Here is a 144,179-nt window from a genome sequence, read left to right on the forward strand (position 1 = left end):
TCTCAATGGGCTTAAGGTTCCCTTATAAATATTATGTCCTAGAAATCGAATTTTATCTTGGAATAAGTTTATCTTAGTGGCTGAGACAACTAATCCATTATGTTTATTACTTTGACAAATATATCTAGATGTTTCCAATGGTCATCAATTGATTTAGAAAAAATTAACACATCATCTATATAGACAATTGAGAATTCTGTAAAAGTGTGAATATATCATTCATTATATTTTGGAATTCACTTGGTGCATTTTTTAATCCAAAAGGCATAACATTCCATTCATAATGACCAAAAGGAACTGTAAAAGCAGTTTTATATCTGTCTTTCTCATCTATCTGTATCTGCCAAAATCTGCTTTTCATCATCAAATTTAGAAATATGGTTGCTTCATGAATTCTGTCAAGTAAATCTTTCTTATTAGGAATAGGATATCTTATCCATTGTAATGCTGTATTTAAAGTTTATAATTTATAACTAATCTTGGAACTCTTCGTTCCAATTCTGCCTGTTTATTAACATAAAAAGCAGCACAGCCCAAGAAGACTTGCTTTTTTTGATTAAGCCCTTATTTAAAAGATCTTCAATTTCTTTTTACAGTGTTCTAATAATTCGTTATTCATTTGTATTGGTCTAGCCTTAGTAGGTATCTGTCTTTCATTGAAGTCTTTTCATAAGGTAATTGTACTATATGTCGATGCCTGTGCCAAAAGGCGGTGGGGAGATTAGAACAAATTTCTGCCTCAATTTGCTGTCTGAATGATTTTATTTTATAGTGTAGTATAGGGTCTGTTAATTAATCAGTAATTCTTTTGTATATTATTTCCCTTTAAAGATTCTAAATGTCTATTCTTTTTGTCAATTCTTTTCTATCAATTTCCTTTATTATGGAAATGTTATCAAGGAATAGATTTCTTTCGAGATAGGTGGCAAGATGAATTTAAAAAGTATGTCTTTTCCTAGCACATTAGTTTTAATTCCTTCTTCTGTTGTTAAAAAAGGGTAAAGTAAAGCCATGAAAGGATTTCCTAGAATGATTTAGAAGAAAGATCTTTAATTAGAACAAGAATTGTTTCAAAGCATACTCCATCATTACATATGTGGACATTAGGTATTTTATAATTAATTATTAGCTTTTCCCCATTAGCTTGGGTTAATCTTTTTGATGATTTTTCATAATACTTTAAAGGTACTACTCCTTCTTGTATACAATTCATATCAGCACCTGAGTCTATTAAAGCAATTTCTATCAAGGAAAATTCTTTATTAATTACTAAAGTAATTTCTGTATACCATTTTTGGAAGATTACTCTATCAATTAAGCTTAAGAAATTTTGTTTATTACCATTGTCTTTTTCTAATAATGGTGGGGGTTTAGATAATTCTTTTAAATTTATTATTTCTGCAATATTCCCTTCATTTATATATATATATATATATATGATTATCTTCTTTAATATCTTTAATTTCTTGTTTGAGTATTTTCGCTTCTGTCATTAAATCTTGTAAAGTTACTGATTCTATTTCTTCATTATCTTTTTTCTTTTCTATCTTTTCTTGCTTATCTTTTTCTTTTTTGGCTCTTTTTTTTTCCTACATTCTGTAACATGGTGTCCATATTTCTTACATCTAATACAAGCAATAGGTATGTCTATCGATTCTTTCAGACTTACTAAATAGTCTTTTTTGTCTTGATTAGGTAGACTGTCTATCAATTTCATTATTATGTCTTTTTGTTTTCTTTTTCTTTTATTAACTTTAAATGGGTTGGTTGATTTTAGTTCTTCCTTTTTCTTTACTCTATCTATCTCTTTTTGACTGATATTAAATATTTCCATTAATTCATTTATTGTATCTCTTTCAAATTCCAATTTACTAATTTGTTTAGCAATTTTATTCTGTCTAGCACATTGTTTTTTAGTGTGTCCATATTCTCTGCAAATAATATGTCTTTCAATGTTCTCATTATCTGATGACTCAGTAGTATTTAAAACTGCTATTTCTTTTTCTCTGTCTGTATCTAAGGGAAAATTTAAAATTTCTATCTTTTTATTTAATTCTGCCAAACTGTTATCTATCATAGATTTCTCAATTGATTTTAATTTCTCATTAATTACTTCTTTTAAACTATTATTATTATTAATTTTACAGACTTTTGCTTTTACTACACTATCACTATTTTCTTTTCTTTCATTATTAGTTTTCCTTACTTTGTTGACTATTTTTCTATCTTTGGCTCTTTCTTGTTCTATTTCTTCTTCTACTTCCATCTTCCTACGTAATGGTTTTTTAAGGGTACTATTTGCTTTTAGCTTTAGCCTGTCCTTTGTTATAACTTTCTCTACATCTTCTTTTGTCTTTAACTTTCTACTATCTTGTCTTTCAATTGCTTCTATCATTTCTTTTACCATTCCTTTTTTAAACATTTCTTTATCTTCTATACGTGTTGGTCTTTCCCAAGCATGGCCACCTTTTATGTTATCAATTTTCTGTCTTTCATTTTCTTCATACATAATTCCTTTACGACTATTTTCTTTCTTTAGTTCGTCCTTTTCTTTGTCTTTATATGTTATAGACATAGTTTTGTCAGTTACTTTTGAATTATCTATCAAGTCATCTTTTCTACCATTTATCATATTTATTGATATAGAATTATCCTTTTGCCTATTATGCCAATCATCTGTCATAACTTTTGTTAAAGGTGATCTATGATGGGGTTCAAATTCTTTTTCTTCTTCTAAAGGTGAATTTAAAATTTTCATTTTTTCATAGAGGTCCAAAAAGCTATCATTTTTTTCTTTCTGCTTTAGTGTATGTCATAGATCTTTCATCCTTTTCTATAGATTCTAATTTTTTATTAATTATGTCTAAGAAACTATTACTGCGTCTTTTAGTCTGTCGGTTAATTTTATCTCATGTTAATATACTCCAATTTTTTGCATTATTATTATAATTATAGTCTATCACCATTAGCCTGAGTTAATCTGTCAGTGGTTGATTCATAATACTTAGAGGGTATTAATCCTTCTTGTATACAATTCATATCAGCACCTGAATCAACAAGGGCAATAACTGTCAATGAGAATTCTTTATTAACAACTAAGGTTATCTCAGTGTACCATTTTTGAAATATCATTCTATCAATTATATTTAAAAATTCATCTTAATAGTTATCTTTATGAGAGCTCTCGCCATTATAAGTTATTCTAAAGTAGTTATAAAACAGATTCTCACCCCTTCCCAGTGGAGGGCAGAGCCCTGGATTCCTAGAAAATTTTCTCATCCCTTTGAGCCTCAGTTTTATAATTATTATGACTATATGGAAGCGTGGGACAGATTCCTTTTATTCCAAAATAATATTAACAGACTGAAACTCAGACACCTACCCTCCATGGCTCTGATACCATTAACTACCCAGGAGAGAGCACAGCAGTAATATAGAAGTATAAACAATGATAAAGAAGAAAATAGCAAAACAGATATATTCAAAAATAAGTTAAAACAGAGTATGGAATATGAAAATTGAACTGATAAAATCTTACTTGAAAATACTTCTGTCTTTGATTAAACCTGAAAACAAATTGTCTTTTGATACAAACTTGAAAATAAAACACTGTCTGAGTTACAAGATTACAAAGTAAACTGTCTGAGGAGAAAGGTTACAAGATTACAAAAGGGAAGTTACAAAAGTCTTTCTGAGAGGGAAGGCTATTACAAAGGCACTATTTGCTCCTTGATAGTGATGGTCAGCCTTATACTCGTTGGCAAACCATAGCATTTGCGTTGGTCAGCCCGTTTTGTTAGCCGACGAACTGGCGTTGTTTGGGTGGTCCCGATAGCAAGGATATCAGTGGTTAGTAATAAAGTTCCGCCAGTAATTATTAATTGCTTAGAAAGAGAACAAATACATTTATCAGTTCATAATCTGTTTGCTTGTTCACATTTAGGTTAGGCACACACTAATTTGAAACATGGACTATGATGATATAGATTATGATGAAGGTTATAGCATGAGAGATATAGACAATAATTGGTCAAACAATAATATGGATTATGAAACAGATTCTGATTCTGACAGTGATATGGATGAATACAATTATAATTATAATAATAATGCAAAAAATTGGAGTATATTAACAAGAGATAAAATTAACCGACAAACTAATAGACACAATAATAGTTTCTTAGACATAATTAATAAAAAATTAGAATCTATAGAAAAGGATGAAAGATCTACGACATACACTAAAGCAGAAAGAAAAGTTGATAGCTTTTTGGACCTCTATGAAAAAATAAAAATTTTAAATTCACCTTTAGAAGAAGAAAAAGAATTTGAACCCCATCATAGATCACCTTTAACAAAAGTTATGACAGATGATTGGCATAATAGGCAAAAGGATAATTCGATATCAATAAATATGATAAATGGTAGAAAATATGATTTGATAGATAATTCAAAAGCAACTGACAGAACTATATCTATAACATATAAAGACAAAGAAAAGGACGAACTAAAGAAAGAAAATACTCATAAAGGAATTATGTATGAAGAAAAAGAAAGACAAAAAATTGATAACATAAAAGATGGCCATGCTTGGGAAAGACCAACACGTATAGAAGATAAAGAAGTGTTTAAAAAAGGAATGATAAAAGAGATGATAGAAGCAATTGAAAGACAAGATAGTAAATAACTAGAAACAAAAGAAGATGTAGGGAAAGTTATAAGAAAGGACATGCTAAAACCAAAAGGAAATAGTACTTTCGAAGAATCTCTACGTAGGAAACTAGATATAAAGAATAAGATAGAGAAAGTCAATAATGGTTGGAAGACTAATAATAATAGTCCTAAAGAAGTGGTGGAAAAGCAAAAAGAAGAAGCTAGGTCAGTACAAATTATATGTAAGAAGCTAGAAATAGAAAGAGACATAGAAAGACAAAATAACATAATAAAAGATGTTATACGTACAAAACTAGAGGAAGAAGAAGAAATAGAACAAGAAAGAGCCAAAGATAGAGAAATAGTCAACAAAGGAAGGAAAACTAATAATGAAAGAAAAGAAAATAGTGATAGTATAGTAAAAGCAAAAGTTTGTAAAATTGATAATAATAACAATTTAAAAGAAGTAATTGATGAGAAACTAAAATTAATTGAGAAATCTATGATAGATTACAGTTTGACAGAATTAAATAAAAAGATAGAAATTTTAAATTTTCCCTTAGATACAGACAGAAAGAAAGATATAGCAGTTTTAAATATTACTGAGGTATCAGATAATGAGAATACTGACAGACATAATAAACATATTATTTGCCATAAATGCAAAAAAGAAGGATATGCTAAAAAACAATGTGCTAGACAGAATAAAATTGCTAAACAAATCAATATGTTAGAATTTGAAAAAGACACACTAAATGAATTAATGAAAATATTTAATGTCAGCCAAAAAGAGATAGATCAAGTAAAGAAAAAGGAAGAACTAAAATCAACCAACCCACTTAAAGTTAATAAAAGAAAAAGAAAACAAAAAGACATAATAAATAAATTGATAGATAATCTACCTAATCAAGACAAAAAAGACTATTTACTAAGTCCGAAAGAATCTATAGATATACCTATTGCCTGTATTAGATATAAAAAATATGGACACCATGTTACAGAATGTAGAAAACAAGAAAGAGCCAAAAAAGAAAAAGGCAAGCAAGAAAAGATAAAAAAGAAAGATGATGCAGAATCAGTAAAACCTGTCACCATACAAGACTTATTGACAGAAGCAAAAATAATAAAACAAGAAATTAAAAATATTAAAGAAGATAATTCTGTAAATAAACAAAATTTTAAAGAAATAATGAACTTGAAAGAATTTCCTAGACCCATGATAGAAACCCCTTTAAGAGAAAAAGATAACTACAATAGACAGAATTTCCTTAGTTTGATTAACAGAGTAATCTTTCAAAACTGGCATACAGAAATCACTTTAGTAATTAATAAAGAATTTTCTTTGAGAGAAATTGCTTTAATAGACTCAGGCACTAACATGAATTGTATACAGGAAAGCTTAATTAATCAGAAATTACCTAATGAGATATGTGATCTTTCTTTAAATTATTTTATGGAAATAGAAAAGGAAGTTAAACCTAATGTAACTAACGTACCTTTTACTTCCATTCCAAAAGAAATTAGTTTGCCCTATAAGATCACTATCCTACGAGATACTAATAAAAATGGAATCTATAGAACTAAAAGAAGTTGTCACTTTTAGAGACAGAAATAAGACTTACTCACCAGTTGATAGGAAAAGATATAAAAAAGGATAAACAAGACAGAGAGACAGAGATTTGTTCTTATTTCCCTGTTACACTTCCACATAGGTACCAACATATAAGTCAAATAATAGTCCATCCACTCTATGAAAAAGATAGAACTATGCTTATAAGCCAATATGATCGGACTAAACACACAGATAGTTTGACAGATGTACCAAATAAAATTATAATAGATAGTATTCATGCACCCTTTGTAGTAATCTTAAATACTCATGTAACAAATATTTTAATAAAAGAAGTATTGATAGATTCCCCTTTATTAATCATTAAAGAAGATATTAATTGTGATAATTTTTTGAGTAAAGACAGATTTAACTTCTTGACAGAAATAATTTACCATTAACTACCCAGGAGAGAGCACAGCAGTAATATAGAAGCATAAACAATGATAAAATAGATGATAAAGAAGAAAATAGCAAAATAGATATATTCAAAAATAAGTTAAATAAGAGTATGGAATATGAAAACTGAAACTGATAAAATCTTACTTGAAAATACTTCTGTCTTTGATTAAACTTGAAAACAAACTGTCCTTGATACAAGCTTGAAAATAAAACATTGTCTAAGTTACAAGATTACAAAGTAAACTGTCTGAGGAGAAAGGTTACAAGATTACAAAAGGGAAGTTACAAAGTCTTTCTGAGAGGGAAGGCTATTACAAAGGCTTTCTTAAAACTTTCTCTGGAAATTTTGGACTTGGGAATTGGAACCTAAAACTTGGACCTATCTTCTGTCTTTGGAGTCTATCCTTTTATAGATGAAGTGAACCATGGTAAGTCTCCAAAAGTAACCTGAGTTAAGTAAAGTGAACTCAAGTTAATCTGTCGGTAGAATCTTGAACAGTAACTTAAAATATCTGTCTTATCTTTTTCTAAACTACTTTTGTGCATGTTGTTGAATAGTAAAATTTGTCTATCTGTCAGGAGGCATGCTCATGAATAGTGATCTTTCTTGTGTGTCTGGTGAATAGTGATCTGCCATTTTTGTCTGTCTGGGAAAAACTCTTCTATCTATCTTCTCAATCTGTATCTGCATAGTTATCATAATCTATCGGATCAATGTTATCCTCATACTGCTCATGCTCATGGGGCACTCCATAATCATTGCATAAAGCACAATATGAAATAAGAAGGAAAACAAGAACATGATTCTTGACTGTCATTAATCTGGGGTCTTTAACAATCCTTCTTTTCCCAATAAGCCTTCTTGCTGAAGGTCTTGGACCATACACAGCTATCCTGTCAGTGTAGCCATATAAGTGGAAATCTCTGTCTAAATCTTTCTATACTTCATAAATCTTGTTACACTTGAAATTAGACCATTCTTGAGCCAAAGCACTTGGATCATCTAGTGATAAGTAGGTATCTCCTGAATACCAGTTGTATTCAGGGATAAAGCCCCAATCATGAATAAGAACCAAAATATGTGCTGGCTGAGATTCCATATAATAGCTAGTGTCCCAAACTGGAAGTGTACTCCAGATTTCCATCTTCATATAATTAAGTCCTCCAATATGTGCTACCACTTCTTGAATGACTTTGGGGAATAAACTAATCTGAATTACAGAAGTTATAACTAATTTTCTAATAAACCCTGCTTCTAGCATTTCAGATAACCATAAAGGATCACGAATTACTGGATCTTCTGTCTCTGTATTGATAAGTAATCCCGGGTAGGGATCATATCTGTCTCCTGTTCTTTCATAAACTCTGTCTACATCTCCAAAACTCTCATACCATGTAGCTTTATGAGATAACCATATTTCACCTGTCATGTCTTCTGTTCTGAAAAATGCTGTAGAAACAAATACCTTAAAAAGATACATCCACCTGTCATAAGAACTAGTTAAAGCTATATGGGTTAATATTTTCTGTTGGATTTCAGGAAGTAAATTTCTGATGGCAAGCCTCGTTTTTTGCTGAATCTTAGGGTGGAGCTTTGAAAAGCTTGTTCCCATAAGATAGCTTTTTAGAGACTGTGATTCTGTCTTTGTGGAGCTTGAATCTCCACCCTCCTTACCAGGGAGTTGACAACCGAGAGCTTCAATAAATGCCCCAGTGTTAACAAGATGTAATTCCAAAGCCTGAAGGGTCTTTTGGAATAAGTCTTTCTGTTTAAGGGTAAAGGCTGCTTGTAAATTATCAAGAAGTAGTTTAGTGTGAAGAGGGAGGTTTGTAAATTCTCCGTCCTGAAACATGAGATCAGTGCGGAGCACTTTTTGCAGAGTTACACTATTTTCACCACATGAATACATTGCTTCTGCTTGCAACGTATCCTGAAGGGATATTGTCTCTAACGAGACACCTTCCTGCCCATCTATAATCCTTACTAAAGGTTTTCGAAAATGTTTGGGCACTGCTAGTGCCTTGCCCTTTCCTTTCCTATCTGCTTGAGAAGTTCTGTTACTCATATTAGCCTGCAAATGGGATTGGGGAAAAGGATTACGTCTTGACTGCAAATGGGGTTGAGGAAAAGGATTATGTCTTGAAATATTATTTTGAGAATGAACATTTTCATGCAAAGTCTCTTTCAAACATATTTTTAAGATCTTTTCACCGGTGGCTTTCTGTAAAATTTCTTTAAAGCATTTTATAAGAAAATCATTTTTAAATTTCAAAGTATGTATAGTAAAACAAACTTTTCTCTGTACACTTTTGTGCCCTTGCTGAGTAGTAATAATATTAGAGCAAGCGTAATGGAATTTGACAAAGTGAGTGGACTCCAAAATATTTTCAAAGTCTGTCATGATTTTATTCATGCTATCCATGTAGGTATATGTCTCATTTTGTGGGCGTATATGAAATACAGTTTCTCCATAAAGTCTTTTATCAATAACTGAAGTAGTTTGGTGAAAATCTGTTAGAAATTTATAAATTATGTCTGTCAGTATTCTCATTATCTGATACCTCAGTAATATTTAAATTCTAGACCTTTACCCCCCCCAGAATCTTCCTCCAGTTATACACCTTCCACCTATAAACACTACTAGAACCCCAGTAAAGACTGAACCCGCCTATTATCCAACTGAAACCACACAACCAACTCCCAACGTCCATCAAGCCCTTTATGAGCCCCAACCTCAACCTGATTCTCCTACCCACACAGATATATTAGGATTCACAGATGACAGACAAATTAATGTTTTAGCCAAGGAATTTGTTTTAGATAAAGAACTATTAAAATATGGCTACTTAAAACCTGAAAATAATGACAGAAAAACCCAATTTTTTAAAGAATATAATGAACAAGAAAGAAATAATTTAAAAGCCAAATATTATGAAATGGTGACAGACTTACAGACACATTTTAGTTTCTTTGACTTTTTGGACTATCATAACAAAAAGATAAGTGTAATAGAAAAAAAATTGTCTTGGATGAAGACAGAAAATCATGAGAAAGTATATCAAACTTTTCCACCATTTGAATAAATTATATTAAATCAGAACAGTGGAGTCCAAGTGTTGGCCACTCCTATTAAAAGACCTAGTCTAAGTGATGACAATAAGAACCTAGATAGCATAATTCAACAGAATAATTATACTAATACCTATCTAAAATCAATTGGTCTAAAGCTACAAGATATAGAAGACAAAATAACACCCCCTTCTACTTCCATAAAGAAAGAAAATGCATCCAATACCCCTTTATTTATCCCTCATGAAATACCTCCTCACCTTAGAGTACCTTTGAAGAGGCCCAAGACAGAAAAAACTGATAATTTACTTAATGAAATAAATAAAAAGTTAGATTTAATGAAACTAGAATCATTAAGGGACATGGAGCCATTAAAAAAATAAGAATATTATAACATTAGGACGAACTGACTCTTCAGAGGATGAAGAATCAAAAGATAATAAATTGACAGATTTGATAGACTCATCAGATGTAGAAAATCTAGAATCACAATTTACAGACAAATTACAGATTAATAAATTAACTTTAGCATCTTCATTGCAAGATCGCAAAAAAGGAAGAATTGAAGAATTGTATCCTAAAAAGAATTGGTATCCTAAACCTACTCCCTCTGATCTACAATTTGAAGAAAGATATACTTATGTTAATTCATCTTACTCACCAGACTTAATTTATGAATGGAATATAGATGGAATGTCAGAATATGAAATAATAAACCTTTTACATGAAATGACCTTGTTAACTAATGTTTATAAAAATCATGGAAGACAGGACCACCAGATAAGTCATTTAATTGTCACTGGTTTTACTGGCCAATTGAAAGGCTGGTGGGATCATTATTTAAATAATGATGATAGAAATGAAATATTATCAGCAGTTAAAAGAGAAACAGATGGAAGTGTGTTAGGTTCTAAATGTTTAGAACAATTGGCAAATCGTGAACACAAACTTGTCTAGATATAGATCTTAGAGTCTATAGGTTTTATTAGACAATGCTCAAGGTGATTCAAGTCAAGATTCAAGAACATACAAGTTGCAGAAAGAAGACTTCATATTCTGCCTGGTTCGATCGATCGAAGAACAGGCTCAATCGATCGAAAATCGTATCTGCAGAATTTTAAGTTAGCCCAAACAGCAGCTTAAGCCCATTAAGGATTAGGGTTTCAGATCTATTTCTCCCACTATATAAAGGAAACCCTAAGCCACGTTTTTGAGAGCTTTTAGAGAGAGAGAAGTGAGTGCTTCTTTTGTATCTAGGGTTTTGTACCCAAACCTCTCTAAGTCTTTGTTGCTCATATTGCTGTTTATGTGAATCTCTTGTGAGATCATTGAGGGGCTTTCCTTCACATATACTTAGGGTTTCCAAGATTCAAGATTATGTCAAGAACTTGGTAATCATTCAATTGCTACCATTGAAGCTTAAAGAATATCAAGCGGGGGTGCTTGTACATGATTGAAGAGTCCAAGAAAGAAGGAGTCTGTGGATTCGGAGCTTGCACGTGGTCGTGTCAGTAAGTTCTACTGGTGGGTAGCATTAGGAAGTCAAGCGGGGAGCTTGTAGTCCTTTTGTATGAACTTCGATTCTTTCATAGTAGATTCAGGTTTGCCTTGAGGATCGATGGGTCAAATCCTCCCCAGGTTTTTACAGTGTGGTTTCCTGGGTGATCATATCTTGTGTTATTTATTATTTTGCTGCTTTATATGTGTGATATGATTGTTTGATTGTTTTAACCTAGAACTGTTTAATTTGACTAAGTAACAACTTGGCTAATTAACTAGGCTACGCAATCTGGTTGGTTTAAAGGGTCTAAAACCGTTCAAGTGGTATCAGAGCTGGTAGCTCTTCTGTTGTAGATCTTTTGATCTCTGAGCTGATCCTTGACCCTTGTTGTAATGGATAATTTGAAGTGTCTTTCTGATCATGTTTCTGCTTATGCTTCTGCTGATTTTATTGATGCCTGTGATGTTTTGAATAAAAAGGACACTATTGTTTCTGTTGAGTTTTTTGATGCTTTTGAAACTCTTCGTAAGGAATTATCTAAATCTTTGAAAATTGCTAAGAAATTTAAAGAAGAGTTAAAATTGGCTAATCTTGAAAAAGAGGATTTGATTATGAGATTAGATGAGTCTAATAAAAAGAATGAATTTTTGAGAAATCAAATTTCCTCTCAAGATGAGAAGATGAAAAGCTTGGAGCAAGAGTTAGTTGAATCTAAAACTAAAATTGAAAATTTGACTAGTACCAAGCCTGTTGTTGATAACAGAAGTGTTTCTGTTACTCTTAAGCCTAAAACTGAGAAAGTTTATATCCCTCCTTTTAAGAGGAATAATAAAGAAAATGCTTATTTTATTAGGTTAGACAAAGGTAAAAGTTCTGATGTTAACGCTGAAGTTTCTAAACCTATGTCTAAACCTGCTGCTAGTGTGCAAAAGAAATCTGTTTTTGTGCCTACCTGTCACTTTTGTGGTGTTGTTGGTCATATTAGACCAAACTGTTCTTTGTTGAGGCAAAAACCAAAATCTGAGACTAGATTTGCTGTTAGGTATACTGATGTTCCTAAATTTGTTCCTGTTTGTCACTCTTGTGGTGTCTCTGGTCACATTCGTCCTAATTGTCATAAATTAAAATTTAAGCATTCTATGTTTCAATCTAGGATATGTGATGATATTTCTCCTGCCATAAGTCCATATAAATTGTTTCATATTCTTTTGAAAAATTTGAGCTTGTTGGCTTGTGAAAGGAATTTGCAGGATTTCAGTCTCTCTCAGAAATTTGGTATAATCCCTCAAATACACTCTGCTTCACATGGATTTTCACCTACAAAGCCAAAGACTTGTGCTAGATAGGTAATAAAAGATTCTCCAAGGTGAGTGTTGCTAACCTGTCCCTGATTTAATTCTTTCAATTATTTGTGGACATGTTTTGTTTTTGTTTTTGGTTGTGTTGTTTTTTTTAGGTTGTGTTTTTTTTTTCTTTTTATAAAAAAAAATCCAAAAACATTGAGAAATTTCAAAAAGACAAAAATATTTTATTTTGTGTCTTGTTTTATTGTTCGTGAGGATTACATGGGTTATGATATCTCTCACTTGATTTAAATCATGCTTGACATTGTGGAGAAACTTGAATAGTTTGTGCTAAGCTATTTTTGATTTTGTGTGAGTACGTACTAGTTTGTACATGTACTCATGGGTTAATTAAGAAATTGATATTTCTTGTTTGTGTACCCTTTATAGCTTAGTAAACATTGTCATGCATTGCATTTGCATTGTTCATTTAGCATAATGTGTGCTTTCTGTTTTTGGTCATAAAATTTTTTAAACCAAAAAGATTTTTGTGTTTTGTATTTCATATCATGGATTTGAAATCAAGGTTGGCTACCTTATCTTTACATAACAAGTTTATGTACCTTGTTTAGCTCGGATGAGCTTAATTATTGCACTTTACTAGTTTTGAAATTTTGTAGTGCATGTTGTATGGGAAAGATGTTTATGGTGTTTATCACTTTGTCTTAATCTTGAAGTCACATGTTATTTGACTGTCGGACTTGATCCTTTTGAGAAAGGCATAAATAACCATCTCACCACTATTCACTAGCCAATCATGAACACGTTAGTGCATATCATAAGATTCTGTGCTCGAGAAAGTGTAGCACATGCACAAAAAGAACATAAAGTGTAGCCTCAATTAAATTAAAACTGGTGTGTACTATTAGGCTTGATGCCAATTCACTTAATTCAAACCGGTGTGTACTATTAGGCTGAATGCCATTTCATACAAATAAGAGGCAAAAATGCAAGAAACTTACATGATTGCAAGCTTTTGTTCTAGGAGATGTGAGAGTTATAGAATGTAACTCTTTTGGTGATAGTCTCTTTTAAATTCTATGTGATGAATTTTGTAGACTTTGTGATTGATTACTATTCATATATCACCTCACATGTATCTCAAACTTTTGCTAGTAGCACACACTACACAAGTTACTCTTTGCTAAACTTGGTACATTATATTGTGTGTGATTTTGTTGTGGCCATCCAAGATTAAAAGTTCCTTGATTTTAATGCAAAATGTATTTCAAGTTTGAAAATTTTGAAAATATCTTGAGATTTGTGCAGAACATATTTGTTGCTTAAGAAAATTTCAATGGGAGAATGATTGAAACTTGTTTTTGAGAAAATTGGGTTTAAAATTTGGGTTTTTGAAAAAGCATTCCATCTCATACTCATGCATTTTGCTTTCGTTATTTAATGCTTTGAGGAGTTGTTTTCAAAATTAGGTTTGTGTTTTTCAAAACTGTGATTTTTCTCAAAAATTTTGTGAGCCTCTGCCCAGTTCGATCGATCCATTCTGATTTTCGATCGATTGAAAAAGTGTTTTAATTTGTTTAAAAATGACTGTTTCATTTGATCGATCGAAAGTCGCGAATCAGGTTTTTAAAAAGGGTTTGTTCTTGATTCGAATTGGGGCTTTTGTGAAATTGAGTTGAATTTGATGAAATTGGCTTGTTGTTTGGATGTAATTAAGCATTATACTTTGTGAGCTGTGTTTGTAATGCTCAATTCATCAATTTGTTTAAAAATTTCATCGAGTGGTTTTCAATGTTTGGGTTTTTGATATGAAATTCCTTGCTCAAGCCAATTTTGTCAATTTAATCTCAATTGAACTTAATTGCTCACTGCATTAGTACATGCATCATGGCATTGTATTTGTTCATGCATCATATAGATTTTTATTCTATATTATTTTTGTGCTAATTTGCAGTCCGTCCTTGGATTGTGTTTAAGATTCACATGCATTGCATTGATTTTTGTATCCATCTTGCAGTTTTGCAGTCATATCTCTCATTGTTTTCACACATCGCATGCATACACTTTGCTACATTGGGTACTCAACTTGATCAAAAAATTGATTGATTAATTTTTGAGCTATGTACTTTCTAGTATATGCCTTTTTTATGTGTGAACTATAAAAAATATTTTTCTTAAGAGATATGATGGATAATCAATGTGCAAATATTTTCTCTACTCATGCAACTGTTTATGGGTCACATAGTGCCATGTTTGCATTTTATTGAAAGAGAGAATATTTTTTCTTCATGTGTATCCTCACCTTAGTTTTTAATTTTGGTTTGTGTGTTTTTAACTTTGGTCCTGCTGGTGCGGATGTACCTGATCCTGTTGGTGATGCTACTGCTGCTGCTGATTTTTCCCCACCTCCTTTATTTTTCCCCAAAACTGTTTTTCCCAAAACTTGTTTTGTTTTTCCTATTCTTGAATAGGGGGAGCAAAGTTTTTTTTAACCTGTGTTGTTCATAGGGGGAGCTGTCTCTATTTTCTATAGAGTTGAATTGTTTTGTGTCCCCTTCTTTCTCTATTTTCTCGTATCCTTTGCTGCGTATGTTGACCGTCTACTCTTTGTATAAGTTGTCTTTGTCAATACGTGACAAAAAGGGGGAGAAATAATTAATATGTGGGAATATGTGTGGAAAATACAAGAATGTTATGTTTAGGGGGAGTTAACATTATTTTTGATGTATCTAACTTAGGAGGAGAGTTAGTTTGCATATTTGTTGATTTACTGGTTTTCTGTCACACATGCGTTTATGCGTTTGTTGAGTGTTTCAGGAAATATACAGGTTGATTCAATTGAGCTGTTGTCTACACTTGCAACTGATGGATAGTAGTTAGGTTGAATTTGTTGTAATGAGCATTTTATTGTATTGGGTGGTTCTTGTATTTGAGCATTTCATTCTGTATGGAAGTTTTGTCACGAATTGCCAAAGGGGGAGATTGTTAGGTTCTAAATGTTTAGAACAATTGGCGAATTGTGAACACAAACTTGTCTAGATATAGATCTTAGAGTCTATAGGTTTTATTAGACAATGCTCAAGGTGATTCAAGTCAAGATTCAAGAACATACAAGCTGTAGGAAGAAGACTTCATATTCTGCCTGGTTCGATCGATCGAAGAACAGGCTTGATCGATCGAAAATCGTATCTGCAAAATTTTAAGTTGGCCCAAACAGCAGCTTAAGCCCATTAAGGATTAGGGTTTCAGATCTAGTTCTCCCACTATATAAAGGAAACCCTAAGCCACGTTTTTGAGAGCTTTTAGAGAGAGAGAAGTGAGTGCTTCTTTTGTATCTAGGGTTTTGTACCCAAACCTCTCTAAGTCTTTGTTGCTCATATTGTTGTTTATGTGAATCTCTTGTGAGATCATTGAGGAGCTTTCCTTCACATATACTTAGGGCTTCCAAGATTCAAGATTATGTCAAGAACTTGGTAATCATTCAGTTGCTACAATTGAAGCTTAAAGAATATCAAGCGGGGGTGCTTGTACATGATTGAAGAGTCCAAGAAAGAAGGAGTCCGTGGATTCGGAGCTTACACGTGGTCGTGTCAGTAAGTTCTACTGGTGGGTAGCATTAGGAAGTCAAGCGGGGAGCTTGTAGTCCTTTTGTATGAACTTCGATTCTTTCATAGTGGATTCAGGTTTGCCTTGAGGATCGGTGGGTCAAATCCTCCCCAGGTTTTTACCGTGTGGTTTCTTGGGTGATCATATCTTGTGTTATTTATTATTCCGCTGCTTTATATGTTTGATATGATTGTTTGATTGTTTTAACCTAGAATTGTTTAATTTGACTAAGTAACAACTTGGCTACTTAACTAGGCTACGCAATCTGGTTGGTTTAAGGGGTCTAAAACCGTTCAAAGTGTTATAATGACAGATAGACAGCCTTCACAAGATGCAGTTAATACTTTAATTTTTAATATAACTAAACATTTTGTTAGAGATCCTAACCAATAAAAAGAAAGAGCTTCAGATGTTTTAATTAATTTAAGATGTCCACAACTTTCAGACTTTAGATGGTATAAAGATGTTTTTATTTCAAAAGTTTTAAGTAGGAATGACTGTCAACAATCCTATTGGAAAGAAAAGTTTATTCTTGGCCTACCTTATTTCTTCGCTCAAAAAGTTAGACTTGACATAGCTAATAATGAAGGAACTATCCTAGATTGACATATGGAGATATAATATCTTCAATTAATAAAACAGGTTTATGGTTATGTAATGATTTAAGGCTAAAAAATCAAATAGAAAGAGAGAGAAGGTATGCTAAAAAAGAGTTAGGAACCTTTTGTGAGCAATATGGCTTTGAACCATTGATTGCTCCATCTAGGAAAAGAACAAAAGAAAAGAGAGATACGGATAGATACAAGAATAATAATAGAAGATATCATAAAGGTAGAACTAAAGAAAAGAAAGAAGAGTCCAAAAGAAAGAAAAGTGACAAATATACAGATATTATTTGCTTTAAATGTGGAAAAAAAGGACACACTAGTAGATACTGTGACTTTCAAAGAAAAATAAATAAACTTGACTTATCGGGAAAAATAAAAGGGAAATTAATGAGTATATTATTTTTATTTATATTAGTTTTGCCTTTTGAAAGGGGCAGTTGACTGAACAATAGATATAATTGATGGAAGTTTCAAATAAAAAAAGGTTCTCACTTGTAAAAAAAAATTAAATATATAAATATTTATCTATATATTTTAATTAAAAAATATTTTTTTTAATTTTTTTATTAGTCAATAAAATGCATTAAAAATGCCTCATGTACAATCTGCTCACTATCACACTCCACAGTAACAGTGTACACTGCACAAAGCTTGGTAGAATAATAGCTTGATAATACTCAACTGTTGAGTATATAATATTTTATAATCTAAAAAAGTTGAGAAAAATGTCATAACTACTATGCAAGTGCAAGAGATCTCTGTGTATAGCTATTGGCTAGCCCCCACCCACACAACTACATTGCCTACAAATTCACTAACCCAGTAACCCACCCACACGGGCCACACCCAATGTATACCCACTCAAATTAATATATATATATAATATATATATATAAAAAAAAATTACGTTCGAAAATGAAATAAATAATATTTTGGTGAATGCAAGCTTTTACTTTATGAACAGTGGCGATTTCAGGAAATTTTTTTAGGGTATTCCTCAACAAGCATAAATTACACAATCTAATAAAAAGAAAATTTTATATATTGACAACAACAACAATAAAAAAATACGCAAATACATAAAATTTACAATTGCTTTCTACGAGTTTTCATATTTTGAAATCGTTGGATAATAGTCTCATTATCAATGCTACAAGCTACATCTTTTTCAATATACACAACCAAGCAATCATTCATCCATTGATCTCCCATTCGATTGCGCAATTCATTCTTTATTTATTTCATTGCTGAAAAACTTCTTTCCACTGTTGCAGTAGCAACTGGAAGGGTCAAAGCTAGCTTCACAAGCAAATAGACTAATGGATAAGTCTCGTGTTTCCTTGTGCTCACTAACTTTTTAGAAAGTTCACTAACTCGTTGAAGCTTTAAAAAGAAGTCATTGCCGCACATATCAAAAATGTAATTCTGAAATTGAGAGTCAAGTGCCAAAATATCTGTCCCAAGAAAATCAGAGGGATAGAACTTAGCTAGACATATCAACTTTTCCTTATTGAAAGCCACAAATGAATTACTTGGATTCAAGCAAGCTATACAAAGTAACAAATCGGTATTCGCTTTAGAAAAGCGGTTGTTAAGTTCTTGAAGTTGCATATCTATGACTATGTAGAATAGCTCAACACAATAATGATGTAAATTTGAATTTTTTTGGGTGTTGCATCGCAGCCTCCCACTAGCTACAAATATCGCTTCCATGTCCAAGATAGGAATATCATGTGAGGTACAAAATAAAGATACTTCAGCCAATAAAGATGCCCATCCATCGTCTCTCATCACTTGCAACCGTTGCTTAGACACTTTAACAAGATCCATAGCATTTACTGTATCTTAATTTTTTTTTTTTTGTAATGCTATTGACAACTCATTTGTGATCCCTAAAATATTTTTCATCAAGTGTAGAGCAAAAACAAATTCAAAAGAGAGAATTGACCTCATAATAGATCGAGCTTCAACTTTTTGGTCGGAGAGGCCATCCTCTTCAATAATCTCTAACACATCACCAACAGCAGAGCACATCAAAATCAAGTTGAGAATAGTCCCATAATATGATCCCAAACGTGTATCACCAGGACATTTAAGTTTTGTCTCTTAATTCAAACCTTGCCCACTTCTACATACACCATTCTCTAAATCTTCTTTAATTTTGGCAAATTGTGTATCTCGAAGAGCATCTTGTCTCTTACAAGAACCTCCAACAACAGTTACTAAATTACTAACCACATAAAAAAATTCAGCAATGTATGTGATTTTTAGCGACAGCAACAAGTGTCAATTGAAGTTGATGAGCAAAACAATGGACATAAAAATGTTGACGTGTTCTCTTTCAAAATTAAAGTTATGAGACCATTGATATCACCTTGCATATTACTAGCCCCATCATAACCTTGCCCACGTAGTTTCGATAAACTCAAATTATGTTCACCAAGTAAACATTCAATAGAATGTTTGAGTGACAAAGCGGTAGCACTTGCTACATGTACAATACCAAGGAATCGCTCTATCATAATTCCTTCTTTGTTCACATAACGAAGAACGAGGGCCATTTGTTCTTTCACTGAGATATCACGTGACTCATCAACTAATATTGAAAAGAACCCATTGTCAAGGTCCTTGATGATGGCTTTGGATGTTTCACGTGCAATTGCATTCACAATATCTTTTTGAATTTCAGGGTGGGTAAGCTTGCAATTTTTCGGAGCTTTTTGCAACACTTCATTGATAGATTCATTGTGATCCCCCGAAAATTGTACAAGCTCAAGGAAATTTCCTTTATCGCTTGTACAACCAATGCCATCACAGCAACTTTTCAGCCTATGTAGAGGTGCTCAAAGTTGCTGGCGGTGGCTGTTGGTGATGAACTCGTTAGCTGTGATCAGAGGCAATCTTGTAGCCTTGCATGTTGCGGGCTAGTTGATGACATCGCTAAGAAGGTTGTGAGATTTCAAAATTTTGGGTTGTGGATTTTGGTTTATCATGGCTTGGTCAAGATCAAGTTTGACTGAAAAGAACAGTTTAGAAAGAGGAAAGAGCAAAAGCAAGATTTTAACATGACAACTTTACTATCAAACTCACGATTAGTTTGTTTTTTCTTCAAGCACATGAACCTACAAAGGTTTGGGCTTCTTGGACCGTGTATTTTTCACAATATTTGAGAAATTCTTATTTCACATTGTCCAGTACAATATAAATTTACATTGTAGAGATACAAAAAGTGGCAAATGTTGTACACATTTGCAAAAAGTATACAATATTTACAAATTTTTGTAAATGTGTACAATATTAACCACTTTTTATGTGTTTACAATGTAAGTTTACATTGTAAGTACAATATAAACATATAAAGGTCCACAATATTTAACCCCTTAAGTATTATGTTTTTCTCCCTTGTATAATTCTTTCCATGTTACCTCGGTATGAAAACATAGTGTTGTAGAAGCCCGATACTCTTACTATTGCAACACCCAAAAATGTTGCTTCAATGGAATGTTTAACATAGAATAGGTGCTAGTTAATTGCTCTGCCTTCCTATGACACAATGACTCGCGTAGAAAAAAAAAATCATAACAAATTATTTTATTTGATAATAATTATTTCTATGGCATTAAATCAAGGGAAACAATGTAAACTTTATTCAACTTGGTTTATAATTTCTATTACAAATATTTTTCCAAATTGTGGTTGACTTAGAATTGCTTTTGAAGATAATCAACTAAATTCTTGTCCAACTGGAAGGCCTTGGCAAGAACATCAAGATTGATTGGAGGATTAGATCCAAAGACCGCGTTTACTATTGTGATCAACCTAGGATTTTGACTGTTGAGACCAACAAAGGCAATAGCATTGGTTTGCCCTATGTTGAATTGGAAGTGAATGAGACCAATTGGGAATACAAAGACATCTCCCTTGTTTAGAACTTTGGTGAAGAGTTTGTTTGGGTTTGATGTGACAAATCCAACCAAGAGAGCTCCCTCCATAACTACCAAAAGCTCAATGCCACAAGGGTAAGTGTGAGGAGAATTTAGGCCATATGGTGCAAAGTCAAAACGAGCCAAAGATATACCTAGAGTGTTGACACTTGGTAATTAATCGATGTTCACAAGATTGACATGTGATCATAGTTTACTTGCAATTGTATTTCAAGGAATATCAAGTTTGGGAAAGAAAAAATCGTTGGCTATGATAGTTGCTGGGTCCTTGCAAAATTTTCTATTCACAAATACTACGCAAAGAAAAGTTTGTTATTGTCACAAATAAGACAATTTTATAACAATGGACAATAGCATGTCATGTAGGGAAAAAACATATAATGTAGATAGTATAAGATATAACTGTCGAATTTCACAAATAAAAAGTATTACTTCTTTCCCTAATTACCTGTAGGGCTGTTTTTCAACATAGATAAGTGCTACTGAGCCCTCAATTTGGCCATATTGTAAGACTGAAATAAAAATTCTATCTTTAATACAATTTTTGTCAGTTTAGTAACGCACTAATTGCTCTGCATTTGCTTGGACACCATGGCACATAAAAAATCATAAGGCAATTCTATTTGATAATAATTATTTTTATGGAATTACATATAAAGAATCAAGGAAAACTTTATTCAAACTCTGCTTTGTAATGGTTCATCATTCCTATTACATTATTCCTATTAAATTTATTTTTCCAAATTGTGGTTTGATTAGAATTGTTTTTGGAGATAATCAACTACATTTTTGTCAAATTGGAATGCTTTGATGAGAACATTAGGATTGATGGGAGGATTAGATCCAAAGACCGTGTTTGCAATGGTGATCACCCCGGGATTTTGGCTATTGAGACCAGCAAAAGCAACAACATTGGTCTGCCCTATGTTGAATTGGAAGTGAATGAGACCAATTGGGAATGCAAAGACGTCTCCCTTGTTTAGAACTTTGGTGAAGAGTTTGTTTGGGTTGGATGTGACAAATCCAACTAAGAGAGTACCCTCTTCAACTACTAAAATCTTAGAGGCACAAGGGTGAGTGTGTGGAGGATCCAAGCCATATGGTGCAAAGTCAAGACGAGCTAAAGATATGCCTAGAGTGTTCAAACCTGGTAGCATATCGACGTTCACAAGAGTGACATTGAATCCGACTTTATTTCCAGTGTTTGCAGGAGTATTGAGTCCGGAGAAGAAAAAATCATTAGCTGTGACAGCTGCTGGATCCTTACAAAATTTTCCATTCACAAATACTACAAAAAGAAAAGTTTCTCATGGTTAGAAAATAATAATAATAATAATAATAATAATAATAATAATAATAAGAAACTTCTATAACAATGGACAATAACAAGTCAACTAAAAAAATATATATATATCTGATGTAGATGATGATACAACCATATGGCATGTTTTTATTAATTTTTTTTTAATTGAAGGCATAATTTCATTAATGTGTACAACTTCTAATGATTTCAAATGAACATGATGAAAATTACTACTACTACTAATAATAATGAGAGTATGTACATACCAGCAGAATTGGTGTTGTTGATTGCGACACAAAAGTCTTATAGAGGGCTAGGGTCATAGGCAGACACAAGGGAAGATGCCAAAGCCAAAAGGGTCACAGTTATAAGGTAAATAACACCTTTAATCATGTTTGAGGTTTTGTTATCTCTATCTTCTGAGTATTTGAAAGTTCAAATAGCGTTAAAAACACTATGAATGTTTAGACCCCCAAATAACAAATTACCAATTCAAGTTTTATATCAAACAATGTATGTGCGAAAAATGATAACAAGCTTATAACAGAATTGATAAACAATCTAAATCATAAGTAATCACAATCACAACATTAATTAAATGGTAAAGATAAAGGGAAGAGAGATGCAAACACAAGGACGACACACGATGTGTTATCGAAGAGGAAACCGAAGCCCTCAACGTAAAACGTCTCTGCTGTCCTCCAAGCAGTCAATAATCCACTAGAAAATATAGTTGTCATACATGAATAGCAATAGATCCTCCAAGCCTAATCTACCTAGGTACCTAAGTCTTCCAAGCTTTTTGCTCCAACGAGATTGCACCGAACATTTTTCTTCTCTAGCTTACTAGATTCTGCTATAAACCATAGCATCAACCAATAATCATTGATCCCTTCCAAACTACTTCCCTTAGCACCAAAAGACCTTCTCACAGACGTGGGTGTGGTGAGAAAAGGATTTGGTCAAGAACCTCTCAAGGATGTATCAATGGAGAGGAAGAGAGTAGAGAAATTTGAAGAGTCTCTTAGGTGAAGATTGTGGATGAGGCAATCTTGTTTTTCTCTAGGGTTTCTCTCTCAAAATTCTCTCTAGAAGCTCTCTACATTTCGTGGGAATGAGGGGTATTTATACTAGGATGAGAATGGAATGCGAAGAGTTAGTTTTTCCCAAACATGGTGTTCTGGCAACTTAACCTCGCGACTAGGTTGAGTCACGAGTTCAAGTCGCAAGCTAACGGCTTGACCAGCCTGGGACTTTTGTCCTATAGTACAACAGTTGACATGACTCTTCAGCTTCTGGCATACTTGGCACATGTGCAACATCTGGCGACTTGCAAGCCGCGAGCCACCCGCGAGATCCAGTCGCCAGTCCCTGCTTCTTTGCACAATCTTGAGCATTTCTTCACACTCTCTCACTCACTACCCTTACATGAATCTCACCTAAATGCAGGGTTTCTAAGTGCTGAAATACAAGCAAATTGACACGGAATAAAGCCAACAAGATGATTGATTAAATTCAACCTTACAGTATTCTTTGCTTGGATGAGGGATGAGAATTTAGCATATGTGGAAATGTCTATTTATAGAGAGGAGTCAGCGAACCGGTCCATGTTTTTCACAAAAAAAGAAGCATATAAATTATTTGAATTATATCATTTTTTTAGTTTATGGGGTGAACCATTCTTGCTTGGTAGTTCTTAACCCTTTTTCAATTTTTAATTTTTGAAGCGAACCATTCTTTAACCATGTCTGCACGTATTTAAAAACCAATGAAACCTGACCACTTCATCGCTATTGTATAGTTTTCATACTATTTTTTGGCCAACCCAATAATGCGCCTTACATATGTCGATGGTATATTTAAAATGAAATGACTGAAGCTTCTATGTATGTTGTCTGTGTCCTCATTGCAATGCGTGGCGTAAACTCTTTAAGTCGAATGTTTTAAACTTATTATCTTATTTTCTTATCTTGCATCATTTTATTGACTTTATCTTGATTGGTGGGTACTAAATACTTCTTAATGGTTTAGTTAGATTTTTAATGTTTTTATATTGTTGACGTTTACCTTTTTTGTTCTCTCTTTATGTTGACCCTATATTTTTGGTGCATTTCGTTTAAAATCGAAGATTTTTAACAGAATATTACAGACGAATTCTCATTGCTTATATCGTGCAAAATAATTTTTTGAAAGAGATAGAAAGTGATATTTGTTAGACAAGAACAACATTCCAGGATTAATCTATGATCTAGATGTAAAGTAAACAAACTGAGACCGACAAATGCAACAGCATTGGTTTGCTCCTTCATACTCTCTCACTCACTACCCTTACATGAATCCCACCTAAATACAGGGTTTCTAAGTGCTGAAATACAAGCAAATTGGCACGGAATAAAGCCAACAAGATGATTGATTAAATTCAACCTTACAGTATTCTTTGCTTGGATGAGGGATGAGAATTTAGCATATGTGGAAATGTCTATTTATAGAGAGGAGTCAGCGAACCGGTCCATGTTTTTCACAAAAAAAGAAGCATATAAATTATTTGAATTATATCATTTTTTTAGTTTATGGGGTGAACCATTCTTGCTTGGTAGTTCTTAAACCTTTTTCAATTTTTAATTTATGAAGCGAACCATTCTTTAACCATGTCTGCACGTATTTAAAAACCAATGAAACCTGACCACTTCATCGCTATTGTATAGTTTTCATACTGTTTTTTGGCCAACCCAATAATGCGCCTTACATATGTCGATGGTATATTTAAAATGAAATGACTGAAGCTTCTATGCATGTTGTCTGTGTCCTCATTGCAATGCGTGGCGTAAACTCTTTAAGTCGAATGTTTTAAACTTATTATCTTATTTTCTTATCTTGCATCATTTTATTGACTTTATCTTGATTGATGGGTACTAAATACTTCTTAATGGTTTAGTTAGATTTTTAATGTTTTTATATTGTTGACGTTTACCTTTTTTGTTCTCTCTTTATGTTGACCCTATATTTTGGTGCATTTCGTTTAAAATCGAAGATTTTTAACAGAATATTACAGACGAATTCTCATTGCTTATATCGTGCAAAATAATTTTTTGAAAGAGATAGAAAGTGATATTTGTTAGACAAGAACAACATTCCAGGATTAATCTATGATCTAGATGTAAAGTAAACAAGAAGTACTGAATGACACAACCATGTTTGATGTTACGTGTTAGTGAATTCCCAAAGAATATATTCCAATTTCTTTTACCGACAAATTAAAATATCAGAACAACCTTATTATGACCGCGGATTTCCGAACATTTATCTTTCTGTGAAAGTATCAGCCATTTTCAACTTCTGTGGCAAACACCGCAAGGAAGAGCTGGCATTTAAGAATTGGGATCAACGTTAAATGGTTAGATTCGGAAATAGTATCAAATATTCAAAAATTATCAAGTAATTTTGTATGTCAAAAAACAAATGCAGATCTTTCTTACAATAAATTAAATTAATAACGTACTTAATGCACAAAGCTCTCACTTTTATGGTGTTTAAGAGAAGTGTTTGGTAGATAGTATTTTTTGAGTCCAACATTGTTCTAAGGAGTCAGATCATTTTTTTTTTTTTTTTATAAACAATTTTAAGCCACCATTGATATGCTAAAAAAGTGGGCTTAGTGAGGACTAAGGTTTTATCTATATCACATTCATTTGTGCCATCCCATAGCATCTCACGCATGTGAGGTCCATGTGGTGATTAAAGAGATTATCTATGTGTAATTTTAATCACGTGACTTTTTTTAATGAGAATAAATTGGGCTTGGAGCTGGCGTAAAACCAATGTTTTACGCCAGCCAATGAGACCACGCCACGTCATTATTTCAATAAAAGCCAAAAACACCTTACCGCACACAATAACAGCACTTCTTAAATCCCAAATCACAAACGCTGATCAGACCAAAATGAAAAATCTCCTTTGCAGCTCTGCATCCTTGTCCAGTGAGTCTCTTGCGTTGGAGTGGGAAAGGCAAGGCATGGGCTCGACTCAATGCTTACAGCCTTGCCTTTTGGATGTGGTGTGGGCAACTTATGATCTGTTACAAACTCAGTTCGCTCGAGTATTAGAAATGGTACAATTTTTTTTTTTTTTTTTTACCTTGAGATCGTGAAACCATGCTCACGGCAGCTCTGGACACTGGTTTTAAAAGAACTGAAGAAGTGAATAAACAAGAAGGAAAGTACTTCAAAAAGAAAAGACACATTGGCAGATTTGATTTTTACATGATTGGATTTTTTTTTTTTTAATTTGCAAAGAAATACTCGTTTTATTGAAATAATGACATGGCGTGTTTTCATTGGCTGGCGTAAAACACTGGTTTTATGCTAGCTCCGGACACAATTTTTTCTCTTTTTTAATTAGTCATATGACATATTTAAATAATACACATAAATAATCCAATAAATTGCAACCTAATGGGTTGAACTAAGGTCTAGTTGCTGTTGCGGCAAAATATAGGATAGGAGTGTCCACAGGTCGGGTTGGGTGCGCAATTGGAGGACAATATTTTTAACCAACCTGCCAATAGCCTATCGGGAAAATTCTAATCCTCTACCAACCTATCAATCTATAAATTCAAAAAGTCAGTTAAAAATCTTAATGGTTTCAACTTGACAAGTTGAGTAGGTTGGATGGGTTGGCAAATTTAGTTGACTAAATGAAATTATTTCAATAAAATTGGATATTTCTTTGCTCACTCAAATAAAATTCTTCAAAAAAAATGAAACACTACAAATTAATTTATTAAAAATAATAACAAATACTACCTTGTTTTTTTTTATGAGAATGACTTAAAATAAAAAGAAACATGACAAAGTATATCTTTATATACGGGCAGGTAGGCGGGTCATGGGTATTTTTTGCACAGGCCTAATATAGGATCGGGTGTCAACTATCAACATATGATGCCATATGGTTTTTCGTTTTTTTCTTTTGTTTCTAAACAATTTGCTTGTATGAGACTTGACTTATCGATGTAGTCTTCGTTCACTTATGTGTAATATGTGTGGCACTTTGTTTAACAACCCTTGTGTTTTGCAACCTCTATGATTCACATCAACTTGTTTACTAGCTGATCAATAACTATATATACAAAGGCACAGGGTTCAATTCTTGCAAGGAGAATGTCATGAGTGGCCTAGGGATGGCAATTTTGCCCCGCTCTGCTTTGACCCGCCCCTCCCCGCTTCGCCTCGTGCGGGTTTTCCCCGCCCCGCAAAGGTGATGGGGTGGGGATGGGGCGAGATTTTAGACCCGCACCCTGGGGCGAGGCGGGGATGGGTTTACACTTTTTAGACCTACCCCGCCCCATCCCCACCCCGCCCTACATTAATAAGGGTTAAAATGTAATTTTTTTCATACCCTAAAACCCTACTATTTAAACAAAAATATCATCAGCTTATTTTATTCTACCTAACGTGGCTTTCTACCTCTTTTTTCTTTCTAGCAAAATTGGAAATAGGGTACCAATTTTAATGTTTTCTTTTGTCTTTATTAGAAACAAATTTATATACTATTGAATTATTGATTTCATTCATGATTCATATGTCTCTCTCAACTTAATTTTCATCATCAACATAAAAAAAAAAAATTTTTAATGCGGTACAGGTCTGGGCCTGAGTCTGAAACTCTAAATATTTGTGTCTATGTCATTGTGTGTGTGTGGGCATTTGGCGGTTGTAACTTATAAGGTACAGTTTTGAGACTTTATCCCATTCTTTATGAAATAGTCACAAAATGGGAGGACCTGAGTGTGCTAGATTTTAAACATACGTAGGGAAAATTAATAGGAAATAAAGTTTTACGGGATGGGGCGGATCTTCGAGGGGCCTTAAGGGGCAAGGATGGGGCAAGAAATTTTCCCTGTCATACGGGGCGGGGCGAGGATAGGGCAAGGAAAATCCATGAGGGGCAGGGGCGAAAACCCCATCCTTCGGCCCCGCCCTGCCCCGGCCCATTGCCATCCCTTCATGAGTGACACGTATTTGGGTATTCAAATATTTAGCTTCTACTTCAAATGCAGCACAAGCTCTAGTGTTCTCAACTTGCTTTGTTTTGCTAGCACGTACAGCCAATGAAGCAGAATAGTTGTGCGGTGTAGGTGTATGGCACATTATCGGTTGCTGAGGTGAACATGTCAGCCAATGTCGAAGTTGTTGGCGGTGCCTGTAGTGATGAACACGTTGGCTGTGATCACAAGCAATCTTGTAGGTTGCAGGCTAGTTGATGGCAACTGCTTAGAAGGTTGTGAGATTGCAAAAATTTGGTTTGTGGATTTCGTGTATCGCGGCTGGTCAGCAAATTTCACTCAATATCAGGGTTTGTTTGTTTGTTTGTTTGTTTTTTTTTTTTTCAAAATAACACTGATTTTCAAATAATTTCATTAGTTAGCACATTTTAAACCATTTAGGAAACTAACATCTTGAGTGTAATAAACTCGATTTTAGAATGCTAAATTGAGTCCATCAGATTCGTTTTCCATCAAATTGAAATCGAAGCCGTTCAGACTCAATTTCGGTACTACAACAAAAATGAAAACAACAAAGAGAATCAATGAAAGAGAAACACAACAACCAATGAGAAAAGAGAAACAATCAAACAATTTTCTTCTCAAACAATCAAACACAACCCATTTCCAAAAACTCTTCTTCTCCAACAATCAAACACAACAACCAAAGAGAAACAACGAAATCAACAAACCCAAGATCCACCTGGGGTTTTGCTTGGATCGGATCGCACAAGTTTTGCTAGAGTTGTTGGGATCGGATCAGATCGGATCAGAGTTGCTAGAGTTAATTCGATCAGATAATTGGTTCTCTCTCACTTTGTCTTGTTCCATATCTCTCATTCCCCACTGAAGCTCACCTGGGTTTTGCTAGAGTTGAGTTTTGCTTGAACAACGAAATCGTGTGTAATAGGCTTGAGCTCTATGTTGAAATCGACTTCATCGTGCTTGATTTAGAACACTGAAATCAAGTTTATTGCACTCGAGATGTTAGTTTCCTAAATAGTTTTGAAAACGTATTAACTAACAAAATTGTTTGAAAATTAGTATTATTTTGAAAAAAAAAAATCATTAATATCAACTAAAAGTTGTTGAGTGCTTGAAGGAAAGGAAAGAGAAAAAAGGAAAGAAAGCGCAAAAGTAGGATTTTAACTTGATTCATCTGTCCATAGCAGAAACTCTTTTGTTAGGGTTTTAGACCCCAGTTGACTTAGACTCAATCAAATTTCTAATCAATCAATTAAAGTGATTAAACATGCAATTACATCTGACTTAAAACAAACATCACACAATCACACAATCAGAAATCCCAAGAATACCAAGAATGATGACCTAGGAAAACTATTGAAACTGTAGTTTCAAAGTAAAAAACCTAGGGAGAATTTAACCTAAACAATCCTCAAGGCAACATTTCACTAATAGAATGGAGATTTATACAATAGACTTAATCCTAAATCTACTGCTATGCCACGTAGTACTGACTCACATGACCACACACAGCTCCGAATCCACTGACTCTTCTATTGTGAAACTGTTGCACATAAACACTCATGTTTGTGACTTTGAGACTCCACTAAAAGGTTAAGATCATCAACTGTGGTTGATTTGATTGCAGCAACTTTACTTTATAGCCAGATTTGTTGTTTGCACAAGGTTTCTAGTCATAGCTTCAAAAGGGTTTGGAAAAACTCCAATTCTCTGCACTACCCTTCTCTTGAATATGTAAAAATGTGCTATAGGATTTGTATTTAAATATCCTTAAGATCCATTAAAACCCTAGATCCAATGGCTGAGAAAGAAAGTGAGAATTAAGATCTACACGAATCTCAATCGGTCGAGATGTGCATCTTGATCGGTCAAGATAAGTGAGACTGTATCTGCACTTATCTTTTCCTACTTTCTTAAGTCTTCAATTGTGCAGAACTTCATTTGTCTTGTATCTGAATATTTCTAGAGTAAACACTTAGACAAAAACTAAGTTCTAAAGATTACAATTTGTTCATCATTGCCAACCTAAAAATATGGACTTTACATCCTTACTATTGGACTCTTGTGTTTGCAATGAAAAAAAGTAGGGTTTATATACTAGAGAACTACTCTAAGTTAGCCCTAAACTAACTCATAAATTTGTTTGTTTGTTCTACAAGCACATAGACCATATATCTTTAACAATATTTAAACCCTTAAGTATTATGTTTTTCTTCCTCTTATAATTTTTCCATGCAACAACGGTATCAATACATAGTGTTGTAGAAGCTCAATACATTTGCTATTTCAACACCCAAAAAATGTTGCTTCAATCTTACATGCAGAAATGTTTGACATAGAATAGATGCTACTAAGCCCTAATTAAATTTGACCTCCCATTTGCATAAATGAAAACAAATTCTCTGTCTATTTTAAATACAATTTAGATCTTCTTATATTTAATAGTTAGGTGCTAGTAATTTCAAACATTGTGGATCCAAGGTGTAATCAAGATTTATTCGTGAACTGATGCTTTGCTTTTCCTATTACAAAATGACTTGCTTTGCATTTCCTATTACACAATGACTTGCACTGAAAAAAAAAAAAATAATAATAACAAATTATTTAATTTGATAATAATTATTTCAATGGAATTACATCAAGGGAAACAATGTAAACTTTATTCAAACTATATAGTGGTTCATCATTCCTATTACAAATATTTTTCCAAATTGTAGTTAACTTAAAATTGTTTCTGAAGATAATCAACTACATTCTTGTCCAACTGGAAGGCCTTGGCAAGATCATCAGGATTGATTGGAGGATTAGATCCAAAGACCGCATTTGCTATGGTGATCAACCCAGGATTTTGACTGCTAAGACCAGCAAAGGCAACAGCATTGGTCTGCCCTATGTTGAATTGGAAGTGAATGAGACCAATTGGGAAGACAAAGACATCTCCCTTGTTTAGAACTTTGGTGAAGAGTTTGTTTGGGTTGGATGTGACAAATCCAACCAAGAGAGTACCCTCCATGACTACCAAAAGCTCAGTGCCGCGAGGGTGAGTGTGAGGAGGATTTAGGCCATATGGGGCGAAGTCAAGACGAGCCAAAGATATGCCTAGAGTGTTGAGACCAGGTAATTTATCGACATTCACAAGATTGACACTTGATCCAAGTTTACTTGCAGCTGTGTTTCCAGGAATATTGAGTCCAGGAAAGAAAAAATCATTGGCTGTGACAGTTGCTGGGTCCTTGCAAAATTTTCCATTCACAAATACTGCACAGAGAAAAGTTTGTTATTGTCACAAATAAGAAAGTTCTGTAACAATGGACAATAGCATGTCCTGTAGGCAAAAAAAGAAATCTAATGTAGATGATATAACGTAGGTGATGATAATAATTTCATTAATGTGTTGAACTTCATGAAAATGATCTTGAAAGAACGTAGGTGATTATGACACTACACCGTTCTGCTAATAATGAGCGGGCATGTAGATTTGCAGCTCGTCCCAAAAAAAAGAAAATAAATAAAGGAGGGAGCATGTACATACCAGCAGAATCGGTGTTGTTAATTGCGACACAAAAGTCTTGCAAAGGACTAGGGTCATAAGCTGACACAAGGGTGGTTGCCAAAGCCAAAATGGCCACAGTAAAATGGTAAGGAACACCTTTCATCATATTTGAGGTTATGCTATCTCTATCTTGTGGTATAACTAGTACTCTGCGTATTCTTGCTTGGGTGAGGGATGGGAACAAAGCATATGGGGATATGTCTACTTATAGAGAGGAGTCAGTGAACATGTCATATTTTTTCACAAACGGTGCATATAAGACTTGGTAATACTTCAACCGCTCTTAATTTCTTATTTTAATGCCTGTCAAAAAAAAAAAAAATCGTATTTAATGGCTGAACCATTCTTTAACCACTACTACTCTGTACACATTTGAAAAGCAATCAAATTTGACCACTTCAATGCCATTGTGCAGCTTTGGTGTTGCTTTGGCTGAACCACAAATTAAAATAATTGAAGAACCCAAGCATATATCTTGACTCTGTGCTCATTAGAGAATGTTTAATTGTCAACAGTGTGACCCATATAATTAAGTATGCTTTTGTTGAACTATAAGACCTCATCTTATTTGGTGGGTACTAATTACTAAATATGTTTTAGTTGTTTTTTAGATTTAGGCTCTGTTTGGATTGGCGTTTGCGTCCAAGGAGTCTGCGTTTTTTACTTCTTCTTTTTTTTTTTTCACCAGCGCCTCTTGCACTGCTCATGGGACATGAACAGTGCATTAAGGCAAATGAATAATATTTTTTTTGTGTGAACAGTAACCAGAATTTTTTTTTTTTTTACATAACATGGAACTGCGACTAGTTTCGATTTATAATATTCAACCAAAAACTTGAAATGTATCCATTTTAAATGACGTCATATTATGTATCCCTTTAATTGAACCATGAAATTGGTCCAGTTAGGGTCACATTTTACGTAACTGGCATGTCTTTTGACAAAACGCATTTTACTTGTATTTAGATATTTGTTCTAGTGTGTTCAAGAACATCATGAACATGATTATGTACTTTTACAAGTGGTAACAAGTGATATTATTGAAGATATAAAAAATACTCAAGAAACAATACAAGAAAAGATGGAACAGAAGATCTCAACACCTAGCTCTATACCTTCAATCTATTAAGATTAAATGATCCTTGATACATCTTGATCTATCGAGATTCCTGAATTTAAAAAATTCTAGATCTATTTTCGGTCCCATGATGACTAGGCTTTTCTCGGGTTTTCGGCTCTAGGTTTCTAGGGGATATAAAAGCAATATTTTATAGCCTTTTTCAGAGACACAAAGACTCATATTGAGATACATGCTTTACAAGAGCTGCTGCGAATTTTTGGGCATGTTAGGTTTATATACCAAGCTGCTTCCAGATCAATAAGTTTGGATATTGAAGAACTCTACATCAAACAACAACAATCAGGTTGTTGTTTTGTTAGTCACGTACTAGGATCCACGCAAAGGAAAGTCTCTACAAGAACAAGTCTAGTTGGGTTTGGAGCTAATACTGGTATAGGTCAGTAGGTTCAACTATAGGTTGGTATTTTGGATAGACTAGTGGGGTAAGATTCATTATACTTGTAAGTTGTAATTGCTCGTTTTTTTATTAGCGGATTTTTCGAGAGTGGTAACCTAAAATTCACTCGATGAGGTTTTTTCTGCAAAGATTTTCCTCATCATGATCAAATCTATTTTCCACTACATCCAATTTAGTTTGGTTGATTTGATTGAACCTCCACATTATTTGCATGAAATTTAAATAATTAATCAATGGGTGGATTTTTTATGTGGATGATCAATACATTGTGAACTTGCTCATATGTGGATGATCAATACATTCTCCAAAAAATTTAGAATAAATGAATTGTAAAAAAAAAAAAAAGTATTTCACAATAATTTTAAAAAAACATAAACAATTTACATTTTATACCTAATAATATCTTTATACAATTTTTTAAAGAGTTAACAAAATATAAAAAAAAAGGACTATCAATAGTATTTAAATTATATATATAAGAATTAGTTTATGCATCTTATTGTATATCTTTAAGTGTATCCATGCACATGCATGGGATTACAAGCTAGTCTATATCAGTGTTATGAATACCGTTTCAGAACTCGTTTCAGTTTGTCCAGTGGAATGAAATATTTCAGTATCGACCTATTTCGGCGTACCGTTTCAAGGTGTTTCGAATTCTTTCAAAATTAATAATATATATATATATATATTCTTATACAACATAAATATCAATTCAAATAAATAAATATCAAATAATACAAAGTATTTAGCCATCACATAAAAAAAATTATAACAAATCATTATTCATAACAAGGTCTATAAGAGCATCCGTATCAGATGTTCTAAAAAATATGCCATTTTACCACATTAAAAGCCTACTTTATTATTTTGCCACATCATTTACAAACACCTCATTTATCAGATGTTCTATATTTTTACCACTTCATTTAAAATAATATATACAATACTTTAAAATAATATAAAAACATCCTCCACACAATCCAACAGCAGCAACAGTCATAGCAACCTCCGCCACAGCACTACCAGCATCAACCTCCACTGTGGCAACCAAAATCCACCACACGGAAAAAAAAAAAAAAAAAAGAAGAGAAGAAGACAGCCACAACCCACAAACCCAGATCGGTGAGAAGAAAGAAGAAAGACGGAGAGGCAAACCCATCACGCCGGCGAGCAAAACACCAAGCAAAACACACACCACAAAACCCACCACAACCCAGAGACCCACGCCGATCAGAATCCGAAGTCGCAAAATCAGCCACAACCCACAACCCACGCCGATTACCAAGCGGCGAACTCGCGATTCTCGCCCATGCCGCTTGCGCCTCCGGTGAAGAGAAAAGGGGGAATCGGTGAGAGGGAACCCATGCCGCTTGCGCCTCCGGTGATAATGGCCACCGTCAAACTGATCTGAAATTAAAGAACAAAAAAAAATCTCACCAAATGTGAAGAGAAAAGAGGGAATCGGTGAGACTTGAGAGAGAACAGAGGCGGTGAGAGAGAACAGAAAAGAATAAAGGGAAGAGAGAGGAGAGAGAGAAGGGAATAAAAAATTATTATCCCATATACCATATGCGAACAGTACCGTTGCAAATTTGCAACGGTACTGTTCACATGTTGCAAAAATTATGAGATTTGGCACATCTCATATTTGGTGTTTTTTGTGTTTGGTGTGGTAAATGTGCCAAATATTTGGCATTTGGCACATTTACCACACCTGATGTGGATGCTCTAAGACTTAAAAGAGTATTATCCCTCCTCTTCCTCATCATATATATATATATATATATTATTCGCCCTTTAGTCATTTCACTCTAAAACCGGCCCCACCTACCAATTCTCTTATGCATTTCTCTATCTTCTCTTTCTTACGTATTCCCTTTATCTTCCTTTTTCTCTTAAGTCCTATCTCTACCAAATCCCAATATTCCCACGCCCCAATTCCCAAATCCCATCCCAGCCGTGTATTCAAAATTTTCTTTGAAGTTCTCTTATTCTTTTTAGCTTTTAGAACTTTAGTTCTCTGAACAGTCTATACTTCTCTCTTCTTTCTGATGGTAATCTGCTACTGGTCTCTATCTCCCTTTCCTCTCTCGTTATAGTCATTAGTCAGCTCCAAAGAGTGCCTCTACTTGTGCAGAATTCTCTTCAAAAAATGCTTGAGCTAATCTCTTTTCTAGAAGCTTTCAGAGGCAAGGATAAAGCTAAAGGAGAGACAGTGGCTTTGAGTTTAGAGTTTAGACCCAACTGAAGGAGAAACAGTGTGGCTTTGAGTTTAGACCCAGCAAGAAGACAAAATAGGTAGGTTCAGAAAGGGAAAAGGAAGCCAAAATTCATACCTTACCCGAAACAGACCGGAACACCCGAAACAAACCGGAATTGGCCGGAATTTCATTCGAGGTGGAACAAAAGGTGTTTCTATTCCGGTTTGCAGTCCGGTACGAGAAATTTTGGCCGTTCCAGCCGGAACGGAACATAATCAATAACATTGGTCTATATCTATATATCTATATATATAATAACAGGTAAAGCAGAGAGAAAATCCAATTAGATTTTAAATTAGAATTCAATTAGAATTTAATTTTGCGCCACGTGTCTCATTTAATTAAAGTTTTTAAATTTTGTGCTAAGTAAGTTAATTCAATGTAAAAATTGGATTTCAATTAGAGTTTAATTTTGTGACATATGTCTCATCTAATCTAAATTTTTTTAATTTTTGTACCAAATGAGTTAAGTTAGTGTAAAAAACGAAGAGTCTAATATAAGTAAACCATAAAAACATCATTTTTGAATGATTTTATATTTATTTTTGAATGATTTTATATTTATGATCTTTTTTTTTTTTTTTTTTTGTAGAACTAAAACAATTCAAGTATATAAGTCATATATATATATATATATATATATAATTAATAAGTAAACTGAAAGAAAATCCAATTAGATTTAAATTGGAATTTAATTAGAGTATAATTTTGTGTCACGAGTTCTATCTAATAAAAATTTTAAAATTTTGAACCAAGTTAGTTAGGTTATAAAACTTAGATTTCTATTAGAGTTTAATTTTACGGCACATGTTCCATCTAATCGATTTTTTTTTTTTTTAAATTTTTGTGCCAAATGAGTTCATTTAGAGTAGAAAACAAGGAGTTCAATATAAATAAATCATAAAAAACATAATCATATATCTCACACTATATATAAAATTAGGGAAAGAGAGAGTTGAATGATTTTATATTTATGAGCCTTTTTTTTTTTTTTTTTTTTATCACTAAAACAATTCATTCGGANATTTAAATTAGAATTTCAAATTAGTGTTTCAGTTTTGCGTTATGTGTTCTAAATTATTTATTCTTAAAGAGTTTTATTTCATAATTTTAGAATCAAATGTGAGATCACATTATAAATATTCATCCAAGTGAGTTATTAAATACAAAAACCAAAAAATCTAAAATAAATGAATCGTAAAATAAAAATAAAAAAAAAGTGCTTCACAAAAATTAAAAAAAAAAATGGACAATTTACTTTTTATACCAATAATATCCTTACAAATTTTTTTAAAGAGTTAACAAAATAGAAAAATGACTATCAATAGTATTTAAATTATATATATATATATATATATATATGAATTATAGTATGCATCTTATTGTATATCTTTAAGTGTATCCATGCATATGCATAGGGTTACAAGTTAGTTATATATAAAAGCAAAGACCTTGTGTGTGAGTGCATGAGGTCCTGCCATGTGGCGCAAATTTTGTATTTGGTTTTTTTAACCTCTTCTTATTAAGTCTTTTTTACTGTTATTCAATAGATCATAATAACTTCTTTTTACTGATATATAAAATATGAGCTACCTTTTAAAAATAAACTAAACCTTATGAAAAACCCTAACTCAATTAGTACTTTACATATTATGACCCATGTCTAATTCTTTCTACACGTAGATCAAAGTCAAAACTCTTACCCGTTTACAAACTCTCTTCCACCTTTCCCACATGCAAATGATACTTCTAGAAAATCCCATGCTCATGAAAGCATGTCTATGCAATTTATGTAGGCAAATTCTCTTTGTCATTAACCAATTCAACAAAAATATATATAAATCTTGAGATTCTTATGGTTGATGAAATAATTGATAGATGCATATTTTTGAAATTTTTAATAACAAAAAAATTTGATAAATAACATATACTATCTCACAAACTACCTTTTACATAATATTTTCTTTAACAAAAAATTCAACAACAAGAATGGTCAAAAACATGATTCTTTATATGGGGGGTAAAAACTTAAGCTTATGTATTGAGCCCAAAACCCTATGTGAATGTTATTGTGTGTCCGAAGAGGCGAAAATTGTTGAGGAGTGTTCTGCATGAAAGAAAGATAACTGGGAGTGAAGAAGATCCGTTCGAAGAAAGCACCAGCGTTCCAAAGAGATCATTCTCCTCGGATGTAAAGATTCTTGGTCAAGCAAATATCTGGAGAGTTCGAATGAGCTTACTAATGACTTCAGCAATTTGGATAAGCTATGGACATGCTTGGAGATAAGAAGAATGGAGAAATATCTAAAACGAAAAGCTGCCACCATCATATTAAATGCACTGCATTTGCTTTTCTGGCCGCATTAATGTGGAGAAGACCCATGAACAGTGTCAATCCAGCTATCACCACTCACAGAAAACTAAGTAAGAAATCTGACGTGACACATACTCAAGTGGACACTTAGATGAAGAATAAGTGGACGATGAAGATGATGAGGAAGGATGCTATATAATGAAAAAGCTTCTAGAGAAGAAGGGGACTTTTGGAGATTTGTATTGATTTTTCACTCAATAATATTCCTCTTTGGACATAAAATTGAAAAACTTTGAAGTGTGTTATTTATCAGTTCCTTCTTGGCACCGTAGTTAACTATTGTTTAGTCCACAATCAGCCTAGCTCTTTCACCCATTCTCTATAAATTCATTGTTCTGGGTTCATTGGGCTCATAATCCAAACCTTTTGGGCTTGGGCCACAAAAATATACCCTACAATTGGCGCCGTCTGTGGGGAGAGCTTGAGCAAAAGTGGAAGCAACAGTTGATAATGGCTGAACCAGGGCAACAACCAGCAGAATCTAGGGCATCCCAACACATAGACCCTTTCCTCAATTTGGAGCAGAGACAAGATCGTGAAGGCATCGTGCATACTACGCACCCTGAGCGAAGTTAACCACATGGAGGAAGTCATTTGTCTCATGCAGAAAAGAACAACAACATGCAACTGGAAATTGAGAGGCTAAGGAGGGAGTTGCGCCATGCAAACAGGAAACGGATTTCTTCGCATTCTGATGAGGATTTGGGTGACGAGTAAGATGTCACTTACGAGCAGAGATCTCGGACACCAATTAGTGAATCCTTTTCCTATGAAAAGGAGCACCGTCATAAGAGGCAACCTTGAAGCTCATCATGTGGAGGTGTGGGGAACGATGCTATGAGCAAAGCCTTGAATCAAATCTCTAGGTCACCCTTCACGCACAGGATCGAAGGAGTGAGACTTCCTCAGCGTTTTAACCAGTTAACCTTCACCATTTATAATGGTAAAATGGACCCTGTGGAACATGTGAGTCACTTTAATCAGAGAATGTCTGTTTATTCCAGAGATGAGGCTCTGATGTGCAAAGTTTTCCCCTTCAGTCTTGGACCAGTTGCAATGAGATGGTTTGACAGTCTAGAAGCAGACTCCATCGACTCCTTCAGAGAGCTTACTCAAGCATTTGGTTCCCGTTTTGTCACATGTAGAAGAGTGGCCAGGTCTTTGTCTTCACTTTTATCCTTGATCATGCAAGAGGGTGAGACCTTGAAAACGTATTCAGATAGGTATTGGGAGATGTTTAATGATATGGAGGGCAATTTTGATGGCATGGCCCTTAGCACGTTTAAGCTCGGCCTCCCCACTGACCATGGTTTGAGGAAGTCCTTAATTGGCAAATCAGTAACTAACATGCGTCAGCTCATGGACCACATCGAAAAATATAAAAGAGTAAAAGAAGATTAACAGCAAGGGAAAGGAAAAGATAAGGTTATCCCCCAAGAGAGGAGGGATTTCAGGTCGGACTGTTACAATAACAACAAACCACGAAGAGATTTTGATGGGTAGTCGGGATCAACAAACCTTCAAGCAGTTAACACTGTATTCAAAGAGCTAGTGTACTAGGTTTTGAAAAAAGTTAAGAATGAACCATTCTTCAAGTGGCCGAACAAGATGGTAGGGAACCCTGAAAGGCGTAACCATAATCTTTATTGCTAATACCACTAAGATCATGGGCATACCACAGAAGATTGCANCAAGGAAAGAACGATGTGGAATATTCTCTTTTATTTGTCTTCAATGATTTTTGAATAAATTAGTTTATTAAACCTTTTGAGATATTATCTATCTTGTAAAATTTGTTAAAAACTAATAAGAATTTTTTTTTTTTTTGAGAAAGAAGAGAAATTCTACTCTCTCTTACTCTTCCCTCTTTATTATTTAATCAAGATATATTCAAATCTTTTTAAACATTATATAATTTTAATCAATATTGCTAAATTTTGTATATTTAATTAATTAATTTTTATATTATTAATTACTAAAATAATCTCAACTTTGGTTGGATCTCAATTTGACCTTAAAAACTTTGAACATATCTTCTTTACAATATTTTGAATTGTTTGATTTTTAAAACCATACAAATGATTAGATTTATTTGTTTGGAATTACAATAAAATTTAATTTTTGCGTTCAAGAAGGACAAACAATATGATTAGTTTCTGGATTTAAGAAAAATGAGGATCCTTCAACTTAATTTGTGAGTGAAGCGATTAAACAACTCATCCAGGATCTCATTTCCAAAGTGTTTTTCAATTATTCCTTCCAACGAGAGACTCTGCAAGATAAGATATTTCTTCTAGTTATTCAATACTTCCATTCTCTTAATGCCGAAATTTCCATTTCTTTCTATCAATGCCTTCAACTTCTTAGGGGGAGTGTAATAAGCTGGCACATTAAATGAATTCACTTTTTCTTCCTCTCTGCAACAAAAAACTACCTTAACAGCCAAATGTAAAAACCACGGTCTATGCTAACCTTCATCCTATAATTACAGCACATTTTTCTATGTACTCTAGTATTTGAGATAGTATTTGATATTAAATGATACCATATCAGCGGCATAAAAAACTAATAAGTATGAGATATGTTAGTAAAAAATGTGATCATGATGCAACTTATCAAGCTTCATAGTGATCACATTTGGTAATGTCCAGATGCGACTGACATGAGTGGATTGACGTCCAATTACTAGAGGAAGGTCAGATAAAATTTGTAGATACATATTTACCGAAAATTTTAAGATGGTACACTTTTTTATTTTTTAATTTTAAATAAAATCATAAATACAATAATTTTTCACGACATTTTTCATAATAGATATGTCATATGTGTATTGATGTCAAAGTGATTGGCTATGGCCTCTTGATCTTTTCTTTGGCAGCTTCCACAATTCCTCTTTACAGAAAAAGGGGTTTTTAATATTCATCATAATTAGAACCATGAAAATCATCTAAAGAGTAGCGGAATTTGGAATGTTAATTTCTTAGAAAATAATTAAATAATTTTGGGTGATTAGTTTCAAAACACTATCACTCTCAAATTGTTATTTCCACTATATTTTATCAGGAGAATTTAACATTAAAATACTCATCGGCATTTGGTTGTCTTTATGCATTGAATTATCCATCCCCAGCTCTTTATGAACAAATGCGATCTTATGTCCCATAGGTGGTGGGGCTTATAAAATAGTAAATGACAAAATTATTTAGTTCCAAATTAGTTTGGAGCTATCTTTTTCAATTCATTAGGTGACATGTGACTAAGAGTTTAAAACTAGTTTCTCCAAAAAAAAAAAAAAAGAAAGAGTTTAAGACTACACGTGAATAGTTTATTTAGTTGCCATATAAGAGGTTGAAGCAAGATATATAAATTGGTTTTGAGCTAAAACTTTTCAACAGTAAATGATTTGAGCGGTTCATAAATATCTTCAATTTATGGTTCTTTGAATCACAGTGTTAGATTTTTTTTTTCTATGGAAAAAAAAATTAAAAAATAAAAGAAAATCGGACAAATGGAAGGTTGTGATTGATATATTTGATAGACAATAATCTGTTCACTAGATAAATGTAAAGCCAATTTTGCTGCTTGAGTTGAAAATTTTCCTATATGAGTGTCTCTAGAACAAAGTGTTTCCTTGGGGTGTTTATTGTTTCTCTTTTTGGTTGTTTTTTTGACAAAGGACAAAATTTAACTATAAAATTAGTTGTAACTTAAGGCTATAACATTACTCAATAAAATAAACATTATTACAGGTTTTTGAAAATCTAATTGTTGAATTGTATGTTATTTACGCTTTTAATACATATGTCAAATTTTGTGTCAATCGAATATTATTTACTATATAATCTATAAGTTTATATTTTATACATAATTTTAAACTATAAAAACTTACTATTTAAACAATTTTTTGATGACACAGCTATTAATATTTAATTTTCTAATTTGTAAACATGACTTCTATTTCATAAGACATGGTACCCAATCCAATTTTGTTTATTATTTAGACTTGGTTGAAAATTATTATATGCTCATCCAGGTAACAATCTGATCTTTTCCGTTGGTGATCCAGCCGTACATTAACATCGGGCGCTGGCCTATTTCCCAAATTTAAGTTGCAATTTTGCATGTAATACAGAATATTTGCAGCTCAGACTTTGGCTACGTATTGCTATGGGTTTTTTTTTTTTGATGAACCGTATTGCTATGGTTTTAGCCTTTGCAATGACTGTTCGAGAATGTTGATGATTAGCAGCTCAATTTATGGTGAATGCATTTAAGAATTTGTATTTTAAAGGAAATAGAAAAACTTCATCTCGGGAACTAATGAAAGCTTGACATATGACAAGATGAAGAAAAAGATCCAAACAAAAGATATTTTTGCTATATTTGAATTTCAATTGCCAAAGATTGAAACTAATATGCTATCAGTTGCATTTACAAAATGAATCACCACCAACATTAAATGATTCATGGCATCTGTGGGTGGGGGTGGGGGAGGAAGCCTGAAGTGAAGGAACCATCAACAGGACCCACCTTAGGTATAATTGGGCCAAGCTATTCGTCGAATTAGGCCCAGCCCAGTTGGAAAAATTGAAGTGCTAGGTGGATTAGGAAAACTGAGAATGGCAACATGCTCGAGGAGGCTGAGGAATAGATACTTCTTGGGAGACGGGAGATAAGCCACAAAGGCTATGGGGTTGGAAGCCGATGAGGGTCATTGTGATGTATGAATAAGGGCAGGAAAAAAATTCCAGAGGAAGTATTTATCACCTCCGCATTCAATACACTGCACCAACTCAGCTTACTGCATTAATGGCAAAATGACCCTTGAACAGTGCCTTCACAGCCTGTAACCTACTCTACCACGTACCACTAATAAGGTAGTGATGAGACAAGTATCCAAAGAAAGATTAAAAGCCCTCCAAGTGGAAGGCTATGATGCAATTCAAACGACTATAAATAGGAAGGAAGGTCATACTTGAGAGGGGATTGAAAAAATTTCAAAGAGAGATGAAATAGAGAAATAGAGAGAGAAAGAGACTAGTGTAATACCAAGAATTGTATTTCTTAAGAACAATTGCTCATTAGCCAGCCCGAGGAAAGAGTTAAATAAGAATCTCTCTTTTCGTGCTACATTTCTATCAAGTATTATCTTTCTTGCTAATCCATTTTCTTTAATTATCAAGTCATACTTCTTTGGAATCAAAGTGTTGGCCTTAACTATCCATCTCTACAAATTCATTGTATTGGGCCCCTATTCTAGCCTATTCTTAGCGGGTTGGGCTTGGTTATAAGATTTGCGTCCTACAACATCCATTACTTAAATGACCATTTAATTAATATGTACCTGAGATTAGGAACTAAAGAAACTAGAAATTCAACCAAAAAAAAAAAAAAAAGAAAAAAAAGAAAAAAAAAGAAACCAGCGAGTCTAAAAGATTGAAATGTGGTCTTAAGAGAAATATCAAAGTGGATTGAGATTTTTTTTTTTTTTTTAAAAAAATTTAATTTTTGAATTAGTTTGTTTTGAAGACATGGATTAGTAGGAGAGTGTCCTATTTTGTAGGTATTCGTAGAGTTAGAGATATATTTTTACCAATTTGCCCTCAAGTTTTGTTCTTATTAAACGTATGGTCTAAGGTTATATATGAACCACATAAAAGTCTAGTCTAAAAAGAGAATCCTGTTATAGATAGTACGAGAATGTTCATCAAATTTTTTTTTTTTAAAAAAAAGGTCTATACATGAGAATAATCAAATTGATTATCAAAAATTTAAGATTGATTTATATTGCATTATAAAAAGACAAGTCAGATTTGAGTTAATCACCAAACAATATTAAATATTTAATTTTTGTTCATTTTTTAAAATAAATTTTATTTTATTTACAAGTTAACTTATTCTTTCTCTTATATAATTTCAACTAAATGTTTTTTCGCTTAGTTATTTGAATGAAAAATATCCAAAATGTCTTTACTAAGCCTAATGTTGTTTTGGATATTTGAGTGGTGTGCATCAAATATCCCATCAAAAGATCCAAAGGATTCCTAAAAACAAAAACCCCAAATGATGTCTCTTGAGTTGTGAGAAAACATCTAAATTTTATTAAGATTTCACAATTTAATACTAATTTATGGTAAATTAATGCGTGTGTATATATACATTGATTGTACAAACATGTAACAGAGAACTACAGCAGATTATCTGTTGTCATCTTGATTTTTTTAAAACAATTTTCCGTAGTCTTTTATTTCATAATTTTTTTTTTCCGGAAAATCAATTATCGTTTAGGGAATGAAATAAAAAGATCATATAAGAAATATAGCAACCCAAAACTTAATTCCAACTTCACATTTCCACTAACATGCCGAGAGACTCTTTTTGTATAACAGAAGAGACAATGAAGACTCTTCATTGTCATCTTAAAATATTAACATAAATTTCTCTCTCCCTTTCATTAATTAGAAAAAAAAAATAACATGTCACATTAGAATGAATGAGATTCATAAATACTAGAGAGTTTTTAGTTTTCCATGACCTATTTATTGTGTGTAAAAAAATGAGTGTAAAATGTAATCACAATTTGAATCTATACAAAAATTCTAGAACTAGGACTTTGGCATCATTTAAAATCTTTAAGACATGTGAAGCATAGGTTGAATCATTTTAGCAACCACAGCAAAGACTGGAAATATATGAATAGTTTGTAACTTTGTAAAGCTTGAAAGGTTTTACCATAAACATTAATTGAGTTCTAATTGTTGAGCCATCGTTATCAAGAGGTTTCAACTTTCCAACTAATACGATTACCTTATTTTGTTTTTTATAATATAATGTGTCCTGTTGTATGGTAGAGAGTAGGTTTCAAATCCTAAATGTGAACCCTTCCTTATCACCCAATTATTAAATATACGAGATTGAAGTCACCAATATGCAGTTATGTAAAAAATTGTAGGTCTCAATTGAATTGACAGTGAAATATAATATGCTTCTAATTATGGCCGGCCTCAAGTAATTAGGAAGTAGGACAAGACTTGTAGTAGTTGTTAAAAGCTTTGTAGAGATGTATACGTTCTCTTCTTCTATTTAGTCTTTAAGGTACATAGAAAACCATATTTTTGGTCATTAATTAAAAACCCTATACTTTGTTAGGTATGGTATTTCTATCTCTTGGCATGGTTAGGAGTGATTCACACCCATATCTGACTTTATAAGATTAAAAAAATGAGAAAGGTTATCACATTACAGAGCCTTCTGTCACCATTTGAGAAAATAAGTTCTTCTAATGCCTAAACATTTTCAATAAACTAGTATAATGGTACAAATTACGACTTCAACAAAAAATCATTGTATCTTTCTTAACTATTAAGTTAGAATGTTATGATTAGTTTATAATAAACATATATAGTTTCGCATCAATAAATATATAAATAAATAAAACGAAAAGTAGTTTCAATGATTGATCTAAATAAATTATGTTGATTGCTGTTTTACATATCTCTTAAACTTCCTTTTTCACCTTTGTCAAATCATGGTTACATTTTTAAGTAGGATTATGTCATTTGATTTGAAAGCAGTATTATTTATGTTCCTTCTAGTAGGCTCCCACTTCACATGTCTTTTATAGATTTTATTTATTTATTTATTATTATTATTATTATTATAATAGGATAAACAGCAAAATGTCTTTTATAGTTTTGTTTATTTTCATCATCTTACCCAATCAACTTCATCTAAGTCATTATTAATATCATATTCATCATCTTGAAAATTTATTTTTTTATTGAAATTTTCTTCATTATTATCAACATTTACTATATTTTTAATTTTTTTTTATTCTAATAATTTTTTCTTGGCATTCTAGTTGTTTAGACTTATAACAATAACAACAAAATAAAAAATAATTATATTTTCGTTTAATACATTATTCACAGCATAGAAAAGAAATTTGCAAATATGAAAGTGAAGTATCATGTGTATAGTCCAAATTTTGTAGAAGAAAGAGAAGAAGGGGAAAAATAAATTCAGGGACATGCTATTTTATTAGATTCAATTAAGTTTCCTAATAATTTTGTGTAAAAATCTAACAACTTGCTTAAATCAAATAAAACCACAATTTTAACCAAAAATGGAACTCATTTTAAATTCACATCTCTATGTATTATACGATACATGTGATTTACCAATACGATATGATTCATACAATACACACTTATGTATTGGACGATTTATGAGCACTTATGATACACTCTTACAATACATAATGTTTTGTAGATGGTATGCGATACGTATTGTACGATATTGGCAACTATGATTATGAAAGGATGATATCAAAGAAAATTTTCTTATGTTGTAGGAATATTTTGGTGCTCAAGGAACTTGTGAAACCCTCATTAGTTAAAAAAGAAAATAAGAATGAATATTGGGTTTGAATCATGCCATAACACCTTAACTCCAAAGAGAAAAGAAATTAAGATGAATGTTAAAAATTCTTATTTTATTTTGTTCTATTTATTTGAGTCATTCTTATTAAATTGACATTTCTCTGGGACAAATTTCATCATACCTTCTATAACATCAAACAAGAATCGATAATCTTGCTGCTGAACTGCCCCTAGAACATTTACACCTTGTTCAGAAGTAGGTTTGATAAGCATGCAATAAATATTATCTGAAATTAATTTGAAGACTCATGAGAACCATGATCAAGCTCTGCTCCGAAAAAATCAATTGCTAATGACGGAAATGGTTGATTTTCAGTTGGCTGGACATTATAGCAAATGTCATAGTTTAGGCCCGAATTCACCATAGAATTCTAGTTATATGCTTCTTCTAAGTATCTAACTATTTCATTTCTAACAACATTATACGCATTTGGAACAAGATAAGTTAATGTGGATCCTAAATCAATAACAAACCCACCGTTTGAACCATCTCTCAATTGAAACTCTCTTTGATTTATTGGAAGCAAATGTTTATTTATCCTAATACCCAACACTTGCACATGGTACTGATTTTGGTCGGGTAATAATGATGTTTCTTGTACCACTGCTTGTTCATTTTCTATAATTTGCGCATCTTCGCCAAAATGTAAATATGTGTAGGAATCACGTCCACTGGTCAAATCAAAAAGGCAATATGAGAAACGTAGTTGGGTTTCATCCTCTAGTTGAGTTAGGATTGATCGTGGTCCACATCCTAGACCAAATATCCCTCCTATTGTGTTTTCATCTTTCATAAATGGCTCTTTTGGATTTTCCAAGCCAACCCCAAAAATTACATCTGTGTAGATTTTATCCTCCTTCTCACTCGGGAATTTGAATGTTTCAGATGAAAGATAACCCGTAGTGTGATCACCATCATCATAGAGAAGACCATAATGGCATACGTTCTCAATACATATTCTAGGATCACAAAAGGGATTATCACAAGACTCCATAGTATATGTCCTGGACTCCTTGTACTTGAAATTTCCAGAAATTAGGTCGAAACATTTGGTGCATCCTTCACCTTGAACCCATGTTTCATCGGAACCAGTATCCATTAACAATAGTGCATCATATGGTGGTGTGCCAATTGCAACTTTAGTTGCATAGAAACTTTCATAATTCATCACAAATGGTTGTATAGTTCTTTAATGCCTTGCTTTGTTGAGTTGATTGCGACTGTAAAATTCATGGATTGAAAATGAAGAGCTCAAGCTTTAGAAAGTTCAACTAATCTATTGTGTTTTTTCTGTTGACTTAAATTTTTGGGGAAGTGCACTGAATCAATGGAATATCTTGGCATGAGCTTGATACTAAAGCCATTTGTTCCAAGAGAAGTAAGCATGTGAACAAGCAAGGTTAACAAGGACCAAAATATAATTGGTACATCATAAAGGCTTCTAGTACCCATTGTCCGGCTCTTTGGTTATGTGTTAAAAATGTGTCATAGGCTATATATATAGGTGAAAGTTGAAATCGTGAGTCACCTTGGTGCATTAACTTGGTAAATTTGTGCATTTACTTAGCAGTAATGGTTCTCTCTTTAGAAGGAAATTTATTTAAAGGTTTGTTGGAGGGTGCAAGCTTCTAATGGAATAAGATTCCCAATCCCATTTTATGAGTTTTCCATCTTATTCTTTAATAATACTTATCAGAAAAATGAATGAATTTCTGTATATTTCATTGATTGTAAAAAATGGGAATACAAGACTATATATACACATTGACCTAAGCTCAGAGATACTCTAAAAAATAACTAATGCTAACATCTGTAAATAACTAACTCCTACACGTGACATCATATCAATAACAAACTTTCCCACGTGTGAGCATCTATACAATTAAAACAAAGCCTAAGCTACTTGTCGTATGAACATGATTTTCACTCATAGAGCTGATGTCGTTTAAGCAGTACTTTGTTCCTTACTCAGATCAATCTCTACTTGTTTTTCATGCTCTGCTCTTGCTTCCTTGTGATCTTCTCTGCTACAATTCTGATACTCCCCCTCAAGAGCAGCTGGTGTGTGTATGTTCATCATACCCATTTTGTCAACAAGATTAGAAAACTGATTGTACCCCAATGCTTTGGTAAGCATATCTGCTAATTGACAATGAGACCTCACATGATTAAGCTTGATAACACCTTCCAAAACTTTATCCCTGACCACATGACAGTCTATTTCAATGTGTTTGGTCCTCTCATGGAAGACTGGATTAGAACCAATATGTAATGCTGCCTGACTATCACAGAACAGCAATGCCTCTTTATCATGTTTAACTCCAATATCCTTTAGAAAGTATAGAATCCATACAAGTTCACATGTTGCAACGGCCATAGCTCTGTATTCAGCCTCTGCTGAAGATCTGGAAACGGTGGACTGCTTCTTTGATTTCCAAGACACCAAAGATTCTCCAATAAAAATGCTATAACCAGTTACTGACTTCCTTGTGTCACAACATGAAGCCCAATCAGCATCTGCAAAACCTTTTAAATGTAAATTTGTTGTGGCAGAAAACATGAGACCCTTCCCTAGTTCATTCTTCAAATATTGTAAAATTCTATAAGCTGCTTCCAAATGTGGCTTTCTTGGCTTTGACATGTATTGGCTAAGCTTATGAACAACAAAAGTGATGTTTGGCCTTGTGATGGTCAGATACAACAGCCTCCCAATTAACCTTCTGTAAGTGCTGGGGTCTTTGAGCTCTTCTCCTTCCAGTTGACTTAACTTGAGATTTTGTTCCATAGGGGTCTTGGCTGGCTTACATCCCAACATACCAGCATCATTAAGCACCTCAAGAGTGTATTTCCTTTGACAGAGGGCAATTCCCTTGGTTGATCTAGCAACCTCCAACCCAAGGAAGTATTTTAAGTCACCTAAATCTTTGAGTTTGAATCTGTCATCCAACAGGACCTTGAACTTGTCTATCTCAGCCTTATCATTACAAGCTATCAAGACATCATCCACATACACCAAAAGCATCATGAAGACATCACCTTGCCTCCTAGTAAACAATGAATAATCAGCTTTGGACTGAGTAAAACCAAGCTGAATCAAGGTACTAGAAAACTTGGCAAACCATTGCCTAGATGCCTGTTTAAGCCCATACAAGGACTTATTCAACTTACAAAATACCTCCCCCTGGCTATGAAACCCTTGTGGAAGAGCCATATAGACTTCCTCATTTAAATCACCATGCAGAAATGCATTATTCACATCCAATTGACTAAGAAACCAGCCCTCTATGGCAACCACAGCAAGAAGCACCTTGACAGACACCATTTTGGCCACAGGGGAAAAGGTTTCAAAATAGTCCACACCCTCCTTTTGTGTAATACCTTTAGCAACTAACCTTGCCTTGTATCTCTCAACCGAACCATCAGCCTTATACTTGATTTTGTACACCCATTTACACCCTATAGACTTCTTACCAGCAGGCAGAGGGGTTAAAGTCCATGTGTGATTTGCCTCAAGTGTAGCTATTTCAGCAGTCATGGCTTCTTGCCATTTGGGATCAGAAGCAGCTTGATAAAAATAGGTGGGCTCAACAAGTGAAGAGATGGAACAACAGAAAGATTTATAAGAAGAAGAGAGATGATGATAGGATAAATGAGAAGAAAAGGGATGAGAGGTACCTGATTGGGAAGGAAAGACATCAGTGACAGAAGATACCTGGTTGCAGTGGTAGGCTTGTAAGTATGAGGGTGGTTTGACAGGTCTAGAAGATTTTTGAACTAGGATCAGTAATAGGATTAGGAGGCTTAACAGGGACTTCATCAAGAAGATCATCATCAATGGAATGATGAATATGAGAAAAAGGGTCATGAGGGATAGCAGATTGAATTAAAGGATCAGAAAGAGGATTGATAGCAGGAACACAAGACACAGGAATGAGACAAGACTGCTGGACAGAATTAATAGAATTGAGAACAAAGGGAAACACATTTTCATGAAATGTGACATCTCTAGAAACAAAAATAGTATGAGAGTCAAGATCAAAGACCTTGAAACCTTTAACATTGAAATGAAATCCAAGGAAAACACACTTCCTTGCCCTTGGAGAAAATTTAGACTTGGTGTGAGTTATGGTGGATGCAAAACATAAACAGCCAAAAGTTTTGAGATTAGAATAATCTGGAGGTTTGTGAAAGAGGAGTTCAAAAGGAGTTTTATCATGTAGCAATGGAGAAGGAAGCCTATTGATAAGGTAGGCTGCATGTAATACACAATCACCCCAAAACTGAATAGGAAGCTGAGATTGAATCTGTAAAGCTTTAGTTATGCAAAGGAGGTGCTGATGTTTCCTCTCTGCAATAGAATTCTGTTGTGGAGTATAAACACAGCTGGTTTGATGTATGATTTCATGAAAACTAAAGAAATCAGACATGTTAAACTCCTTGGCATTATCAGTTCTAACAGTTTTGATTTTAAGATCAAATTGGGTATGAACCATGGTGTAAAAGGATGAGAATAACTGCCTAACTTCAGATTTAGACTTCATTAAGAATAACCATGTTGCTCTTGTAGCATCATCCACAATAGTTAAGAAATATTTGAAGCCATCTAAAGTAGGAGTTGAGTAAGGACCCCATACATCCATATGAAGCAAGTCAAAAGCACAAGAACTGATATTATTATGAAAATGAAAAGGCAATCTCTTAAGTTTTGCCATAGGACAGATTTGACAACTTTTATTACAAGAAGGTTTTAAAGCAGGAATTACATGACACAAACTATTGAGTGTAACATCAGATGGATGCCCCAACCTGTCATGCCAAATAGATGAAGATTGAGATGATTCTGGTGTGGAGGTAACAGCAGTGAAATGATCAAAAACATCAGTGAGATTGTGAGCAAACAAGAAGGTAGCAAAAGAAGAACTGAAAGACTGATGAAGGCTGTTTGACTGCAACAGGTACAATCCATCAAGTGCCTTGCCTACCCCAATCGTTTTCCAAGAAGTAAGGTCCTGAATGAAGCAGTAAGCAGATAGAAAAACACAATAATATGACTGTGAATGAGTTAAAGAGCTAACAGATAAGAGATTAAAGGAAAAAGATGGAACACAAAGGATATTTTTAAGAATTAAAGAAGAAGAAAGAGTAACAGTCCCAATGTGAGTTACTTGAGCTGATTCCCCATTAGGCAATTTAACCAAGGACTGCCTAATAGCTGTGATAGAGGTTAACAAATCCATTGAGCATACAAAGTGATCAGTAGCACCAGTGTCCAACACCGAAGTATAACCACCATACGCCCTTCTATTTACTACTTGTGCAGCAAAAACACTATGGGAAAAGTCCATACCTGTCATTGCCATATTGGCAGAAGTAGGTGCATTGACATCTGATGCTTGAGGTGGTGTTGTAATGGATGAATTTGATGCACCAAACAAGGTTAAAAGTTGCTGACACTGCTCAGGAGTGAATGCAGAAAATTGATGCATTGGAGAAGCAAATTCTGAACTTGAACCTGAGGAAACTTGGTGTGTCATAGCAGGTTTATTCTTGAATTTAAAACCTGGAGGAAACCTGTGTAGCCTATAACACTTGTCCACAGTATGGCCAGTCTTGCCACAGTTAGTGCAAACAGGTTTATCTCTACCCTTCCCACCAGAATTCACAAGATTGATAACATGATTGACTTGATCATTGGACACCTTGGCAGCCAAAGTAGTAGAATCTACCTTAACAACAGAGGCATTTGGGGTTGATCTTTGAGTTTCTTCTTGAATCATCAAAGAGTAAACCTTGCTAAGGGATGGAATAGGATCCATGAGCAACACCTGAGACCTAACCTGGGAAAAAGACTCGTTCACTCCCATTAAGAATTTCATCACAGACTCTCAACCTTGTAGATCATTAAGCCTTTTGTTAATATTGCACATACACTTTCCACAGGTGCAAGTGGGAAACGGACTAAGATTTTGTAACTGATCCCAAAAGACCTTTAACTGGGTAAAGAAGTCAGTGATGCTCATCTCACCTTGGTGTAGCTCTGCAATTTCCTTTTGAAGGTTGAACACTCTTGGTCCATTGGTTTGGGCAAAACGGTTCTTCAAATCATTCCATATTTCTAGAGCAGTATCTTTGTATATAATGCTTGCTTGAAGCTTCGAAGAGACTGAATTGGTCAGCCAAGTTCCAACCATGTTGTCACATCTAATCCATGCTTGCACAGAAGAAGGAGTAGAAACCAATGGTGATGAGAGAGTAAGAGTCCCATCAATAAATCCCAGCTTATTCTTGGTTAGCAAGGCCTTCCTCATAGCTCGAGCCCAAGTAGAGTAGTTTTCTCCACCAATTAAAGGCTGTGTAACTAGCACTAAGCTTGGGTTCTCAGCATGATGCAAGAACAGGGGATCGTCCATTGGTGACTCCTGAGAAGAAGAGGAAGATGGATTTCCAGGTATAGAACCATTAGCAGAACCAGTTGTAGTTGTGGTTGTGGTAGCGGAAGCCATTGATGATAAAGAAAAGAAGATTTTCTTTAAAGAAAGAAGAAAGAAAAATTTTCTTAGAAATAGAGTGCCTTTCTCGAGAAAATTGAAGAAGAAAAGAAAGAAAAAGCAAAACCCTAAAAAGATTTGGGAATTTGCTCTGATACCATATCAGAAAAATGAATGAATTTCTGTATATTTCATTGATTGTAAAAAATGGGAATACAAGACTATATATACATATTGACCTAAGCTCAGAGATACTCTAACATAATAACTAATGCTAACATTTGTAAATAACTAACTCCTACACGTGACATCATATCAATAACAAACTTTCCCACGTGTGAGCATCTATACAATTAAAACAAAGCCTAAGCTACTTGTCGTATGAACATGATTTTCACTCAGAGCTGATGTCGTTTAAGCAGTACTTTGTTCCTTACTCAAATCAATCTCTACTTGTTTTTCATGCTCTACTCTTGCTTCCTTGTGATCTTCTTTGCTACAATTCTGATATCTCTCTCTCTCTCTCTAAATTAAGGTTTCTTTCTCTTCTCTTATCGGTTTTTTTGTAAATTGGTTTTGGTAATTTTGTTTTTAATGTTCGTTGGATAGCCACTAGTTCATTTAAAAGCAGATTAATAGAAGCACTAATTTGGCACGTGTATGAAGTTTATGCAGCAAAATGGCTAAAATGAGAGTTCATGTTCCTACGTTGTAGACGAAAGGGAAGTTGGGGTTTGTTATGGGAGGGTTGGTGTTAGTTTATCCTCATATATAGGCCCCCCCCCCCCCCCCCCCCCCCCCCCCCCCCCCCCCCCCCCCACACNACAATAAAAATTGGGTTTTAAAAGATATCGTTCCCTTTAATGTGGCTACACTATTTTTGCGTCAAAGTGGTTAAACTTCATTAAAAACTTTGGTAAATTATATAATTTATAGTGATTTCAAATTAAACCTTAAATTTTAAAAAGTTTTAGTTAAACTCGTGAACATTTTAAATCTTTTGAGTATACAACATCAATGAGTTACTATTAATTAAAAATAATAGAATTTCTTATCCACAAGGGGGGGAATAATATAGCCAAAGACTGGAACAGTAAGACGCCACTTCCACAATAAAAATTGGGTTTTAAAAGATATCGTTCCCTTTAATGTGGCTACACTATTTTTGCGTCAAAGTGGTTAAACTTCATTAAAAACTTTGGTAAATTATATAATTTATAGTGATTTCAAATTAAACCTTAAATTTTAAAAAATTTTAGTTAAACTCGTGAACATTTTAAATCTTTTGAGTATACAACATCAATGAGTTACTATTAATTAAAAATAATAGAAATTTTCAAAAATTGTAACTAAACTTATAATTAAATTGTTTTTTTTTTTTTTTTAAAGCATCCCACATGAAAGTATAAGGACTTTGGTATAGTATCTCAGGCATTTAGTTATTGTCATCAAAATATATACAATTTAATTTTATATAAGCTCAAGTCATCACTACAAAAAACGCGACTTTAAGCCGCGTTTTTTAGCCGCGTTTTATAAAAACGCGGCTAAAAAGAGACTTGGAGCTGCGTTTTTCATAAACGTGGCTCCACCATGGAGCTATAGCCGCGTTTACTAAACACGGCTATAGACCAACCATGAAGCCGCGTTTTATGCTATTGAAGCTGCGTTTTTTGGGCCAGGGCTGAAGCCGCGTTTTTAAAAACGCGGCTTCAGACCCATTCACAGACCCATGCGTACAGAGCTGCGTTTATAAAACGCAGCTCTGGGTTTGTTATTAAAAAAAAAAAAAAAAACTATCTACTAAAATAAAAAAAAAAAAACCCTCAGTTCAACACAACAACGAAAAAAACCCTTAATTTTCTGAAAAAACCTCTCAGCTCCCTCTTTAGCTCTCGATCCCTAATCTCGCCGCCGTGCTCTGACCAATATCTCCCAAATCTTGAAGGGATCGTCGATAAGTTAAGGTTTCCTCCTTCTGAGTTTTTGGGTCTTTTTATATACATATTTAATTTTTTGTTATAGTTGTTGTTAATCTTATTTTAGTAGAAGTATCTAAGGCTTTGTTGTTGTTGTTGTTCTCAGAAACTGTCGCGCACTCTCTTCCTCTGTTCTCAGTAGTCAGTGCTTCTTTCTCTCTTTCTCGCAGCAAGGTTTGTCTCTCTCAACTCTTTTCTTCCTCTTTATTTCTCTATTTCTACTAAATCTGAATCATAAAGGCTTTGGGGTTTTCTGTGGGTTTCATTTTGTGTTTTTTTTGTGGGTTTGTTTGGGTTTCCTCTGATTTGTGTGTGGGTTCTTTTTGGGATTCGTTTGATTCGTTTGTGGGTTTTGTTTCATAGTATTTTCAATGATTTGTTTTGAGTTTGTCTTTATTTTCTATTTCTATTTTCATTCGTGGTTTTGTAATGCAAATTATGTGTTTGTTCAAATGCTTCTATGAACTGATATGTGTGTGTGTGTGTAAACAGTTCTTGTAGCTATTTGTTGAATTTTTTTCACTGAGGCTGTACACTGAAAAAATACACTTGAAAGAAATACACTTGGTAAAAACCTTAAAAGAAATACACTTGAATTGTGGTCAATATTTTGCGTTTAACTATCTCAATTGAACAATAACACTGGAATGGGCTTCAACACAATTAACTTTTATGTGAGCTTTGTAAAATTATATTTATAAAATTTTTATTTATTTGCTTTAATCTTAAATTAACCAGCAAGTGATATGCAGCTCTGTTCTTGTGAATCCCTTACTAAAGGAGTTGGGAACTATTACTACTCTCACATACCTGTTCTTTTTGTCCTTTTCTTCTCCACACACTTTTGAAAATGCATCGTTCTGCATCACATTAATTGATATTACATAATTGTAGTACTTCTTCAACTCTTCAATAGCACTTCTCTCTTGAGGTGGACCTCACCTTTTGACAGCAGGATGTTGATGAAACAATAATTTAAGGAAATCAAAAATAAAAATAAAAATAAATAACATACATCCCTTTAGGTGTTGGTATTGGCCATTAAATATGACTGTGGCGCCTCTATTAAATTGGCCTAATAATTAAATTGGTTTTAAAATTATAATGGTTGGTTGTTTTTTTTTATAGAAGGATTAGGTTGGTTGTTGGGGAAATAAATTTGACTGAAGGAAATAATTGGTTTTAGTTGCAATGCACAGTTGATTGGTGGGCATTTTAAATTTGATTAACAAGGAAACAACAAGCAAAGATAGTAATCAATGATATAATATGGTCATGGTCGTGGTTGTACAGACATGTCAAGTTCTCAATGAATTTGTGGAGGAACTTGTAGAATTTTAGGTTGTAGGAAAAGCCATAACACGGCCAAGTTAACACTTTCATTCATTTCTTGTGTTCTGCTTGAGTTGTTTGTTCGTTTGTCCAAATGGAAAGACAAGCATATGTATATTGTGAAATTTTGTAGTGTCTGGTTTAGTATAATATATTGTCATAAATGCAAAGTACTGATGCATCAAACACCATTACTTTGTCCCCTCCATTAATTTGTTTTCATATTTCTCATATCAGGTAAATGTGTTCATCACCTTTTTCTCTTGTTCTTTTTGTCCCCTCCATTTTTTTTTCTTGCATTAATTCATGTTAGTTAAGTATTGTAAAAAAAATTTCTCTCTTGATTTATAGACCCTATTTTACAAAAGAATTCGGTCATTCATGATTTCAATACATTGCTATATATTTGGGTGAATTGCATGACTTTTTTTTTTTTTTTTTTTTTTTTTTTTAAAGTTACTAATTTGATAGTTGAGGAAGGGAGAATTTGAATATTGCACTTTGGAAATTCCATGAAGTACAAGTTGAGCTACAAGCCTTGTGGCATACAATTTTGAACATTCAATTTTGCAATTATTTTAATGTTTTTGGTATATAAATTTTCTACTGCTTTTGAATGCTTGGCACTGAAAAGACACATCTCAATTTCTTCAATTCCAGAACAAGCCAGAATAGTGAAGGGCTTACACTTAAAGGAGTTTTTTTGTAGACATCTCACAGTAGTTGAGTTTTAGTACTCATCTATTGTAATTTGAGAAACTAAAATAATAACATACTTTTTTGATGTCTAAAAGGTGAAGCTTAGTATTGGTATTGGTATTCATAAGATGGGAGACTGGGGTTTTGAGCTATAGGCTTTATTGTGAGTGAATTATATAATTGTGTTTTGATTTATTGCTTTATCCTTTTGTTTAAATATTGTGCATATGTGTTGCTTTACTTTACAGGAAGCAAAAGCTTTATCACTTTCCAACAAAGCATGGGTATATAAGAAGCTAGTTGACAGCTATGAACTAAGTATTGCACTTACTCAAAAGGGTGTGTATGCGAATTTCAGGTACCTAACCATTTTCCTATTGAAAAAATTGGCAGAACACAGTTGTAATGAAGTTTCATCACCACAATCATCATTGTCAATATTGCATCATTGAACTAATCATTAATTTTATCATCTACTTATCTTCATCTACATTGTCGTCACTCATCATCATATGTAACGCCACCATCATTGACATCTATATTGATGCATAATTAAAATGAATATGACATATTTTGCCGTTAACTGTAAGCTTCTATATTGTTGTGCAGTCTATATAAAAATATTTTTATATTTAAAGTGGAGAGTGGAGACTACTCATCAATAACAAATTTAAATTAAATTGTAATTTCATTCTAATTTTGTATCAACTATCATCTATCATTTACCATTCTAATTAGATTTTACATTCTCTATTAATTTTGTGCCTAGTGTGAAGTGTGTCTCTAATTTAAAACAACTTCAAGCTCATTTAAAAATACTTCCAAACTATTTGAAACTAATTCAATTTTTATTGTCTACTAGCTTCTACTAGTTAGCTTAGATTATTAATTCAATTATATACTTTTAAATTTTTTTTTTTGAATGGTCGCATGTTTTGAATGGTCAATTTCTTCCACCTTTTAACTTCTCATAAGTCATAGCAACGCAAAGTAGTATAAAAGCAACATAAATATGAATTCCACAAGAGTTTTTTTAAATTTCATGTTTTATTTTCTTTTGACAATTTTTACAAATTGAAAAGCCTTAATCGATTTGATTAAAATTAAATGGCATATTTACTTGATATGATTAATCAGCTAATAAGGTCTTGCATGTGGTGTAGACCATGATCACCGGCGTTAGGTACTGTGTGATCACCAACCATGATTAATTTCTGAATTGTTTTTTTCTTTTTCTTCTGATTCTCCCTCCAGGTGCAGAATACCGTTTCCCTGTGCCAGATAAAGACATTGGGACTTCTGCAATAAGAGAATTAAAAGGTACAGTTAGATTTTAATTTCTTTGGTTCTTGCTAGAATTAAGATCCTTAATGAATGCAAATATTGAAGTGTGCTCTTTACATTTGAACTCACATGACTCAATTAAGAGCTCTTACGTACTAAAAAAACAATTCAATAAATTAAGGGTCTGGTATGAAGATTGAAGAGTACTTATCTTCAAACAAAAGATTCAAATATATATATATATATATATATGTAGTAGGAAGTTGTGATTTAGAGAGGGGAATAAAAAAAACCTATAGCCGCGTTTTTAAAAAACGCGGCTATAGGTCCGATGCTGAGCCGCGGTTAGAAACGCAGCTCAAAGTGAACCTATAGCTGCATTTTTTAAGACCTTTAGCCGCGTTTTTAGAAAACGCGGCTATAGGTCCGAATACATGTTACAGGCTATAAAACGCGGCTTAAAGTATGACCTGTAACTGCGTTCTTCAAAAACGCGGCTATAGGTCTGACCTTTAGCCGCGTTTTTAAAAAATGCAGCTACAGGTCTGTTGCTGCGGTGTTTAGGCCGCGTTTGCAAACGTGGCTATAGGAAACGCGGCTCTATCCTATAGCCGCGTTTTTGGGGTCTATAGCTGCGTTTTTTAAACGCGGCTATAGACCGCGTTTTTTGTAGTGAGAGTTGTCTGAGGTTGCATGTCCACTACTACTTAAACCACTAAAAGCCCTAGCTGTATGCCCAATTTTCTAGAAACCTCTCTCTCTCTCTCTCTCTCTCTCTCTCTCTCTCTGAACCTCCATGGCTGACCACCAAGGTCATCCATTCTTATCTCTATAAGAAGAAAATGTAAAGTTGTAGCCTTAGGCTATATAATCATTTTTGTAGCTAAACTTTGTTCGAACAATAATGATTTCTTTATGTTTGGGGGGAAAGTTCACCTACCCTCTTTGGGGTTATTCATCAGGTTTAGAGGGTATCATTTATAAAAGTTACTTTTGCTAAAGTTTGGCACTAATACTTATCAAAAAAAAAAAAAAAATGTTTGGCACTAATACTAACACATGCCATGCCTTACACACACTTCAATTTGAAGACACAAAAAAGTGGAAGCATTGAGAACATATAGAGGATGATATCATATAGGATTGAATCAAGACTCTGCCTTCTGCCCCTTCCATTGTTTTTATCTTTTTTCTGTACTAGCAATGGTTAATGTGATGGATCATGGTATAGACATGTTTTTTCAACACACTTTGAAAAAACTTGTGGTTAGTTTTCTAAGAGATTACACTGGCGCCAGGAAGGATCTGCTCTATAGATATTCACACATGCTGTCCCCCCATAATAGCTAGCAAAGTTTGATATAGTCTATCACCTTATACTCCATTTGAACCACCCCTCTGTTACTCAGCTTGTAGTCTAAATATATCTCAGTGGTTGCGCCCTTGTCTCCATGCTTCTCAAACTTCTATTAGGGTTTGGAAAGATCATATCCACAGAGTGGCTTTATGCTCAGAGAGAGAGAGAGAGAGAGAAAGATATGGTGGTGGCTGGGGTTTGCCGCAGAGGAGCATGAATGCTTCAATTCTTTTAGATTGGAGATATCGAAGAGAGATGGAGGTGTTTAGATCAAGATCAGACTTAGAGAGAGAGATTACGGTAAGGGGATATTGATTATATCACCTGCGTGACCTTGATGACCAACAGAGGATTTGGTTATTAGATCCATAACACTTCTTAGGCCATCATTTTGGCATAATTGAGCTGCCACAATGCATTTAATTTGCATACACCGGCTGTATACAAATTTACTTGGCCTCTCTTGGATATTTAGGCAGCATGCACGCGGGCATGCTATGGCCCAGGCTACATGATCACGTTGGGCTGCCATGACCTTGGCAACGTGCACCTGGCCACGCCTTGGCCTTGACAGCACGCACATGGGGTTGCCATGGGCATGCCAACATGCCTAAAGGAGGTTCTCAAGGTGGTTTCAATTGGTAGTCCGGCGATATTCATTGATCTCCTAGTACTTTTTTTGTCTGAGTGGTTAGTATCTATGCAACCCCACTTTATGGTTGCATAGTCTAGTGATATTCATCGATCACCTTATACTTTTTTGGCTTGAGTGGTTTGTATTGATTGATGAGTGGTTAGTCTATCGCCCCATGGCTTTGCTTTGTTTTTTAGTGGGCGATCTTATATCACACTTCTGGTAGAATGTGACACAATTTATGTTTCCTATGATGAGTGTCCTAACAAGTTGAAAAAACATGAATTAAAACTATGGTGTGACACAAGTATGAAAGCATGTGAATTTCCAAAAAATTGGTATGTAATTCTATGTATTTACTATTGGTTAATTTTGAATATATATATATATATATAAATGCTGATGTAAATTGAAAATAATATTTAAAATACAAGCTTGACATGCAAGTTGGTGATATAATAGAACATGCAAATTTTGTAGTATTTGACAAGGAAGCAGAGAAGTTATTTAAAGTTCTTGATACGAAACTCTCCAATATGGAAGAAGAGGTAAAAATGAAAGAAATAGGTTATTTGTTTATTTAAATTAATTCTGTTACGTTACGCTAATTAAAGTCTTTTTTTTTTCTTTTTTAAATAATAGGATGTAGATGGTGACAATATTATTCCAAATAGTATCAATGCATTATTGGAACACCTACATCTTCCAAGTGAAATTTAATGCATACAGTTTCTTCGTTTGCGACCAAAGCTTTACGGTAACTAGAGTCTTTGAAATTGAAGGAAATGAACAATTACAGGTAAAAATGTTTCACTTATACTTTATTTATGAAGTTATAATATTATCAGTGATACATAATGACATATTGCATCTTTAATTATAGGAAACAACAAAAAGAAGGACTAAGAATGGAAATGAAGTATCCAAAGAAAAAATTTGTGCTGAAGTAAAGAAAAGAAGATTTATGAAGAAGTAAGCAAAATTGCACAAATAAATATTATTTAGTTCTTTTTAAAACTTCACACAATATATCTTTAATTTCCTCAACAAGAAAAGAACATTTGTATTTTTTCTGTTTTGCAGATAAATCCAAAACTAGAATGTGGACGAGCTCAAATAGAAGTGTTAGATGATTAGCGAACATAGAAAATATTTAAATGAACCTTTGAATATTTAGACTTCAAATCAGGTCGTGATGTTGTGCTTTCTGATGGAAGAAAAGAAACATCAGAGCCTAACGGCTAGTTTAAGCTGACGGTCAAATTTTAACTCAGCAGCAAAACGGCACCGTATCTCATTAATACAAACGGTGACGTTTTGATTTTAAAGAGAATTCTTTCAGCCAAGCTATACGACATCGTTTAGCCTTGGTGTTAGCATCTTCTTCAAAGGATGAGCTGCTGAGATATTTTTTTGTAATTAGAAATTTTCTGTTAAGAGCCCATTAATCACATGTGTAAATAGAGTGTAACTAATTCCAAGCTTTACGGAATTATTGCTAGTTGGTTAGATTAGATTTAAGTTTATCTCTTGCTCTATATATAGAGAACTATACACATTGTATTATTCAGTTAGTGTTGCTAATATTCAATCACGTAGAGTTTACTCTCTGTTCTCTCAGTATGTGTGGCAGACTTGGGTTGTTCTATCAAATGATTTCAGCACGCTCTATGGCTATGAAGGGTCCCAATAGAAGTTATGGATGAAGGGTCTCCTTCTTGGTATAAAGGGAGGATTTTCTACATAGATGCGCAAAAGGAAGTGGTGGAGGCCTTTGCAACTAATTTGAAAGTAATTTATAATTTATAATGTCCAATCTGCCATCCAAATTAGTATGTAAAATAATAAGTAGTGTATACTTATCTTTCCTAAATTATAAATGCATTTGCAACGTACACTCTAAACCACAAAATTCTACAATCAACATCCTAATTTGGCAATAATCTATCCCTAATTTAATACACTGATTTTTGGATGATGAAGGATATTGCAAATTAATCCAGGACGAGATAGTTCATTTAAAATTCTATTGTTTATAATTAGGTAGCATTGCATATGTCACAAATTTAAAGCTGAATAACTACAATTATAGAACACGAGTGTAACTGAGTTTCCATTTCTCAGTGACTAATCTGGGTGAATAGTGAAATACTGGTTCATTAAAAAGTTAATATTTTCATGTGGCAAAGATCATGGTTTTTAATTGTAGGGATTATTTAGTGAAGCAAAAGTAGATGCAAGTAAAGAATCCTAACGAGTTCAGTCCCCACTTCTTTAAGTAAATTCTTTACCCGAAGCTAAGGTTCACCGTGCTACAAGTAAAGAATTTACTTTAGAAAAAGGAATAAAGAAGCAAACTTTTGAAAAAGAAAATACAATTAAACAACCGTGGGGCCTAAATTTGTTGGCACCTGAAGCAAAGGTTCACCGTGCTACAGGTAAAGAATTTACTTTAGAAAAAGGAAAAAGAAGCAAACTTCTGAAAAAGAAAATACAATTAAAACAACCGCGGGGCCTAAATTTGTTGGCAATGATGCCCACTACTACTAGCCAAAGGCGTGTGAGATTCCAAGTGCTATCTAAAAGCAAGCTTTTGATTTTGAAGCATAAATTAAATGTGGTATAAGAACTAAGAACTGCACAGGCTTTCACACCACAAGCAAAAACCAATCTCTTTTCGTTTCCTTGAGTTACTCACTTTGTCAATTTCTTTCCATTGCAAAAAAGAAAAACATGGCTACCATAGTAGGAGAAGCATTACTGTCTGAATCCGTTAAACTGTTACTGGACTTGGCATCTCAGGAGGTCGTGAAGTTCATCCGGGGAAGAAAAGTCTCTGATACACTACTGACAAAGCTGAAGACATCGTGTCTTACCCTCAGCAAAGTGCTCAATGACGCAGAGGAAAGGGAAATCACAGACACAAATGTCAAAGACTGGGTTGATGAGCTTAAGGATGCTGTCTATCACGCAGAGGACCTTTTGGATGAGATCGCTACTGAAGCTTTGCGGTGCCAGGTGGAAGCTGTTTTTGTAACCTGTACGAGTAAGGTACGTAACTTCATCTCTACTTCATTTGATCAGTTTGGGAGAAAACTAGAATCAAAGATACAAGAAGTCGTAGATAAGCTGGAATATCTAGCTTCACAAATAAATGCTATAGGTCTGAGAGAAGGTGTTGAAGGGAGATCTTCCCAAAGAGTGCCCACAACCTCTCTGGTAGATCCAGAGACTATAATTTACGGTAGGGATGATGATGAAAAGGCAATAGTCAACTTGCTGCTCTCAAACGATGTAGCAAGCAACAACCACTCAGCTGGTGTGATTCCCATTGTGGGCATGGGTGGGGTTGGAAAGACAACCCTTGCTCGGAAAATCTACAACAACCAAAAAATCATAGAACATTTCAGCCTTAAAGAATGGGTTTGTGTTTCAGAAGAATTTGACGTTCCTAAGATAACTAAAAAAATTCTTGAGGCTGTCAGTCCACAAAAACATGATCACACGGACTTCAATAAGATCCAAACTGAATTGAAGAATTATTTGATGGGAAAGAAATGTTTACTGATTCTTGATGATGTGTGGAATGAAAATTATGATGATTGGGCTCTCTTGAGTATTCCCTTTAAATATGGAACATCGGGAAGCAGAATTATTGTGACAACACGCAACGAAAGTGTTGCATTGATCATGCGCCCTATTCAAATTTTTAATCTTAATAAATTATCAGAAGAAGATTGTTGGCTATTATTTGCAAATCATGCCTTTGAAAATGGAAAATCTAACGCATATCCTGAATTAAAAAGAATTGGTAAAGAAATCATTAAGAAGTGTGATGGTCTGCCATTGGCAGCAAAAGCACTCGGTTGTCTATTGCACTCTAAATTAGATGTAGAGGAATGGAATAAAATTTTGAAAAGCGAAATTTGGAGTCTGCCTAACAATGGGGGTAATATTCTTCCAGCTTTAAGAATAAGTTACTATTACCTACCCTCACATTTAAAGCGATGTTTTGCATATTGTTCGATCTTTCCAAAGGATTATCTATTCAAAAAGGAAGAACTTGTTCAGTTGTGGATGGGAGAGGGCTTCTTGCAACAACACAACTCAAATGAAGAAATGGAAGTTATAGGTGCTAAGTACTTCCTTGATTTAGTATCGAGGTCACTTTTACAACGATCAAATGGAAGCAAATTGTGCTTTCTAATGCATGACCTAGTCCATGATTTAGCTACATCTGTATCTGGCAAATTTTGTTTCAGATTGGAAGGGGATAACACAAACAACATTATAGATAAAACTCGTCATTTTTCCTGCTTAAGAACCAGATATGACACCCCAGAGAAGTTTAATGCTTTGTGCGAAGCTAAAAATTTACGCACCTTCATTTCGTTAGAAATGAAAGAAGATGACGAGGACGAGGACGAGGACGAGGAGTTCTACTTAACAAAGAAGGTACCACATGATCTATTATTGAAACTAAGATTCTTACGTGTGCTCTCTCTTTCACATTATTGTAATATAGAGTTGCCTGAGTCAATTGGAGATTTCAAACATCTCCGCTATTTAGACGTCTCTTTTACTAAGATTGAGAGATTGCCTGAGTCTACATGCATGTTGCTCAACTTACGAACATTGAATTTATCAGGATGCAAATTTCTAGTTAAGTTGCCAAAAAATATGAGAAATCTCATTAATTTGCGTCATCTTTATATTAGTGGAACTAGCATTAAAAATATGCCAATACATATGGGTCGATTACAATGTCTTCAGACTTTGACCAAATTTGTTGTCGGCAAGGACATTGGATTCCGAATTGAAGAGTTAGGAAAACTTTCAAATCTTCGGGGAGTCATTGTAATATCGAATCTCCAGAATGTGATAAACTCAGCTGATGCTTTGGAAGCAAAGTTGAAGGATAAGGAGCACCTTAAGGAGCTAACATTGGAGTGGGATGCTGCCAATGGCATTGTTTCTCAAAGTGAAAGAGACGTACTCAACAATCTGCAGCCTCATACGAGCTTAACAAAGCTTTTTATAGAGAATTACAATGACACAAGCTTCCCAAATTGGGTTGGAGATAGTTCATTTTCAAATATTACAGTTGTTCATCTAGACTCTTGTAGAAATTGCCATAGTTTGCCATCACTTGGACAACTCCCCTCTCTTCAAGACCTCTTCGTTTTTGGGTTTGATGAAGTTGTTACCGTGGATGCTGACTTTTATGGTAGTGGTTCTTCTACTATTACACCATTTCAATCACTGAAAAAATTGAGATTTGAGAAAATGTCGAAGTGGGAGAAATGGTCTCCTTATCACGGAGAAGGCGAAGATGAAGGAGGAGCTTTTCCAAGTCTCCAAGAGCTTTATCTTGAAGAATGTCCAAAACTAAGTGGAAGCTTGCCCAAGCACCTTCCTTCTTTAACCGAACTTCAGATTAAAGCATGTGAACAGCTTGAGGCTTCTCTCCCAGCTGCTCCTTCTATTCGTGAATTAGAATTAAGGAATTGTAATGATGCGTTGTTGAAAGAATTGCCACCCGCATTGCACTACCTCGCAGTAATCGGATTCAAAAACCTGGAGTCTCTGCCACTGCCAGAGGGAGTGATGGACCACAACCACTGTGTTGAATCGTTATTTATCCATGATTTTCCTGTGCTCAAGTCTCTTCCTAGTGGTGGTCTATCCAGTCCCACTACACTAAAATATCTTGATATCCGTAATTGTAAGGAAGTAGAATTCCCGATGTACCCCTGCTACTCTTTCCTTGAGCGACTGACGATAAAAGATAGCTTTAATTCTTTTAAGTCATTTCCCTTAGACATCTTCCCGAAGCTTCGTTATCTCAAAATCAAAGGGTGTAGCAACATGGAGTCCCTTTCAGTTTCGGAGGGACATCGCCTGACTGATCTCCTAGAGTTGAAAATAAAAAACTGCCCTAATTTTGTAGCTTTTCCCAGTGGAGGATTGTCGGCCCACAATCTCTCAGAATTAAAAGTCAGTAATTGCTCTCGTCTCAATGCTCTCCCAGAAAACATGCACACGTTTCTCCCGTCTCTTCAAAATTTGCATATCAAAAATTGTCCACAAATTGAGTCTTTTCCGGAAGGTGGTCTGCCATCCAATCTAATTTCTTTAGGAATCAGCAACTGCAAAAAACTAATTTGCAATAGAATGGAGTGGGGCTTGCAAAGACTGCAATCTCTTAAAATATTATCATTCATAAATGTTGATCCTGATTGCTGCTGGGATGTGAAGTCCTTTCCGGAGGAGTATTTACTGCCCACAACTGTTACCCATCTTTTAATCGGTGGGTTTGGAAATTTGAGAACGTTGGACAACAAGGGGTTTCAACACCTTACCTCTCTTCAACTTTTGAGTATCGTAGTCTGCCCTATGCTCAAGCGCATGCCAGAAGAGGGGCTGCCTGTCTCCATCACTCACATACAGATCGGGAATTGTCCTTTGTTGACGAAACGATTGCAAAGGAAGAAGGGAAAAGAGTGGCGCAACATTGCTCAAACCCCCTTCATAGAAATCGATGAGCAACACATTAAATAAAAGCCAATCGGGTATTTGTTTTACTTAACCCACTCTTGATTTTACTTGGATTCTTTTTAATTTTAATCATTGACATTTAATTTTTTTTCTATAAATTGTCAATTAATTATATATGATTGAAAAAAATACTAGTAATAATAAACGATTTCTTTGACGCTTGTTAATTCTTCATCTCATTTGCTTTTTTACAATGTTGGGCTCATGAAGTTGTCCATCGATGGTGAATCGAGAAGAACATTAGTGTGAAGAAGCTGCCAAAAGTATGACAGGATTCATGCTCAGTTACCTGTTCGTTGTTAAACAAATGCTATTAAAGGGAAAATGGAAAAGTACGCAATTCAAAATTCATGCACTGCTACCTTTTCTAGTGAACCAGTTAAGTACCCATATGATTTAATGATTTGCTTAATAAGAAAATAAGAAAAAATTGCTTGAACATATGTTAAATTATGTTTATTTGTCTGATGTAGATCCCCTGTATGTGAGGTTAATTTCACCACTTGGTAAGATTCTTCTTTTACCCAAATGCTTCATGATTGGTGTCCGTTTGGTTTTTGGTTTTGAAAGCGTGATTTTTAAAATCTTAATTGAGGGTTTGGTAAAATCTGTGATAAGTGTTGTTGCTGTGAAAATCTGTAGTACGAAAAAACAAATTTCTTTAAAAGTGGCAATTTTAAAAAACACCCACTCCCCATTGCTCACGATTTGAGGATGCAGATATTCCCAAGTTTTAAAATGCAATTTTCTTTTAAAAAAAAAAGAAAAAGAAAAAAGCCAAAGGCCAATATTTTATTATTATTATTTTCCTTTTTCTTGAAAAAAATCACAAAGGGGGCTCTTGATGACAAACAGATTTATTTAATTAAATTTATAGTATAGGGCGTAATTCTCACATTTGCCCTGTGAAATATGCAGATGATCTTAATATCATGAAAACTTTGTGGCTGTTGGAAAGTAGGGCAGAATTGATAAAAAAATTTTGAGAAAGGAAAGCGCCAATAACAATTTGTGGGAGGAATATTTAGATTGAGCAATGCAGGTCAGTGTTTCACTGTGATTTTGTTTGCCATCCTTTTATTCATTATTGTTTTAAATGGAAAATTAAATAGAATTTACCATATATGAAAGAAATTGGAATTGAAAACGTTAAATGTTTTCAAATTTTTTTTTGCTTTTCAAGATTCAAGTAATGAAATCTCTTAATGAAATCAGTGTTGAATACACTTGACAAAGGAGTCCAAACAGATTCATCTAATCAAATTTATTGTATAGAGAGTAGTTCTCACATTTGCCCTGTGGAATATGTAGAGGACCTTAGTTTCTTGAAAACTCTGGCTGTTGGAAGTAGTGCAGAATTGATAAAAAATTTGAGAATGGAAAGTGCCAGTGACTATTTGTGCGTGGCAATGTTTAGATTGAGAAATGCAGGTCAGTGTTTCACTGTGATTCTGATTTCCATCCTTTTATTCATTATTGTGTTGAATGGGAAATCAAACAGAATTTACCATATATGAAGAAATTGGAATTGAAAACGTTAAACATTTTCAGGATTTTTTCTGCTTTTCAAGATTCAATTAATGAAATCTCTTAGATGAGATCAGTGTTGAATACACATGTGACTAATATATATATATATTTTGGGTATTTTTAACAAAAATATTCAATATATGAATCTCCCTTCTACACTAAAGATCTTTAAAAAAAAAAAGAAAAAGAAAAAAAAGACTCTACGTGCAATTGCACATGAATTTATCTTTTTTTTATTTTTTATTTTTTATTCCAAATAAAAAACATGCATTAATCATAAAGAGTATTACAAAATAGGCCAGTAGGCTTATAAGGGGTTCAGATATAGTCTGTGATAATAGCTTAACTTTGCATATTTATATTATTATTAGAAAACATTATCATACTTATTTTGAGTTAATTTATTCATTTTATAGTTGATTTTGGAATAATGCTGAATAATTAATTTTGTGCTTAATTGAATTTTAATGCATGAATTTGTCTTTTGTAGGATAATGAAATTAATTAAGTGGATTTGTGTAAAGAAGAAAGCTAATGGACTTTACTTTTACAAGGGCCATGATGAAGTCAAATAAGGCCAACCCAATTAAATTCGAGTTCAATTGGAGCAAGGAATCAAATGAAATTTGCACCAAATCCAAGTCCAATTCGGATTAGAATTTCAGCTTGTGCACCAGTTAGTATTTGGAGCATAACTTTCGGCTCAGATGTCTAATCGAGATGATTCAAGTTGGGCTGGAAAGTTAACTTAAAGGGCTACAACTTTTTAGTTTACCAAAAGTCCGAATTCTGAAGTTAAATGGGCCGAAAACATCGGTTAATTGAAACCTAAAAACCTGGGAATTTCTCCAAATGGGAATTCAACTTGTAATAGGATTCCTTGACTTATTTAAAGGATCTTTAGGGCGAAATTCAGGGGAGAGCTGCCATAGAACATAATTTAGGTTTTCTTAAAATTTCTTTACAGGTTTTAGAGTTTTATTTGTGTTATGGCTTGCTAGAAGCCTTCCAAGGCAAGGGGTGAAACTTAACTGTTTATTGGTATGTTCTTAACCATTATTTTATGGTTTTAATGCTTATATTATTATGTTTTTGATTGATATACTCATCTAGAAAAGTGTTTAGTTCTATATAATTTTTTGATTTATCATAGACTCCAGACATGTTCAATGCTTAGTATTTCTTGCGAACGAATTTACTAGTTTCGTTTTGCCTAAAATCAATCAATTTCATGAGACTACCTTAGACAATTAATTCTTGAGTTTTTATTGTTAAATTGTCGGACTAAGATTATCATTCGTATGAATTTTAATTGAGTTGTAAAATAAATATTGTTAAGACTACTAATAGATGTGTTGTGTATGGATCCCTAAACATTAGGGTCTTAATTTATTATTATTTTCTTTCAATTTAAATTAACTTTACTAAACCATCAAAAATCTCTTCAATTAAACTTTATTATTTTAGTTTTATTCTTTTGTGGTTTGCTAATCAATTCCCTTTTCCTTGTGGATTCGACCTCAGACTTACCGAGTTATTACTTCGCACCGTTGCCAAAAACTTGTTGCAACTTAAATAATACTCCTAAGTGCAGGATTGTCGTGAAGTAATAACTCGGTAAGTCTGAGGTTGAATCCATAGGAAAAAGGGAATTGATTAGCAAACCACAAGAGAGTAAAACTAAAATTATAAAGTTTAATTGAAGAAATTTTTAATAGTTTAGTAAATGTAATTTAAATTGAGAGAAAATAACAATATATTAAGGCGCCAAGGTTTAGGGATTCACACACAACACATTTATTAGTAGTCTTAACAATATTTATTTTATAACTCAACTAAAATTCATATGAAGGATGATCTTAGTTGGACAATTTAACAATAAAAACTTAAGAATTAATTGTTTAAGGTAGTTTTATGAAATTAAATGATTTTAGGCAAAAAAAAAACTAGTGAATCAGTTCACAGGGAATACTAAGCATTTAACGTGTCTGGAGTCTACGATAAATCAAAAGATTATACAGAACTAAACACTTTTCTTGATGAGTAAAACAATCAAAAACATAATAACATAAGCATTAAAATCATAAAATAATTGTTAAGTACATACCAATAAACAGTTGGGTTTCACCCCTTGCCTTAGTAAGGTTTCTAGTAAGCCATAACACAAAATAAAACTCTAAAAACTATAAATAAACTTTAGAAAACCTAAATTATGTTCTACAGCAGCTCTCCTCTGAATTTCGCCCCAAGGAGCCTTTAAATAGGTCAAGAAATCCTATTACAAATTAAATTCCCGTTTGGAGAAATTCCCATGTTTTTAGGCTTCACTTAACCGACATTTTCGGTCTATTTAACTTCAGAATTTGGACTTTTGGTAAACTACAAAGTTGTAGCACTTTAAGTTAGCTTTCCAGCCCAATTGAATCATCTCGATTGGACATCTGAGCTGAAAGTTATACTTCAAATACTAACTGGTACACAGGCTAGAATTCTAATCTGAATTGGACTTGGATTTGGTGCAAATTTCCTTTGATTTCTTGCTCCAATTGGACTCGAATTTAATTGGGTTGATATTCTTTAACTTCATCATGGCTCTTGTAAAAGTAAAGTCCATTAGCTTTCTTCTTTGTACAAATCCACTTATTTAATTTCATTATCCTACAAAAGATAATTTACGCGTTAAAATTCAATTAAGCATAAAATTGATTATTCAAAATTATTCCAAAACCAACTATAAAATGTATGAATTAACTCAAAATAAATATGATAATACTTTCTAATAATGATATAAATATGCAAAATTAAGCTATTATCAGTCTGCAAAAGTGAATAGGAAAATTAGTAGCTCTAACAACAAATTCTAACACGTTAAATCACTATCTTAGGTACAAAAATGACATGTGTGATTAGTCCTTGTTGCTGCAGCTAAAGTAGGTCCAAGGTGAGAGTTTGTTCCTGCCATGATGGTTTTCTAGTGTAATTGCAAATCTGAACTAGTCTTATGTTATTGCTCATTATTATGATTTTTTTGAATCCTAGATCTTTAGCCTTAATCATTGCCTCCACCAAAGCTTCCTGGGCTATAAGACATTGAGTTTGTCTCCCATTGCTAGCTCCTCCTGTGAATAGGATACCTCCATCCAGGTTAATGACTTCAAAAGCATAGTCACATCTCTTGGATTTCCTATTCCTATATGTGGCCACTTTGATGAGAATCTGCTAGTTCTGGTTAGTAACGAGTTGAGGATGTTTCTGTCTGGAATTGTGTTTTTGCTCTTGAGTTTGTTGGAAGGCTTCCTAGTACCTGCAAATGAGAGATTGAGAAGTGAGAACAACCTCTATTGGATTAGGTACCTTTCCTTAATGAAGAATGTTGTTTCTGTGATTCCAAAGTGACCATAGAATGGTTAATAGAGATTGTAGATAACATTCTGTTTTGCTCCATAGATCTGCTTTTGATGATACAATTTAAAATCCATTGTTTTGTTGTGTTGTGATTTAGATCAGATGTCCTAATCTCGAGAATAGAGCCATGCCAAACAACTCTTGCAAAAGGACATTGTAAGAAGAGATGGGTTATGGTTTCCTCCTCTTCGTCACACATCAGGCATCTTTTAGAGGCTGGAATACCTCTTTTATTGAGGTTTGCAAAGACAGGGAGATTATCATGCAAAGTTTTCCAGATGAAAGTAAGAATTCTCAAAGGTAGCTTAACTTTCCAAATCAGCAAACATTAAAGGGACTCTGATTTATCCTATTTGTGTGGTTCAGATGTTGGTGGATTAGAGAATAGGCTTTATCAGCTTTATATTCTCTTGAATTAGGGTGCTTCCATAGGAGCTTATCTGCATTGCCATCAGTCTTGGGGATTAGAATTTGTTGGGGATATTACACAAAGTAATAATGGAAGAAAAATGTTAACACAAAAGACAAATATAAAATAGATAACTTGGAAGCACTATATTGTTTTCCTTAGACAATATTTGCCCCCCCACCCCCCCACATTTCTATTACTAAAGAGTTATCGTAAATTTGTTCGTAGGATACAACCAAGATTTTTGGTTCTATAGATAGCAATTCTGGAGAATGACCATAGGATTTCTTGTGTTTCTCTCTAACTTATTATTTTGTGGAGTTCTACTATTTTAAGTGAACATAAGCCTTTATTTATACACGTAGGATTATATTTCATCAAAAGGCACGTATGAAGAGTTGAAATGTTTCATAAAACCATTAACAAGTCTGTAAACCTCTTCAACCTTTCTAAACAATCACCAAAAAATTCTGCAGAAAATCTTGTTTCATGATTTTCGATCGATTGAGTGCACTTTTCGATTGGTCGAACGAGAATCGAACAGCGATCGAGTCATCCAGAGACTCTAGGATTATTTTCTTACCATTTCGATTGATTGAGCCAAAGTTTTGACCGATCGAAAATGCTGAATTTCGAATTTTCACTTAGAAAATTTTAGAACTTGAATTTCCACTTTATGAAACCATAGTTTCCAAACTCAAATATTATTATTACAACTTATCCATGTATATACCTATATATACAACAAAATTTGCATGATTTCCTTACAATGAGGTCAGCCACAGTATCATTAAGAAGATTATTCTCACTTAGGGAATGGTTTGGACAATGAAACCAATCTGGGTGAGTGAGAGGGATTTGGTGACTAGAACCTATCAACCAATGGCCTTGATGTAAGGAAGCAAACTATGGCACTGTAATATTTTTCCAAATCCAAGAGTGATGTGGTTTTGGCTTATAGTCTTGCAAAGAAGATCTATGAAAGTATTTGGCTTTGAAGGTCCTAGCCAGCAAGGAATTTGGATTATTCTGGATTCTTTGATATTGCTTAGAAATATTTGCTTGATTAATAAGACTGAATTCTTTATCCCTTAGGTCTATAAGGAAATGTGCACTCTTAGTATTGACATTTTTTTAGCTTCTAATTATGGAAAAGGCTAAAATTTGCTACATGATAAATAAATTATTGATTGTTCTAAAAGTTTAAGTTGTTAAAAAAAATTGAGAATTTAATCATTTATACAATATTCGAATAGTAACAAAGAAATAATAATTAAATGAAATCAGTAAGAGGCTTAATATAAAGTTTTTCTTCAATAACAAACCAACTAAAATAACAAACTAACTAAAGAGGCAACACTATCTTAAAAAAAGAAAAAGAAAAGGGGTATCTTTGGAACCAACTGATTTCCCACTCTATGTTTGAGAAATTAGCAAATACTTCAAATATGTTATTTTTTCAGTTAAATCTAACGAAATTACAATTATTATAAATGCAATTTAAGAAAATAATAGTGTAATCCTCAACTTTTTCTTCAAAATTTTGTTAAAAGAGGAAACAGGTTGGTTTCAAAGATGAATGTAGGAATTGTGAACCACTCCAAACATAAAGAGAAAAATGCTTTTTCCATAAAAATAAAAAATAAAAAAAAAAGAAAAAGAAAAAGAAAAAGAAAAAAAAACCTAAAGAGGCAGATGTCCTTTGGCCACATTGGCTCCATTTGTGTTCACTAGCCACGAGAATTGAGTCCAAATTATTTTACGCAAACACAAAGATGATGACAAGAGAAAGAAATTAAATTAGTTGATAGGTGTGAGATCTGATTTATTTATTTATTATTTGATAGCTAGGGGTGAGATCTGATTTATGATCCTTCATTTGGCAGCCACCAACAATTTTAATTGTTTCCAGTTTGATGAACCAGAACCAATGTATTTTGTTATCTTGATTTTGAGCATTCTAGTAAACATAGTAAAATCAACATAAAATAAAGTAACAAGAACAAATGCATTTTAATACATATTCAACATATAAAACTGTCCAATAAACTCTCCATTAAAAACACTCACCTGAGCTACATGATTTTTCGTTAAGAAAGATTATTCACTTTTACGGAACCTCACCATATGTTTCACAAAAGAACCCGGCCACATCCCTTATAAGAGAAAGAAACTCATTTGATAAGAGTGAATAGGATCTGTTTAGTACGTCTGTTTAAATAACAGTTTTTAATTTTTTTGAAAATATGTGTGAGTGAAAAAGTGTGTAAAAAATACGTGTATTGTTGTTTAAAAACATATGTTTAAACTCGCATACCAAACAGACCTAATTCTCATTTGGACTAACACAATTAATTATGAAAGTTAAAAATAAAAAAATAAAAAACCAAAAAGGAAAGCATGTACAGCCAAGGCTTTGCTAAGAATCTGGATTCAAATGTCAAATCATAGTTGGCATTGCTAACCAAACAGAATCATCATGAAAAAAAAAAAAAAAAAGGTTTCCAAATTAAGTATCATACCAAACTTTCCTAATTTTCCTCAACTTTCAAGTGAAACAAACACAAAACAAAACAGCCATCACTACCGACAAATTCAAAGTCAACCCATCCATCCAGCACCGTCAGATCTCACACTCTCACAATCCACATCAACGGTTACCAAACTCCCAAAACCAAAACACCACGTCACAGATTTGACATTCCCTACGTTAAAAAAACAACAACTTTGAACTTTCTACGTGAAAATAAGCCACAGCCATATAAAACCCTCTCTCACATTTCCATTCAAAACCTTCATGCATTTTTTGCACTTGCCTCTCTTCCTTTCACTCTCCGAGAACCAAGGCAAAACCAACCGGTACCCTCTCTTTCTTTGTCTCTGACTTGGTCGGTTTTTCTATATGTGTTAGTGTCTAAAAAAGTGTTAGTGGTTTTTGTGTGTTTCTGTGAACTATCTACGGTTGGCTGTGTTTAAGGATAGCTGGAGTTTCGGGTTGTTATAGATTGTTGTTATAGGGTTTTTTTTTTTTGGTTGTAAACTAGTAAAAGGTATTCAGATCTCTCCTTTTTTGCTTCTGGGTTTTCTCTGATCTGTTTCATTCTTTGTCTTCCTGCTTTTGGTTTTTGGCTTTGGATATCATTTCTGCAGGTTGGTTTTGATTAGATCCATGTATGATTGATGGTTGCTTTTGTTATGTGAATCTGAGGCTCATTGTTTTGATTTTAGATTTGGGTTTGAATTGATTAATTGAGATTGATGCTTTTTTTTTGATAAAAAAATTCAAACTTTGATTGGTTTTTCTTTTTCTTTTCTAATGGGTTGTTTGGAAAATATTAATTGGTTAATCATTAATTGTTAAATGTACGTTAATTTCTACGATGTAGATCTGGGGTGTGATGGGTACATGCATTTTAACTTGTTAAATGGTCTAGATGGGCATTTTTTATTAATTAAAAATGAATTATGGTGGTAAATCTGAGCAGGGAAATGCTGTTATATTTAAATTTTCATTGGCTTAAGTATTGAGCAGGCATATAAGCTAATAAGAATAAGTGATCGTGTTGAATTGGTGCTAGAACTAGAAGTGGTAGACTGATTCAGTCAGGTAGTGAAGTCACTAAGAGAGCTCACTCTTGTATGGCAATTGTTTTTGAGATTAGTTCTGTTTGATTCTGTTTTTCAAGGTGGGAGTTATTGTCCATTTGAATTGATTGTGAACGAATAAAACTGGATTTTGGATTATTTTTTTGTTTTTTTTTTCCGATTAGTTAAGATGTCAGACTTGCACAAAATGAAAAATCAGCTTGATGTTATTTTTTCATTGAGCTAATTCATCATGACTACGGACAGTTTCCTGTTCAGAACACACTGTCACCTAGTTTTTTTCTGGATCTTTGTGGTGTTTAGGCTCATAAATTTTTTGATCAATGGTCGTTTATAGTTATAGATCATATGGTCAGTCTCGTATAGACGAAGTTGGTGTATAGGCAAATAGAACTCAATCATGTTGTGTTATCAATTGGTGCTTCTCCTCTTTCCTCAAGGTGGATGTACAAGATTCAGTGTGTAGAACTTTGATGTTATCTTTCATTGATCTATCTGTACAGTGATTGAAACAATTTCTTGTCTGTAACTATCTCAATCATTCTGGATAGTTATTGGTCCTCTCTGACCTCTATGTGTTGAAATGGTTGCAGAGGTTTTAATTGCTAGAAGTGATGGCTATGGCTGATCGGCACCAGCACCCAACTGCCATGCAAAAGTTTGCTGGCCAGCTCCATCTCAGCTCCAGCGTTTCCCAAGATGTTCAAAACCGCTTTCAAAGTCCTGCTTTGTACAAGAGAAATTTTGCATATGGAAATTACTCCAATGCAGGACTGCAAAATCCCATGACTCAGTCATGCCGAGCTACACAGGATTTGTCATTGCTTGCCTCACCTGTGTTTGTCCAAGCCCCAAAAGAGAAAGGCTTTTCTGGCTTTGTTATTGATTTTCTTATGGGTGGAGTTTCTGCTGCTGTGTCCAAAACTGCTGCTGCTCCAATTGAGCGTGTGAAGCTCTTGATCCAGAACCAGGATGAGATGATCAAGACTGGTCGGCTATCTGAACCCTACAAGGGAATTGTAGATTGTTTCAAGCGAACAATGAAAGACGAGGGCGTTGTAGCATTGTGGAGAGGGAACACAGCTAATGTCATCCGCTATTTCCCCACACAGGTTTGCCTTTTCTTATGTTGCTAGCATTTCAATTCAGCAATAACCTTTATTGCAGTGTGTTTATTTAGTTAGTTTTCAATTTCGCCCCCAGGCCTTGAACTTTGCTTTTAAAGATTACTTTAAGAGGCTGTTCAACTTCAAGAAAGACAAGGATGGCTACTGGAAATGGTTTGCAGGTAACTTGGCTTCTGGTGGTGCTGCCGGTGCCTCTTCCCTGCTCTTTGTCTACTCTTTGGATTATGCTCGAACCCGTCTTGCAAATGATGCCAAGGCTGCAAAGAAGGGAGGAGGAGAGAGGCAATTCAATGGCATAGTCGATGTCTACAGGAAGACTCTCCAATCGGATGGTATTGCTGGCCTTTACCGTGGCTTCAACATTTCTTGTGTTGGCATCATTGTGTACCGTGGTTTATACTTCGGAATGTATGACTCGTTGAAGCCGGTGCTCCTGACTGGAAAGATGCAGGTTAGTGAGTTAGTTGGGGGATTCATTTTATTTATAATTGTGATATGATGTGATGATTCTGTTGGTGATTTTATTACTTACATAGCATGCATGGATATATCCATAATTAACATCATCACTGATAATTTAGGCTTATTGACATGTTTATAAATTTTGGAATTAAGAATAGCTTGTGGTGTTTTTTAGGATTAGTTCTTTATGTTCTGTGCCTCGACTACAATTGCAATGCATTAGCACAATAATAGACTTAGAGAAGCAATGTTCAATATCGCAACTCTTTTACCATAAATGAATCATGTTTTTCTATCTCAAGTTTACTATGAATTGTTAGATTTGTGGAGATCGAGCAGTTCATCTCATATATATCTTCTGGATGATTTCAGGATAGTTTCTTTGCTAGCTTTGCTCTTGGTTGGCTCATCACAAATGGTGCTGGCCTTGCCTCATATCCAATTGATACAGTCCGGAGAAGAATGATGATGACATCTGGTGAGGCTGTCAAGTACAAGAGCTCCCTCGATGCGTTCTCTCAAATCCTTAAGAATGAGGGTGCCAAATCTCTCTTTAAGGGAGCTGGTGCAAATATCCTCCGGGCCATTGCTGGTGCTGGTGTGCTTGCAGGTTATGACAAGCTTCAGTTAATCGTGTTTGGTAAGAAGTATGGTTCAGGTGGCGCCTAATTAAGATGAACAAAGAGACATCTCCACTCCCATATAACTATAGATGTTGATGAAAATCTTTTTGAATTTCAGTCTTTCATGAATTTATTCTTTATTCAATTGAAAAGCTTAGTTTAGAGGACTTTCGCTACGAAAAAAAATTGTTTCCTTTCTTGAAGGATTTTTGTTCTCCCATAATCTTCGATTATCAGAGCAGTTGCAATTTCACTTTGTTGGATTATTGATTCATAAGCAATTTTAAGCATCGCCTTTTGAATTTTACCACATCTTTAGAATTTTGTAAGAGCTTTGCTATGTTGTGGATCATTCTTTCCTTTTACCTGAGACTTGAGATAGAAAGCATGTTTGATGAAAGCTATAAACAAGATATTCAGCTGAAATTAGTTGCTTTGCTGTGGTATTTAAACTGGCTTTGTTTGAACCTTGTTGCTAAGGTTTTTGATATTATCAATAAAATTACAGAATTTGGCTACAACTTCTCTCAATACCTAATATTTATTTATTAAATATGAATTTTGATAAATTTACTATTGAATTACATTTTTTTTTTTTAATATCTTCCATGCTTGTAAAATTTCTAGAGAATAAAAAATCTATAGTTATTCCATCAATTAAATGTTTTGATTTCAATTTTTTATAGTTTAATATTATGCATAAAAAATAAGTTTATGAATCAAATAGTAAATAACATTCGATTAACACAAAATTTGATATACATATTAAGAACATAAAGAATATGTAATGAAACAATTATATATTTAAAATTATGCAAACATGTTAACCAAACTTTATCCTCAACAAAATGGAAGTAAGGTGATGATGGTTTTATCTTACAACTAAACCATGCAGCCTCTGGTAGGAGTGAGATTGGAGGTTTTGTGAATTGTGATAGGGACAGTTTTAACTACAAAATGACACAAAAAAACACATTACGTTCCATCGTTTCATGTACAATGTGGAGATTCACAAAGCAGATTAGAGAGGAACAATTTCCATGGAAGGTTTACCAAGTCCTAATACTTTTTTTTTTTTTTTTTTTGAATCACTAATCCCTAAGACTTCATCCTCAGAGTCAGCGGATGATATCTATCCATTACAAAAAGTATTGGGTCGTTTTTCAAAATTTAAGCCTCTATTTCTAATGCTCAGAAAGTCAGAAGAATGATTTGTGAAGTAAATCTCTTTTGGTGGTTGCAAGAAAATATAAAAGATATGCAAATTAATTTAATAAAAGAAATGACCTTTTTTTTTTGGTTAGTCCAGGATCCTGGTATATAACTATATATGTTGGCCAAGAGTTGATATTGTATTATACTCCAAACTTGAAAATTTTAATTTTGTTTGATAAATCTCTCTCTCTCTCATTAATAATTGATTGGAATCACGCCTCATGTAGCAGAAGGTCACTAGTTTGAATATATCTTCTCTCCATCCCTTGAGCCAAAACTTTAAAAAAAAAAAAAGCATGTATCTTCCTTCATAATTATTATGAACAAATCTTTCATTTAAAACTTTAAAATTATCTCAATTGCATTCACTTTAATTGAATTTTTTTTTTCCAAAATATGTATATATATTTTTTGCCTTTCTTCCGCTCAATAAAACAAATTTTAATAAATTTTTCGGTCAGCCTGATGTCTTAAATATGAATTTGAATTTTTAAGACTTTACAAGAAAATATAATTTAAAAAAAAAAATCCTTAAGGGAACAAATAACCATACACAAAGGCACAAAACTATGCTCCACTCCACATACTTAGCTATGAAAAGCTTCTAGCTAATTCAACTACATTTTTCTCTTCCTATTGCCTTAATAGATCATTATTTTATTTTCATTATCCATAGATCTTAACCAGTCACATAAAATTAATAAATAATTTTTTTTTGACTTATTGCAACAAAATATTCGACTTTACATCTATAACACTTGACGTAATATAAACTTTTTAGTAACGAAATCGATCTTGTTTCCCGCCAAAACCACAATGCAACACAGAAAATGCACGCACTCAGATCTCTACGTCTATTCCCAAACCCAAACCCACTCTCACTCTCTTCTTCTTCTTTGCTTCACACTCGCTCTCTCTCACTCCACAAGGAAAGAAGAAGACCCACAAACTGGAACACAACCCACACTCTTGTCCAAACAAACCCACTCCTCTCTCTCTTAGAACGATGCAAATCCTTGTCCCAGTTGAAGCAAATCCAAGCCCAAATGACTCTCACAGGCCTTTCATCAAACAGCTTCGCCTCGAGCCGGCTTATCGCCTTTTGCGCCATCTCTGAGTGGCGGAACCTTGGCTATTGCTCTCAGATTTTGTATAATTCGAATAACCCAAATGTTTTCTCTTGGAATGTTGCCATTAGAGGGTACTCTGAGAGTGAAAATATGGAAGAAGGGGTTGTTTTGTATAAGAGAATGTTGAGGGATGGTGGGTCTTCGAGGCCGGATAATTATACTCATACTTATTTGCTTAAAGTTTGTGCTGGTTTGTCGTGGAAGTTGATGGGGGATGAGATTGTTGGGCATGTGTTGCAGATGGGTTTTGATTCGTATATGTATGTGCACAATGCTGTGATTCATATGTTGGTTTCGTGCGGAGAATTGGCCAAGGCACGAAAGGTGTTCGATGAAAGTTGTGTGAGAGATTTGGTTTCTTGGAATTCTTTGATTAATGGGTATGTTAGACGTGGGTTAGCATGTGAGGCATTGGGAATTTATCGAGAAATGGAAGTGGAGAGAGTGAGGCCTGATGAGGTTACGATGATTGGGGTGGTTTCTTCGTGTGCCCAGCTTGGGGATTTGAATTGTGGAAGAGAATTTCATCAGTATATTGAAGAAAATAGGTTGGAGTTGACAATTCCACTTTCTAATGCTCTTATGGACATGTATGCCAAGTGTGGAAATCTTGAGGAGGCACAAGCAATATTTGATGGTATGGAGAATAGAACAATTGTTTCTTGGACTACGATGATTATGGGATATGCCAAACTTGGGTTTCTGGGTATTGCACGGAAGCTTTTTTACGAGCAGCCAGAAAAGAGTGTTATTTCATGGAATGCAATTATTGGTGGTTATGTTCAAGCCAAACACAGTAAGGAGGCTTTGGCTTTGTTTCATGAAATGCAGGCTAGTGATATTAAGCCTGATGAGGTGACTATGGTTAACTGCTTATCTGCATGCTCACAACTTGGAGCAATTGATGTTGGCATATGGATCCACCGTTACATTGAAAAACATAATCTTTTTCTAAATGTTGCCTTAGGAACTGCTCTAGTTGACATGTACGCCAAGTGTGGGAACATCACAAAGGCTCTCCAGGTTTTCCGAGAGATGCCACAGAGAAACTCACTGACTTGGACAGCTGTTATTTGTGGCTTAGCCCTTCATGGGAATGCACATGATGCCCTATCTTACTTCTTGATGATGATTGATAGTGGGTTGGTGCCAGATGAGATCACCTTTATTGGGGTCTTATCTGCTTGTTGTCATGGAGGTTTGGTTGAAGAGGGCCGTAAATATTTTGCTCAAATGAGCTTCAAATTCAATGTTTCCCCCAAGCTCAAACACTACTCCTGCATGGTGGACCTTCTAGGTAGAGCTGGTCATTTGGAAGAGGCGGAAGAGCTGATTAAATGCATGCCAATGGAGGCAGATGCTGTGCTTTGGGGTGCATTGTTCTTTGCTTGTCGTATTCATGGAAATGTAACAATGGGAGAAAGGGCAGCTTTGAAGCTTCTTGAGTTGGATCCTGGTGACAGTGGAATATATGTTTTGCTTGCAAATATGTATGGGGATGCAAATATGTGGGAGGAGGCTAAGAAGGTAAGGAAGATGATGGGGGAGAGAGGAGTAGAGAAGACTCCAGGTTGTAGCTCAATTGAGGTGAACGGCATTGTGTATGAGTTTATTGTACGGGATAAATCACACCCTCAATCTGAACAAATTTATGAATGTTTAGTTCAGTTAACAAGACAATCAGAGCTCGTATATCCAATATACTTGTAATTAGAAACAAGTAGTGCTGAATTTAGCAAGCAAGAGGGGAGGGGAGAGGAGAGGAGAGGAGATGATGGATCTGATGGAAGTCGATATGTTGGTATTGAGAATTTTTCATGAGCCATATTGTAAGAAAAACCTGATGGTTGGTTTTCAGAAGCTAGCTCGTGAGCTCCATCTCAATTCCATTCTTTTTGTAAGTGTCTAACTCACTGCAAATGCTTCGCGAAGCTTGCATTTTATTAAGGTGTTAGAATATTGTTTAAATGATTAAATTATCATTTCCTCATAGCTTAAGCTTAAGGGATCAAATTGTAGTTTATGAAGAGGCATTGAACATTTGGGAAAATATTCTGTTAAGATTTCACATTTCAGATCATTACCTGTTATTTCCCTGACTCCTGAGAAAAAGGCTTTGCCATTTTTCTCTGGCAGGGCCGCTGCTCTGATATATTGCGCAAAGCTTGTGTTTTGAAACCAGGAAGATTGGCTGGTTGACTATCTGAACCTAAAATGGATGGGATATATACCAGGATGTTCTTTGTCAAACTCCAACTCAGGTCCATTAAATCCTTTATCCTTTGGAATTTATTTGTTATCTCCATTTCATCCATATATTTTGGGCTTATTATTGTTTGCATTCTTCCCTAGGTCTTGGTCATTACATGTCAGGAGGAATAATTCAAGAAGCTGGAATTTCATGAAAGGTCAGTATCTAAAGTCAAAGGATTTGAAATGAGGAAATCTGCTTAAAGATAAGGGTAGCCTCTATTGATGAAAAGATGAGGGTAAGTCACGTGAGATAGTTTGGTCATGTGCAGAGGAGATCAATTAATACGTTGGTAAGAAGGAGTGAGTTGATTCAAGTAAAAGAAATGGAAAAAGGTAGAGGATGACAAAAAATAACCTTAGTGGAAGTAGTTATAAAGGACATATCAATTAAAGAAGTAACAAAAACTATGACTTTGGATAGAATAGAATGGAGGAAAAGAATATACGCGGCCGACCTTGACTATCTTGTTGAGGATAGGCCATAGTTGATTCCATAAAATTTGGGATTAAAGCTTTGTTGTTGTTGTATTAGTAATTTAGTATCTAAAGCCAAATCAAAGTATATTCGTTGTGACATTTGAATGATCATAGAAAATGGAGGTCTAGTGTAAATGGTTTGGTGATTTTCATGCACATGGTTGTACTGCTTTTGAATCTTACTGTCTCTCCCAGAACTGTCCGGTAGGGGACACAAAGGTGTAAATAGGTGTTGTGAATGTAATGGATTGATTGAAATCTGCAACAAGATAAAAGTTCCAAACTGTTGGTGTTGCAGGTCTTTACCATGAATTCAATCAACCATCAATATCTGTATCTTCTATTTATTAGTCTTCTGAGTAGGTCTGAAAGGAGCTTATTGTCTGACGGGATAAGGCCCAGCGATAAATGCTATCTTGTTGGGCTTGCAAAAAAGGAGAGTCCAACTTAACCCCAAGTGGTTGGACCATCGGCTTGATCTCCCTCGTTGGCCCATATTTAAGGCCATAAAGCCCAAATCCATGTCATTTCCCATTCCACTCCCTCCAAGTCCTTTTTGCTATGATCCTGACCTGAGTGTTGCAGATTACTAGGTTAGTATTAAGTTGGTAAAAGAGTATGGAAAAGTTGTTTTAAAAATTATGTGAAAACATACTATTGGTCCCTAAAATTTTAATCAAGTTCTCTTAGTCCTTGAAATTTGGAAATTTTTTTTTTTTTTTAATCCTAAAAAATTATAACCTTTTGTGTGGCTTTATGGAATTTTTTCCATGTAAGCAAGAATTTTAACCGTAAAGTTACAGAAGGACTAACTTGATATGATTACAAGTTTTGAGGATTAAAAATGAATTTCATATTTAAAGTACTAAACTAGATCCTAACCCAAATTTTAACCAAACTTATTTTTTTGCCTAAAATTATATTGGAGTGACATATCTTAATCTCTCTCTATTTTTAGTCCTTGAAGATTTTGTTTTTCATGTTTTCTCTTATGAAAAAAATTATTAATAAGCTTTTGTGTTGAATAATCATTATAGAGATGTAGTTGTGAATTTGATTCAATAGATTGACATATATGGCCATGTAACTATTCCCTTTATTGGAGCATATAGTTGTTTGGTTTGATTGTTTTGATTTGTAGGAATATCCTTTAACTTATTTTATGGCAACTCATAAAACCACTAACGTATATTATTTAAGCAAGTTAAATGACTTATTAAATAAGTCATGTGACTAAAATACATATAAATAATTTTATCAATCAAAGCATAATAGGTTGGAAATTTTTTTTTCAAATTAGTTTGAAAATAAACTTTTTCATTTTGATCGGGCATGACAAGCCTTTTTTTCCTTTTCGGGTGTGAGCTGATGTGGAGCATCCTTACTCCAAGACCAGCCATAAAAGCATACATCTTGAGCTCTAGCCTTTCTGCAAGAAAAAGGTATATGAAGAAGAAAAAATTTGAAATTTGAAAGTTACTTGTAAGTTGTAACACACACACACACATCTATATATATATATATATATATATCACACTATTTCTTCTTAGCAGCAAATGCGGTCCTAAGCCCAAAATTGTATTTCTAATTTTCTATTTAGCCATTAGGTGGATTTTCATTTTACAGACATAGCATTTCCAGTCTCCACCCCAATCAAGTTGGGACTTTCTTAAAACTTATTTTTACGATAGGTTTCAATCAACCAAAAGTATGAAAGTTTCTTTAAACGAAAGACCAACAAGGCATCCAAAAGATGTGGACTTTTGTGCGTGTGTGTGTGTGTTTTGTTTTCTTCTATTCATGGTAAAGGCCAGCTGGTGTATTCGATTAAACAGTCTTGAATTTCTTTGGACCTAATTCAGCATAAATAGAATTTCTTTTGCCCAATATAACTTGCTTTATAGAATTCAATTGGCTTTAAATTTACAAAGACATTGTCTGTGGTGAAACTGATTGAACCTATCACATGCGATATGGATAAAAGCAAATATTCTTTTTTGTACGAATTGTCGTGTTTTTCCAAACACAGTCTAAGGAAACAATTTTTGTACCATAATTCTAATTTGATCGACTGTGAGTGATGATGCAAAAATGATTGGTTTATACAAAAGTAATTATTCATCACTTACAATCGATTACTTCAACAAGTCACAACAAAAGTTATGATCCTTTGTCTCCAAGGTGGATTACAATTTCCATTTCTAAGCCGACAACACCATTCAATTGTTGTGTTCCAAAAGAACCTAGCCACGTCCTCTTAACGTGTCATTGATCATCAGGGCTTGCCTATAAAGCCCTAAAGTATAGTAAAGTTGAAAGAAAAAAAAAAATGAAAAAGAAGAAGAAGAGATGTAAGTTTAACAGTGAATCCAATTACCCTCTAGGCCTCTCTACCTCTACAGCCTATGGGGGCAATGGAACTATGGAAGTGAAACAAAACCAAGTTAAAAACTTTTGGGTGTTGAAATTTAACACAGCCAACTTTGTGTTTGAGGCACGTTTTCAGACAAAAAGAATGGGAAAGAATATTATGACTCGTCCTTCACTTCCCTTGCACGCCAGGTTTTTGTTCCATTCTGATTACTCACTCATTCATGTCTCCTTCTTTAGCTTCTCTCTCTCCCCCACATGCATGCCTGACAGCCTTTGCTGTTCTTGCTTACTCCAATCTGTGATTGCATAAAACCCCGTGGAAAAATTGGCATAAACCCAAAACAGAAGTCATCGGGTAGAGGTGATTGGGGGGAACAGAATTAAGGTGATTTTAAGCACCTTTTTATTTTGGTCAATTTGTAATCATATTGTCAGCAGTAATAGCAACATTTTTCATTGATGAAGAGAGATTTTCTTAAACCTCTTCACCAATGATTGGTTCCCTTATCTTATTTTACTATCTATCTCTACGTTTTTAATGAGAGAGAGAGAGAGAGAGAGAGAGGTGAGCTTGCTTTACCAAGCATCACTGGTTTTTTTTAATAGACTACAGTATATAGATTTGATCATTGTAGTGTACAAGTGTGTCAGTGTCACCCATGAGTACTTTTGCTATTGTAACATAAAAAAAGTATGAGCATGGTGGCTCGTGGGTTAAACTTAAGAGAGAGGGAGAATTTTTTTATAAAAAAGTAAAAGTGAAAAGTTAATTATAAAAAATTATTCTACAAAGAAAAGTAAGAGTTACGAGAGGAAGATAGGTTTCATGATTAAATAAATTTTCAAATATTTAATTTAAAAATGTTCTCATTACATGTTTTGAGATCCATGGTTATACACAAACACACATTCACTCCATTATAATCACCTTCTCTTCCAAGCAACATCTTTGAAAGGAAAATTTGTTACATAATCTATTGTATTTAAATAAAACTGTAAACACTTACTTCAAAGTATATGTTTTGTTTTTTTACCTCACTCTTATTCTATTTCTTCTCTTGTCTATTATTTTTGAGAGTTTTAAAAGAATGAAATGAAATGAAATTGATAGATCATGAAAAACTAGAATGGAATGTAATGAAAAACAATATATTTTATCTAAAGTGTTCGAAAGGTTATAGAAGGTGTGGAGATGAAATATATATATTATTTTATTATCATACTATTGACATTTTATTTGTTACAAAGATCTAACGTTGAATAACGGATCATACGAACATTGAGAAGGAAGACCCATACTATTAATGGATTGAAAGAGATCAAAATGATTTTATTTGATTTTATTATTATTAATTTTTTTAAGTAAGTGAGAAGCAAGAGTGAATGAAAATCTTTGTAAGTGAAAATATGAATGTTCGAATGTTACAAGGGAATAGAATATTGTAAAAAATCTCTTTCAATTTGTTTCATTTTCATTTCTTCTTCCCTTATAAGTCCTTAGTATTAAGGCAAGAAATGGTAAATGAGGAAAGTTCCATTGAATTTGTGTCAAGTTTTTTTGTTCTTTTTTCTTTTAAGCCATAAATTAAGTATTTGATCTCGTATTTGTTTTAAATTTCAATCTTACACATCTCAACAACTAACATATATCGGATATGAAAATACTTGAATCCTAGACCTTGAGAATTACTAGGCATATAAAAAAGAGAGGCTACAATAGGGATTTGAATTCATCCCAAATTTTTGCATGATGATGGAGTAGGTGGAAAAATTTCACCATCTAAATTCAATGCAATGGTAGAAAACCTAACATATGGTACTTTGTTACTTTGTTTGCTACAATAGCCCTCCCTAACTTTTGGAAAAATGTCATTATGAGACTTTATCCACAAGTAAGAATTCTTAAGCAACCTTTTGAAACACATTAGAATTTCTTTTGCCAGCACATAACAAATTTAGACCCATTAAAGGAAATTCCCAAAAGTCATTTTCATTTTCTGTTTTATAACAAGAGAAAAAAAAAAAAAATTCTAATATGTCCAAAATAACATGATGATTTTTTGGTTGTAAAATTGTACCTTAATTCTCTTTCCTTTTTGTTCTATTGGACTTTGGTTTTTGGGAGATAGTGTTGGCTATTTGATACCCTACCTGGATGACATTAAAAATATGTTGTTGCTCACATGATAATTAGCAGAGCTAAAACCAGCTATGCACAAAAGGAAAAAAGAAGAAGTATTTCTTTAATGATAGTGTGCTTGTAATTTTAATTCCTAACGACCCCCACCCGACACCAACTTCCATTTTTGGAGAGAGTCAGATGGTTTTGGTGACCATTCTTCAACCACACTTATGGTTCATTTTCCATGCACAAGCCAACCACTAACTTCAACCCCTATCCACAAAAATCCTATGACTCTGTTCTATATAACTTAGGCACTTGGCAAATGGTCCAACTTATTACTATAAAACTTTGCCTTCAATGGCATTCACATGATTCAATTTTCTAAGCATGAGAAAGAACCTATGATTAGATTTGGATGATGATTCTGATTTTGTGACTTTCAACAGCTAATTAATTATGGTTTGCAAAACTTCTAAGCTTTTATTTCATGTCATGTCAATAGGTGATAGAAACTTAAAAGACTACTACCATCGATTAGCACAAACCTTGAATAAAACTTTGCCTTCAATGGCATTCACATGATTCAATTTTCTAAGCATGAGAAAGAACCTATGATTAGATTTGGATGATGATTCTGATTTTGTGACTTTCAACAGCTAATTAATTATGGTTTGCAAAACTTCTAAGCTTTTATTTCATGTCATGTCAATAGGTGATAGAAACTTAAAAGACTACTACCATCGATTAGCACAAACCTTGCTGACTCCTCAAGTCTTAGAAAAAAGTACACAACATGTTAACCACATTTATCATCCAACCCAATTTCTTTCAATCATCTCTACCTAAAATTGCTAGAGTTATTTAATCATGTTTATGCCAATCTAATTTAACACTCATAATCATAATTAATTTGTACTCTAACACACTATTAAAAGCTTGAAAATATTTATAAAGAGTGTCATAATCTCTATATATAAAAAAAAAAGATTAAAATGGATGTTTGATCGTAAATTTTTATTTGGATAATTTGATAACTACAATGAGCGACAATAACTTCAAACAAATCAAAATCAAACCTATAAAACATTACTATCACCAAATCACATGAAAACAACATTTTTATCAATTGATCACTCACACCCATATTGTCACACAAATCACATTACTCACAAACTTAGAGTGAATGAAACAACCCATACTCTCTCCCTCTCTCTCTCTCTCTCTCTCTATAACACTATACACCACAAAACTGCATGTGAAAATGAATCATCATGATTCATTGGTGGGTGAGGTAGCTATAACATTTACACACAAAAAATTACTATAAACCAAAAAGGAAAAAAAAAAAAAAAAAAGTAGTAGTAGAGTGCTATAATTGCAAACACACACCGCGTGACACTGGATTATTTCCCCCCGCACTCCATAACAAGGTTCGCGTGTCTCTGCATAAAATGATAAAGCCACAGCTTGAAAACCAAGCTCTGTGAAATAACAAAAACCACAAACCAAGACAAAAACAAAAAAGCCCAAACAGAATCACGCATTTACAAACCTGCCATTCCCTTCCAAATTCACAGAGAGAGAGAGAGAGAAGAAGAAGATGAAGAAGCTCGTTTCAAGAAAAAGCGATCAATGTCGGTTCTTTAATCTCTCTTTGGAATCCTTCTTTTTCTTTTTTTAATTTTTTTGGATTTAAATTTTTTTTTTTTTGGGTTCTTTTATATTACGTGGTGCATTGACTCCATTAAGCTCGCTTTCTCTCACTTTCCCGAGAAAATTCGGTTACGGAAGTTGAAAATTGTGAAAAAACTGTGATTTTTTTTTTTCCCTCTCGGTGAGGTGGGGGAGATCAGTTTTGTGCCTGCGGTGTAATGAGGAGCTCGTTTTTGTTGGTTTGTTTAAGTTCTGTTTGCTTGCTGAGAAAATTAAGTGCAAAGGAGAGGAATTGAGACGATTTTTTCCGTTGTTGTGTGGTTTTAGTAGAGGACGAGTTTCAGCTTTTGTAAGCATACATTTCTTGCTTTTTGTATTAAGCTTATTAGTGATCGGAATGTGATTTTGAAAAATGCTAGTTTTGTTCGTTTGTTGTTTTTGTTTTCCTTCGTTTTCTCAGCCGCCAAACAGAGATCTTGATTTTTTGTTACATTGTGGTGAATTCAGCTTAACTTTGATGTTAACGAAAATTTTTACTAGAAAGGGAAAATATTTATGGACTATTTACTATTGAAATGTTATTGTTGTTTTGATTTGGAGAAAAAAAAATAAAAAAAATAAAAGAAATATAGAATTTATTGTGCTTCAATGTTTGCATTAGATGGGTTAGATTTATGAAATAATAGAGTTTATGTGAATGTGGAAGTGGTAATTACTGTTGTTGTTGTTTTTGGTGATTACATTTAACTTGTGAACTTAAGGCGTTTGAATTGACTTGGGGGCAATTGTGTTTGTTGGTTTTGCATTTGTAGGAATCGTTGAAAGGCCGGAAAGAAATCGGCTTTTGTTGATGGCTTGATTATTTTGCTGGATGAATGTGTTGGCTTGGATTTTGTAGGAAGATCAGGTTTATTGCTTATGGCTAAACATTTGTTTTCTGTGTATGCTTAATGGTTGTGTTTTGAAGATTAAAGTATTCAGTGATTCTGCTGTTTTGTTTATGCTACAGATTACTTGTGTGAGAACTTAGTGGTGGAGATTGAGAATGAGTTGGAACCCACATATGGAAGTTCATTATGTGAACACCAGCTATCCTTATAGTACAGCTGGAAGCTTTATGGAGTACTTTGAAGGACTTACGTATGATCATGTGAATTTCATATTTTCTGGTGCTTCACATGCTCAGGTACTTTATGTTTCATGTATATGTCTTTTTCTTTCAAAGAAATATAGGGACATTATATTTATTGGGTTTAAAAAAGAAAAAAGAAATTTTCAATTAAAATTTAGTAAGTTACACACACCTAGTGGGTTCTGATGATGAACCAAATGGAATCCATTACCTTGCTCTTCAGCCCCTTTTTTTGGGGAGCAAGTGCCATTTTAGCCAGAGCTCATTGGTGGTTTTTCTATATGCTACTCACAATGATTTGATCCAAAAGATTGGAAACAGTTTATGTGAATTGATAGAGATTATTCCATTGTTATAATACTCTGTTTTCCATATGCAGATTTGTAGGGAAGCTATACTTCTTTGATTAATTTGGATCTTAAAATTGCTCATAAACTCTGATGTGTACTCGAGTTCTTTTCATTGTTTACTACCAATACTATGTACATTTGAAGCTTCTAGTGTTTGGTTACATTTTGTCTATATGTGGTTAAAATGTAATTGGTTTAACTTGTAATGGAAGATCACTGCAAAAATTATATTAAGATTTTCATGTAAGCATAAGATCTTCTCCTTTATGTGCAGGAGAGTGTGTACCCACAAATGAATACGAGTTTTTACAAGTTTGGATTTTCTGAACCTGGGAACACTTCTTATTATGATCATGGTCATGCCTATGCGGTGAATGATCATGAACCTAGGATTGATGAGTACAGAAGACCTTTTGAGAACTCTTCAACAATGGTTAATGAACAGGCTGCTGCAGCACATACAGAATGGGAAGGAAATGCAGCCACTAGTACTACTACGCATGACAACCCTATAGAATGTAAGTTCTGACCTTAATAGAATGGAGAAGATATTTACTTATTGTGTTGATTATTGCAAATCTTGTTAATATTGCTCAATATTGCACTCAAGAGGATATTGCATTACAGAATTTTATGCATGCTTGTCAATTTCATTGTAATGCTGAAATTACTTCTTGATGCTTCCACCAGTTACTGCTTACCTTATGTATTACACTGTCATCTTTCTGTACAAAGTATAATTCATTCTGAATTTCCATTATTTCTTACTCAATAATGACTAGCTATATGATGGATTTCCAGCTTAGCATTCTCTTTGGATGCAAGATTTCACATCATAGTCCCAACTGTTCCTATCCAACAGATTGTAGTCAACATTTTAGGCTGGTTGGTTTGGATATCATAGCTCAAATTCTTACAATGAGTTCTAAATTCTGTAAATATTTTAACGGACAGTGTGGAGGCTTCAAATTTATCCTAGGTCACTCCCTAGACTATCTGCAGAAAATTGGTTATTTTTGTGTTTAGGAGACACAGAAAATAGACAAGCAAGCATGTAAAGAACAATGCATCAAGAGGATCATCCTCTGATATCTTTCTCTTGCTTCTTGCTGAATTATAAAGATTTTATTTACTACTATTACATATAAGCTCATCGTCATTGATAACAGCTTCATAAAACTTTGGAGTAAACAAAGAAAACACAAACAGAAGGTTTGTTTTCAAAGACCATCTACTAAGCTCGTGAATTGCTATGTTAGCTTGCCTTTTAATCTAATTAAACTGAAAGTTAGAGAAACTATCTTTCAGCACCTTGATATCTTCAAGAATCATGCTATTCTCCAAGCTTGTCAGATGATTAACACCTCCAAATGCATCCAGTCAGCATTTGTTATCCCCTTCTCCAACAGTGCTGTCTAGATTTTCTTCATGAGCCATTAAAAGTGGAAATTGAGCTGCTTTTGCTTCAGCAGTCTCTGGTTTGCATTTTTCAATAATCTTTGACCAACCGCTGCTATACAAGCCTTTTTTTTTTCTCCAACAGCTGCATTGCAATTGATCTTGAGACTTCCTGGAGGTGGACTGCACCATTTATAATCAGGATAAGGCCTTGGGTTATGAGATAAATCTTTTAAAACAGAATTCTGTTTTTCCACCCTAGCATTAATTGTAAATGGCAAATCTTCCACTTTCATTTGGCTTTTTGCAATAATCGTTATGTTCTCATTTTCCATATAATCTCAATCACTACAGTTCCATTATCTTTCTCTAACTTACCCAAGCAACATAGGAGGGAGCTTGCTAACCAAAGAATGGAGTGCACAGCTGAGAGAAACAAGCTTGCAAACCTCTTTTGTGAATGGGCAACCTATGAGCTGGTGATTCATTAGGTTGAACTTTGAAGAGCTGTGGTCCATATACTTTCATGATATTATCCATTAGTATAATCTTCTGCTGTTTCATGGAATCACCTGATGTGAATCATCACGATTGGAAGCCCCAATATTCAGTGTCATTCATCATTATTTTCCCTACTCTATTCTCACTTAAAGTAGCTGTGTGTGCTGGGAACTAAGGAGTGAAGAGTGTGGGATGCCAAGTTAGCAAGCAGTTTTAAGACATGTATACAAATTTAAATTTGAATTTGAACTTAGATGGTCCGAAGATATAACATATTGACTTTCTATGATGGTTGTACCCTAAAATTTTCTGTTATTTGATGTTTTTTTATTGGTAGGACATAAAGGGATATAACGGCTGCTTTAGAAGTTTTCATGATCCTTTCTTCCCTCTGATGTTATTTTTTTTTTCTTCTATAATAATTATTTGGAATATAAACTACTTGTATCTCAATTTAAGTTTCTTCTTTTATTTTACAGGCCCACGGAGACATCATAATTCTCATGATTATCAGGTGTGTCAGTTGTATAAGTTTTAGTGCAAAATAAGACTTGCATAAATGCTTTAAAAGTATGAATTGCCTCTCATGTTTTGCTTCAAGTCTATCTTTCTCTATGACTTGCACACTAGCACAAACATACGCACCGAGAAGAGAGAGAGAGAGAGTGGCGGGGTACAGATCTAGTTCCTACTTCAAGTCTCTCTCTCTGTAACATGAATGTTGTGTAAACATGCATAGAGAGAGGGAGAGGCACAGCCTTCCAGGATTCTAATAACCAATTTCCTTGATAAAATGTTTTTGTCACATTTGTTGGGCCCCAAATTTTCTTTCTAGATCATTTTTGCTTAATGGGAGAAACTTAATGATAGTTGAACACATTGATTAACTGAAGAAATTTCCCTTTGAAACGGGCAGGTCATTTGGCAAGACAACATTGATCCTGATAACATGACCTACGAGGTTAGAGCATAAAACTCTCACATTTTCTCTTGGCATTGCTACATTTCCTGATTAACTGAATATGCCTTAATTCTTATTTTTGAGTATATATGTAGATTTTGGTTCTAAGATTATAAAAAAGGAAGACAGGTTAAGAAGCTTCCACTTTTTGGCTCATGGAATTTTTAATTCTCATGGTTTGGGAAGTTTTAAGAAGCTTGTATTTTGCAATTAATATATTCAACACTTTTATATTGGCAAAAACTGTGGCAAGTTTGGGACTTCTGAGAAACTTAGTGCAATGTTCAAGTTGATCATACTACAATCATAATGACATGTCATGTATGATTAAGATGTGAGAGAGGCAAAACCTCTTGGTGGAAAATATTCTTGTAAGAGGTGTTATTGAGCGAGTCATTTCATGATTGACATGGTTGCCGAAGTCCCATCAGTGATGCTGTGTAGTTTGAAGCGGATTTGTCTGAATATGTAAGATTGTAAAAGAGGCTGTAGCCAATGCACAAAACTCTCACTTCTACAGGATATAAGAGATGTGGGAGACTTGATTAGTACGCAGCCTTACCCCCAATTGTTAGGGGCTATACTAATAGGTTCTTTAAACTATGCAGGTCATTGGGCTATTCTGTCATTTGTTTTTTGGTGGGTGTCTAGAGCTCTTCAAGCATCTAACTATTTCTCTGGGTGTGTGTAATCTTCCTGTCCCAAACACCAATTAATTATAGGAAAGAATCCATTGGGGTGGCCCTAGCATGCTAACTTGGAGTTTAAGACCTAGGATCTCATGAGGCCTTGGCCCCAGCAAGCCGGAAACTCATATTAAAACTGAAAACCTTATGTCTTTTAGGGGTTTCTAGAAACGTTAACTCTATAATCTTAAGGACACTGCTTGGATGAAAGCATAGGCAGCTTCCATGGTCTTTCATTTTTGGATTTTATTGCAGTTTTGAACTTTAGATTGTAATTTTCTGGTGGTTACTATGCACACCTCCATCATACATTTCCTACTGTTTCTCCAATAATTTTTTATTTATTTTTTTAAAATTTATAAATTGAAAATGTGGTTCTGGTACTCCAGATTAGCTTCATATTAGTAGTATAACTTGTGTGCTAAGCAATCATGCATAAGTTATTCATCAAAAAAGAAAAAATCATGCGTAAGTTATAAGCAATCAAATTGAATTCCTAAATGCTCATTTAGTCATATCTTGATTCTGTTTAATGTGATGACAATTGTAGACTCTTGGCCACTACTGCCTTTCCACTGAAAAATTATCTATATTCCTGTAGTCATTCAATAGCATTCTGGTCAAAGTGCTAAACTTGTGTTAAAGCCTAGCAGAACCACTCATTGCTTACATTAAGCCCAATTCTGGTGGTTGTAGCTAGGCATGACATGGAAAGCCAGAGGAACCAGGTCATAGCTATGAATGGTTGCTTCAATTTCATTCCTGTTATTTATCCTCTCCATAGCTTTGAGTCATATCACTCTAATGAAATATAGGAATGTGGTTCTTAGGCTGATGATATGTGTAATGAGAAAATTGTGGCTCAATGTACTATTTCTCATGAGGTGGTAATGTGATTTTAATTTGAGCCCGTGGGAAGGAAAAGGTTTTGGTTAAGCAGATCATATTCCAACTTCCTTTATGCCTTATGAGCTTTAAAAGGTTTTGGTTAAGCAGATCATATTCCAAGCTTCGTTTATTCCTTATGAGCTGTCATATTTGGACGTGGAATGGTGGATTAGAGTTTAATGCCGATTTGGCCAAACACATTTTGATTAATAGAGACTAGTTGCTTTTCTCCTACGGTCTTATCTGATTATGATGGTTGTTCTTGGAGCAAAATATCTACGATATGTGAAAACTCTACTTATGAAAATTTTGATGAAAATTGAAATTATTGAATGACTTATTTATTACTCTTCCCTTTATTATTATTATTATTATTATTATAATATTACTGACAGCATTTTCATGTTCAGGAATTACTTGAATTAGGTGAGGCAGTAGGAACTCAAAATAGAGGTCTTTCTCAAGAACAGATTTCTTTGCTTCCAATCTCAAAGTACAAGTGTGGTTTTTTCTCAAGAAAGAAGTCACGAGATGAGAGGTAGTGTTCAGGCTTAATACACACACACACACACACACACACACACACACACACACTATATATATATATATATTATTGTAAATATATTTTATTCAGCTTTTGAAGTCATGATCCTTTCTATTTCATGGGATGTGATTATCACTTTCTTCATCACCTGTGGTAATTTAATACCTAATCTTTCTTTCAACAATAATCTCCCTAGACTTAAACTAAGTTTGATTTTTCCCAAATGGAGAAAAAGAAAGAAAAAGGATAAGAATAAATGGAAAAGAAGTCATTTGAACCTTCCTGTTCTTTCATAGGCATGTCGTTCTGAAGAATGAGTACTATGAAATGACATTGCTTGAGAGAAGTTTGGAGATAGATTGTGTGATCGTATATTAGTACATTGTGTAGGGCTATGCAATTTCAAATTTAATTGAAACTTACAGGAGAAGAAAAAAAGGGATAACTGTTAGGTTCAACTTCTTGTTACAAAATGATAAAAACCAAAAAAAATATGAAATGAAAAGAGAGAACCATAAATTCTCCCCAAGTAGGATTTGAACCTATGATCAGCCTTTTAACAGCCAACTTCTCTACTACTGAGCTATTGATGAACAATGGCTTAAGGAAGCTGACTCTCGTTCTTTGGACCAACATGAGACAGAACAAAAATTGGTTCATCACTCTTTTTTTGACATAGAATATTCAGATTAATATTGGACACAGGCAGTTGCCATGACTTTCCTCCCCCTGCTCTGCACAGATGATAGCTGAACAATTTACCATCATCTATGCTACTAGTATATTAGGTAAGTTTTCTTATGGGCGGTCTTATACTCCAGTAACTTGTTGAGATGTAATTTTGTCACTACTCAGGGTAAAAGTAAAAGTGCGACAGATAACCAGCCAATCCCTTTTTTCTTCAACAATTATTGACATCTGCTTGTGCTATCATATCAGTGGCCTTAAATTCATATCTAATAGATCATCAACACCTCTGGGAGAGAACTTACAAACTCGTATTCAAATATTCTAATTACATCTTAATAATGACTCCATATATATATATATATAATATTTTTATTCTTGCACTTATGGTTTTATGGACACTTCGCTAGGCATGGTGGATGTTTTACATGTGCATTTTGAGACATTCTCTTTCTCGTGAACCTCAAGTTGAGCTTGGCATCATGGCTATTATCAGACATCATTTTGGGCATCATTATCTATAAAATAATCTTATGCATGCATGCAGAATTTCTAATATATATGCATCAGAGCATTAATGTACAAAATTTTTAGAATGCATTGGGGGTTGGATGTGCACACATCACAGTATAAGGTGCATCTGCATTGCTTGTCTTTACACTTCTGAGGCCTTCCTCAGAAGCATAAGAGCACTGGAATTTTATCCAATTTGACTACAATTTTTGTCTTTCCGTCTCTGTTCTTACTAAACTTTTTGTGGCCTGTTGGTCTAACTTGTTTAATTTTGTTCTGTATAGATGTGTGATTTGCCAGATGGAATATAAACGAGGTGACCGACGGATCACACTACCATGCAAGCATGCCTACCATGCTAGTTGTGGGACCAAATGGCTTAGCATCAATAAGGTAAGCTATTGGGATTTTTAAAGATGAAAATGATAAAATATCTCATCAGTGGCATATTTGGCCATAACCCAAATTTGGCTGACAATTTTCTGTTTTCTCAGGCTTGTCCCATATGTTACACTGAGGTGTTTGCTGATGCTTCAAAAGATTCAAAACAGTAAGGAATAATCACTAACAAGAGAAGTGTCATACCTTTTTTCTTTGTTTCTCAATTTCGTTATTTTTCTTCCACACAAATGTTTGTTTCACTCTCCCACTTGCTTATGTTCCAAAAAAAAAAAAAAAAAAAAACTTCCTTTAGTAAAGAACCATTGTATTAGCTTCTACAATAAGGGAATTCAGACTATACATGATTGGATGTGTTAGTAAGGCAGGAGATTGCAGCAAGTTTGTATGATTCATCATATTCTATCTTCTTTACTTTTCCAAGCAAGATTTTATCTTTCCCTAGCTTTTCGTTCATCTATTCAACTTGAAAGTATGGGTGTCACAGTTATTGAGGGAGTGTTCGGAAATAACTCTTGGGGAATAGATCCAAATGTATTATACTGGTCACTAAAATGATTTATAGGCATAGTCTTGAGAGCGCGATACTGGTCTAAGCTCACAGGCTTGAAAATTTTGGCTTTGGGAGCTGTTTTTTCTTGATTTTGGTTTTAGTTTTTAAAGCTGCATTTCTGCTTATCAAAGTCATGTCAAAACTGAGATGTCAATGCTAGCAGATAGCCACACGGGCCAAATTAGATCTTGCCTTAAGCTAGAGATATTCTATTCCACTCCTTGTCTGCAAAACTGTGTTGGTCCTCTCTCTATGATTATACCCCAAGTTTATTCCTCCTCTTCAAGCGCTGGCTTTGTTATTTGGAGCATTGTGTTGTGTTGGGGCAGTGTTTATTATACACTAACACAAGTTGTTGCACAATTTTTATTTTTGAACTGGAATCTTGAGTTGAATTGAATTACAAAAATTGACCCTTTTGGGTAATGAGTTACGAGAATTTGAGGGAAAAAAAAAAAAAATTAATCCAAGCAACTAACCAGCTGGGGGAGCCTATGAAAAGTGAGAATAAGTGATGAAAATTGAGTTACACCTGCTCAACTAAATACCGCCTAAATGAGCCCCTAAGTGCATTCCTAAAAAAATACAAACCTTGAGATGGTTTAGATACATAAACGTAAAACATGTACTAGGCCACCTAGGTGGTTGACTTAATAGGCTGCTTCATCGGCTGCCGGTGGAATCTTCGAAATTGACTAGTCTTTAGTGTTTTAGTTCAAAGCACATTAGGTTAAAATAGGGCAGCTGACCAGCTTATATGTCCCCTGTGGGCTACGTACAACGTTGTCAGGCATTGAGTTAGGTGTGGATGCTGACTTGTATGTATTTTCTTTTATTATTATCACTATTATTAATGAAGTGTTATTTCAACTTTAGTTCACACTAATCTCATGATATACATGGAAATCCCATGAATTGTTAGTATGGTGGAATAAAATTTGGGTATTTCAGATTTATGTTACTGTCTCAAAAGATCATTAAGCCAACCAAATAGGTGGCCTAGTACATGGTTTACTTTTATGTATCTAAACCATCCCAAGATAAGATTTTTTTTAGAAATGCACTTAGGGGCTCATTTAGGCGATGTTTAGTTTAGCTGTAACCTAGTTTTCATCACTCATTCTTACTTTTCATAGGCCCACCAGCTGGTTAGTTGTTTGGATTAATTTTTTTATTCTCAATTCTTATTACTAATTACCCAAAAATGTGAGTATGAGTTATAAGAATTGAGAAAAAAAATTCAGAGTTTTTAGTTTGCATTAGAATGAGTTAAGTGGCAAACTCGTAATATTACACGATCAATTGAACCCACACAAATGAGTTCTCTCACTCAACTTTGACTTCATTCCTTCTAAAAAAAAAAAAACTTTGACTTCATTAATTCGCCCAACGGCTCTTTGTGTGTTTAACTCCATGTCAGTTACTACCACTCCAATGGAACACAAAAACTGGATTTCACTTCTCTGTCTCCGTCTGTCATTCTCCTCTCTTGGCCACATATTCTCTCATCTCTCTAGGTCTCTCATCTCTTTCAATCTAGCAGATCTCTATTTTACCTCTCTCGGTCTCGTCTCTTTTCGGTGGGTTATTGATGTTGTGTTCTTTGTGTTTTTGGGTTAAATTTCTATGGGCTTTTTTAGTATTTGTAAGGCTTTTATTATTATTATCATTATTATTATTATTATTATTATTATTATTATTTGCAGTGTTTTTTGGGTTTTTCCAAGTTAGCAATTTCAGGATGAGCAATGAGTTTTTCTAAGTTAGTATTACTTTCTTTGTTTTTCCAATTTTGTCTTGGAATTGTTCGGGTTTGGAGTTTTTTTTTTTTTTTTTTGGGTTAGACAAACAACACAAACGTCTATTGTTAAATGAGCAAGAAACTTTCTAAAATAAACCAACCAAGTGAACAACAAGAAAATGGTCAAGCAAATGTGCCAAAGATTATAATAGAGTAAGTTGTGACTATGTGGATTCCCTCCTAATTATTGAGGAAGAGTGACATAACAAACAGAACGTATTTAATAAAGATTTATGAGAATGATGCGTGGTAGGAATAACCAAGCAAGAATTTATGTATGTGGGTTTTGATAAGTAATGGAGTATGGGATTTTATGGGTCCCTCGTTTTTGACACACGCGATGCGTGAGAATAAATAATTATTTTGTATAGTGATATAATATATAATTTTTTCTTTAAAATTTTTTGAAGATAATTTGTTCTTCTTAAAAATTAAATAATTTTTATTCGGTCCCATAAGGTCTATTTTGGTCCCATATGGTCTAATTTGGTCTACCTGGTCAATTTCAACCCCCTTTAGTCAATTTTAGACTAATTGAGCCTTAAATTAATTCTTTTTGTAGGTTGCACTTTTAAGTTTAGCTCAAAAATTCATTTTTTTTTCTTAATTTTTGGATTGAAATGAATGAAATTTTATTATATTTGGGCTAAATTCTATAATTTTGAGTTAAAAAAAATAAAGAAAATAGATATTATAAATTAGAAATATGAGCCTTGAAAATTCAATAAAAATGACAAATATTCAAAAGTCTCATTGGGCTCACACTGGTTCTATTTGGTCCATTCTGTCATCTTCGGTCCATACGGTCCTAATCGGTCCATTCCATTCGGTCCTATTTAGTCTATTCTGTCCATTAAAGTTCTATTCGGTCCAATTCTATGTTATTCAGTGCACCTCAGTCCTATTCGGTCTATTCAGTCCATATTGGCTCTATTCGGTCTATATTTGTCCTATTATGTCCACTTCAGTCCTTTTCGCTCCATTCTTTACTTTGGTCCATTTCAATTTTATTCGGGCCATTCGGTCCACTTTGGTCATATTCGGTCCATTTTGGTTTTATTCGGTCCATTCTATCCAGTCTATTTGTTTCACTCTCCCACTTGCTTATGTTCCAAAAAAAAAAAAAAAAAAATTTCACTTCCTTTAGTAAAGAACCATTGTATTAGCTTCTACAATAAGGGAATTCAGACTATACATGATTGGATGTGTTAGTAAGGCAGGAGATTGCAGCAAGTTTGTATGATTCATCATATTCTATCTTCTTTACTTTTCCAAGCAAGATTTTATCTTTCCCTAGCTTTTCGTTCATCTATTCAACTTGAAAGTATGGGTGTCACAATTATTGAGGGAGTGTTCGGAAATAACTCTTGGGGAATAGATCCAAATGAATTATACTGGTCACTAAAATGATTTATAGGCATAGTCTTGAGAGCGCGATACTGGTCTAAGCTCACAGGCTTGAAAATTTAGGCTTTGGGAGCTGTTTTTTCTTGATTTTGGTTTTAGTTTTTAAAGCTGCATTTCTGCTTATCAAATTCATGTCAAAACTGAGATGTCAATGCTAGCAGATAGCCACACGGGCCAAATTAGATCTTGCCTTAAGCTAGAGATATTCTATTCCACTCCTTGTCTGCAAAACTGTGTTGGTCCTCTCTCTATGATTATATCCCACGTTTATTCCTCCTCTTCAAGCGCTGGCTTTGTTATTTGGAGCATTGTGTTGTGTTGGGGCAGTGTTTATTATACACTAACACAAGTTGTTGCACATTTTTTATTTTTGAACTGGAATCTTGAGTTGAATTGAATTACAAAAATTGACCCTTTTGGGTAATGAGTTACGAGAATTTGAGGAAAAAAAAAAAAAATAATCCAAGCAACTAACCAGCTGGTGGAGCCTATGAAAAGTGAGAATAAGTGATGAAAATTGAGTTACACCTGCTCAACTAAATACAGCCTAAATGAGCCCCTAAGTGCATTCCTAAAAAAATACAAACCTTGAGATGGTTTAGGTACATAAACGTAAAACATTTACTAGGCCACCTAGGTGGTTGACTTAATAGGCTCCTTCATCGGCTGCCGGTGGAATCTTCGAAATTGACTAGTCTTTAGTATTTTAGTTCAAAGCACATTAGGTTAAAATAGGGCAGCTGACTAGCTTATATGTCCCCTGTGGGCTACGTACAACGTTGTCAGGCATTGAGTTAGGTGTGGATGCTGACTTGTATGTATTTTCTTTTATTATTATCACTATTATTAAAGAAGTGTTATCTCAACTTTAGTTCACACTAATCCCATGATATACATGGAAATCCCATGAATTGTTAGTATGGTGGAATAAAATTTGGGTATTTCAGATTTATGTTACTGTCTCAAAAGATCATTAAGCCAACCAAATAGGTGGCCTAGTACATGGTTTACTTTTATGTATCTAAACCATCCCAAGATAAGATTTTGTTTTAGAAATGCACTTAGGGGCTCATTTAGGCTATGTTTAGTTTAGCCAGTGTAACCTAGTTTTCATCACTCATTCTTACTTTTCATAGGCCCCACCAGCTGGTTAGTTGTTTGGATTAATTATTTTGTTCTCAATTCTTATTACTCATTACCCAAAAATGTGAGTATGAGTTATGAGAATTGAGAAAAAAAAATTCAGAGTTTTTAGTTTGCATTAGAATGAGTTAAGTGGCAAACTCGTAATATTACACGATCAATTGAACCCACACAAATGAGTTCTCTCACTCAACTTTGACTTCATTCCTTCTCAAAAAAAAAAACTTTGACTTCATTAATTCGCCCAACGGCTCTTTGTGTGTTTAACTCCATGTCAGTTACTACCACTCCAATGGAACACAAAAACTGGATTTCACTTCTCTGTCTCCGTCTGTCATTCTCCTCTCTTGGCCACATATTCTCTCATCTCTTTCAATCTAGCAGATCTCTATTTTACCTCTCTCGGTCTCGTCTCTTTTCAGTGGGTTATTGATGTTGTGTTCTTTGTGTTTTTGGGTTAAATTTCTATGGGCCTTTTTAGTATTTGTAAGGCTTTTATTATTATTATCATTATTATTATTATTATTATTATTATTATTATTTGCAGTGTTTTTTGGGTTTTTCCAAGTTAGCAATTTCAGGATGAGCAATGAGTTTTTCTAAGTTAGTATTACTTTCTTTGTTTTTCCAATTTTGTCTTGGAATTGTTCGGGTTTGGAGTTTTTTTTTGGGAATCTGTTTGTTGTGTTTGCAGATAACAATTTAGAGCAAGAAACTTTCTAAAATAAACCAACTAAGTGAACAACAAGAAAATGGTCAAGCAAATGTGCCAAAGATTATAATAGAGTAAGTTGTGACTCTGTGGATTCCCTCCTAATTATTGAGGAAGAGTGACATAACAAACAGAACGTATTTAATAAAGATTTATGAGAATGATGCGTGGTAGGAATAACCAAGCAAGAATTTATGTATGTGGGTTTTGATAAGTAATGGAGTATGGGATTTTATGGGTCCCTCGTTTTTGACACACGCGATGCATGGGAATAAATAATTATTTTGTATAGTGATATAATATATAATTTTTTCTTTAAAATTTTTTGAAGATAATTTGTTCTTCTTAAAAATTAAATAATTTTTATTCGGTCCCATAAGGTCTAATTTGGTCCCATATGGTCTAATTTGGTCTACCTGGTCAATTTCAACCCCCTTTAGTCAATTTTAGACTAATTGAGCCTTAAATTAATTCTTTTTGTAGGTTGCATTTTTAAGTTTAGCTCAAAAATTCATTTTTTTTCTTAATTTTTGGATTGAAATGAATGAAATTTTATTATATTTGGGCTAAATTCTATAATTTTGAGTTAAAAAATATAAAGAAAATAGATATTATAAATTAGAAATATGAGCCCTGAAAATTCAATAAAAATGACAAATATTCAAAAGTCTCATTGGGCTCACACTGGTTCTATTTGGTCCATTTTGTCATCTTCGGTCCATACGGTCCTAATCGGTCCATTCCATTCGGTCCTATTTAGTCTATTCTGTCCATTAAAGTTCTATTCGGTCCAATTCTATCTTATTCAGTGCACCTCAGTCCTATTCGGTCTATTCAGTCCATATTGGCTCTATTTGGTCTATATTTGTCCTATTATGTCCACTTCAGTCCTTTTCGCTCCATTCTTTACTTTGGTCCATTTCAATTTTATTCGGGCCATTCGGTCCACTTTGGTCATATTCGGTCCATTTTGGTTTTATTCGGTCCATTCTATCCAGTCTGTCCATTCAGTCCAATTGGGTTCTGTTCGGTCCATTCTGTCTTATTCGGTCCATCTTGTTCCTATTCGGTCCACCTTGTTTCTATTCAGTTTATTTGGTCATATTTTATCAATTTGGTCCACTTCGGTCCATTTTGGCCCACTTAAATCTATTTTTGTTCAATTACATAATGGGAAAAAACATATTTGGGTTGAAAGCACCTAATCAAAATCCAAATTTATTAAAAATAAATAAATTTTAAACTCATAATATTTAAAATCATAAGTATGTCATTTACTGTTGTTTCGCTTTTGTTGAGACACATTAACGAAGAATTTTAGTCAATTTCGATAATGCTAAATTTAAGTGAAAGTTTTTCTAAATGTAAAAGCTATGAATATACAAATGTAATATTTAGGGCAGTGATTCATTTGTTATATATACATATATGAATTTATGTATGTATGTATGTATAATTTTTATTTAAATAAATTATTCAAATTATTCATTCTCTTAAAAGAGTTATCATGATAGTCAAAACTCATATCAAACTTATATTGAATATGTATAATTTATTTTTTAAATTTTATTTAGACTACTTGTGATGGGGAACTAAAAAAATACAACAGCAAAACGTATGAACCTGAAAAAGAGTTTTAAAAATCACAATGATTCATCAATATAAAGTAGAGTTGTAAGAAAGAATAAAAAAATCAAGAGAAGGAGAATAACCACTTTTTCAAGAGAGAATGTGAGAGGCAATAATAAGAAATTTATAGAAAATAATATGATAAGAAAAAAGTTAAAAAAAAGTAATAAACACCAAATTATCCAAGTCATGTTATGTAATAAAATAACATTATATTTTTATATACTATCTTTATAATGCAATATGATAAAATCTATGAAATCAAAGAGAATAAAAAATATAACATCTTAAAAACACAAAACTTAATCACCTCAACCCAAAGTAGAGTTCTAAATAATACAAAAATTTATCAATTTAAAGTAGAGATGCAAGAATATATATATATATAAAATCCACCAAAAATGGAAAAAAAAAATGAGAGAGAGAGAAAGAGAGAGAAATAACATTTTGTGTGTAGGAAAACTATGTATAGAATGGGAAAGAGAATTGTAAATTTATAGTAAGAGGAGAGCAATAAAAAAAGTGAAAAAATAAAGGAAGATAAAGGGTTAGAAGAAAAATAATATTGAAGTAAACAGTAGTGGGGAGATGAAAAGGTAAAAGGGAGGAGAAAAGTTAGAGAAAATATAACAATAAGTTGGGAAATTAATAAGAAAAAAGAATTAAAAAAAAAAGAGAAAATATTGAAAATGAGTGGGTCATATGGCCATTGATGTGGCTTAATAAGAGCGTAATAATGATAAATGCTACGCTTTAGGTTTTTGTTATATGTAGATGCGAGTTATATATGAAGAGAAGGGACACATTACCGTTTTGACTGGATTAGTAGAGGCCATTGAGTTAAAGTTACTTTTGTTAGAGAGAACAAACTAGATTTGGGGTGTCAAACATGGTGACACTAAGTTAGGAGAAAATTGGGAAATAAATATGAGTTAAGAGTTATGAGATATGGGATATGGGTGAGTTAGAGCATTCACAATCATGATGCTAGAAGTGGGTTTCAGTTAGTTCAACTGGTAAAGTCTTTGCTTATTAAATTAGAGATCTGAGGTTCAATTCTCGCCTACACCAAAAACTGATTGGTGTCTTGGTCTAATGATAAGACATTATCATCAAAAGCGGACGCCATAGGTTGAAACTCTAAAAAAAAAGAAAAAGAAAAAGAAAATCAATCATGGTACTAGAAAATTTAGCTTTTACCAACTCAAAAAATAACTTTATCTATTTTAATACCATACTTTAAATATTATTTCTTTATTATCCTCTATGTCTCTTTCTATCTCTTCATGTTTGTCTCTCTCTCCCTTCTTTCTTACAACTCACCATCAGCACAACCAGCCGCCACAACGCATGGCCTTAGCCTTTCTCGTGGTCATAAAGGAAAAACAATAATAATAAAGCAAATGGAGAAGATAATTTTCCTCATTTAAAATATAAGAACAAAATAAAAAATGTATAAAGTTTTTTATTATTTGGGTAGGAAGTAGCTAATTTTCCTCATTTAAAATAGAAGAACAAAATAAAATAAAATAAAATTGAATTCTTATTCTTTTTTTTTTATTATTTTTTTTAGGAAGGAAAGTAAGGAAAGAGATTTTTGGTAAAGATTGCATTTTAACTCTTTAGTTTTCAGGTGTTACAAATTAAGTCTAATAATTTAATAATGGCAAATTGAACCATGGAATTTTAGAAAGATAACATATTCCACTAATTGTAATATACCATGTGTGTAATTTTTTTTTTTTTTTGTTGCCCAGACAATACATTTTTAGAGAGTGGGTCGAAGGGTTAGGCGCTCACAGACTAACAACGGAGCATAAACCACTTTTTTCCATTGAAGGGGAGTGAGCCTAACTTACAACTAAGGATAGCTCCTCGGCCCTCGTCTGAGGAGGTTCCCCCCCCAGAAACTGACATGACCTCTGAGTCCTTCTCTCTCCTTCTCTTGAATGATCCCCCCCCAATTGCTTTGCTCGCCTTTCTTATATAGTTCTCTTCCTCTTATCCCCTCCTTCCTTTTGTTGATCATCCATTGGCCTCCCCTCTGACCGTCCGTCCCATCAGAGGCCCTATCCGTACTCGAGTGGCTCACAATGATCAATGTTACCCTGTCAAGGGGTTACATCCCCATTAATGCAGCCAGAGGGGTTAGATGAGCGCATTCAATGCAGAGGTGACAGCTCGCCTAAGGCTTGCTCCTTCGCTGACGCGTGGCACTGGCCCCCTCCTCCTCGGATATTCAAGGAGTCCCCTTTAGTGGGGTGTTCCTCGTGTTCTCCCGAGGTCTCGGACGCCCGAGGACGGGGTCATCCTCGGATATGTTCCTCGGGGGTCAGTCCTCGCGCTTTCGTCCTTGGACCCCTCGTGCATCCTCGGCGTGGGCCCTTGGGCCTGGCTGGGAGTGGGCCAAGGCTACCTGATTTCTAGCCCCACAGTATTATATATGTAGGTTTTAACTTTAGGGTAAAAAACAAGACCAATTCAAAGTAGATCTAGAAGCATTATGATTTGCAACTTCTACGGAAGAAATATATTGTATAAACTCATATGGAGTAAGGATTCAAGTGGAAGAAAAAGATTTAATAAAACTGCAAAAACACTAAACTAGTTGTTGAGATTTGAAAGTGCATCACAATTATTAAAAAAAGACTATAATGTATAGATCTTGGGACAAAATTGCTAAATGCCCCTCTTTTGAAAATCGAGTTTCTGAAAATCGATTTAGGCCTTATGGCGGTGTTTTTAAGGAGCCTATAGTGACGTTTTTAGGACCTATAGTGACGTTTTGTAACTCGATTTATAAGAAATCGAGTTATAGGTAAAAAAAAATAAAAAAAATTGCCTATAACTTGATTTAATGGAAGTCGAGTTACAAAACGTCACTATAGGTCCTGAAAACGTCACTATAGGTCCTTAAAAACGCCGTTATAGGGCTCCAGAATTTTTTTTTTTTTATAACTCGATTTTGAGAAAATCGAGTTTCAAAAGAGGGGCATTTCCCTAATTAGTTTGAGAAAACGGGCAAAACATTGCTTAGTTTGCCCAAAAAGGGCATTTTGCAATTTTGTCCATAGATCTTGTACTAGTACGATATCATATCATATGATCTTTAATGGAATTTCTCCCATGATTAGAAAGTCATAGGGCATGTTTAAGTCAAATTAATTACCTTATCATTCACAGCCCTACAAGTATGTCATGTTAAGCAAAGAACTACGTCATCCGTGAGTTCTTGTAATGAAATCTTAACTAGGGTCGAATCTAACTCCAAAAGTCGTTTCCTCCACCACCAACAACCCCCCCCCCCNCTGATGATACGAATAAGTGCAGAAGCGGAGTCATGTACATGACGTGGGGGGCCAAAATTTTGGAATTTTTCTAAATATATATAATTATTTTAATGTTTTCAAAATTTAGCTTACAAAAATAAGAGTGGCCCCATCCAAATAGTTGAATCAATTCAATAATGCTCTTACAAAAAATAATTGGTCTTATATCTGTAAAATGTGCTCTTAGATTTGTCAAATATTTGATAAAGTTTGGCACAAAAAATGTTAGGATCTATCTTTTTCAACCCATTAATTATGTGGCAATTAACAAATCATTGACTCATTAAAAATATCTTATTACTAAAATTACAAATGAAATGTGTCTTTAATTGTTATATAATAAATTAGAGGAAGATAGTTTCAAATATGTTTAAAGCATAACTTATTCTTTCAAGTTTTGAATCATTCAAGTTTTTGAAAATTTTATTAATTCAATTGAGAGATTTTTTACTTACTTTAGTATAAAATTTGATAATTTATATTGAAAATGAAACTTTTTAAGAATTTCATAGTAAAAATGAATTTTATTTTATAAAAGATCGCCATCAAATATAATTTTGATTGAAAATACTAAGTTATTTATTTATTTATTGTTGTTGGGTGTGCATGTGTGTATGTGTGTCTGTATATATATATATATATATATTACTTATTAAACAAAAAAGTGTGTATATAATAAAAAAAAGTATGTATATATATGTGTGCGGGAAGGTTGTCTTGATAAATATATTAGTGCCACAACTTGCTCCCTCAAACAAAAATTTCTAATTACACTACTAAATAAGTGCTTAATAACTTAATATAATATAATTGAATAAAGATCTGCTAGATGTGGTGACAATGAATACGATTTGTGTTGTGCCATTTTACCAACATAATATATAATATTTTCCTTACTTTTTTTTTTTTTTTTTTTTTGTTGTGATTAGCAATGCATTAGTTTATAAAGCTCATTGAATAACTTTGAAATTATCTAATAATTTTTCATATTTTTGCAGTTTGTAGTCGCTTATATATAGATATATATATATATATATATTATAGATATATATATTTATATTTATTATGGAAGGAAGGGTTTTTCCCTTCTCAATTTTATTCAACACAGTTATATAAATTCGAAAGAAAAAAAGAAGGCCTGGCTTTAAAGGATCTACGTTAAGTTCAATTGAAAAATGTAATAAGTACTAATATATTTGCTAAATCAAAATCATTGCACCGTCACTTTGGTCAACAAAACAATATTTGTAGAAATAGCTATCCAACACAATAAACATTAATTTAGGTACAGTACAGATATGCATTGTGCTTGAAATATTTGCTACCTAAACACGTAGTAAACATTTGCTAAAACAAAATAATAATGCAGCCGATGATGGGTCAAGTAGAACAATATTGAAACTGTTGCTATCTTTAAATGAAGGGGCCAGGTCTTATTAAGACAAAGCCTGTCTATAGCAAACTTAGACTTTTTTTTTGGTAAACAAACTTAAGACTTTCATTTCATATACACGTATGTCCTACCCTTACGTCTTCCTATACGGTGGAAGACAAATACCCTTAACTTTCAATAAAATGTACTTCTATATTCACTACAAAACATGTGGGTCTTAGGCTGTGTTGTAAAAACACAGCTACAGATGGGACAAAGCCGCATTTTTTAAAAACACGTCTTAAAGTAGGCAAAAGAAACCGTGTTTTAAACATGCAGCTATAGAATATGTCTATAGCCGCGTTTTGGGGGGTGGAGCTATTGTCGCGTTTAAAAAACGCGGCTATAGGACCGTCCTATATATATAGAATCTTAACTATGGCCGTGTTTAAATTTCCTAATCTGTATCTTATGTATCTTTGCATCTATTCATGTAAAAGTTCCTATCTATTTTAGCATAAGAATTTTTTTTTTCTCTCTATTTTACATGCTTACTTTTCAAAAGCGCCTCACATCAGATTATCTACTTTACACATCATTTTATTAAATTATAATTTTTCTTAATTGTTTTTCTTTCCTCAAACACAACAACTGTCATTCACTAAGTTTGTTTATCGTCATAATATATAAAGAAAGAAAAAAAAATTAAATGCAAAATGAATAATACCAGTGTAAATTTACACAGTTACTCTAGCAACCATGTATCTTTACCTAACTTTACATGCAATCAGATATTGGAGAATTGTGGATTTGGTTTGCTAAAAGCTTAAAATATGGTCATTTTTCTACGTAATAATATTTTTACAAGACTTTTTTAAAGAATTAACAAAATATAAGAATGACTATCAATAGTATTTTAATTATATATGTACAAATTATAATACGCATCTTGATGTATATCTTAAGTATATCCATATATATATGGGGTTACAAGGTAGTCTATATATATAATAATAGGTGAAGCTGAGAGAAATTTAAATTAGAGTTTCAAATTAGAGTTCTAATTTTGCACTATGTGTCCTAAATTATTTATTGTTAAAGAGTTTTATTTCTTAATTTTTGAATCAAATGTGGGACCATATCATAAATATTCGTTCAAGTGAGTTATTAAGTACAAAAACCAAAGAGTCTAGAATAAATAAATCATAAAAAAATGGAGCTATTGCCGCGTTTAAAAAACGCGGCTATAGGACCTTCCTATATATATATATATATATATTTATATATATATAATCTTAACTATGGCCGTGTTTAAATTTCCTAATCTGTATCTTATGTATCTTTGCATCTGTTCATGTAAAAGTTCCTATCTATTTTAGCATAAGAACTTTTTTTTTCTCTCTATTTTACATGCTTACTTTTCAAAAGCGTCACACATCAGATTATCTACTTTACACATCATTTTATTAAATTATAATTTTTCTTAATTGTTTTTCTTTCCTCAAACACAACAACTGTCATTCACTAAGTTTCTTTATCGTCATAATATATAAAGAAAGAATAAAAAATTAAATGCAAAATGAATAATACTAGTGTAAATTTACACAGTTACTCTAGCAACCATGTATCTTTACATAAATTTACATGCAATCAGATATTGGAGAATTGTGGATTTGGTTTGCTAAAAGCTTAAAATATGATCATTTTTCTATGTAATAATATTTTTACAAGACTTTTTTAAAGAATTAACAAAATATAAGAATGACTATCAATAGTATTTTAATTATATATGTACAAATTATAATACGCATCTTGATGTATATCTTAAGTATATCCATATATATATATGGGGTTACAAGGTAGTCTATATATATAATAATAGGTGAAGCTGAGAGAAATTTAAATTAGAATTTCAAATTAGAGTTCCAATTTTGCACTATGTGTCCTAAATTATTTATTCTTAAAGAGTTTTATTTCTTAATTTTTGAATCAAATGTGGGACCATATCATAAATATTCGTCCAAGTGAGTTATTAAGTACAAAAACCAAAGAGTTTAGAATAAATGAATCATAAAAAAAAAAATGCTTCACAATAATTTTTTTTTAAAAAAATGAAAAATTTACATTTTATACCTAATAATATCCTTACAAATTTTTTTAAAGAGTTAACAAAATATAAAAATGACTATCAATAGTATTTAAATTATAGATAGGAATTATAGTATGTATCTTATTGTATATCTTTAAGTGTATCTATGCATATGTATGATGTTACAAGCTAGTATATATTAATAGCTAAAGTTGAGAAAAAATTCAATTAAATTCTAAATTGGAGTCTAATTTTACGTCACATGTCTCATCCAATTTTTAAATTTGCATGTCAAGTGAATTAGTAGGTGTAAAAATTAAAGAATCTAAATTCAATTAAATTATAAATTGAATTTTAATTGAAATTCAATTTTGTACTGTGTGCCATCAAATTTTTTAATTTTTGTGGCAAGTGAATTATTGAATGCAAAAACTAAAGAGTCTAGATCTAATTAGATTCTAAATTATATATATATATATATATGTGTGTGTGTGTGTAATTGCAATTGGTTTTACATTGTACATGAATACAGAGTTCAAGTCTTACTGAATACGCATGCTAAATCACAATAATGGAGCCGAAGGCTGGTCAAGTAGAACAATATTGAAACTCTTGCTATCTTTAAATGAAGGGGCCAGGTCTTATTAGGAGAAAGTCTGTCTTTAGCCAACTTAGATTTTAACTTTATTTCTTGACTTTCATGTTGCCTTCTAAATTGATATAAAAAAAAAAGCATCCTAGCGATCATCCAGCCAAACAAAGCCTTACCTACTCTGTACATCTTGACTTCGTTCTTGAAAATGAAATTGAGCTACTTCGTGGGAAACTTCTAATCATAATGACGGTCAATATTTTTGATTTGATTCAGTAAAAAGGAGAATTAAAAAGAGAATTGGAATAATATTTAAATCATTGATATAGTCTGTTAAAGGAATAAACAAATACATCATTGTCAAAAATGATTATGGAGTTCACTATATAAAGGGTTAGCATCCTTTGTTACCATGCAAGTCTAAGAACTAATCCTTCAGAAATTAGAGTTGAAATGGGCACCTTGAAACATCTGGGGCATTCGCCTCAAATAGTTTATGCTATAGCCTTCTGCATTATAGCTACTAGCGTAGTAGCTGATAAGCCATACATTTATGCTTCACCTCCTCCACCACCTCCACTATTGAACTCTCCACCACCTCCACCTACCTACCACTACAACTCTCCACCACCACCTTCTCCATCACCACCTCCTCCACCACCATACATTTATAAATCACTGCCACCACCATCACTGTCACCACCTCCACCATATGTTTACAAGTCTCCACCATCTCCATCTCCCTCTCCTCCACCACTGTATGTCTATAAATCACCACCTCCTCCGTCACCATCTCCTCCACCACCATACATTTATAAATCACCACCACCACCTTCACCATCACCACCTCCACCATATGTTTACAAGTCCCCACCTCCTCCATCTCCATCCCCACCACCTCCATATGTTTACAAATCACCACCACCACCACCACCACCACCTTCACCTCCTCCACCTTATGTTTACAAATCTCCTCCTCCACCATCTCCATCACCTCCCCATCCATATGTCTACAAATCCCCAACCCCCCCATCTCCATCTCCGCCTCCTCCATACATCTATAAGTCTCCACCACCACCCTCACCATCTCCTCCACCTCCTTACATTTACAAATCACCACCACCACCATCTCCATCGACCCTTGCTCCATATGTTTACAAGTCACCATCACCACCATCACCTCCTCCTCCATATGTTTACAAGTCACCACCACCACCATCTCCATCACCTCCTCCCCCTTATGTCAATAAATCTCCACCACCACCCTCACCATCCCCCCCTCCTCCTTACATCTACAAATCACCACCACCACCATCTCCATCACCTCCTCCTCCCTATGTCTATAAATCTCCACCGCCACCCTCACCTTCACCTCCTCCTCTCTACATTTCTAAATCTCCACCACCACCATCTCCATCACCTCCTCCTCCATATGTTTACAAGTCACCACCACCACCATCTCCATCTCCTCCACCTCCATATGCTTACAAATCACCACCACCTCCCTCTCCATCACCTCCTCCTCCATATGTTTACAAGTCACACACCACTCCCCATCTCCATCCCCACCTCCTCCCTATGTCTATAAGTCACCACCTCCCCCATCTCCATCACCACCTCTTCCCTATGTTTACAAGTCACCTCCTCCACCATCTCCTCCACCTCCTCCTCCTTATGTCTATAAGTCACCACCTCCTCCATCTTCCTTCACCCCCACCTCCTCCTCCTTATGTCTATAAGTCACCACTCCTCCATCTCCTTCACCCCCACCTCCTTACGTCTACAAATCACCACCCCCACCTTCTCCTTCACCTCCCCTCCCTACCTTTACAAATCTCCACCACCCCCATCTCCATCGCCTCCTCCTCCCTATATCTACAAGTCACCACCCCTCCATCTCCTTCACCGCCACCTCCGTATGTCTACAATTCTCCCCCTCCCCCATCCCCCTCTCCACCACCTCCTTATTACTAAAACTCACCTCCTCCTCCATTAAAGTCCCCACCACCTCCAACTTACTACTATAAGTCTCCAACTCCTCATTCTCCATCACCTCCACCTCCATGCTACTACATTTCTCCTTGACCACTATCTCACCATCATTGTCCAATTCCTCCATATTTCCATAACTCACCATCGAAGAATTCCGTTGTATTATTTTCTGTAATGTATGCCAGAATTCAAGATCTTAAAGCTTGCCGTTTCTTGATGTTTCATGCATGCAAGAAGTCATAAATTTCGGCCAATAGATGAAGTTTGTAGAATGTTCAAGACTTCTATCAAAGAAGTCAATAATTGTGGCTATGCATCCATGCATAATTTCTTGAAACTTCTTTGCATTTCTTCATCTACAAAAATCATGCAATTTCTTGCAACTTCCAAATGGTTTAATTGTCAAGCCACCTTATTTGACAATTCAAGCCATTCTAACAATAACATATCTTGACATAGATGACTAACCAACCATGCATTATGGTTTGACGTCAATGGCAGACCATACACACAACCCTAACTCGTTTAGTAACCCAAAAATGATTGAGCGATTGGTGACTTTTTTTTTTTTGGGGGTAAGATCGGGACCAATTGTAGCAGTTGTACATGAGGTTCTTACTTGTATTTGTTTTGTTTTTTATTTATTAAAAAGATATAAAGATAGCGACAAGTCGTGAATAGTCTATAGTAATTACTAATTATCCGATTGCACAAATGGCAGTTTTCCTTCACTCCAAACCACGACAAATTTGTTCTTGTTTTTGGTAAGGTTTGGATAACACTTCTTTCTACTTAAAGTCAAGTTGCGTTTTCTGTTTTTTTATTTTTTTATTTTTTTATTTTTTTTATTATTATTTATTTTTTGCCGGTTTTCTTGACTTTAGGGGACAAAATTCATTGTGCGTGTACTGTGCGTGCACTGTTCACGCACTATTTAATATTAAAAATGAGTCCCACGGTACTATTCACACATTTAAAAATTATTTTGCTACAGTATTTTCAGCAACAATCAGTTTTTATCAACTTTCAGCAACAATAAGTGCTATCCAAACGGACCCTTTGTCTTTGCTTAAGCAAAAGAGTGCAAATAAAGTATGATTAATCATAGAGTGCTTGCATCTAGGGGTGTTCGCGGTGCGGTGAGATTTTGGGCCAATTTTAATAACGCGCTTTGCGGTGCAATTTAGCCAAGATCATATTTTTGCAGTCACACGTGCAATATGGTATGATGCAGTTTGGTTTAGAGTTTATTCAAAACCATAACCGCATCGTACCTCATTTTTGCGGTCAAATGTGCGGTGTGGCGTATAAAATGTGGTTTGAAGCTGGTATATTTTTTAAATTTTGAGTTTTTCCTACCTAGCCCAAAATTGATTTTTCCTTTTGTTTTTAGCCAAATTTAAACTATTGAGCAAGTTTTTCTTTATTTTGGGCTGATTTTCCTAATCAACACTTGCTAGAGTTATTAATTTTTTTTTTTTTAACCTAGGGTTATTAAACTATTAATAATATATTTAATTTTTTAAAAATAAATATATTAATATATAGTGAGGGTGTGGTGTGGTTTGTACGGTTTTCTTATTATAAAATTGCAAGCTACATTACACAATGCTGTGCGGTGCATTGTTAATTATAGTGCGGTGTGGTTATGTCATTTTGTGGGCGGTTTTAATGCCCTTTTTGCATTTTGTATGGTTTTTGCAGTTTGGTGAACACCCACTCATTGTCCATTGGGCTCTTTTGTTNTCTCTCCTCTTAATGTACCACTCCCCTTCTTCACAGTACTTCAAACTCACATTATTGGGTATCCCATAGTCAACAATGAATTTGTTCATCATCTCGTCGGACTCAACCAACTTCTTAAACTTACCCATTCCCCAAGGACGACTAAAAGTTCCAGAAGAAGAAAAGGAGGAGTAGAATCAAGAAAATTTGGGGTCATTGGAAGAAGAAGACTTACAAAAATATGACGATTCTCTTTAGGTAGTGTGCAAGTTGAACTAGATTCAAATCATACGCATCAATGGTTGTAAGCGCGAAAATGAGGAAACCAGGCGGTTCAAACAGGTACTTATACTCTCCCTTAGGTTCCCCAAATATAACTGCTTGCCCATAAAAGCAGGAGGTCCCCACCGAACAATTACCATCACACCGTTGAAAGTGGGAAACGTGGTGCCGCCAAAATTTAATGTGGGCACACATTAAGTCTTGAAACGCAAAAAACGCACATCGGGCAGTCGAAAAGTCGCCAGCATTAGCACGAACCGAAGTGGGGCGATTCGCCTAGAGGGCCCGTAGGTATCAAAACCCTCCTCCCCGTCCGAGGGACCGTGCAGCAGGGTTTTGAAGGGCTATTGTGGGGCCCGTGGGCCTGACAGCCTTAGCCCATCGCGTAGTAGACCCAAGGCCGGCGCCGAGGAAGACTGACCATCCAAGGCTAAGTTGGGGAAAGCCTCTTTTTTGACCCACGCCGAGGACCTCTTCGTCCTCAGCATACTAAGGATAATTTTTGGGAAGGGACAAGCTCAAAGCAAGCTGTCACATTCACACTTAATGCATTCACCTAACCCCTCTGGCCGCATTAATGGGGATATAACCCCTTAGCAGGGCAATGTTGATCAAAGTGAACCACTTGAGTACTAATAAGGCCTCTGATGGGACGGACGGCCAGAAGAGAGGCGAATGGATGATCAACAGATGGAAGAAGGAGATAGGAAGCTGAAGACTATATAAGAAAAGCAAGTAAAGTAAGAAAGGAGGGGGGGAAAAAGGGAGAAGAAAAAGGGCTCCTCGGCCACGGGCCGAGGAGTATCCCCCAGTTGTAAAAAAGTTCTAAGTATTTTTTAATAAAAGAATAGAGTTCATGCTTGGTGAACAACGGCCAGCGCCTAAACCTTCAATCCACTCTCTACAAATTTATTGTTTGGGCTTGTTGGGCTGAAAACACATTCATACTCAGGGTCAAATCCAAATTGAGTCCCTACAGTGTGGTTTTTTGCAATTTGGTGAACACCCACCCATTGTCCATTGGGCTCTTTTGTGTTTTTCTCCACAATCGACTACCTTGCCGGAACCATTTTTATTTTTATTTTTTTAAAAGTAAATTCTAGTACTACTTATTTTGTAAATAATAAAATATTATTCCAATTAAAACTTAACTGCCAAAAATTTCAATATTATTAAAAGAAGTTTCATTATGTATTTAAAATTAATTTATAATACATTATAATTTTTTTGTTTCTATAAAAACATTATATTTATACTATGTGTATTCATCATGTAATTTACAATAACTTTTTTTTTTTTGGTACTATCTATTTTGGTATTAAAATTCAATTATATCATTAAATTATTTGTTATTTTTTATATGATTTTTTGTTATAAATAATATAAAAATAAATTTATGGCGTTCACTCCAAAAACTAGAGGCATTATTGGGTTGCTTAGAAGAAATAGAAAAAGAAAACTAGGAAGAAACTAAAAATGTGCTAGTACGGAAAAGGGAAACAGAGACCGCATGGACATCACAATTCCTCACATATGAGCATAATTCTAATGCTCCTCAAGAGGGCAACGTTTTTTTTTTTTTTTGAAAGCTAGTCTAATCTGAAAAATTGCATTAGGAGTAGTAGTAGTAGTACCCCAAATTTAGATTCTACATTTATAGTAATTGTTGCTAAATACGAGGTAAATCTAATAATAATGATAGCATTGGGTGCTAAACTAAAGTTGAACCTCCAGTGGTAGCAGTTCTAATTAATCTTTTATCCAAAAAAAACCCCTCTAGTAGCAGATTTTACTTTCGAATTTTATTTTATTTTAAAGATTTTTCTAAGCTATACTTACAAATGATACCAGTTTGACGATTGAAGAGACAATATATCAACATTTATTGTTCAGGGTCTTATAATTTAATGATTTTATCCAGTTCTTTCATGTAAAAGATTTTGAGTTCAAATTAATCTCTCCCCCTCACTTATTATAAGAAGAAAATATATATATCAATATTTCTAGAGAATTTAGGTGCTAAAAAAAAAATTTCTAGAGAATTTAAAATAATTTTGTATATAATTTGACATAGGTAGGACAGTAGGATTTAAATTTTATGAAAAAATTGTTTATTTTCAAAGTAGGTCCGAAAAAATAATAATTTACGGCATCTTCGCAAGAAACATAGACCAATATAGAGTACAGATTCATTGAGGGGGAATAAAAGATAAACCAAATAAAAATTGCAAAACACTAAATAATATCTTGAGATTGCATGGGAACCAATAAGCGCAATTATTGAAAAAATAATATACATATTAAACAAATTAAAAACATAATTGTTATTGTTGTTGTTGGTCTCTCTCAAAGTAAAAAATGGTTAAAAAGTCGAGAAAAGTGAAAAATGAAGTTATAACTTATAATTTCATATCACAATACTAATTGGTGCGAGTTTTACTTAGGTGTTTATCTCCCCAATAGTGACAATGAATATAATATATGTCATTTCAGCAATATAATAGATTTGTTTGACTTATTTTTTTTCATAATTGGTGATACATTAGTTTGAATAATTTCTCCAATGATTAATGACATGATATTCACTCCCCTCATATGATAGCGGGTTTTATTAATTAAATTCATAAAATTATACAACATTAATGTGAGAGGAGAGAGAACTTCGAAAATACCTAATAATATTTTGTACTTATGCTAATACCTAAATTAGTATTTAAGAAAAATGTAATATGAACTAATGTTTGTTAAATCAAAATTATTGCACCGACACTTTTGTCAACAAAACAATATTTGTAGAAAATAGCTATCCAACACAACCACCAAGACAGTAAGGTTTGTATTGTGCATGAAGACTGTGTTCAAGTCTTACTGAAAAACACAAGGTAAATATTTGCCAAAACACAATAATAAAGGAGCCGACGGCTGGTCAAGTAGAACAATATTGAAAGCTATTGCTATCTTTAAATGAAGGGCCCAGGTCTTATTAAGATAAAGTCTCTCTTAAGCCAACTTAGATTTTGACTTTAATTCTAAATTTTAATATACACGTTTGTCCTACCCTTATGTCTTACTTTATCGTGGAAGACAAACACCCTTTAGATTTCAATAGAATGTCCCTCTAAATTGATAAAAAATTGTATCTCTAGCCATCATCCAGCCAAACACCGCCTTTACCTACTCGGTACATCTGGACTTGTTCATGAAAATGAAATTGAGCTACGTGGTGGGAAACTTCTAATCATATTGACTGTCAATATTTTAGATTTGATTCATTAAAAAGAGATTTGGAATGATGTTTAAATCATTGACACAGCCTGTACATGGAACTTGTTCATGAAAATGAAATTGAGCTACGTGGTGGGAAACTTCTAATCATATTGACTGTCAATATTTTAGATTTGATTCATTAAAAAGAGATTTGGAATGATGTTTAAATCATTGACACAGCCTGTACATGGAATACACAAAAACATCATTTTCAAGAATGATTGTGGAGTTCACTATATAAAGGGTTGGCATTCATCGTTTGCCATACAAGTCTAAGGACTAATCCTTTGGCAATTAGAGTTGAATGGGTACCTCGAGACATCTGGGGCATTGGCCTCAGCTGGTTTATGCTTTAGTCTTTTGCCTTATAGCTACTACTGTAGTAGCTGATAAGCCTTATATTTATGCTTCACCTCCTCCACCAGAGCATTCTCCTCCACCACCTTATTACTATGAGTCACCACCTTCACCATTGAAATCTTCACCACCTCCACCTATCTACTACCATAAGTCTCCCCCACCACGATCTCCATCACCACTTCCTCCATATATTTACAAGTCTCCACCTCCTCCATCTCCCTCCCCTCCACCACCTTATGTCTATAAATCACCACCTCCTCCATCATCATCTCCTCCACCACCTTACATTTATAAATCACCACCACCACCACATTCACCATCACCACCTCCACCATATGTTTACAAGTCCCCACCTCCTCCATCTCCATCCCCACCACCTCCTTATGTTTACAAATCACCACCACCACCATCACCTTCACCTCCTCCGTCTTATGTTTACAAATCTCCTCCTCCACCATCTCCATCACCTCCCCCTCCATATGTCTACAAATCCCCACCACCCCCATCTCCATCTCCACCTCCTCCATACATCTATAAGTCTCCACCACCACCCTCACCATCTCCTCCACCTCCTTACATTTACAAATCACCACCACCACCTCCTCCTCTATATGTTTACAAGTCACCACCACCACCATCACCATCCCCTCCTCCTCCATATGTTTACAAGTCACCACCACCACCATCTCCATCACCTCTTTCCCCTTACGTCTATAAATCTCCACCACCACCCTCACCATCAACTCCTCCTTATATTTACAAATCATCTCAACCACCATCTCCATCCCCTCCTCTTCCCTACATTTACAAATCACCGCCACCATCATTTCCATCACCACCTCCTCCTTATGTTTATAAATTTCTACCACCACCCTCACCATCTCCTCCTCCTCCTTCTCCCTACATTTACAAATCACCGCCACCACCATCTCCATCACCACCTTCTCCATATGTTTATAAATCTCCACCACTACCCTCACCTTCACCTCCTCCTCCATACATTTACAAATCTCCACCACCACCATCTCCATCACCCCCTCCTCCATATGTTTACAAGTCACCACCACCACCATCTCCATCTCCTCCACCTCCATACGTTTACAAATCACCACCACCTCCCTCTCCATCACCTCCTCCTCCATATGTTTACAAGTCACCACCTCCCCCATCTCCATCACCACCTCCTCCCTATGTTTACAAGTCACCACCTCCACCATTTCCTTCACCTCCTCCTCATGTCTATAAGTTACCACCTCCTCCATATCCTTCACCCCCACCTCCTTACGTCTACAAATCACCACCCCCACCTTCTCCTTCACCTCCCCTTCCCTACATTTACAAATCTCCACCACCCCTATCTCCATCGCCTCCTCCTCCCTATGTTTACAAGTCACCACCTCCTCCATCTCCTTCATCGCCACCTCCATACGTCTACAATTCTCCCCCTCCCCCGTCCCCCTCTCCACCACCTCCTTATTACTAAAACTCACCTCCTCCTCCATTAAAGTCCCCACCACCTCCAACTTACTACTTTAAGTCTCCACCTCCTCATTCTCCATCACCATCTCCACCACCACCACCACCACCACCACCTCCATACTACTACATTTCTCCTCAACCACCATCTCACCATCATTGTCCAATTCCTCCATATTTCCATAACTCACCACCGTCATTTGACTGGGAACATCCACCATACTTCCACAAATCTCCTTCTCCACCTTCTGATGAGTCGTCCTCACCCCCACCTCCATAATACTTTTTTAGTTTAAATTTATCCCTTATTAAATGGTCAATTTGAATAATAATCAATTAGCTTTGGATTTTTTGTATTGTATAATTCTTTTTACAGATTTGAATTTTATTTACGAACAAGTGACCTTCTGTGCTATAAAAACATGAAATGGAGAGCCCAAATGATCTATATTATATGTATGAAGAATTCCGTTGTATTATTTTCTGTAATGTATGCCAGAAATTCAAGTTCTTAAAGAAATTTTGTGTATATTTCTATTTCTGTAACCAATGTGTGCCAGAAATTCAAGTTCTTAAAGAAGTTTTGCTTATATTTCTATTTGCACGACTACAAGTCACTGTTATTACAAATGTCATCTAAATATTCTGGTTCTTGTTGCTACAATATGCAAGGGTTAATATATCTCAAAATCCAAAATCAAGTTTGTTTTAAACAACTGCAGATGGTCAAAATTCAATCAAAAACACCTTGGTTGATATGATTTATATCCATGCATTCTAAGTGTATTCGATTTTTTAAGTTGAATCCACAACATTACTCATAAAAATGAATTTTCTAATGGTTTAGCTTAAAATCTTGGCTAACTAGAGGGTGTGGTAATTAGTTTTATGACAATAATTTGTTATCTTAGCAAGTATAACATATCTTGACATAGATGACTAACCAACCATTATGGTTTCATGTCAATGGCAGACCATACACACGGCCCTAACTCGTTTAGTAACCCAAAAATGATTGAGCGATTGGTGACTTTTTTTTTTTTTTTGGGTATGGTTGGGACTAATTGTAGCAGTTTTACATGAGGTTCTTACTTGTATTTGTTTTTGTTTTTGTTTTTTTGTTTTTTTGTTTTTTGTTTTTTTTAATTTTATTAAAAAGATATAAAAATAGCGACCAGTCGCGAATGGTCTGTAGTAATTATCCGATTGCACAAATGGAAATTTTCCTTCACTCCAAATCATGACAAATTTGTTTTTGTTTTTGTCTTTGATTAAGCAATAGAGTGCAAACAAAGTATGATTAATCATAGAGTGCTTGCACCTAGGGGTGTTCGTGGTGCGGTGTAGTTTTGGGCTAGTTTTAGTATTGTGCTTTGTTGTGCGATTTAGCCAAAATCATAATCACACCGCATCTCATTTTTGTGGTCACATGTATGATGTAGTTTGGTTTAGATTTTAGCCAAAACTATGACTGCACCGCGCCTTATTTTTACGACCAAATGTGTGGTGCGACGTATAAGATGTGGTTTGAAGCCAGTATATTTTTCAAATTTTGAGTTTTTTCTACCTAGCCCAAAATTGATTTTTCCATTTGTTTTTGGCCAAATTTTAAACTATTGAACTAATTTTTCTTTATTTTGGGCTGATTTTCCTAATCAACATTTGATAGGGTTATTAAACTTTTTTTTTTGAAAGCTAGGGTTAATAAACTATTAATAATATATTTAATATTAAAAAAAATATTAATATATAGTGAGGGTGCAGTGCAGTGCGGTTTGTGCGGTTTTCTTATTATAAAATTGCAAACTGCACTACACCATGCGGTGCGGTGCATTTTTACTTGCGGTGCGGTGTGGTTATGCCATTTTGTAAGGTTGAATTTTATTATCCATCTTGTTGGCTCTATTCCGTGCCAATTTGTTTGTAATTTAAGCACTTAGTAACCCTGTATTTAGGTGGAATTATTGTAAGGGTAGTGTGTGAGAAGATGTGAAGAAAACCTCAAGTATGTGCAAAGAAGCAGAGCTTCGCGGCTAAGACTTCAGGCACGTGAGATGCACGCAGGGAAGTTGAAGGGTTGCGCCAACTGTCGCACTACAGGACAAAAGTCCTAGGCTGGCCAGACCGTTACGTCGCGACTTGATTTCGTGACTTGGACAAGCCGCGAGACCAAGCCGCTAATTTACCCTGTTTGGCAAAAATCTATCTCTTCGTATTCTCATCTCACCTCATTATATATAGACCCTTATACCCACTAAATGGAGAGAGCTTTCAGAGAGAATTTTGTGAGAGAAAATCCTAGAGAAAAACAAGATTGCCTCATCCCCAATTTTCATCTAAGAAACTCTACAAATTCCTTTACTCTCTTCCTCTCCATTGTCATACCCTTGAGAGGTCTTTTATCAAATCCTTATCTCACCACATCCACATCTGTGAGAAGGTTTATTTGGTATTGAGGGAAGCAGTTTGGAAGGAACCAATATACATTGGTTGATGCTATGGTCAAGTAGCGGAATCCGGTAAGCTAGAAAAGAAAAAAGTTCGGCGCAACCTCGTTGGAGCAAGAAGCTTGGAGGGCTTCGGTACTTGGGTAAATTAGGGTTGGAGGGTCTATTGCTGTTTATGTATCCCAATTACATTTTCTAGTGGATTATTGACCGCTTGGAGGGCGGCGGAGAGGTTTTATGCCGAGGACTTTGGTTTCCTCTTCGATAACACATCGTGTGTTGTCCGTGTGTTTGCATCTTTCTTTCCTTTATCTTTGCCTTATATTTACTGCTGTGGATGTGTTTATATTTGGCTTAGATTAGTTACCAATTCAGTGATTGACTTATGTTCATGTTCTGCACATTAATTGTTTGATTACAAGCTTGAATTGTTATTTTTATAATTTGGGGTCTAAACGTTCAAGGGTGTTTCATACCCATATTGAACTTTCAATTGGTATCAGAACGGGTACACTTATTGTGGTTTAAATACCTAAGTGTGATCCTTGACTCCTTGTGTTTATTTGTCATGGATTGTGCTTTGTATGCCTCTTTGTATGATTTGGTTGGTGATAATTGTAACATGCTACGTGTTTGTGAAAATGCCTCTATGAGTGATAATCCTTATGATTATGATGCTATGTTACATGAATCTTTGGATGTTGTTAATATTCCTAACATCAAACCCTTGAAGAAAATTGCTAAGAAGTTTCAAAAGAATTTGAGCAAGTTACTTTGTGAAAATGATGATTTGATTGCTAAGCTCAATGAATCCAATAAATTGGTTGAGAATTATAAGAATCTTGCTAAAAATTCTCTTGAAAAGCTGAAAGAGTTTGAATGTTTGAATATGGACTTGGATGCTAAACTTGTCTTGTCTAACAAACTTGTAGATGATCTTAAAGGTGAAAATGAATCTCTTAAGATACATGCCAAGTATTTGATTACTGAACCTATTGATAAAGAGGATGATAATATTTGCTACAATCATATTGTGGTACCCGATATTATGCATATTGTGTGTTCTAACTCAAAGGACAAATCGGTGTACATTCCTCCACACAAAAGAAATCAAAAGGTGGAGAGAAAGGCTCCTAAGTCAAATCCTCCATTTAGGTCTCAACCTAAGGTTTTGGATAGATTTAAGTTTGTTCCAACTTGCCACCATTGTGGTGTGATTGGTCATATAAGACCTCAATGTTATAAGTTGAAGAGAGAACAAAACCATGTTGCTAGATCCCTTCCCAAAAAGCCTAGTGGAGCTAAACACATTGTGTGTCACCATTGTGGTACTTTTGGTCATCTAAGACCTCATTGCTCTAAGTTTCCTGCTCTCAAAAGAAAAGAGAAACTTAAACTTCTTGAAAGTTATGCTAAAAAGGGTAAACCGGTTTTGAGTGAAAATAGCATGTTGCTAAAGAAAATGTTTAATGCTCTTAACTCCTTGACTATGTGCATCTCCAGTTCTCATTCTTCCAACCTTCGTCTCACTTCTCTTGAGACACTAATTCCAAACAATCATTCTGTTTGGATGAGGAAGGGTTCCTATGGTTGAGTTTTTGCTCTTTTGGTCCTTGATCTAATTCTTTCGATCTTTGTAGGATCCTTTATGCATTAGATGCTTCATTGTCATGCATTTGTGCATCATGCATTTTTTCTGCATTGGTTTGTTTTTGTTTTTGATCTTACTTTTATGTCTTTGTTTTGTGTGAGTAAAAATCCAAAACCACATAAAAAGTGAAAAATTCAAAAAGTTTGATCGTATATGTTTGAGCACAAGTCACATGTGAGTTTTGCCTTGTACTTTCGTACAAATGGCTTTATGCATTTACGAGCTTAGTTTGTTTTTAATGCACTTATATCTTTGTGGGAAAAATCTTGACATCTTTGTGTGATTGTTGTAAATCGATCTTCAAGCTTGTCATGAATGATTAGTCAATAGTCTTGTTAATTTTGAGACATGCATAGACTTGTACCTATATATCTTCCCACTTTTTATTTTGCTGTTTTTACTTAAAGAGCTCACCAAATGTAAATCTCCAAATGAAAAGAGATATTGAGCTACAAAAACCTGTCGCACATACTAGTATTTGACTAGAAAAAAGGAAAAACGACCAAAATAAAATGTATAATGCCCCAAAAAGCCAAATGCTTGTTCATCAAATTGAAATATCAAAAATTTCAAGCATCAATCTCTAAAATGAAATGTATTGATTCAAAAAGATCAAATGATATGAATTGTAAAGAAGACAAATGAAAAGCTTCAAAGATATGTAATTATTTTCTTGTGGGAGGTCATATATGTTCATTTCTATAATTGAGATAAACCACTTGACTTAGTACTAGTTGCGTATGATTTGATTGAATTGATCATTGAAATTTCATTCTAGACTAAGGACTATTCCACACTTGATACACACACAACACACATGCCTAATGTTCAATGAATGCCTTATTCATTTGTTCGATTGTACTTGTTTAAATGTGATGTGTGTGTGCTTAACTTTATATGGATCAATCCAAAAAGATTTTTGATCATTTTATATATTTTTGGAAGTGATTTTTATCACTATTTGTCTTCTTGTTTAGTGCTCTCATTGTTTTACAGTGTTTAAACATGTTTTGTGTTGAAAAACAAGTGTCAGAATTTTTGGCGACTCGTTTTGGCGACTTAACCAGTTGCGAGTTACAGTCGCGAGTTTTGGCGACTTGACCAGTCGCGAGTTACAGTCGCGAGTTTTGGCGACTCATTTTGGTGACTTGCCCAGTCACGAGCCCAGTCGCAAGTTCATCCAGAAGCTTTGGCGACTCACTCGCGACTCACTTCGCGACTCGCCCAGTCGCGAAATGCCCAGAAACAGTTTTTTAAAGGGCTTTTTGTCTAAAACTTGTTTTTAACCTCTCCCATCCTCTTTTAAACCCCTCTTTTAATATTTTTACATCAAAACCCAACCAATTTGAATGGTTTTTCATTCCTTTAACATTTCTAAGGTAATTTTAAACTCTTTTCATTGATTTGGGTCTTTGGATTATGTTTTAGTGAGTTTTGTGCTATTGGTTGGGATTTTCATCATAGGGGTTAGGAAAACTTAATTTTTGTCAAATTTTTTGCATGGGATTGATTTCTTTTGTTGATTTGCTTTGGATGTTGGCCTTTTATGGCAAAAAGAGCATGTATTAAGGGTGGATTTCATGATGTTCATGCATTGTTTCACATTGTTATTCATAGTGTGCATGCTAGGTATTTGATAAAATGTCTCTTAGGCATTTTCTCGCTTGTTTGGACTTCGATGAGTATCAAACTTTGGGGTTTCTCATGTTTCCTCATTAGGAACATGTTTGGTTCATTGGTTGTGTATTTAACACACCTTGCCCCACATGTGCATTTTCCATGCATTGGTCATGCATTGCACTTTGCCACCTCTTGCACACACCTTGCTACCCTTGTCATGCATTGGTTCATACATTGTTTCTTCATCCTAGCATGTCATGTTTACCTTATACTCTATGTTTCACATTGTTATTCATAGTGTGCATGCTAGGTATTTGATAAAATGTCTCTTAGGCATTTTCTCGCTTGTTTGGACTTCGATGAGTATCAAACTTTGGGGTTTCTCATGTTTCCTCATTAGGAACATGTTTGGTTCATTGGTTGTGTATTTAACACACCTTGCCCCACATGTGCATTTTCCATGCATTGGTCATGCATTGCACTTTGCCACCTCTTGCACACACCTTGCTACCCTTGTCATGCATTGGTTCATACATTGTTTCTTCATCCTAGCATGTCATGTTTACCTTATACTCTATAGCATTTTGTTTCATCTTAGGTTTGAGCTTCATTTTCTCATGCATCATTGCACCCCCCATGCATCATTGTCATTGTTCATGCCTTCATCTCTTGCCCTCGTTTCTTCTTGACCTTTTGTCTATTCATAACAAAAAGGGGGAGAGTATACTCTAGGGAGTATACCGGAGAGTTTTTGTCATTTCTATATAATCCTTGTGCACATTTTTAGGGGGAGAAATTATATTTCTCGTGCACACTTGTAGGGGGAGAGATATTCCATAGGGGAGATGCATGTACCAAGGGAGAGAAGACATTGAGCTACTAAAAAATACTTTGTCTTAGTGTTTGGTGTTTAATCAAGTTGCTCACATGTTTCACATCATGTTTACTTGATCGCAATTTAATTGTTACATTATACTTGTCCGTTTATTACTTACTTTACCTTGAGGGTCTAATGTGTTTTGTGCAAGTGTTTCAGGTTACAAGTATATATGTTCCAAGTTCATCACAGCTCCTATGATTCATGATAGGGGGAGTGATATGATAAGGGAAGTACTATTTACTATTTTTACCTGCTACCTTTGTAGGTTTTTAAGGTTTATGTTTTTGTTTTATACCCATGTTGCTTATGTAAGTTTTAAGGGTTTGATTATGCACATTTGTAGACCTTTGTGGTTTGTGCCATGCTTTATGCAGCCTTTGTGCTTTGATAAATCAGTACTTCCAACTAAATGTCTTACATTTTCCTTTAAGTACTGTCACTCTTGTGCCCTTATAGGATTTTTCCTAGATGCACATACTTCATGTACTGTGTATTGGTTGAGTGTTGGTCATTCAAGCGATTTACCTTGTGTTTATTATCTTGAATGTCTGGATGTTCATTCCAAGTGTGAATGAGCATTGTGATCACTTGGCTATAGTGATTACGTGTTTTGGTCTTGTCATGGTTTATTGCTTTATTCCATTATGTATGATCGCATTGTGCTTGCTCCATATGCATTACAAGTTTCTGTATACAATGAACTTATTGTGTTATTGTGTTTCAGGAGTTACTCATTCTTATGGTTCTAAAGTTTCGCAGATTCTAGAGTTAGGTGTGAGTGAGTTTTCCAATTGTTCCCAACTCACGCGTTAAGTCTAGAGTTTGTTTTAGGGTTTTGTCACAGAATAGCTAAAGGGGGAGATTGTAAGGTTGAAATTTATCATCCATCTTGTTGGCTCTATTCCGTGCCAATTTGATTGTAATTTAAGCACTTAATAACCCTGTATTTAGGTGGGATTATTGTAAGGGTAGTGTGTGAGAAGATGTGAAGAAAAGCTCAAGTATATGCAAAGAAGCAGAGCTTCGCGGCTAGGACTCGCGGGTGGCTCGCGGCTGCAAGTCGCCAACTTCAGGCACGTGAGATGCATGCAGGGAAGCTGAAGGGTCGTGCCAACTGTCGCACTACAGGACAAAAGTCCCAGGCTAGCCAGACCATTGCACCACGACTTGATTTCGCGACTTGGACAAGCTGCGAGACCAAGCCGCCAATTTATCCTGTTTGGCAAAAATCTATCTCTTCGTATTCTCATCTCACCTCACTATATATAGACCCTCATACCCACTAAATGGAGAGAGCTTCCAGAGAGAATTTTGTGAGAGAAAACCCTAGAAAAAAACAAGATTGCCTCATTCCCAATCTTCATCTAAGAAACTCTACAAATTCCTCTACTCTCTTCCTCTCCATTGTCATACCCTTGAGAGCTCTTTTACCAAATCCTTATCTCACCACATCCACGTCTGTGAGAAGGTTTATTTGGTGCTAAGGGAAGCAGTTTGGAAGGAACCAATATACATTGGTTGATACTATGGTCAAGTAGCGGAATCCGGTAAGCTAGAAAAGAAAAAGGTTCGGCGCAACCTCGTTGGAGCAAGAAGCTTGGAGGGCTTAGGTACCTGGGTAGATTAGGCTTGGAGGGTCTATTGCTGTTTATGTATCCCAACTACATTTTCTAGTGGATTATTGACCGCTTGGAGAGCGGCGGAGAGGTTTTACGCCGAGGATTTCGGTTTCCTCTTTGATAACACATCATGTGTTGTCCGTGTGTTTGTATCTTTCTTCCCTTTATCTTTACCTTATATTTACTGCTGTGGATGTGTTTATATTTGGCTTAGATTAGTTACCAATTCAGTGATTGGCTTATGTTCATGTTCTGCATATTAATTGTTTGATTATAAGCTTGAATTGGTATTTTTATAATTTGGAGTCTAAACGTTCAAGGGTGTTTCATACCCATATTGAACTTTCACATTTTGTAGGCAGTTTTGGTGCGGTTTCTGCATTTTGTGTGTGTGGGGCCCGTGGGCCTGACAGCCTCAGCCCATCGCGTAGTAGGCCCAAGGCCAGCGCCGAGGAAGACTGACCATCCAAGGCTAAGTTGGGGAAAGCCTCTTTTTTGACCCACGCCGAGGACCTCTTCGTCCTCGGCATACTAAGGATAATTTTTGGGAAGGGACAAGCCCAGAGCAAGCTGTCACATTCACACTTAATGCATTCACCTAACCCCTCTGGCCGCATTAATGGGGATATAACCCCTTAGCAGGGTAACGTTGATCAGAGTGAACCACTTGAGTACTGATAAGGCCTCTGATGGGACGAACGGCCAGAAGAGAGGCGAATGGATGATCAACAGATGGAAGAAGGAGATAGGAAGATGAAGACTATATAAGAAAAGCAAGTAAAGTAAGAAAGGAGGGGGGAAAAAGGGAGAAGAAAAAGGGCTCCTCGGCTACGGGCCGAGGAGCATCCCTCTAGTTGTAAAAAAGTTCTAAGTATTTTTTAATAAAAGAATAGAGTTCATGCTTGGTGAACGACGGCCAGCGCCTAAACCTTCAATCCACTCTCTACAAAGTTATTGTTTGGGCTTGTTGGGCTGAAAACCCATTCATACTCAGGGTCAAATCCAAATTGAGTCCCTACAATTGGCGCCGTCTTTGGGGAGTATTAGTGTGCTGGCTGGCGCACCAAGCGATTGTTCTAAGTGATCGTTTTACAGTAGGTTGGCGAAGTAAAAAAAAAAGAAAAAAGAAAAAAAAAAAAGAATATAGAAGATTTGACAGCGAAAAGAGAGATCTTGATATTATTTCATAAATAGAAACAGTACAAATTACAATCAGAGGCTCAGGCAGGCGTGTTTCACAAACAAATTTACAAGCTAATCCTACCAGCTAGTTCTACCATCAGAGGCCCAGGTGGACCCGCCCTAAAAAACTAGCCAGAGGGAAGTGTCAAGCCGTGCTTTTATTGGCATAAAAAGAATGGGAGAGCTTGACACTAAAAGCAGGGAAGGGGGAGGGCCAGCTTGTTTCAAGGCCACCAACAACTCCTTTCTCGGAGCGGCGGAGCTGGAACAAAGAGAGGAGCAGATGCAGGGGCTCCGGGACACCTTCCCCCATGATGTTCCCTTGATTCTCTCCAATCCTCACTAGTGTTGGCCGTTGGAGACGGCAACACTCGAGCACCGCCCATGACATGAATTCGCACGCCATCTTCGTCGAGGGTGCGCTCCAAGGAGAGACGTTAGGTACTTCAACGACATCCCTCCGGGCCACCTTGTATGGCGCCATCGGGGTTATGCCTAGATTCTGCCGCGCCGGAAGCCCAGTGGGGGCTGCAGCCATAACGGCTCTTGGCACGGATGTCCTCACACCTGCCCAAAGCTGCATCATATTTGCCAACTCCAGTCACAATTCCGACGGGGTTGTTAAAAGGGCTTGGGGAGCTGAAAGGATGTGTTTTTTCTGTTTGTGTTGGGAGGTTCATGGATTGTGGAGAAACCATCTCCCCACCTTATATAGGGGATGAGGGTTGGTGAGAATTAATTCATGCAGAATTCGAAAAGAGAATTATCAGCTGGGCTAATAATGAAGCTACCAATTTCCAAGGAGGCCGTAGACCGTTGGACTCGTGTTAATTCACGAGGACATTAATGAAGGCGCGTTTCGCGCACCGAAGCGTCAAGCGCGAAACACGAACGGACAAAGGGCGCTCCATAAATGAAAAAGATGGGGGCTCGAGCTGGAGGCGAGATCAACGCCACGTGTAAAGATCATAATCCGACCCAAGGAGGAATCGTCTCCAGTAAAGCGTTCCGAGGACAAACCCCTATTTACAGAAAAATAGAAGTGGTAGACAGAACCAAGGTATTGCATGGTCCTCGGACCCAAGCCTATGGTAAAACTATTCACACCATTATACCTGGGTACTAGACAGAACCAAGGTATTGCATGGTCCTCGGACTCAAACTTATGGGGAAACTAGATACTTACAGAAAAATAGAAGTGGTAGACAGAGCCAAGGTATTGCATGGTCCTCGGACCCAAGCCTATGGTAAAACTATTCACACCATTATACCTGGGTACTAGACAGAACCAAGGTATTGCATGGTCCTCGGACTCAAACCTATGGGGAAACTAGATACTTACAGAAAAATAGAAGTGGTAGACAGAACCAAGGTATTGCATGGTCCTCGGACCCAAGCCTATGGTAAAACTATTCACACCATTATACCTGGGTACTAGACAGAACCAAGGTATTGCATGGTCCTCGGACTCAAACCTATGGGGAAACTAGATACTTACAGAAAAATAGAAGTGGTAGACAGAACCAAGGTATTGCATGGTCCTCGGACCCAAGCCTATGGTAAAACTATTCACACCATTATACCTGGGTACTAGACAGAACCAAGGTATTGCATGGTCCTCGGACTCAAACCTATGGGGAAACTAGATACTTACAGAAAAATAGAAGTGGTAGACAGAACCAAGGTATTGCATGGTCCTCGGACCCAAGCCTATGGTAAAACTATTCACACCATTATACCTGGGTACTAGACAGAACCAAGGTATTGCATGGTCCTCGGACTCAAACCTATGGGGAAACTAGATACTTACAGAAAAATAGAAGTGGTAGACAGAACCAAGGTATTGCATGGTCCTCGGACCCAAGCCTATGGTAAAACTATTCACACCATTATACCTGGGTACTAGACAGAACCAAGGTATTGCATGGTCCTCGGACTCAAACCTATGGGGAAACTAGATACTTACAGAAAAATAGAAGTGGTAGACAGAACCAAGGTATTGCATGGTCCTCGGACCCAAGCCTATGGTAAAACTATTCACACCATTATACCTGGGTACTAGACAGAACCAAGGTATTGCATGGTCCTCGGACTCAAACCTATGGGGAAACTAGATACTTACAGAAAAATAGAAGTGGTAGACAGAACCAAGGTATTGCATGGTCCTCGGACCCAAGCCTATGGTAAAACTATTCACACCATTNTAGAGTCAAGCTATAATACGGTCTTTAGATTTATATTTGAAGGATAACAGATGGTTTCATGAGGCTAACTCCATAATAGAATACGAATATCGAGCAGAATATTATAGTAAAGCAAATAAAAGAAAATATCATTAGTTGGAAGCAAAGTATTAAGTATTCAGTTCAAACGGAAAGTATACAACTTCCTTACAACGCCACTGAGGCAAGAAACAAAATGAGATAAAAGAGAAGATAAAAGAGAAAATAAACAAAATTATCCTATGTCGTATACTAGTCTCCCCAACTCAGTAGGCAAAATAATTCGATAAGTAAATCAAAAGGCTTTAGCCAAGGCCTAAGGGCTTGGTCTCGAAGGGTCCGCCGGAGGCCTCGCCACGTCTTGTGGTATTTCCTGACCCTCGGTTATAACTCCCCCCAATGTCCTCTGGGGCTCAACCTCCTCGGGTGGTTGGTCAGTTAAAGATATATCCTCGGCGGTCTTATCGTGACTCTCAACCGCTGGTAATGAGGACCCCTCCTCGGGAGCAACAAGTGTAGTCTCGCGAATTGCAATAGGGTAATATACCCTGTCCTCCCTCCTAAGGTCAGATGAGGCATCAACCCCTGCTTGGTTGAGGGCTTCATGCCAGGTCTGAGAACACTAATGCCTGCACACTGCAGGAACTTGAGCCCGAAGGGTGGATTCAGTCTTAGCCACCCCATCTGCGAAAGCTTCCTCCTCTGCCTGTTCTGCAGAGCGCTCAGCGTCTATTTTTGCAAATACCGCCTCGTCTTTGGCTCTCACAGCCTCGTCCCTGGCATACTCGGCAACACCTTTCTCATGGATTGCCACGGTCAACTTTTCCTTCATATAGACAATGTCCACTTTGGCAGTCTGTAGTTGACCCTCAACGTCTTGCAAGCGATTAGTTTGATCCTCAGCTTGCTTCCTGGCCACGGCTAGGTCGGAAACAGCAGTATCCTTGGCCTTCGTCATCTCCTCCAAATCCTCGGTCGCCTTTTTTAGGTCGGCCTCAGATCTCTTAAGGGTATTGGCAGCTTCCAAGAACTTGTCACGCTCTTGCGCTAAAGCATTGTTCTGGCCATCAACCTCCTCGTCTAACCTGAAAAGAGCCTGGATAGCTTGCCAATAAAAACAAGTAACTCCGTAAAGAGAAAAGAAGGTACTAAGCGACAAAATTTGAATAAAGTAAATAGGTGCCAAAGGACCTACCATGCCTAGATATTTCTTAAGGTCAAGGACAACCTCTAACCCACTCATATTTCTTAGCTCGGCCATGTCAGTGGGAAGAAGAAGAGATTTCTCCAGGGCCTCGGCTATGAGAGCCCCTTCGGCTCCTTGAGATTCCCGCATCGACGCGTTATCCATCAGGGGCTGATCATGGAGCATGGCAGTGGGTAGCCAGGCTTGAGCCTCGGACTGCTGGATGGCCTTCTTACCTTTCCGTTGACCACCGAGCTTCAGTTGCTTCGGAGGCCTGCGAAATCTACCCTTCTCGGGCGGGGAATGGGATTTGCTCCCATCCATAGGCTCCTTACCCTTGGAAAGTCTCTTCCTTTTCGGGTCATGAGACTCGGTCTGAGGGTCTGATACTGTGGGGACAGAGGATGACCTGGTTTGCACAGTTAAAATCTGGGGCGGAGGTGCTGGGGGCTGGGGCTGCGACTCTTCTGGTACACCCTTCTTGGAACCGCCTTCGAGCAGGTCAAGAAGATTGGTTTGGGGCTGTCTTTTTAAACCCATCTTAGCCTGAGTACCAACTCTTAGGGACTGGAGATCGGCTTTGGACAAATGAGGGTCTCCTAGATCACCAGAGGGATCCTCGGACTGATCAGTTAGGTTGAACACGCTATATTCGTCCTCAGAAGAACTCAGTTCAACCAGCTCTCTTGCCTTCTTAGATAGTCTTTCCTCGGCCACCGTTACTTGTTGGGACGAGGAGGGACCTGCTAGCGGAATGCCTTCAGGTATATAAGACCCCTCGAAAAATGCAAAACCGTCCTCCATCACGGTAATCTGCATAAGCCGAGGGTCACGAGCTCTAATTACGTGCTTTGGGACTGAGAATGATTTCTGAGCTGGGTCGCATCCGAGGATTTGATGAGCAGCGCTGACCTGGTTATTAGTTTCGTTCAGGAAAAGGTCTGACCTAAGAACGGTTTCCAAATTCGCTTTGTTAACCAGATGGAAATGACGTGCAAAGGCGTGCGGATCTGCGAAAAGAAAAGTGAAACTCCTATGATTAATCAACCAAATCGGATATACAGTTATAAAACTTGAAAATACTAAAACCTAGATTGTCTTTTACTTCGGATGCCCTACCTGGCTCCCCCTTTACTGTTGGGCAATGAAAACCGTTGTGCCACTCCCCCGACACTATGAGGAAATCTTGGGTCAACCCCTTATTGGAATCAGGAAGACACTGGATGAGACGAACCCTATCGTCCCTTGTCTTCATATAGTACGTCTTACCCCTCAGGTGATGAAGATTGTAGCACCAGTTCACATCGTGGTGAGTCAGTCTCAGCCCTATTTTCTCATTCAGGGTGTCTACACACCCTAATATCCTAAATACATTCACGGCACACTGAGTAGGAGCCAGGCGGAAATGCCTAAGGTAATTGAGAGTCATTGGCCTCATAGGGATTCTCATCCCTCCCTCTACGAAAGCGACTATCGGGATCACGACTTCACCCTCTCTCCTCCTAATGTACCACTCCCCTTCTTCACAGTACTTCAGACTCACATTATTGGGTATCCCATAGTCTACGATGAATTTGTTTATCATCTCGTCGGATTCAACCAACTTCTTAAACTTACCCATCCCCCCAAGGACAACTAAAAATTCCAGAAGAAGAAAAGAAGGGATAGAACCAAGGAAAATTTGGGGTCACTAGAAAAAGAAGACTTACAGAAGTATGACGATGTTCTTCAGGTAGTGTGCAAGTTGAACCAGATTCAAATCATACGCATCAATAATTGTAAGCGCGAAAATGAGGAAACCAGGCAGTTCAAACAGGTACTTATACTCCCCCTTAAGTTCCCCAAATGTAACCGCTTGCCCATAAAAGCAGGAGATCCCCACCGAACAATTATCATCATACTGTTGAAAGTGGGAAACATGGTGCCGCCAAAATTTAATGTGGGCACACATTAAGTCTTGAAACGCCAAAAACGCGCATCGGGCAGTCAAAAAGTCGCCAGCATTAACACGAACCGAAGTGGGGCGACTCGTCTAGGGGCCCGCAGGTATCAAAACCCTCCTCCCCGTCTGAGGGAACGTGCAACAGGGTTGTGAGGGGCTATTGTGGGGCCCGCGGGCCTGATAGCCTCGGCCCATCGTGTAGCAGGCCCAAGGCCCACGCCGAGGAATACTAACCATTCAAGGCTAAATTGGGGAAAGCCTCTTTTCCGGATCCACGCCGAGGACCTCCTCGTCCTCGGCCTGACAAGGATGATTTTTGAAAAAAACCAGGCCCAAAGTAAGCTGTCACCCTCGCATTTAATGCATTCACCTAACCCCCCTGGCCGCATTAATGGGGATATAACCCCTTAGCAGGGCAACGTTGATCAGAGTGAACCACTTGAGTACTGATAAGGCCTCTGATGGGACGGACGGCCAGAAGAGAGGCAAATGGATGATCAACAGATGGAATAAGGAGATAGGAAAATGAAGACTATATAAGAAAAGCAAGTAAAGTAAAATGGTGGGGGGGAAAAAAGAAGGGAAAGAAAAGGGTCTCCTCGGCCATGGGCCGAAGAGCATCCCCCAAGTTGTAAAGAAACTCTAAGTATCTTTTTTATAAAAAAGAGTTCATGCTTAATGAACGACGGCCAGCGCCTAAACCTTTAATCCACTCTCTATAAATTTATTGTTTGGGCTTGTTGGGCTGAAAACCCATTCATACTCAGGGTCAAATCCAAACTGAGTCCCTACAAACCTATTTTTATTTATTTATTCCAAAGCTCAAGTAGGCCATTAGTACTCATAAACAAAAATAAAAAGAGAAAAAGCCTAGCTCATCTTTGTCCAATTCAATTTATTGTATGTATTTTTTGAGTAGTTATAATATCACATAAAAAGTTATAATTTTTGCCACAACTATTTTACATGACAAACTATAATTAGCTGCCTATCACTTTTACATGAGCTTATTATTTTTTTCCACTACTCACAGTTTGCCTTGTGGATAGTTGTCAAAAGTTGTAGTTTTTATTTTTTTTTTATTTTTTTAATGAGGTCTTATAATTTTTAGTGTATTTTTAGTCCTATAGTTTTTTAACGAATTATGTGATTTGTTTATTTAAGACTCTCTTTTGAGATATTCAGATGAAGAGTTCATTAGACATAAAGAAAATGCTGTAAATTTGGGAGCTCAAAATTCCTTCCTCCACACCATTGGCTCATGAAAATGTTTGGATATCGTTTATTGCTAAAAACTAAAAATTGAAAACACTATAGTAAAATAATTTTTAAATGTGTAAATAGTACCGTAGTTATAAAGATTTTTTTGTTAAATAAAGTATTTGCAGGTCCTGTGAACAATGCACAACGCAGCTGAAAACACTTTTCTGCTCTATCCAATCGTTCACCAAATATCTTTATATATACTACTAAATTATTACCCTATTCCCCAAAAGAAAATGACTTGATCGGAACCAGAGATGGATAAATACTTGCGGACTACATTATTGCAGATAGCATCATCAGTTAAGGTGAATCAGGTGATGGCACATTACATTATCTTCAATGCTCATATTCGTACTGTTTAGTTCCCCATCTAGACAAAGAATATAGGTTTAAATTATTTTGGTGATCGTTCATGGAAGGGAATGGCATCCATGAATCTAATATTATATTCGATTGCATCCAGTTTCCTATATCTATAATTAGCAATGTGGGGGGTAAAGCCCAGCCATATGTAGTGGGCCTAAATCCCAAGGTGAGGATTAGTCTATGTCCGAAGAGGCTAAAATCGTCGAGGGGTATTTCGCGTGAAAGAAGGATAAATGGGGACGAAGAAACTTTGTCCAAAGAGAGCATCAGTGTTCCGAAGAGACGATCATCCTTGGATGAAAAGATTTTGGGGTCATGCAAATATCTGGGGGGTTCAAATGAATTTACTAGTGACTTCAGCAATTTGGATAAACTTTAGACACGCCTGGAGATAAGAGGAACATAGAAATATCTAAAAGGAAAAGCTGCCACCACCGTATTAAATGCACTGCAGCAACTTTTTTGGCCGCATTTATGTGGAGAAGACCTCTGAACAGTGCAGCTTCAGCTACTGTCATTCATAAAAACTAAGGGAGATACATGACATGATATTCACTCAAGTAGGGAGCTGGACGGAGAACAAGTGGACAATGGAGATGGTAGTGGAGGAGGATATATAAAGAAGAAGGGTTCCTAATGAGAGGAGAGAGGAAAGAAGAGAACGAAAAGAATTGTAACCGATATTCAATCTATTATAAGTCTCTTTGGACTTGAACTTACTTGGTCTTTACGTGTATTTTTATGCTGGTTTGTACTTGTATGCTATGATCAATCGTTGTTAACTCCATAGTTAACCTAGCTCTATCACCCACGCTCTACAAATTCATTGTTTTTGGATTTGGGCTACAAATCCTAACCCTACAATTGGCGCCGTCTGTGAGAAGAGCTTGAGTATAAGTGGAAGTAATAGCAGTTGATAATGGCTGAACTAGGGCAACAACCAGCAGAATTTGGGGCGTCCCAACATATAGACCCTTTTCTCAATTTGGAGTAGAGACAAGATCATGAAGGCAGTGTGCATACTACGCACCCTGAGCGAAGTCAACCGCATGGAGGAAGTCACGTGTCTCATGCAGAGAAGAATAGCATGCAAATGGAAATTGAGAGGTTAAGGAGGGAGTTGCGCCATGCAAAAAGAAAACGTGTTTCTTCGCATTCTGATGAGGATTGGGATGACGAGCAAGATGTCACTTATGAGCAGAGGTCTCGAACACCAATCAGTGAATCCTTCTCATACGAAGAGGAGCATCATCGCAAAAAGCAACTTCGGAGCCCATCACGTGGAGGGGTAGGAAATGATGCTATGAGCAAGGCTTTGAATCAAATCTCTAGGTCACCCTTCACGCACAGGATCGAAGGAGCGAGACTTTCTCGGCGTTTTAACCAGCCAACCTTTACCATTTATAATAGTAAAACGGACCTTGTGGAGCATGTGAGCCAATTTAATCAAAGGATGGCTGTCTATTCCAGAGATGAAGCTCTGATGTGTAAGGTCTTCCCCTTTAGTCTTGGACTGGTTGTAATGAGGTGGTTCGACAGCCTGAAAGCAGATTCCATCAATTCCTACCAATAACTCACTCAAGCTTTTGGTTCACGTTTTGTCACATGCCGAAGAGTGGCCAGGCCCTTGTCTTCACTGCTATCCTTGAGCATGCGTGAGGGTGAGACCCTGAAGGCGTACTTAGATAGGTATTGGGAGATGTTTAATGATATGGAGGGCAACTTTGATGCAATGGCCCTTGATACGTTAAAGCTTGGCCTCCCTACTGACCACGGTTTAAGGACGTCCTTGTCCGGTAAACCTGTTACTAACATGCGTCAGCTTATGGACCGTATTGAAAAATATAAAAGGGTTGAAGAAGATCAGCAACAAGGGAAGGGTAAGGACAAGGTTATCCCCCCGGAGAGGAAGGATTTCAGGTCGGACCGTTACATCAACAACAAGTCACGATGAGATTTCGCAGGGTAGTCAGGATCAACAAATGCTCAAGCAGTCAATACAGTGTTCAAGGAGCCAGTTTACCAAGTTTTGGAAAAGATCAAGAATGAACCATTCTTTAGGTGGCCAAGTAAAATGGTAGGGAATCCTGAGAGGCGCAATCATAATCTCTATTGCCAATACCACCAAGACCATGGGCATACCACTGAAGACTGCAGAAGTTTGTGGGATTATTTGGATTAACTGGTCCGCGAAGGTAGGTTGAGGCATCTCTTACATCACTCCAGTGGCCGAGGAGGTCAGATGAATTCCGAGCCCGAGAGGAATGATTCTACTAAACCTTTATTAGGAACTATTAACGTCATTTTTGCAGCACTAGAAAGAACAGGGTCCTGGCTGTCCAAGGTTATGTCAGTAGCTCGGTTACCGGTAGGGGACTTTGGTCGAGATCTGAGGAGCGCTAGATCGGTTGTCCAGCCAGTTTTAGGTTTTTCGGACGAAGATAAGGTTGGAACCATTCAACCTCATGACGACACTTTGGTAGTCACCCTCAGAATCGCAGGATATGGTGTGAAGAGGGTAATGGTGGACCAGGGTAGCGTGGTGGAGATAATGTACCCTGACCTCTACAAGGGGCTGAACCTCTAACTTGATGACTTAACACCATACTGTTCTCCCTTGGTTAGCTTCGAGGGAAGAATTGTCACCCTGAAGGGCCAGATACGGCTGCCTGTACAGACTAGCTCGGAAGTACTGGAAGTAGACTTCATTGTCGTAGATGTTTATTCCCCTTATACGGCAATTGTAGCCAGACCTTGGCTACATACGCTAGGGGTTGTTTCCTCAACTCTACATCAAAAAGTTAAATATCCATCCGAAGGGCGGGTTTGTGAAATCTGTGGAGATCAATCCTCGGCCAGACAATGCTTGGTGGCTGCCATCCAACACAAGCCCAAAAATGAGTCCTCAGTCAGGGCTAAGGGAGACTTATAGCAGTTAAAAAGTCGGGTGTCACCCGTCGAAGATCTTGATGAAGCGTTAGGTGCGAGGATTTGGTGAAAGTTTTAATTGGGGCCAATCCGAAAAGGTTTCCAAGTTGGATCTCAGATGCCTCAACCAAAGAGAGAAGAGCTAATTGATTTCCTTAAAAGAAATATTGACATATTTGCTTGGAGTGCTTACGAAGCCCCAGGAGTAGATCCAGAGTTCATTTGCCACCATCTGAGGGTCAATTCACTGATTGTCCCCAAGAAGCAGCCTCCTTGGCAGCCATCTAAAGAACATGCAGATGCAGTCAAAGAAGAAGTAACGAAGCTCAAACAGGCTGGAGCTATTAAAGAAGTTTTTTTACCCTGAGTGGTTGGCAAATACTATGGTGGTAAAGAAGAAGAGCGGAAAGTGGCGAGTTTGTGTAGACTTCACTGACTTAAATAAGGCTTGTCCTAAGGATCCTTTTCCCATGCCGAAAATTGATCAGCTAGTAGATGCTACTATCGGTCATCCTCAGATGAGTTTCTTGGATGCTTTTCAAGGTTACCATCAAATATCATTAGCCCCAGATGACCAGGAGAAGACCACTTTTGTTATCTCTACTGATAATTACCATTATAAAGTGATGCCATTTGGTCTGAAAAATGCAGGCTCTACTTACCAGCGAATGATGACAAGGATGTTTGAATCACAGTTTGGCAAAAGCATTGAGGTCTATATAGATGACATGGTGGTAAAAAGCAAAGTCATTTCTGAGCATGTGAAGGACCTTGACAACACTTTTGAAATCCTAAGAAGACACAAGTTGCGCCTGAACGCTTCCAAATGCTCATTTGGTGTAGGGTCAGGTAAATTTTGGGTTACATGGTGACACACAGGGAAATTGAGGTTAACCTCGATCAGATAAAGGCCATTCAAAATCTACAGCCTCCTCAGAATCCGAAAGAGGTTTAGAAGTTAACAGGGATGACAGCTGCCCTGAACTGATTCATCTCTAGGTCAGCAGATAGGTGTAAACCTTTCTTCTCACTGATCAACAAGTGGAAAGGGTTTGAATGGACTGAAGAATGTGCCTTGGCTTTTCAACAACTTAAAGACTACCTGGCTCGGCCACCGATTATGTCTAGCCCTGAACTAGATGAGGTCCTGTTTGCCTATATTACTGTGGTTCCCTATGCTGTAAGTCTAGTACTAATACAGGTGGATCAAGGTGTGCAAAGGCCAGTTTACTATGTGAGTAAATTTTTACATGAGGCCGAGATTAGGTACTTGCCGCTGGAGAAAGCTATCTTGGCAGTAGTACTCGGAACACGAAAATTGCCCCATTACTTCGAAGCATATATGGTCGTCGTGCTCACACAACTCCCACTTAAATCCGTACTTCGAAGTGCCGACTACACAGGGAGAATAGCCAAGTAGGGTACTATCTTGGGGGCTTTCGATATCAAGTACATGCCTCGCACTTCAGTCAAGGGGCAGATCCTTGCAGATTTGGTGGCCGAGTTCATGGAACCTAGTTTAGAAGAAATAACAGTAGAGAAGGACATGGATGGAAAATCGGTTGGCATGATCTCTCAACAAGGCCCTGCTTGCTGGGAAGTGTATGTGGACGGCGCAACGAACCAGAAAGGTTCTGAAGTGGGGCTAGTATTGATATCTCCAGAGAGAATCATCATTGAAAAATCGTTAAGGCTGAATTTCTTGGCAACGAATAATGAGGCAGAGTACGAAGCCCTATTGATGGGAATGTCTATGGTGCAAAGAATGGGAGGAAAGACAGTGGAGTTATTCTCGGACTCAAGGATAGTTGTGGATCAAATACAGGGGGAGTTTGAAGCGAAGGATGAAAGGATGCAGGGATACTTGAGCCGAGTTAAACGTCTGCAGTTGGAATACAAATTTTTCAGCTTGTTACATATTCCCAGAAGTGGGAACGCACATGCTGATTCTTTGGCCACACTTGCTACCTCTTTGGCGCAAAATTTGCCCAGAGTTATCCTCGTCGAGGACTTGCATGGGCCTACCGAGGTAGGAAGAGATGCAGTCCAAGTTCACCAAATCAGAACCGGGCTCTGTGGATGGACCCTATAGTCAAATTCTTGAAAGAAGATACTTTGCCTGAAGAAAAGAGGGAAGCTGACAAAATTCAAAGGAAGGCGACCAGATTCTGGCTATCTGAAGACTAGAAATTATACAAACGATCCTATTCAGGATCATACCTATTATGTATTCATCCTGAAGCAGCTGAGTTGTTACTAGAGGAGTTGCATGAAGGAATTTGTGGGAGTCACACCAGAGGTAGATTTTTAGCTCACTGAGCCATTACTCAAGGTTATTGGTGGCCGAACATGCAAAAAGAAGCCCATGAGTATGTTAAGAAGTGTGATCAATGTCAACGATTTGCGTCGAACATACACCAACCAGGTGGAGTCCTCAACCCGCTATCTAGTCCATGGCCGTTTGCTCAATGGGGCTTAGATATAGTGGGTCCATTTCCAAAGGCCGTAGGAAACAGGAAGTACCTTCTGGTCGGCATAGACTATTTTACCAAATGGGTTGAAGTTGAACCTCTGGCCAACATCCGAGACATAGATGTGCAGAGATTTGTATGGAAGAATATTGTTACTCGTTTCGGAGTTCCTCATATCCTCATTTCGGACAATGGCCTACAGTTCGACAGTAAAGCATTTTAGAATTATTGTAGTGAACTGGGAATCACGAGCAGATACTCCACCCTTGCCTATCCCCAGGGGAACGGACAAGCAGAAGCAGCTAACAAAGTCAAAGTCAATGGACTGAAGAAGAGATTAGACGATGCGAAGGGTAAATGGGTGGAAGAGTTGCCACACATACTTTTGGCTTACAGAACTACGCCTCGTAGATCTACTGGAGAAACCCCTTTCTCGATGACTTATGGAGCTAAAGCTGTCATCTCTCTGGAAACTGGATTTCCAACTTTGAAAACCAGTTCTTTTAGTCCGACCAGCAATGATGAACTTCTAGAAAGGAGTTTGGATTTGATTGAAGAAAGGAGAGAAAATGTAATAGTTCGATTGGCGCATTACCAACAAAAGCTCAGGCAAGGCTATGATGCCAATGTAAAGTTAAGGCCCCTAGAACCTGATGATTTGGTACTTAGGAAAGTTGTGGGCACTGCAAAAAACCCAACATGGGGGAAGCTAGGACCCAATTAGAAAGGGCCATATCGTATCACTTTAAGGGCTGATATTGGGGCATTTTCCTGGAGGACTTAGATAGTCATGTAATACCGCGCCCTTGGAATGTAAATAACCTCAAAAGGTACTATTATTAATCAAATATTCTCTTTAACCACTATGAAAATTTGTATTCCTTGTTGGTTCTTTAATTGTTTAAACTTAAATCCAATCATGCCTGTAGTCCTTGGACCAGATGATTTGGGTTAGTTAACATTCCTTATTGGTTCTCTAAATGTTTAAACTTAAATCCAATCATGCCTGTAGTCCTCGGATCAAATGATTTGGGTTAGTTAACACTCCTTATTGGTTCTCTAAGTGTTTAAACTTAAATCTAATCATGTCTGTAGTCCTCGGACCAGATGATTTGGGTTAGTTAACACTCCTTATTGGTTCTCTAAGTGTTTAAACTTAAATCCAATCATGCCTGTAGTCCCCGGACCAGATGATTTGCGTTAGTTAACACTCGTTATCGGCTCTCTAAGTGTTTAAACTTAAATCTAATCATGACTGGAGTCTTCGGACCAGATGATTTCGATTAGTTAACACTCCTTCACATGCCTGCAATCCTTGGATCAGATAGTATAGGTTAGTCAACACCATTGTGTTGTTATTATTAGTGAGGTTTAACTCTGGAATGAGTCTTGCCTGACATCCTCGAATGTATTTAAAATAACTCTAACTTATGTTAGCCTTCTTTATGCATGTTCGAAAAGACTTTTGAAGCTGTTATAACACTCGTCGTAGTCAATATTTAGTAGTAGTTCTTATACAAACTGCTCTTTTCAATGCCAATCTTAGTAATGTGCATTATTAACAAGATCTGGTGATTATGTTTACCTACATTACCATAATTACAAAGTGCAGTTACTTATAGCAAAAGTAAGTCATATGGTATGCAACAAATACACCAAAAGTAAAAGAGAAACTGTTTCATTGATCAAAAGA

The 144,179-nt window shown here is 35.2% G+C and overlaps 8 protein-coding genes, 1 long non-coding RNA gene and 2 pseudogenes across 16 annotated transcripts; 7 read left to right on the plus strand and 4 right to left on the minus strand.

Moving 5' to 3' along the window:
• Positions 1 to 20,454: 20,454 nt before the first annotated feature.
• Positions 20,455 to 21,167, minus strand: LOC112011013 (germin-like protein subfamily 1 member 7; annotated as a pseudogene).
• Positions 21,168 to 21,452: 285 nt separating this feature from the next.
• On the minus strand, positions 21,453 to 22,393 carry LOC112011018 (germin-like protein subfamily 1 member 7). The gene is given in 2 exon segments (XM_024043394.2): positions 21,453 to 21,985; positions 22,267 to 22,393. Coding segments are annotated over 2 exon segments (660 nt in total).
• Positions 22,394 to 30,637: 8,244 nt separating this feature from the next.
• LOC112011014 (germin-like protein subfamily 1 member 7) lies at positions 30,638 to 31,753 on the minus strand. Its single transcript, XM_024043389.2, has 2 exons — positions 31,561 to 31,753; positions 30,638 to 31,286 (listed from the first exon to the last, which is right to left on the minus strand). The coding sequence occupies exons 1-2, from the start codon at positions 31,685 to 31,687 to the stop codon at positions 30,751 to 30,753; spliced, it is 663 nt and encodes a 220-aa protein (XP_023899157.2). The 5' UTR covers positions 31,688 to 31,753; the 3' UTR covers positions 30,638 to 30,750.
• Positions 31,754 to 38,705: 6,952 nt separating this feature from the next.
• Positions 38,706 to 39,158, plus strand: LOC136063027 (uncharacterized). The gene has a single exon (XM_065762881.1). It carries the CDS (start codon positions 38,706 to 38,708, stop codon positions 39,156 to 39,158), a length of 453 nt encoding a protein of 150 aa, XP_065618953.1.
• Positions 39,159 to 46,569: 7,411 nt separating this feature from the next.
• On the minus strand, positions 46,570 to 47,367 carry LOC111995716 (aspartic proteinase nepenthesin-2). Its single transcript, XM_024027647.1, has one exon. It carries the CDS (start codon positions 47,365 to 47,367, stop codon positions 46,570 to 46,572), a length of 798 nt encoding a protein of 265 aa, XP_023883415.1.
• A 6,882-nt stretch (positions 47,368 to 54,249) lies between these two features.
• Positions 54,250 to 57,116, plus strand: LOC136063029 (uncharacterized). 2 transcript variants are annotated; one of them, XR_010624733.1, is made up of 3 exons: positions 54,250 to 54,654; positions 54,773 to 54,840; positions 56,946 to 57,116. It is a non-coding gene; the product is annotated as an uncharacterized LOC136063029 (long non-coding RNA). The 2 variants fall into 2 exon arrangements; XR_010624732.1 differs by having other exon boundaries at positions 54,255 to 54,648; positions 56,946 to 57,114.
• Positions 57,117 to 62,533: 5,417 nt separating this feature from the next.
• On the plus strand, positions 62,534 to 68,148 carry LOC112019096 (putative disease resistance RPP13-like protein 1). Of its 3 annotated transcripts, none has more exons than XM_065762887.1 (5): positions 62,534 to 66,544; positions 66,741 to 66,908; positions 67,004 to 67,036; positions 67,449 to 67,572; positions 67,842 to 68,148. In XM_065762887.1, exon 1 carries the CDS (start codon positions 62,706 to 62,708, stop codon positions 66,531 to 66,533), a length of 3,828 nt encoding a protein of 1,275 aa, XP_065618959.1. In that variant the 5' UTR covers positions 62,534 to 62,705; the 3' UTR covers positions 66,534 to 66,544; positions 66,741 to 66,908; positions 67,004 to 67,036; positions 67,449 to 67,572; positions 67,842 to 68,148. The 3 variants fall into 3 exon arrangements, with proteins under 3 accessions (XP_065618959.1, XP_065618960.1, XP_065618961.1); XM_065762888.1 differs by having other exon boundaries at positions 66,741 to 66,862; XM_065762889.1 differs by lacking the exon at positions 67,004 to 67,036.
• A 6,513-nt stretch (positions 68,149 to 74,661) lies between these two features.
• LOC112010562 (ADP,ATP carrier protein, mitochondrial) lies at positions 74,662 to 78,207 on the plus strand. Of its 3 annotated transcripts, none has more exons than XM_024042910.2 (4): positions 74,662 to 74,733; positions 76,074 to 76,592; positions 76,684 to 77,058; positions 77,442 to 78,207. In XM_024042910.2, exons 2-4 carry the CDS (start codon positions 76,095 to 76,097, stop codon positions 77,736 to 77,738), a joined length of 1,170 nt encoding a protein of 389 aa, XP_023898678.1. In that variant the 5' UTR covers positions 74,662 to 74,733; positions 76,074 to 76,094; the 3' UTR covers positions 77,739 to 78,207. The 3 variants fall into 3 exon arrangements, with proteins under 3 accessions (XP_023898678.1, XP_023898680.1, XP_023898679.1); XM_024042912.2 differs by lacking the exon at positions 74,662 to 74,733 and adding an exon at positions 74,849 to 74,924; XM_024042911.2 differs by lacking the exon at positions 74,662 to 74,733 and adding an exon at positions 74,932 to 75,024.
• A 1,517-nt stretch (positions 78,208 to 79,724) lies between these two features.
• Positions 79,725 to 82,503, plus strand: LOC112010566 (pentatricopeptide repeat-containing protein At2g22410, mitochondrial). Of its 2 annotated transcripts, XM_024042915.2 has the most exons (3): positions 79,725 to 81,934; positions 82,174 to 82,298; positions 82,390 to 82,503. In XM_024042915.2, exon 1 carries the CDS (start codon positions 79,738 to 79,740, stop codon positions 81,745 to 81,747), a length of 2,010 nt encoding a protein of 669 aa, XP_023898683.2. In that variant the 5' UTR covers positions 79,725 to 79,737; the 3' UTR covers positions 81,748 to 81,934; positions 82,174 to 82,298; positions 82,390 to 82,503. The 2 variants fall into 2 exon arrangements, with proteins under 2 accessions (XP_023898683.2, XP_065618963.1); XM_065762891.1 differs by having other exon boundaries at positions 79,725 to 82,298.
• A 6,168-nt stretch (positions 82,504 to 88,671) lies between these two features.
• On the plus strand, positions 88,672 to 97,375 carry LOC112010567 (E3 ubiquitin-protein ligase BIG BROTHER). 2 transcript variants are annotated; one of them, XM_024042916.2, is made up of 9 exons: positions 88,672 to 88,899; positions 89,731 to 89,825; positions 89,928 to 90,104; positions 90,675 to 90,918; positions 92,779 to 92,813; positions 93,216 to 93,260; positions 95,245 to 95,372; positions 96,863 to 96,971; positions 97,073 to 97,375. In XM_024042916.2, the coding sequence occupies exons 3-9, from the start codon at positions 89,964 to 89,966 to the stop codon at positions 97,130 to 97,132; spliced, it is 762 nt and encodes a 253-aa protein (XP_023898684.1). In that variant the 5' UTR covers positions 88,672 to 88,899; positions 89,731 to 89,825; positions 89,928 to 89,963; the 3' UTR covers positions 97,133 to 97,375. The 2 variants fall into 2 exon arrangements, with proteins under 2 accessions (XP_023898684.1, XP_065618964.1); XM_065762892.1 differs by lacking the exon at positions 88,672 to 88,899 and adding an exon at positions 88,956 to 89,267.
• Positions 97,376 to 112,024: 14,649 nt separating this feature from the next.
• Positions 112,025 to 121,302, plus strand: LOC112010565 (extensin-2-like; annotated as a pseudogene).
• Positions 121,303 to 144,179: the final 22,877 nt, after the last annotated feature.

This window comes from Quercus suber, unplaced genomic scaffold, assembly GCF_002906115.3.
Source record: "Quercus suber isolate HL8 unplaced genomic scaffold, Cork oak 2.0 scaffold_478, whole genome shotgun sequence".
Lineage (NCBI taxonomy): Eukaryota > Viridiplantae > Streptophyta > Magnoliopsida > Fagales > Fagaceae > Quercus > Quercus suber.

What these genes read in the sequence shown, in the direction of transcription:
- LOC112011014 (XM_024043389.2), bottom strand. Translation starts at nt 31,687, where the DNA reads ATGATGAAAGGTGTTCCTTACCATTTTACTGTGGCCATTTTGGCTTTG. An exon ending in TAACAACACCGATTCTGCTG is followed by an intron (nt 31,287 to 31,560) that starts GTATGTACATGC and finishes TTCTCTGTGCAG; the next exon opens with TATTTGTGAATGGAAAATTT.
- LOC136063027 (XM_065762881.1), top strand. Translation starts at nt 38,706, where the DNA reads ATGGACCCTGTGGAACATGTGAGTCACTTTAATCAGAGAATGTCTGTT.
- LOC111995716 (XM_024027647.1), bottom strand. Translation starts at nt 47,367, where the DNA reads ATGAATTATGAAAGTTTCTATGCAACTAAAGTTGCAATTGGCACACCA.
- LOC112019096 (XM_065762887.1), top strand. Translation starts at nt 62,706, where the DNA reads ATGGCTACCATAGTAGGAGAAGCATTACTGTCTGAATCCGTTAAACTG.
- LOC112010562 (XM_024042910.2), top strand. Translation starts at nt 76,095, where the DNA reads ATGGCTATGGCTGATCGGCACCAGCACCCAACTGCCATGCAAAAGTTT. An exon ending in TCCGCTATTTCCCCACACAG is followed by an intron (nt 76,593 to 76,683) that starts GTTTGCCTTTTC and finishes TTTCGCCCCCAG; the next exon opens with GCCTTGAACTTTGCTTTTAA. An exon ending in TCCTGACTGGAAAGATGCAG is followed by an intron (nt 77,059 to 77,441) that starts GTTAGTGAGTTA and finishes GGATGATTTCAG; the next exon opens with GATAGTTTCTTTGCTAGCTT.
- LOC112010566 (XM_065762891.1), top strand. Translation starts at nt 79,738, where the DNA reads ATGCACGCACTCAGATCTCTACGTCTATTCCCAAACCCAAACCCACTC.
- LOC112010567 (XM_024042916.2), top strand. Translation starts at nt 89,964, where the DNA reads ATGAGTTGGAACCCACATATGGAAGTTCATTATGTGAACACCAGCTAT. An exon ending in CTGGTGCTTCACATGCTCAG is followed by an intron (nt 90,105 to 90,674) that starts GTACTTTATGTT and finishes CTTTATGTGCAG; the next exon opens with GAGAGTGTGTACCCACAAAT. An exon ending in ATAATTCTCATGATTATCAG is followed by an intron (nt 92,814 to 93,215) that starts GTGTGTCAGTTG and finishes TGAAACGGGCAG; the next exon opens with GTCATTTGGCAAGACAACAT.